Genomic DNA, 121,896 nt, shown 5'->3' with positions numbered 1-121,896 from the left:
TCCTACTGCCTGTGGGATTGGGTTTATAAACTCTTTCTTGATCTGTCCCCTAATTCTAAAATTTCATCCTCACTCTTTTTCCACATCTCCCCTATACTCTCTACTCATAGTTAGCTATTTTCTAGAGTACACAGATATTATCAAAAACATGCTATTCCTTGTACCTGAATTATGGTTCTCCATTCACATATCTAAAAAACTGCTTCCAATCCTTCAAGACCCAGTCACTTCCTTGAGTGCTTTCTTGTGTTCTGTGGGTGAGATAAAAGCCCTTCTGAGACTACTCTATGTGTAAATTTGCTCTCTTGTCTTGTTACTGTTCTGGTTGCTCCATTAGGGCATGGCTAGCCTTAACCATGTGTATGCCTATTTCCTAGCCCAATAGGAAAATGGGGCCTAAATTGAGTTCTTCTTCAAAAAGGGGATAATAGTCCCTGTAATGTTTTTTTCCCCCTTTGTGTTTTTCTGAAGCTGAAATCATAGTCTATGTGAAAAAGCTTTAAAGATCAGACAAGTATGTAAAGATTAATGGTTGATAATGAGGTAATTGTTTCACATGCTTTATGGAAAACAAATTACCAAAACATGTCTAGCTTTATTTTGTTCCCAGGGAATTTATTAATTCAAGCTTCATTGGATCATAACTCACTTTGTAACCCTGCACCTGGATAGTGAAGAATAAATCAGGTTTGTAAGAAGAACATGAACATTATAGTATATTTGTTCTCAAAACTTTTGAATCTCAAATGAATGAAATAAATTAAAGATCACATTGTCAGTTGAAGCACATGTGGTGAGTCTTGCTTACAGCAGAGTCAGTAGTAGTAATAAATGATTACCCTTCTGCTAAGTTCAGAGTCTTGGGCAGGTTTCCATAATCTTTTCAACTAGAAAATTGAATAATTTTTTTTTAACATTGCCAACAACCAATCTGGCATTTAAACTTACTTTATTAAAGTTGAGGATAGCTGTTTAATACATAGTTTGATATAATAAAACTACAGATGACCAGCACTCACATCACATAATTGAGTTTCCAGGATGACACTCCCCTCAGCTAACGCTCAGTGCTGTGGCAGTGGATGGGCTCTGTACGACAGGCTACCTGCCCTCAGGGACTCACGGGCTCTCCTGCTCTCACCTTCCAGCTGGGCTCTGTACACCAGGCTACCTGCCCTCATGGACTCAGAGGCTCTCTTGCTCCCACCTTCCAGAACTTGGGCATTACTGATCCTGAGAAGAAAGTTCAGAGCTTTTTCTGTGATACTTATAACTTACTTTACTAATGTTTTAAAAGGCTAAGAGACATTTGTGAATTTCAAATGCAAAACTGGAATTTAAGGTGTTTGTTCTGATAAATTATGCTATGAAATGAAAGGTTTTATTTGCAACTTATACAATTTCATGAAAATATACACTGCTCAGAATCTGACATAGGCTAAGTAAAACATTTTGTTTTCTGAAAAATACTGGTAATATACACCTCTGTCTTAAAATAATTCAAACACATGATTAAATGAACTAATTTTGACAAAATGTTTCTTTAAGATGACAGTTTGCAAAAAGAAAAGTTAAAGTAATTTTAAACCAATTTTAGTAAATACGTAGATATATTTTATTTGTCAAGAGGATATTTTATTTAGGATATTCAAGTACAAAAGTGAAAAATTATATACCTATGACTGTTAAGAAAAAGTTAGAAGGCATCCAATTGTTCTAAGAATACTATGAAGGCACTGAATTCAAATATCTCAATATATGAGTTATCTAAATTTTTATATCTTTAATATTCAGATGCTGACAGATATTTTCTTAAGAAGTATTTTTAATAAGACAATTCAACCTTATGATTTTTTTTCCCTGGAAGACAGTTTTAAACATATAAAATATCCTAATGAAATAGAGTGGCAACACCCCAGATTCAAAGGTACTCATCACTAGAAAAGGGATTTATACCTGGATGTTATTACTTTCAAACATATCTTGCTCCATCACAACAATACTTCAACCACAATAAGGTATAGTGAAGCATAGAAGGCCATCATGTTACATAATTTCATACAAAAGCGTAGGATCATGTTATCAATTGGATAATGGTACAAAAATTAAAAACTTCTATAAAACTATTAAGAGATTAGAGCTTCAGGTATATAATACATTTTAAAACATATTTCCCAAATTTTACCTTTGGTATGTACAAAAAAGGAGTTCCTCTTGGAATATAAATGCAATCAGATAGCCATACAATGAATGAGTTCTGTATTTTCAATGTCATTGACACTTTGCTCCATGGTACAATGCATGTAAGTGACAATAACCGGGCAGCAGGAAAAATGATCTACATTCATCACAAACCAGCAACTTGAAAACCTCTAACAACAGTGAATATATAAGTGATATCATTCACTGTGGCTTATATATTAACTTTATACTTAAAAGCATTTAAGTGCCATTTGTGGCCATTTGCCAGATATAGAATAAGTGATACAGAAAATAAAAACAGCAAGAAAATCAGAGCATACTTCTAACATTTTAATAACTTTTGCTTGTGATGACCTTCTATGATCTGGAACCTTTGTTTTACATAAAATTGGAGCTGGAAAGAGAAAAAAAACCTTTTGATTGGTACAATAAAAAACTATATAGGAAATAAAAATTACTAAAATCATTAGTTTTACAAAGCTTTTACAGAAAGAGCAAATATACATCTAATATACTATAGGATATTTAGCTATGGGACTTTGGAAAAGAAAAAATAAAAATACCTCATCAAACTCTATTTTCTTGAATATTAATTCTTCTGAGCTCTCAAAAAACTATGGGCTTTGCCCTTACTTTATAAATAAGAACACATACTAATGGTTGTTAAGTGGAGCAGGGTGACAATTTTTACAAAGCAAATGTAAGCTGTCTTTCATACATGGAATAAACTTGGGGAATCCAATTTTAGTAACACTGGATTAAGATGAAAGGATGAGAAGGTAAAAGGTCCCTTAACTGTACAATTCAAAGCATATCTGAAAGCAGTAATAAACTATATTTATAGCTTATCTTTTGAAATTCAATTATTGAATAAAAATAGCTATTAAAAATCATATACATTTTTTTGACAAGTAATTGCATGCCCACTATATAGCAGGCACTGTTATAGGCTCTAGACATGGATGCATCAATGAACAAAACAAAGATCCATGCCCTTGTAAAGTTTATATGGAAGGATCACACATGAGAATTCCTTCCTTCTTTCTTTCTTCTCCCCAAACTATAAAATCCACAGGTCGGCTAAATCCACCAAAACCCTGTGGATTTACTTCTCCATAGTTTAAAAATTGGAAAGTCCCCATGGTCCAATGTTAGGTTTCCCTAATTATTTGAAGTAAGTCACAATATTCTGAAAATGCTGGGTTTGAAATAAGATATGATGATAAAATTAAATCAGAAATGTTGCTCTGTGAGGAACATAAGGAGAGCTGGATGCTGCCAAAACAGAGGCAGCTGGAATAAACTAAGGCAAAGAGTCACAGAGAAGCACTCTCAACAGAACAGGTTAATGATGAATTTCAAGAAGAGTCAACTAGGCAAAATGACAAGGGCATTTTAAGTAGGAGAAATAAAGGACATAAAATATAGAAAAGAAAAAAAAAACAACTTATTTTCTAAAATGTTGGTAACTTTGATTTTAACACATACCCCAAACCTATAAGCCTTGAGATTATCATCCAAATGCTACTCATGGCCACCCCATTGTACAGGGGCCCTCTCTACCTTCCTCTGCATCTTTACGTCCACCATTGATTTCACAAGCTCTGACATCAAAGCACAGGAGTTCAAATCGATAGCCTGGATCCCTTATTAAAATAAAAATTCTCACAAAATCATTATCAGTAGAATTTATAAAATAAAAAAAGAGAACCTAAGAATTTGGTCTTTTATCAAGTATTACTTTACTTCTATGATTCCCCAACAAAGTATATACATGAAATTCAAAATAAATATAACCAACGGTAGGTAAGTCAGCAGTTATTAGAAATACAGGCTAGGTGACAAAATAAGAGCAACCATTCTTCCCCCCAGGTAGCTGACCCTTTCTACATTATGATACTTTTTTTTCACTCATTCATTTGCTCAGTTTGGCAAATATTTACTGAGCACCTAATATGTACCAGGTGCTATTCTAGATGCTGCAGAAACAGCAGTGAAGAAAAGGGATAGGTCTCTGCTCTCAAGGAGCTGATATTTTAATCACAAGAGGTTGACAAGGAATAAGGAAACTGGTAAGTTCAATGAAGATCAAACAGGGCAATGAGAAAGAAAGTAATGGAGGAATGGGGCCACCAGAGTCAGGGAGTTGGGGATGGCTTACTTCTTACGGTCTTTGTCCTTCTTCAGGTTGCTGCCTGATGCCATGTAGGACTGGTTCTGGTATATCTCTGAAGTAGCTTTCTTTTTTGAGAAAGCGATTATTTCTTCTTCCAAGAGTCTTCTCTTTTCTTCAAGCTTCATTCTCTCTTCTTGGTGAACTCTTTTAAGGTGCTCAAATTTAGCCTGTAGCTGTGAAAGAAAGGTGCAGTTCCCATCAACAACACATTGTGGCAGCACATGCACAGGAATGTTCTCCGGCTTAGCAACAATTTCTAACACTAACCTACACAGCAATCTACAAGTTTTCCTGATGTCTCGAAAGTTCATGCTTTAAGTAAAAATGTACATATGGAACTGCCTTGGTAACTTTAATTATAAATGAGTTCCCATGCAAAAGATGCATGAACAAAAACACATAATAAAAAAAATACAGTCTCATGTAAAATCCTGTTTTTTTTATTCTAATTTTATTTTTTCATTTTTTTTTAAACATAATTGATTATCAATTTAGCTAACATACAGTGTATACAGTGTGTTCTTGGCTTCGGGAGTAGATTCCCATGTTTTTAAAACATTTGACCTTTTCTTAGAGTTTTCATTTTCTTGCTCTGTATATTTCCCTGCAAAGCCTCTTCAAATAAAACTCTCTAAAATCCATGCTTAATAAAAGTGAGGGACACAAATTACAAAAGCAAGTTATTTTCCAAATAAAGTTACCAAATATAGTGAAACTGTTAAAAGTTCTATTGGTAATCTTGCTTGGAAAGTGTCAATTGTCAATTTAAATCAAGAACCTTAAAAATCTATTACATTTTCCCACAGTCATTCACCTTCTTGAAATCTAAGCTAAATCAAGAAATCCTAAATTGAGTAAGTTTTATTCATAAAAATAATCACTGTAGTTGAGTTTACAGCATAATGGAAAACATAGCCCACATCTAATAAAGTCAAAAAGTAAATTTGTGCTAAATACACTCAATGCAACCATTAAAATCAGTTTGTAAAAGTTTATAACATTATAACATGATATTTCCTTGGTTTGTTTATCTAGAAAAAAGAATCTAGGGACTTTAGTGGATCCTATATCAATCAGCCGCGTGTCTTGCCTGCCAAGAACACACGCACAGCATCCAAAATCTAGATAAAAAAGGTAACTTTTTGAATTCCCTGGTCTAGTTAGATAATGTTTAGTATTTTCAGGTCTGGGTAGCATTCATATAAAAAAGTAGGACTTGGTTTCTAGAAAAGATGGCATATAAGAAACTGAAGAGCTAAACTCCATCCTAATAAAAATTCACTGTTCCAAATATGGAAGAGGTTGTCTTGTGTGCCAGTAAATCCTGACAGGAGATGTATTTAAAAGGAGACAGAACAGGATTGAAACAGATTAAGTAAAATTCTTCTTCCCTAAAATGATTTTATTCCTGAGGATGGCATTTCAGAGAAGCATCAGTTCCTTAGTATTTGCTTATTTCATAGTTCCTGCTTTTACAAAAATTTATGTGTGTGTGTGCATGTGTATTTAAAAAGTGGGGTTCATCTAGTTGTCATTCAAATCAATGGTATACATAGAGTCACAACTGAGTATGTGTGTTTCTCCTATAAATGTGGGAGAGGAGCTGAGTAAAGCCTGGAAAGACAGGATACAGGAGTGGATTTAGATTATGTGTATAGGAGTAGATTTAGATGACATGTACAAAGACATCTCTGATTACTTAAATGTAGGCTGTATACTCTATATGCATAAATATCTTGAAAGGTTATAGACTACTTCATAGATCATTCATGAAGTTGACTAAAAATTGCAGAAATACTACAAAAAGAAAAGTGTTTTTAAAAGGGAGGCAGAGATAGGTATGACTATTATTTACATAATGTGGAATTCACAACTTTTGACAGCAGCAGTCTATTCCATGTACATAAAGCACTCACTTACAGTTCCACTATTTAATTCAAACATATTTCAAATATTCAGAAGCAGTGTTTACAAAAGATATAGCATATTGGTGATACTGTCTTAAGGGCATTGGTGAGAAGTTATCAACAGCACAAAAGGTCTCCTGTTTTCTTGACCCTGACTCTAAAGTATTAATGATACTGGCTTTACAGTATTAAAACTAGCCATGAAGTACCTTGTAACATTAATAAGAGAGGCCCAGAATCTACTGCCTATAATGCTATATAGTTAAAAATTTAGGGAGCACCTGGGTGGCTCAGTCAGTTAAGCATCCAACTTCAGCTCAGGTCATAATCTCATGGCTCATGAGTTCAAACCCCGTGTGGGGTTCTGTGCTGACAGCTCAGAGCCTGGAGCCTGCTTCGAATTCTGTGTCTCCCTTTCTCTGTACCTCCCCCACTTACACTCTGTCTCTCTCTCAAAACTAAATCAACAGTATGGAGGTTCCTAAAAAAATTAAAAAATAGATATACCCTATGATCCAGCAATAGCACTGCTAGGAATTTACCCAAGGGGTACAGGAGTGCTGATGCATAGAGGCACATGTATCCCAATGTTTATAGCAGCACTTTCAACAACAGCCAAATTATGGAAAGAGCCTAAATGTCCATCAACTGATGAATGGATAAAGAAGATGTGGTTTATATATACAATGGAATTCTACTTGGCAATGAGAAAGAATGAATTCTTGCCATTTGCAGCAATGTGGATGGAACTGGAAGGTATTATGCTGAGTGAAATAAGTCAGAGAAGGACAGATATCCTATGTTTTCACTCATGTGGATCTTGAGAAACTTAACAGAAGTCCATCGGGGAGGGGAAGGGGAAAAAAAAAGTTACAGAGAGGGAGAGAGGCAAACCATAAGACACTTTTAAATACTGAGAACAAACTGAGGGTTGATGGGGGGGGAGGGGAAAGTGGGTGATAGGAATGGAGGAGGGCACCTGTTGGGATGAACACTGGGTATTGCATGGAAACCAATATGACAATAAATTGTATTAAAAAAATAATAAATAAATAAATAAATAAATAAATAAACATTAAAAAATTAAAAATAAAAGTCTATAAAGGATCTACTGACAAACGGTCTTTCTCTTTTTCTTTCAACCATGTGATTTGAAATTCAACCCTGAATTTTCAATTTCCTTTTAAATAACACACATTTAAACAAGATAATCTTGTGTCGGATTTAAAAAATTAAAAACTCAACTATAGGGGCGCCTGGGTGGCTCAGTCAGCTAAGCATCCAACTCTTGATATCGGCTCAGGTCATGATCTCAGGGGTCATGAGACTGAGCGCCACATCAATGTGGAGCCTTCTTAAGATTCTCTCTCTCCCTCTACCACTCATGCTCACTCTCTCTGTCTCTGTCTCTCTCTCTCTCTCTGAAAAAAAAAAAAAAGAAAAAGAAAGGAACAACTCAACTGTAAACCACTTCTACATCTTTTCTCCTCACTGGAAAAACTAAGAATCATGATATATGAGAATTAAACTCTTAAATAGTTTCACTCTACTTCTATCTTAAAGATGAATCTACTAATGAAAAAAAAGTCAGCATCCTCATTTCCTGCTCATTACAACTCTTTCTTCAATTTTTATACTTAAAAATAACTCAAAACTAGGGAACTATTCTTGGACAAAAGAGACTAAACAAACAGAATACCCGAATGTGATATGAGACCTACAACTGAATTCCAGTTCAAAAATAAAAAACTAAAAAATCTGTAAACAAATAAAAGAAAAAAAAACAATAAAAGACCATCTTGGACAACTGGGGAAATGTGACTGTGGACAGGAGATCAGGTGAGATTATGGCATTCCCATTAATTTTCTTAGGTGTAATACTAGTACAATGGTTATGGAAGAAAATGTGCCTAACTTCAGAGATGCACACTGAAGTGCCTAGGGATAAAGTGTCATAATGTCTACAACCAGCTTTCAGATGACCAGGGAAAAATGGACACCCCTCTCTCCCAGATGCATACACACACACACACACACACACACACACACATACATATATATGTATATATAAAATAAAGGTGGCAAAACACCCATTGCTAAATCTAGGTGTGGGGAGGGACATAGGTAGGTACCCTTACTTTCACGTTCCTGTTTGAACTTTTTCAAAATAAAAAGTTCAAATTCAAATTATAAAAAAGATATATTAGACTATTAATTTTATAAAACTACTTACAAGTATACTTGAAAAAATAAATTTGTAAAATTATAAATAATTCAGAAAATCTTGTATTATCAAGTTCACTTGTATTAACATTTTTGTCTTAGAAATTCCTTTTTGAACTCATCCTTTTTGACTCTCATCTTGAATGTGGCCATTTACTTAAAAGTAGCCATTGTAGTTAGGTCTATAGAAAATAGTTTAACTCAAATAAAACTAGTTGCTTGAAGAACTAGAAGCAAACAAAACTATGGAAATAACTGCAATGTTTGTGTGTGCATGTGCACATGTGTGCCAAGGTTATCCAAAAGTGATTTGACCACCTGACTGGTCTAGAAAGCCTGAGTTCAAACTCAGAAGAGTTACTTAATTGTTTTCATAGTTACCTGTTTCATGGCATCAACCCCAACAGCTCTCAAGAACTCTCAAGAAAGGTTTTATTAAGCCACGGCTAAAACATTTCTGGTTCAAAGTTAAGGTATTTATTCTATTAGACATTCTTTCCTGCTTTGCTGAAGATTAGTTGACCATAATTTTACTATTAGGTATTTACCCAAAGGATACAAAAATACTGATTCAAAGGGGTACATGTTCATAGCAGTGCTATCAACAACAGCCAAACTATGGAGAGAGCCCAAATGTCCATTGACTGATGAATGGATAAAGAAGCTGTGGTATGTGTATACACACACACACACACACACACACAGCCTCAAAAAGAATGAAATCTTGCCATTTGCAACAATGTGGATGGAACTAGAATGCATCTACTAAACAGCGAAATAAGTCAATGAGAGAAAGTCAAAAAGCATACCATATGATTTCACTCATAAGTAGAATTTAAGAAACAAAACAGATGAACATATGGGAAGGAGGGGGAAGAAAAAGAGCCGGAAACAAACAACAAGAAACTCCTAACGACAGAGAACAAACTAAGAGTTTATGGAAGTGGGTGGGAGATGGCTAGATGGGTGATGGGTATTAAGGAGGGGACTTGGTGTGATGAGCACTGGGTGTTGTATTTAAGTAATGAATCACTGAAATCTACTCCTAAACCAATAATTGCACTGTATATTAACTAAAGCATAAATAAATAAATAAATAAATAAATAAATAAATAAATAACAAAGTTAAGATACTTAAAACACCTATTAGTGACCTAGTCCCCTTGGAGAACCATTTGTAATGGAAGACGATTTGCTCAAAAAAGCCAAATTTTTATTTGATTTCAGATTTTTAAAAGTCTGTATCCAAAGACTATGTGTTAAAATAGCTACTTTTTAAAGAACAATAAGTACTCTCCAAAAGCATCTCAGCTAAATTCTTGAGATAAATCTCTCAAACAGGACACCTAAAAAACAAATGCAGATCACATCAAACCAGTGTACTTGCCTCTCTTTCAGCTTCTTTCAATATGGCTTCTTTCTCCTTTACTCGCTGCACAAACATCTGCTTCATTTCTTCTTCCTTCCTCTGACGTTCACCATAAAATTCATGTCTTTTGGCTTCATAGGTCTCTTGAAGACTACAAAGTTATTTGTGGTACTCTCATGTTAAAAAACGATGTAGGAAACTTTCAAACAGTCAAACATCTTGGATTAATCCTCATAAGTATACCATACTTTCCAATACCCTCTTACACACAGCAACCCAAAACATGATATTTCCTATAGCAATGAGACATAAAAAGCCACCAGTGACACAGCTAACAGAGAGTACTGGACTTCTGAAATCTCTGCTTTTTATAAGCCCTTTACAAGAAGTATTCTAATTTTACCCCAACTGAATTCCTCTTTCAGTCTTTGTTAATTGGCATCACTGTGTCTGAAAACCTTGAAGTCTTGAAGTCATCCTTGACTCTACCCTTACCTTATCTGATCACCAAAGTCTGGGAGTTCAGTCTGTGCTCCTGACATCATTTCATTCCAATCTTCTGATTTTTACAGATATCCTAGCTCAATCTTGGTCATTTTCTGCTTTCACTATTGCAATATCATAACTGATTTCTGGGCTTTTAGTTCCTCTTTCACTTTCTTCTTTCTTTTCACTCCTAAGATTTTCCAAAAAGTCCCACAAATCTCATCTTTTTTTCCATTGCACTAGTTCTGTTATCTACAGAATAAGGTCCCACCTCCTTTAAATAGCACTCAAGAAACTTCACAAGCTGGCCTAATTCTACCTTTCCAGATTCATTTCTTTTAAAACAAAAAAAACTTTATTTATTTATTTTGAGAGAGAGAGAGAAAGAGACAGAGACAGAAAAAGAGAGAGATGGGGGAAGGGAGAGAGAGAGAAAGGGAGAGAGAATCCCAAGCAGGTTCCCTGCTGTCAGCACAGAGCCAGACGAGGGGATTATGAGATCATGACCTGAGCTGAAATCAAGAGTTGGATGCTTAACCAATGGAGCCACCCCAGATGCCTCTCCAGATTTGTCTCTTAACAAACAAATCTAATGCCCTAAGGTTCCAGTCATAACAGCCTACTCATTGTTCCTAAAACACACCACAAATTTCATGCTTTAGCTTATGTGTCTCCTGTGCTTCCCATGTTATTGCCCACCTCTCAATCCTCATTCTACCCATCTAATCTTCTACTTCTCAAGGTCAAATTCAAATGCAACTTCCTCTCTAAAGCCTCCCATAGTCTCCCCCATTGGAACTAACTGTGCCTTTGAAGCATTCTCATGGCACTTTGTACCTTTTCCTTGGCATTTATATCCTATCTGCCTCTCTCTTCCAATAGATCATTATCTTTGTAACGTGACTATACAGCAAAGCTCTCTAGACATTTCAGTCTCTTAATAAATGTTCATTTGGTGACAGAAATTGGCAGAAAGTAGAGCCAGATTTAACCAACCAGAGAAAGGACTGTATTGGAACACTATGCCTAGCTGCTCTTTCTTACTTATAGCATTTCAGATGTACTTCTTATACATCAGAAATGTCAAGCCCTTCCATTTCAACTCACTATGAGACTATCCTAAAGATGTAACAGGGAACACAAATGCACCTTCCAGCTGTGTTGCAGTTAGAAATTTCTACTGCTTACAAAAAAAAAAAACTTTACATCTAAATAGATATAAAATGTGATAAATTAAGGCATTTTACAATCTTACATGTTGTAACTGGAGAAATAAATCTTCCAAGTATAGAATTTTAAAAGTTCATGAAGAAATAGAGTAAGAAATGTTGCATAACAGCTATTATGGCTTATTGTGTGTGGTATGCAAAGCAGGTGTTCTGAGGAGGAAAAGATCCTAAACACTTTCTTTAAAAGCAAAATGTACAAACTGCCCTAGATAAGCACATAAATGTCCCAGATCTCAAGAACATTTTGCTTTTTACCAGGCTTTTTGCTTTTCTGTGGTTGTTCTCATTTTTGTTCTTTAAACATTTTTTTAATTTTTATTTATTTTTTTTAATTTACATCTAAGTTAGTTAGCATACAGTGCAACAATGATTTCAGGAGTAGGTTCCTTAATGCTCCTTACCCATTTAGCCCATCCCCTCCTCCCACAACCCCTCCAGCAACCCTCTGTTTGTTCTTCGTTTTTAAGAGCCTCTTATGTTTTTGTCCCCCTCCCTGTTTTTATATTATTTTTGCTTCCATTCTCTTATGTTCATCTGTTTCATATCTTAAAGTCCTCATACGAGTGAAGTTGTATGACATTTGTCTTTCTCTGACTAATTTCGCTTAGCATAATACCCTCTAGTTCTATCCACGTAGTTGCGAATGGCAAGATTTCATTCTTTACTCATTCATTACTCCTCATTACTTGCGGAATAATTAATGAATTATTCTTTATTATTTCATTACTCCGCATTACTTCTGGAGTAATACTCCACTGTACATATATACTCATTGTGGTTTTGATTTGTATTTCCCTGATGATGAGTGATGTTGAGCATTTTTTCATGTGTCGGTTGGCCATCTGGATGTCTTCTTTGGAGAAGGGTCTATTCATGTCTTTTGCCCATTTCTTCACGGGATTATTTGTTTTTGGGGTGTTCAGTTTGATAAGTTGTTTATAGATTTTGGATACTAACCCTTTATCTGATATGTCATTTGCAAATATCTTCCCCCATTCCATCAGTTGCCTTTTAGTTTTGCTGATTGTTTCCTTTGCTGTGCAGAAGCTTTTTATTTTGATGAGGTCCCAATAGTTCTTTTTTGCTTTTGTTTCCCTTGCCTCTGGAGTCATGTTGAGTAAGGAGTTGCTGTGGCCAACGTCAAAGAGGTTTTTGCCTGCTTTCTCCTCGAGGATTTTGATGGCTTCCTGTCTAACATTTAGCTCTTCATTCCATTTTGAGTTTATTTTTGTGGATGGTGTAAGAAAGTGGTCCAGGTTCATTTTTCTGCATGTTGCTGTCCAGTTTTCCGAGCACCACTTGCTGAAGAGACTGTCTTTATTCCATTGGATATTTTCCTGCTTTGTCAAAGACTAGTTGGCCATATGTTTGTGGGTCCATTTCTGGGTTCTCTATTCTGTTTCACTGATCTGAGTGTCTGTTCTTGTGCCAATACCATACTGTCTTAATGATTACAGCTTTGTAATACAACTTGAAGTCTGCGATTATGATGCCTCCTGCTTTAGTTTTCTTCTTCAAGATTACTTTGGCTATTTGGGGTCTTTTCTGGTTCCATTCAAATTTTTGGATTGTTTGTTCCAGCTCTGTGAAGACTGCTGGTGTTATTTTGATAGGTATTGCATTGAATATGTAGATTGCTTTGGGTAGTATTGACATTTTAACAATATTTGTTCTTCCTATCCAGGAGCATGGAATATTTTTCCATTTTTTGGTATCTTCTTCAATTCCTTTCATAAGCTTTCCATAGTTTTCAGTGTATAGACTTTTCACCTCTTTGGTTAGATTTCTTCCTGGGTATTTTATGGTTTTTGGTGCAATTGGGACTGATCCCTTGATTTCTCTTTCTGTTGCTTCATTGTTGGTGTATAGGAATGCAACTGATTTCTGTGCATTGATTTTATATCCTGCCACTTTGCTGAATTCATGGATCACTTCTAGCAGTTTTTTGGTGGAATCTTTTGGGTTTTCTGTATACAGTATCATGTCATCTGCGAAGAGTGAAAGTTTGACCTCATCCTGGCCGATTTGGATGCTTCTATTTCTTTGTGTTGTCTGATGGCTGAGGCTAAGACTTCCAATTCTATGTTGAATCACTGTGATGAGTGGATATCCCTGTTGTGTTCCTGACCTTAGGGGAAAAGCTCTCTGTTTTTCCCCATTGAGGATGATATTAGCGTTGGTCTTTCACATATGTCTCTTATGATCTCAAGGTATAATCCTTCTATCCCTACTTTCTTCAGAGTTTTTATCAAGAAAAGATGTTGTATTTTGTCAAAGGCTGTCTCTGCATCTATTGAGAGGATCATGTGGTTCTTGTTCTTTCTTTTATTGATGTGATAAATCACATTGTTTTGTGGATATTGAACCAGCCCTGCATCCCAGGTATAAATCCCACTTGGTTGTGGTGAATAATTTCTTTAATGTATTGTTGGATCCAGTTGGCTAACATCTTGTTGAGGATTTCTGCACCCATGTTCATGAGGGAAATTGGTCTATAGTTCTCCTTTTTAGTGGGGTCTCTGTCTGGTTCTGGAATCAAGGTAATGCTGGCTTCAGAGAATGAGTTTGGAAGTTTTCCTTTCATTTCTATTTTTTGGAACAGCTTCAAGAGAATAGGTGTTAACTCTTCCTTAAATGTTTGGTAGAATTCCCCTGGAGAGCCATCTGGCCCTAGACTCTTGTTTGGGGGGAGTGTTTTTATTACTAATTCAATTTCTTTACTGGTTTGGATCTGTTCAAATTTTTTATTTTTTCCTGTTTCGTTTTGGTAGTTTATATGTTTCTAGGAATTTGTCCATTTCTTCCAGATTGCCCATTTTGTTGGCATATAATTGCCCATAATATTCTCTTACTGTTTTTATTTCTGCTGTGTTGGTTGTGATCTTTCTTCTTTCATTCTTGGTTTTATTTATTCGGGTCCTTTCCTTTTTCTTTTTGATCAAACTGGCTAGGGGCTTATCAATTTTGTTAATTCTTTCAAAGAACAAGCTTCTGGTTTCATCGATCTGTTCTACTGATTTTTTGGCTTCAATAGCATTGATTTCTGCTTTAATCTTTATTATTTCCTGTCTTCTTCTGGTTTGGGGCTTTAGTTGCTGTTTTTTTCCAGCTCTTTAAGGTTTAAGGTTAGGTTGTGTATCTGAGACCTTTCTTCCTTCTTTAGGAAGGTCTGGATTGCTATATACTTCCCCCTTATGACCACCTTTGCTGCATCCCAGAGGTTTTGGGCTGTGGTGTTATCATTTTTATTGGCTTCCATGTACTTTTTAATTTCCTCTTTAACTTCTTGGTTAGCCCATTCATTCTTTAGTAGGATGTTCTTTAGTCTCCAAGTATTTGCTGTCTTTCCAAATTTTTTCTCGTGGTTGATTTTGAGTTTCAGTGTTATGATCTGAAAATATGATCTCAGTCTTTTTGTACTTGTTGAGGGCTCATTTGTGTCCCAGTATGTGATCTATTCTGGAGAACGTTCCATGTGCACTGGAGAAGAATATACATTCTGCTGATTTAGGATGAAATGTTCTGAATATATCTGTTAGGTCCATCTGGTCTAGTGTGTCATTCAAAGTCATTGCTTCCTTGTTGACTTTCTATTTAGATGATCTGTCCATTGCTGTAAGTGAAGTGTTGAAGTCCCCTACTATTATGGTATTATTATCAATGAGTTTCTTTATGTTTGTGATTAATTGATTTTTATATTTGGGTGCTCCCACATTTGCAGCATATATGTTTACAATTGTTAGGTCTTCTTGGTGGATAGACCCCTTAATTATGATATAATTCCCTTCTTCATCTCTTGTTACAGTCTTTATTTTGAAGTCTAGATTGTCTGATATAAGTATGGCTACTCCGGCTTTCTTTTGTTGACATTAGCTAGATGCTACTCCATCCCCTTACTTTCAATCTGAAGGTGTCTTTAGGTCTAAAGTGGGTCTCTTGTAAGTAAACAGCATACAGATGGATCTTGTTTTCTTATCCAGTCTGTTACCCTATGTCTTTTGATTGGAACATTTAGTCTATTGACATTTAGAGTGAGTACTGAAAGATACGAGTTTATTGCTATTGTGTTTCTTGTAGAGTTGGAGTTTCTGGTGGTGTCCTCTGGTCCTTTCTAATCTTTGTTGCTTCTGGTATTTTTTTTGTCTTTTCTCCCCTCAGAGAGTCCCCCTTAAAATTTCTTTCAGGGCTGGTTTAGTGATCACAAATTCCTTTAATTGTTGTTTGGGAAACTTTTAATCTTTCCTTCTATTTTGAATGACAGCCTTGCTGGATAAAGAATTTTTGGCTGCATATTTTTCCAATTCAGCACATTGAATATATTCTGCCACTCCTTTCTGGCCTGCCAAGTTTCTGTGGATAGGTCTGCTGCAAACCTGATCTGTCTTCCCTTGTAGGTTAAGGATTTTTTTCCCTTGATGCTTTCATGATCCTCTCCTTTCCTGAGTATTTTGTGAATTTGACTATGATATGCCTTGTTGATGGTCAGTTTTTGTTGAATCTGATGGGAGTCTTCTGTGTTTCCTGGGTTTTGATTTCTGTGTCTTTCCCCAGGTTAGCAAAGTTTTCCACTATGATTTGCTCACATAACCCTTCTACCCCTTTTTCTCTCTATATATATTCTGGGACCCCTATGATTCTGATGTTTTTCCTTTTTAATGAGTCACTGATTTCTCTCATTCTTAAATCGTGCTCATTGCCTTAGTCTCCCTCTTTTTTTCTGCTTCATCATTCTCCATAAGTTTGTCCTCTATATCACTGATTCGCTGTTCTGCCTCATCCATCCTTGCCACCATGGCATTCGAGATTGCAGCTCAGTTATGACATTTTTTTATTTCATCCTGACTAGTTTTTACTTCTTTTATCTCTTCAGGGAGGGATTCTAATCTATTTTTGACCCCAGCTAGTATTCTTACTATCGTGATTCTAAATTCTGGTTCAGACATCTTGCTTTTATCTGTGTTAAGTCTCTGGCTGTTGTTTCTTTCTGCTCTTTCTTATGGGGTGAATTCCTGCTGAGTTCTGTGGCTCAGGTTGTGCAGATTGTTGTGTTAATCCTCCAATCAGTTTTCTAGGGGTGCAGGATGGTTTAGCGTTGATCTGGCTGTATTTCATGGATGTGAGATGCAAAAAGACTTCCATGCTGTTCCGTAATCTTGGCTCCTCCCTGTTTTGGTCTTATTTTAAAGAAGCCTCTAAATCTATCAGGCTACCTTCACCATTGTCAGAAACCTCACTACATTTCACCAGCCCCATATTGGATTTGATAGTCTTTGATGACAAACTTGATTTAAATAATATGTGGAATTTAAGTGAATTTTAAAATGTTTTCAAAAGTTCTCATTATCTGTTCATACATAAGCACTTGAGTTGCTTAGGAGGAAAATAAATCTACCTGGTAAAGAGAAAAGACCTAACATTTGTTGAATAGCTGCTAACAGCAAGGTAATTTTCTGGTAATTCCCGTATCTATCTAATTCCCATACCATCTGTGAAGATCAAGCACTAATACTCTGTTTTACAGATAAGAAAACTAAAGCTCAGAAAGGTAAAGTAATCTGCCCAAAGCAACATAGTTGGTAAGTAGAAAGTTGGAAATTGAACCAGGTCAGATTTTTGGTTTTTTTTAAAGATAAAAATGTACTACTCCTGCATATTTTCCACCATGTCATATGGTTTTTCAACTTTGACAACCAAAAGCCAATTGTAAGTAAAGAAACCTGCACTATCTTTCAAAAAGTCATAAAGAAACTCTTAGAAAATCTGTAAGGGAATGATTTATTAGTTAGTGTTGTAAAACTAAGACAACCACTGTTTACTATCATGGATTTATTCATTAAATGAAAATGAAAAAATGGTTTTCTTGCTATTTTAATATAAAATTCTTGCTTTTTCTAATATAAAAGTAGCTTGCTGTGAATATTCAACGCAACATATTACTATACTTAAAGTATCACTGTTGAAAACCAAAGAAGAAAAAAAATTCTCAGAAATTCATTTTCATCAAGAAAATCACTGCAGTCCCTTCACTTGGGATTTCTTTGTGTTTCATATACAGTTCTAATAAACCTGCTGAACTTTCTCCATTTCTGCTGTAGACTAAATGCAAAAGTTATTTATTTCTTGAGAATTCCAAAGACACAAATTTTATAACACAAAAAAATCACGCCAAACACTTAAGCAACTCTAAAATACTACAAAAATCTTCTTTTCAAAACTATAGGTCCCTCAAATCTATAGGTCCCTTCTATTCTCTAATGTTAAAGATGATTAATTTGGGGAATAAGAGTGGTTATGTTAATCTAAAATAACTTGGGGATTTAAGGAGCTTTATAAGCATGGCTGATCTAGCTTAAATAACTAAAGATCAGTTAATTAAGACTAGAGGAGAGTATAATGCCATTTACTGGGACCTCATGATAAGCACCTGAACAGTGTTGGGAGATTAGGATGCTAACTATGACTCAGCATAACTGTTCACAATAAAATGTAAGTGGAAAACAAGCTGACGGTATGGCAGTGAAGAATAAAGGTCATCCTAACAGGTTCATAGAACTATTTTTTATTGATAGATATAATAGGGATGGATTTCATATGCCAACCAAATCACAGTGACTATTTTTACATACACCCCAAATTAAATGGAAAACATTGCCCAGAAAATAGAATACAACGTCTTGAAGCTGTAAAACCTTCCTAAGACATCAGGCTATACTGAATTATAGAAGCTTTATCAGATAATTCATTCACAAATGAGAAAACACCAAGAGAAGAAACATCTGCCATGCCTGACTCAAGAAATCCAGTAAGAAATTTCTTCTCTCTTAAGGATGGCAGAGGACCCATGCAGGCAGAGGTCTTCCTTACACTGAGATCTAGTTCCCCATCTTTTCTTGCTTGTTCCCTATCCAATCTGAAATCTGGCATAAATTGAAGAACCTCCTTTGCCAATTTTCCATTCTTCTTCTGATTTGTGAGCGGATGTTTCCCAGACTGAAGATATGCTCAAAAAAAAAAAAAAAAAAAAAAAAGATGTTCTAAGCACTCTTTGATTCCGACTGCCCACCATCTATCTATACCTCCTTTTGGTATTGTTACCTGATTACCTTTTGGAGAGCTACCTCTCCCCACTGGGGATATCGTATGATGGGACAATTAATTAGATTCATGCCCTCTCTGGCCAAGACGAGGCAAGACGTCCTAAGGTAGGCCTTTGGACACTCTCTCCTGGGCTATAAATTGTCAAGCAGAGAATTAAAAGTCTGGAAATGGTTTCAATTCATTCACTCCACTTCCAGTATAGAATGAAACTGGTTTCTACCTGTTCTAAGCCTTCCCTTTGAATCTGTAAGTCTTGGCCAATGTAGTCTTCCAACTATTGCCCTTTTTGTTTTAGACGGAGTGGTTTTCATTTTCAAAGAGCTGTAAAGGAAGCAACTGGATTGTATTACACTGCTATACTTCTACAGCAAGAACTTGATCCTCAGCTTCAACACAGCTGACCTCTTCCTTCCTGAAACCCTCTTCATTTGGCTGCCAAGACATGACACTGCTGGCTTTCCTGCCCAAGCCTTCTCAATCTCTTCTATCTGCTTCTCTGGCTGAAAAATATTAGAGTGACTCAAGTCTGTTTCCAAGGTACCTTGCTTTCCAGATATACTTCTCTCTCCAGGCAATCTCATCCACACCCATACATTCAAATAAACATCTAAGTGCTGATAACTCTTAAGTTTATTCCTTTGGCCCAGCCCTCTCCTCTGAGCTCCAGAGAAGTACCCAAAGTGCCTATCAACATTGTTATTTGGATTTTTGAGGGGAAACTCATGTCAGCAGGTCCCAAACCAAGCTTTTGATCTCCATCATGGCCATCACTGCTGCTCCACAAAAAAAGCCAGTTCTTCCAGAGATAACTATCTCAATGAAAGCAACAACCATCTGCCTAGCCAATGAAACCATAATACTAGGAAACCAGAAGTCTTTTTTTTAGCATCTTCTGACATCTCTTGCTTCTTTACCTCATTACACCCAAACAATCACTAAGTTCTTTCAATTTCATCTTCTAGATATCTTGCAAGCACATCTAGTTCTATTTTCATTGCTTTTACTCTCCCACTGGTCTCTCCAAAGTAGCTTTGCACACCCCTTTAATACCTTTGCATTATAGCTAAAAGTGATATTTCAAATGCAAATATGATATAACTCCTTGAATGGTTTTGCCTTTCCCTTGGGACAAAGCCCAAATCCTTACCAGGTCCTCCCCAGTTTGACTCCTATCTACCTCTTCTCTCAATCTTATACCCCCCAACTTGTCTGTTCTCCAGCTACACTGACCTTCCTACAGACTTCAAAATGTTATTCTCTCTGCTTACACAGTCTTTTCATGTCTTTCTCTTATTTCCCCAAATTATTAGCTCAAAACAGTAACTGCCTCAAGAAAGTCTCTAATTTTCCACATTAAATCAGGATACCCCCCCCCCAATATAACATCTCTCCCTTAGTGTGTATTTCACAACTGTGATTGTGGAATTAGTTATTGATTTTGGCCTCCCCTACAAGAATGTAAACTCCATGACAGCCATGTCTACAGGATCTTATTCAGTATTATATCCCCAGCACTTAGCCCAGAGCCTTGCAAAGAGTAAACACCTTTACAATATTTATGATTTTACATAATGTTATTCACTGTTGATTCCCAAATTATTATCTCAGCATTAACTTCTAAGCACTAGATTCATTTATGCAAGGACCTACCGAAACTCTTCACTGTAATATTTAATAAGCAATTTAAATTTAACATGTCCCAAACCTCTCAATTATCAACCATAACTCCTAAATTGACCCTTTCCCCAGCCTTGCTCATATTAGTAAACATCACCACCATTCAGCCATTTCTCAGGTCAACCACAGTGACTAGAGTTATCCTTGATTCCTCTGTCCTCTACATCCCATATCTGAAACATCAATGAGTCCTATTAACTTTACCTTCAAACTAGATGTCCTAAATGTGTTTCTGACTACCTCTACATTACCACCCTAATCCAAGCCTCTCTGGTCTCACCAGGACTACTACAGCAGTCATCCTGACTCTATTTTCCACACAGGGCCAGAATACCCTCCTCCCACCTCTACCCCAGAAACTCTGTAAGGCAGGGTTTCTGTTTAATCCCACAGTGCATACATATCCATTGACTAGCACTGTGTGGGGCAGATGGGAGACAAAGAGTAAATATCTACTAAATGACTGAATGATAATTTTAACTTAAATGTAGATCCTTTGGCCCATCCCTGGAAATTCTGAACCTGTCTTTCTTAATCTTTCACAGATGCCTGATGACTGACCCACCAGACAACCTGAATCCCTCTTTTCAGAGTATTTCAATGCTGTCCCACTTTCTCTCACTCAGGATCCATGTCTTAGTAATGTACATTGAGACCTCTGAATTTTTTTCATGTTTATTTATGTACTTTGAGAGAGAGAGAGAGAGAGAGAATGTGTATGCAAGTGGGAGAGGGGCAAAGAAAGGGGGAGAGAAAGAATCCTAAGCAGGCTCCATGCTTAGCGAGGAGCCTGATGTGAGGCTTGATCTCACAACACTGAGATCATGATCTGAGCTGAAATCAAGAGTCAAATTTGATTGACTGAACCACCAGCTTGGTGACTGAACCACCCAGGCGCCCCAATGAGACCTCTGAATTGACCCTTAGACTTGAAAGAATAAGAAGTAAAGTCTCATCTGGGAAACAGTGGCAAAGCCAGATCTTCAATAGAGAAAATAATTTTATCGGAACTGACCCATAACCAGAAGCACAGCATGCCTGAAATTGGTGAGGAGGGGTTAAGTACATATAATTCTTAATTTATCATGCTACTAAAGCTAAAACAGTAATTAAATCCATAGATAGAAAAAAAATTGAAAATTTAACCTCATCTATTAAATCTTCCCAAAGGTCATATGCAATAGCAGCATTGATTTAACATTCTCCTCCTCCTTCCTTTTGTGTTTACTCTAGTGCAAATAGGAACAGCCAGGGAAATGACAGAAATGCAAATAATGAAATGAAAAAGGAATCCTTAGTCCCATAACAGAGTTTGAAAGAGTGTTTGTCTTAAAGATCTCATGCTTTCCTCCATGCAAAAACTGTTCTGGAATGCTACATCAAATCAAATTTGATGTAGTAGGTTAAGGATTAGAGTTTCATGTTTACATATCTTAATAAGAAAAAAAAAAGTGAGGAATGTGGCAGCATATAAAATTACCCAGCAAGTTTACTATAACATTGAATGCTATAATCACTGAGCAAGAAGGTCATCAGGCTCTAAAATTCTTATAACTATACTGAAATATTTTAAGAAACAAGTCTAATCTCTGACTTCCTGCAAGCATGTTTATTTTTCCTTTACAAGATAGTTCCCTAAGTTTAAGTCATTCCAAACTTTCATCAGGAGGAAAACCAAGTGGTTTTTTTTTTGTTTGTTTTACTATGATGCACATTCTAACTTTCTTTTAGAAGAAAGGATAAATATACTTTCATCTTTTTCAGAAAAATACAAACATAGAACCAAATAATGAGAGTTCTTTCCTTTAGTTATTCATTTCAGCATGTACTGAGATAGTGGGCTTTTGCCCCATGTTCTTTCTTAAACACTTCAAGTCAGATGAGGTCTTAGAGACCCTTCAAAAGCAAGAAGGCCTCAACTAATCTGAGAAGCACAATAATTAATCATTAGGAAATGATTCTACTTCATGGTTTGCCTGATTTCTGAAAACCACATTCTCCAACATCCTGGATATATAACATAGTATAGTTCTAACTTCCTCTTTGGTTGGCTTCTCAGAGAAATCCCCCCCCTTACCTGAGCGGCTTATTCTCTGGACCCACATCTGTAAAGCCCATTTCCTCCAGTTTGCAACGCCTGTAAAGTTCATAATGCCTAGTATGGGTCTGTTCTCGCAGATCCTCCATGTTTGTACAAATAAGCATTTCTCGGAGCTTTACAAAGTCAGAGTGGTTTTCATTTTCCACTAGTCCGAAAAACAAGAAAATAGCAACACCAATTTTTAATTCCTGGCACACAGTTAGCATTTGTTGAATGAATGAATGTATAAAAACACATTTGAAATAACAGTAAAATGATCAGTTACCTACAACTATTTTATATAAATAACCAAGGAAGAAACTCTTGAAATATATACACTGAATTACAGGCATGTAAATTAACAGACTGGGAGATTGCTTTAAATTTAGTAGGCAATAGATAAACAGGAAAGAAATACATTACGTTATGTTACCATATGCTCCAGTTATTTCACTAATATTTTGTTAGCAATTTACAAAACCATCCTCAGGACATTTCACAAAGTGCTTAAAAAGAGTCTGTAACATTATTATACTAAAACTTCAAAGTACTCAAGATACCACCTATACATGCTATAATTATCAAATTCTTTTTATACAATGTCACATTTATGATGCTATGTTTGACACGATACAGAATTAATGAATAAATACACTGAGTCCTCCTTACATGGTCCTTCATCTGTTTACAGTGGCTCAAAGACTACAAATAAATGTGTTATTGAAACGAATAGTTTTAAGTACAATTACTATTTGTATATTTTTTTACACATTAAAAATGTTAAGTTTTGTCAATATTTTTATTAATTACAAATTTGTCAATTTAAAAAAGAAGCAGCACTGGGAAATCAGTACTAGTAGAGGTAATCCATTCCCCATTAATTAGCACCACAAGTAAATGAACCAGATAGTACTAATTACTTATTCATTATAATGCTAGATAAATCCTAAAGTTTCTTAATTGCCTGACTCGTTTGTTTTAGAAATAGTAATACTTTGATGAGTGAAAATATGTAAATGTACAAGATGGTTTACTGTGCCCAGAATTACCTAGTAATTAGTTTATGTATCATGTTCAAACACTAGTGTTTACCCTCAAATTCTGTTCAAAGGACCTGACCAGTGCTTTCTACCATCTGAATGTCTTGGCACACCAGACACGAAATGTGTGTGGGATCATGCAGAAAATAGAGAAGCTCTGCCAGCCTCTACAGAGTTGACTAAAATAAAACACATTCCACACTCCTGATAAACAAATCATAACCCAAAATAAATAATACCTCAGAATATACTGAATGCTACTTTCAGACTGTTAGGTGACATACATATTCCTAGTCATCATTCATCTCATTTACCTTGTACAACACCCCAAGGGTATTGGCGAGCTTTGACCATCTTATTTCCAATTTTTACCTCATCCATACTTCCTACAACAGCAAATGGCAAATGTCCCTGGAAAGGAACCATGATATCAATCATATCTCATATTACTGTGATAAATGCCTAACTAAAACAAGTTTTATAAAAATAACAGATTAGAGAAAATTTACTAAATAATGAAGTTATTAAAATCAAATGACCTGCTATGCCTCCAATTTTAAAACTTGGCAGTGAATATGTGCCAATTGTTCTCTAAGAGTAAATTTTAGGCCCTATAAAGAAAATTATTTATTGAGCATCCCCCACATGCAAGGTATTACGTAATAGGAATACAAAAAAAAATTCTAGTATTAGTATAATTTCCCTCAACATTATCTTGGTTCTAAAAAACAATGTTTAGGAAATTGCACAAGTACATATACTCACACACACACAAAATACATAACTAAAACATATGTCTATATTTAGTGTGTGCACAGATATATGATAATATGAAGCAATATTTAAGTCCAAAACTAATGCTAAATGCAATAAATGCTACATAAACTTAGAAGAGTGAGGGATTATTGTAAGCAAGAAGATACAACCTAAACCAGAGATGGATCAAGGAGAGTAAGAACTAACTTTGGCAAGGGGAAGATTTTGAACAAAGACATAAATAGTTAGATTTAGGAAACGGTGAATAGACTGGTCTATCTGAAACTGAGGATTAATACAGGGGAAAAGTCTAATATAAAACGTATTAAGTGTTTTGTTTAATATTTAATAACTGACAGTGTCTTAATTGGGCCTTTCTGGAAAATTATTCCAAGTGGGCACAAAAAATAAAATTGGATTGGAAGACAATATAACACATAGGTATTGAGATCACTTCATTTACATAGTCAGCTTTTTATATATTTAAAGTATCTGAATGAAAAATCAGAAAAGGAAAAGGAGAAATAGCCTGCAGGGTTACTGAATGTCAATGTGTTAGGCAGTGAACAAGGACTGTCTCCTCACAACAACACATACAATAGGTATTAACCCAATTTTGTAGGTAAGTTAACAGTCTCAGGGAGGTTAATAACTCCCAGAAGAACATATGGTTAAGTCTATATAACTCCAAAACCCATGACCCTTCAAAATATAACCAGATATGTAAGAAATTTAGTAGCTTGGAGAAAGTAACACAAAGAAATTAGCCATATTTGGTTATATTAAATTAAAAGTTATATGAATGTTTAATATGTACATGTAACACCGTAAGGGAGAATGAGCTTAAATACCAGATTAGAAACATATCATTAAAGGTTTTAAGATTCTAAAGCATTCCAAGGGAGAGTATAAAGACTTCACATGTTTTTAAAGACAGGATAGAAAGGCATCTTCCTAAGGCAATTAGGAAGTATAGTGCCACAAAAGGAGAACCCTAGCCTCGCTAATGTATCATTCTATTTAGGTAAAAGTAGAGGAAAGAAAATATGCTCAAAAATATATTCTCTTTATATTTTTCCCAACTCTAGAAAATAAAACATTTTTCTATACTGAACATTTGAAAATTCACCTTGTGTGAAGTCTTTTGAGAAGACGCAAGTGAAAGTGTGTTAGTAGGAATGTCATTTATACATTACTCTTTTCACATGTAAAACAGAATTAACATTCAACTAGGAGCTTACATTCATTGAAGCATTGATTTTAGCAATAGTTTCATCATCTGTTGGGAATTGGTATATCTGGACACCACTGCTAACCAATTCACTCATGAGCTTGATCTTAAACTTCTGTAATTCAGCTTTAGAAATTATATCTGCTTTGGCAATCACTGGTATAATGTTCACCTACCAACAATAAAGAAAAAACAAAATCTCACAATTGAGGATTTATTTTTTTAATTCTATGTTTTTTGCATTCAAAACCACTCAGTCTCGACAAACTTTTAACCTAAATCAGATGAACAAACTATGGTCCAGCTCATTGCCTGTTGATATAAATAAAGATTTACTGGAACACAGCCAGGCTCACTCATTTACATATTATCCATGACCACTTTCATGCTACAATAGCAGAAATGAGCAATTAACTCAGAGACCATATGGCCTGTAAAGCCTAAAATATTATTTACTACTTGGCCCTTCATAGAAAAAGCTTGCCAACTCCTAACCTAGAAAATCTCTGGCTTGTCATTGTCACCATATTCCCCTATACAATCATTCCTACAGATGCTGGCCTTAATAGTAACTCCTTTTAAAATGCAGAGTTCTTATAAGATTAATCTTACACCTGAATTTAGGGTTATAAATTTTACATTTTCTTTTTCAACGTCTCTTATAATTCTATCACATACAAAATGTAAGCAGGAAGCTGAGATCATCTGCTTAATTCACTAAGAATTTTTTATTTCTTAATAATCTAAGCACTAAATAATAAGAGTAATTGATCCCTTGGCAAAACTATGAAGCAGGTGAGTTTCTCCTTCTGCCCCTCATTTCAGCAGGTCCTCTCCCCAATCAATACATCCTATCTGAACCCTGTTGTTAGAGACTCCTACCTAGATGTTGAAGGAAGGAAATTTTATGAATATTAACTGAAAGTTTTCATGACTCAAAGGAATAACACTCTTAGCATTAAAGCCCTATCACTGGCCAAAGAGGAAGAAATCTGGGGTTGTGAAGACGGACTAACTTTACAACATTAGTCCCACAAAAGACTAATGTCTCCACAAATCTAAGGGTTTGTAGGGTTTTTGTTTTTTGGTTATTTAGTTGGTTTTAGAGAAAAACTTCAGGCTAACTAATCATATGTATCAAGAGAGTGAGATATCAATGTAATTTTCAGAATGAAAAGTAAAAGTCATAATTCGTACTCTATTCGTAAATTTCTTGCTCTTCTCCAATTTCACAGTGACTTACTATGTATATTCAGATTTATTAGTCTTAATATGCTCCACAGAAGATAAAGATTTTTTCATCTACCCATGAAAACTTTCCAGCAATTATGGGCAAACAGCTTTCATGCTAAATTAATCAAAGTACATAAAAATTTGATGCCAAGTTCTTGGTTTCAATATTGTATACTTAGATTGTCAATAAATTATGCCAAGTTAATAACTTATAATTGCTTCCACAGTAAATAGCAGAAGCATGCTCTAATGTAAGTGCCTAACGTTAAGCTTTTGATTGCCAAGATACTCATTTCAAAGACATCCAAGTTGAATAAACATATTGCCAAGTGTATGACACAGCTACTAGCAAAACTGAATAAAGCACAAAGCCACCCCCACCCATGAAGCTCCCCTTTTAGAAAACCTGGGTGACTTACCCAGGTAACTGACCACTTGAGTGAGCCCACTTCTCCCTCCCCGTGCCCTAATTCCACTCTTATCCTTTAAATTTGCCAGGAGTGAACCCGCAAAACCCTAGACACCCGACTTTAAACCCTAATAAAAGCAGAGCCCAGGTTCACTGTCAACTTTATTGTGTGGCCCTCCTACATGTTGTGTACCCTCCAGGACCTGTGAGTAATAGATCTTGTTCTTCAAAGTTCCCTGATGGTATCTGGCTGAAGTGCATCCTGAAATCATAGTAAAAGAGCTATAAGGGCCGGCTCAGCCATGACACTGGTCCTGGGAAGGATATCTGTGGGGCATGCTATGAGTAATATAGTTGGGGGAGTACCTCAGACATTCCTAGCCAAGAATATCACTCTAATTAGACTGGGAGGGTATATCACAGACTGAATGCTACATATCCATTTATTTGTATGTCGCTGGGAGGGAAAGAGATTTTACACTGTTTGCATAAGATAACTTTCCATGTCAAGCTTAGGAATAAAAGACAAGATATCAGTTTAATTAACCCTCACATCTGTCCCTTGAGGTAGGTATTTTTCTCCTTAAATTTTTATTTTAGAGGTGAGGAAACTGAGACTCAGGGGGCTAAACAAACTTGCCAAAAACCACAAAGCTATTAAGGGACAGACCCAGTATTTAAAACCGGCCTCTACTGACACCAAATTCTATAATGTTTATACAGATTACATCATGTTGCTTCTGTCTAGCTAAGACAAACTGGCACATGCTTGATTTTATGAGTTTCCATATAATCAGACTCAACTATTAAAATACTGGGTAAATGGTTACAACATCTAATCAGATGAATAGACTATCATGTAAGCTTCATCAAATTTTTGCTAAATCCAGGGGACTGTGCAACTAGTCAAAAATCAATCAATCTATGTACCATGACCTCACTGGCAGCTTTATGCTTTCCACACGGATTTCTACATAGAGAGTAGTACTGGACAGAATGCCCTTTTCCCTGAATCCTATTTCATAAAATCATTAGGCAGGATAATGAAAACTGCATTTCTCACACCATCAAAGGTTATGGGAAAACTCTGGAGTTTTTTTAGAATAAGATAGTAGTCTTCAACCATCTTCTACGCAGATTAAAAAAAATGAATTAAAAAAACCCCAAAGTGAGTTAATTTGTGGATATTATTTTTATAGCTCCCTGAATTTATATACCACTTCTTTGCTCAGATGTTCAAAACTAGCTTTTCTTGGTATGGTTCAAATTAAACATAATTACTATAACACATGATGAAACATTAGATCTCAACCTTTGTCAATGAACTTCTTCTCAATAGCATCATTAAGTAAAATCAGTGTCAAATTCTGGCATGCAATTTAATCACTAAAAAAAGGACTAAAGTTTTATGTTAACATATTTTTCTTTGCAGTTCATCTTCCAAATTGAATTTCCCTGGAAAATAACCTAAGATTGAAATTTATCAAATGTTTTTAAAATGCACAGAATAAAAGTTAAGATATATATACATATCACAAAGATATTTTAATAGTTCAAAATAAATATTAAAGCATAAGCTGATTCCTTTTCTAAGCCCACCTTGCTGTCAAGGCTCTTCATTGTTAAGAGATCCAGTGTCTTCAGAGAGTGACCTGTAGGTGAGATGAAGTAGAGGCACACATGGATGCGAGAATCGTGGTAATTAAAGAGAGAACGCTTGATCTTTAGCTCTTCTTGGAGATAGGCCTCAAACTGAGCATCTATGTAGTCAACTACTGGTTGGTAGCTGAAAAAATTAACATTTAAATATTTAATACAGCATATTCATGCTACTGTAATAAGATATTTATGTAATTCTCAAGTGTAAGATGTGTATTTTCACCAATTAATAAACAGCTACTATCTATGCTAAACAGAGAACTTTAGTAATAAAACAAATTGTGCAGAACATGCATATACAAAGGTAGTACTTTAAAACCATCAGTATACCCTGTGCTTTACAGAAATAGAATGAATATACAGACTCACTCTCACCTTCATTTGCACACTGCACGTCTGACAAGGATTCCCACACTTGCCAGACTGCTGAATGAGGACAGGCATCTAACTATAACCAAACTGGACATGACACATTATTTGACTGATAAAAGGTATGAGTACTAATACCTTAAAAGATATTTAAGTCAAATTCTATGATTTCTTCCTTCTTAAATAAGACCCATAAGGCATGAAGAATAGCAACATAATAAGGAGGAAATGCATATATAAAATGAACGTAACCAGTAATGCAGGCATAATTTTATTTTTAATTCTAAAAGCGCATCATACTCTATGCTGAGTCCTTGCCCAAATAAATTCTCCTCTAGCTATTTTATTCTATGCATCCTTCAAGATGCAAATCATATTACGTTGCATGTGCACCAGCATTCACATTAGTTTGTGACTGTTCCACTTCATTCTGATATGCTAAATCACTGTCTACTCAACTCAACTTTCTACTCTTAACCATTCTAGTTAAGTAAATCTGGGTTTCCAAGTGAAAATAACAGCAAATAGTTCCTCTGTCAAATTCCCTGGATACCTTATTAATTATCTTTGTAGCGCAAATGGAGTGGTACTTCATACAGCTGAGATACTCAATACATGTGCACAGAACTGAATTCTTCCATGAAGTTGCCTGACGTTTTTAGTCCTTTAGGATCATCACCTCTTTTAATCTCATAGAATACCTTGTTCTTCCCACACAGATGGTAAACAATGTGAGGACAGAGACAGTATCTTCTATGTTCTCCACAACACTTAGTACAATACTTTGAACATTATCAGAGAGACTACTAGGAACACCAGTATTCACTATCAGGAACACTACACTTGGAAAACTTGTCTAAATGTGACGCAACATGATTTCCTCCCCCAAATAATAAAGTACTAAAAATTAATTTGTTACATATTTAACATAAAAAAATCCAAAGCTTTTATTAATGACTTGAAGGAGATGAGTAATATGACCTATTTTATGCCCTAATAGCCATAAATGGTCCTCTACCTGACTGTGTTGCGTTATGCTTGTCAAAATGTAAACCAAAACATTTTCTGCTAAATAGTCTACCATTAGGTGTTCTTCCATAGTAATTTGCTTTAGGTTTCCATTTCCAATACACTGCATACTCATTCTTCCAGTGAAACAAAAGACAATGGCTTAAAATACAAAAATAACCTCCTTGAAAACTTCCAAATATTCATAAAATGGTAAGGAATTAACCAGGTCAAAATTGAAGAGAGTGGAACCTGAGAGAGGTGAGCAGAGGACTTAGAGGAGAGGTAGTAAATGGGCCAAGTCCAGACGATGCTTGTATATTATAAGTTTCACTGAAACACAGCCCTGTTCACTGGTATATGTAATGCCTATGGCTGCTTTTGTGTTACAGTGGCTGAGTTGAGTAGTTTGGACAGAGGCCATATGTCCCGCAAAGTCTGGAATATTGACTATCTGGCACTTTGCAGAAAAATTTTACTAACCCCTGCACTAAAAGCATCAGTGCTAGTTTTGTCCTGAGGTCACTTGTCAATCTAGTTCTTGAGCTTTAGTTCTGAAGGACTCACAGGACAAGAAAGAAGAAATCAAAGCCCAGGACCCACACAAAGTGGCAATCTATTAAGAGACTGCCTCCCCACATTGAGCTGAGATCCTGAGAGCCTACACCCTCAGGGTTAAGAATGAACTAGAAGTTAACCTACAATTCCTCCTCTCCCCCCAAGTTGTTGCAGGGAAGGTTGCCCTGGCAGTAAATGAAGTAGGGAAAATAAAAGGAAAGAAGAAAAAAAGTCTTTGAGAACTTGAGGCCACAGGGTCTGCCCTCACATATATCCACAGCCCAGGTTCACAGCCTCTTTGATACTGAAAACCTCTAGCCATGAAACGGATTTAAGGATCCTCAGAGTATTAATGCCACAGGGGCATAACATAAGCAAATCTAAATCTGTTCAAAGGAAGGCATCTTCATCTTAGACCTCAAAGTATCTCTGCAAATAATTTTTCAAAGACCATGATACCTACAATAAAAAATAACCAAGCATATGAGAAAAAAAAAACACAATGAATAAGACCCAAAGTAAAAAAACAAACATCGGTAAAATAATTTATAATCTTAAGTATGCAAAATGGTATTTAAGATTTCAAGGCTAATTTACCAATGAAAAATCAGTTACTAAAATTCACCTTGCTACAGATTAAACAAGAGAAAGTAAATTCTTTTCTACAGAATGAATAAACAAAATAATATCTGATAATATTTATTCATGAGAAAAAAAAGCCCTTACCAGTAATACAATGAAACTTCCTTACTACAACTAAAATGTTTAAAAAAGCAGGGAAGCATAATACGTGGTAAAAATCAAGCTTTCCCTTTGCATCAGGACAAGGCAAAGATACCCACTAATACTACTGGCTATCCAATATAATACTGTACATTCTACCCAGTGCAGTCAGGTTTTAAAAATGGAAGAAAAAAAAATAAAAACTCTCTGCAGCCATGATGAAGTAACTGGGACTGGATTTACTCTCCCACCCTAAACAATTAGAAACTTGGATAAAATACACGAAAAAGGCTCTCAAGACATGGGACAACACACCGTATAAAACTGTGTTCATTCAGAAGGGAAATAAATGAGAAAAACTTTATAATTCCCTCAGCTTACTCCCTGGATATAAGTTTCCAGGGCACAGCACAAGAGAGCCAGAGCCTGGTGGACTCACCAAGTTGAGGAGACAGAAACAGGAGTTCAGGGAGGCCAAGGCAAATAAAATTTGTAGGCAAAAACACTAAACAGAAGACAGCTGCACCAACAAAAGTGCTAATGATCTGGACAGCAGTTCCCTCCAGTCTTTGGTGAAGCACTAATCTGCATATATGTCTGAGGAAAGAACCCAAGACTATAGATATATCCTATATTATAGTCCTGGTGGTGGTTATGAAACCATGTATGTGTAAAAATTAACTGAATTGTACACTTAAAAAAATCAGTGCATTTTATTTATGCTATATAAATTATACATCAATAAAATTTATTTTAAAAGGAACAAAAAAAACTGAAAAAAAAGATATATAAATGTCACTATTTGGAGATTACACATTACATACATAGAAAATCTACACAAATTTAGAGATGAATTTTTGGAATTAATCAGAGAATTTACAAATGTCCCTATATGCAAAATCGATTATATTTCTATACACCAAATAGAAAGTGAAGTATTTCTAAAAGATATCATCTATGAAAGCATCAAAATGCCAAATATTTAAGAATAAATTTGAATAAAGCTGTATAAGATGTCTACATAGAAAATTATAAAAAAATTATGAAGATTTAAAGCAACATGTCACAGGCCTTTGACTCTACCACTAATCTTCTTCCTCTAGAAAACCCACACAAATGTGCTGATAGGCTAACATAAGTCACATAAAGGGAGCCAATTATGCAAAATATTTCTCCTCTCAAGCAAACTTTAGGAAACTAAAAAATTACCTCTAATAATGAAAATATATGCATTTTGAAAAGGAAAGAGAACAAAATGTTATTGCTTTACTCCAATCTATTTCCCTATTTCATACTTTAAATTTCATATAGATTCTATAATCATTCTTTATAGTATCATAGGAGAAATAATGATATCCTATAAAATATAAGTAATAATTTATTTATATCAGACCTTTCCTGCAATGCTTAATAATGTACCTGGCTGATTTGGTTAGAATTTCACACACAAAAAATTCAAGCACCATGGATTGGGCCATTATATATCTGCCACTGTATGTCTTGTTATTTTACCCTCAACAAAATAATTTCCTGCCTGAAAATTAGTACAAATCACTTATTATATACCAAATTGGCATATGAATAATTAATTTTTGCTGAAATACACATTTCAATAATGTGATTCAAATTATTCTAAAAAAATTAAACTGGATAGAAAATGTCAATTTGTTAAGAACAAAATATAGCTGAATTATTAAAAAAATTAAAGTCTGGGAGGAAGGGTTTGAATTTCCATAGTAGAAAACCAAATCATGGCACAAGACAAATGTCTTTTTTTTTAATGTTTTTACTAATTTTTAAGAGAGAAAGATAGAGCGTGAGTGGGGGAATGGCACAGAGAGAGGGAGACACAGAATCTGAAGCAGGCTCCAGGCACTCAGCTGTCAGCACAGAGCCTGACACAGGGCTTTAACTTGCAAACTGTGAGATTATGACCTGAGCCGAAGTCAGATGCTTAATGCACGCACCTCAGACAATTGTCTTAAAATAAGAAAAAACTTATTTCATTACAATAAGAAAACACATACCTTTCTTCTTTGTTTATTTGGTCACCAAATCCTACTGTATTCACAATGGTCAATTTCAGTCGAACATTACTTTCATGGAGTTCATATGTCTGAGCTTTAAGTCTAACATGTGGGAAAAAATGTGAGGATTCATGGTCTGCAAAATTAGTATTAAACAGTGTGTCAATCAATGTTGATTTTCCAATTCCAGTTTCCCCTGAAAGAAACAAAGGTATATCTTCACAGGTGCATTAAGACAAATGAGAAAAAAATAGAACTCCCAGAATGGTTTCAAGGGATCCCAAATATTTCAAACATTTCAAAGGCTGAGTTGTCTATGAAAGACATACATATAAAGGCTGGTCCACTGAGTCATTAGCAGAACATAAAAGTAAGTATGTATGCTAAGTTACTCAGAACTCTGAAGAAAGTACTGAAATATTTAAAGAACAAAAAAAATTTAAAGCAGAAAAGCTAAGAAAAAACTAATAGAATTTAAATAACTGAAAAAATCTGCGATCATGATATCAAATTAATGACATGAGCATCATACTCTTTGCAAGAATGAAGAGAACACAAGGAATATAAAGGAATAATATAGAAGAAGAGTTTGGCCCTTACCCACACAGAGAATATTAAAACAGAAGCCTTGCTGAATGGATCTATTAACCAGCTGATCAGGCAAACTCTCAAAACCAACATGGCCAGACATAGTTAAAGAACGAGTATTTTCTCTTTTTTGCTGAAAGAAAACAAACACAATGGCAATAATTTAAAAAAAAAAAAAACCTTTTACTAAAATAGGATATAAGCACATTTCAAATGATAAATATAATTTATCAAAGAAACTAAAGATTTTATGATCATTATACCTTCACCAAGATATAAATGTGTTAAGCAAATTTGTGAGAAATCTGTGTCCAGACCCTCAAAACACATCTGCATTTCTTATTTTCTTCATACAATGAGAGTCCAGCATTGTTTATCACGAATATTTGATTTCCAAAAAATAGGAAAATAATCATGTAAACTATGGCATATTCATTCATAAAATGGAATGTTTAAAGTGATTAAATATGTTTATGATAAATATTTAGCAATTTAAATTTTAATTTAAATGTTACATGAATAAAGTACAATACAAAATTATACAGTTTTAGCTCCCAGCAATGGGACAGCAAACTTATGTCACACTAATGTTCCTACTAATTAACAATTATAATCAATTCTTCCAAGTTGCTGAAGTGCAACCAAAGGCCAATAGACACTAGAGGGAATGAGACTTTTGGGAACAGGAGACCATGTAGGGTGAGATGTACATTTTCTAGGTCTTTCCGAGGGCACAACCTAGTCACTGCTACACAAAGAAGATAGACCTCAAGATGGAAGTAGTAGTCTTACTGGGTTGAGTAGTCAGTTGGAAAGAAGAGCAGGTAGATCAGCTGAAAATTGAAGAAGAAAATTCCAGAAAGGAAGAAGATTTTGGACTAAAATCTACAAATACACTCCTCTTAAAACTCAGGCTGACTGCTGAACTTGAGTATAAGGGGAGCACAAAGAGCCTAAAGGGGGGAGGGGGATGGAAATTGGAAGGAGCTATATAGAGTTTTCAAGAATGCCATCCTGGGGAGCATAAATTTTAAGTCTATAAGTTAAAGGGGCTCGGTAAACACTTCAGGCTTTCCATTGAAAAACTATATGGACTACATTTTAGGAGTAAGGATCACATCCCAGAAATCAGAAATGTTCCCTAATACACAGCTGAAATAGACCTGCCCTAAAAAAGCCTATAACCAAGGTTCAACATGAACAATGCAACAACCTAGCAATTTACTGCCTGCTAGAACAAAGGTCAACACTCTTCAGAAGAAGAAAACAAAATCCAACACCTCCACAATGTACTATCCACAGTATCTAACATATAATAAAAAATTACTAGAGGAAGAAGTAGAAAAATGTGATTCACAGTCAAGGGGGAAAAAAGCACAGAAATGGATCCACAAATGAACCAGATGTTGAATCAGCTGATAAGAACTTTAAAATAACTATGATAAATATACTGAAGAAGAAAACTATACTCTTTTTCTACAGGAAAAAGAGATGGATATAGTGGCTAACATGACAGAATTACAAGAGAGATATAGAAGCTCTCAACAACAAAAGTCAGCAAATGGAATTCCTGGAAGGAAAAATACAACATCTGAATAAAAAACTTATTGAACCATATTAACAGCAGATCAAACAATGGAAGGAAAGATTTCTTCAATAGTTATCATCCAAGCTAAATACCTTTATTTCTCCAAGCTAAAAGTCTCTCATAGAAAAGATAAAACTGCAATAGAGCTCCAAAAACTGTGGAATGATATCAAATGGTCTAACATACCTGTAACTGGAGTATCATATAGAACAGATGGGGAGAGACTGGAGGAGGATGGAAAGAAATATATTAGTAACAGTGACTGAAATTTTTCCAATATTCTAAACATGAACTCAGAGATCCAAGAATTTCAGCAAACTACAAACAGGAAAAATCCAGAGGAACCCACAACTAGCCATATCAGAACAAAATGTTTCAACAAGAGGATAAAGAAAAATTTTATGAACAACCAGATGTGGGGAGACATATTACACACAAATAATACATAAAATGACTACAGTTTTCTCACAAAAAAACAATGCAAAGCATAAGACCACAGAAAATAATCAATAAAATGACAAAAGAAAAAAATGACATGTAAATGTGTGTAAAATAACTTTTCGTTTTAATTTCTTGAAAATATTATCATTTAAAACAACAACAATATATTGCAGAATTTGGAATCATGGAGAAATAGAATGTATGATAATGACAACACAACAGAGGGAATGGACAGTTATGGTTGTAAGGTTTCTGTATTATACATGAAGTATTATAATATTGTTGGAAGATATGTGTAATAAATTAAAGCGTACATCAACTACTATTTAAAAAAAAATAAAAGACCAAAGAGGTATAGGTAAGAAGTCAATAGTAAAGATGAAATGCAATAAAAAAAACGAATCCAAAAAAAAGGCAGAAAAAGAAGAAAAATGAAAGAACAAATGGGACAAAGAGAAAACAAACAGCAGCAAATTGGCAGACTTAAACCTAGCTATACCTATAGTTAAATTAAATGTAAATGATCTAAACCAACGGTATCTGATAGAATGAACTTCCTGTAATGGTGGAAGTGTTCTGTATCTGATCTATGCAACAGGTAGCCACCAGCCACATGCAGATATTGAACACTTCAAATGGGACTAGTGCAACTGAGGAACTGGTTTTTACATTTTATTTAACTAATTTAAATTTAAATAGCCACATGTGGCTAGTGGCTACCATAATGGACAGTGAATATATAAACATTTCAGTTAAAAGAAGGAAATTGTCAGATTGGATAAAAGAATGACTCAACTCCATGCTGTCAATATAGTAACTGACAAGATCATTCTAAAATTTATATGGAAATGCAGATGATTTAGAATAGCTAAAACAATTATGGAAAAGAACAAAGCTAAAGGATTTATACTATCTAATCATAAAGTTACAATCACCAGGAAGTGTGGTATTGGGATAATCTTATTATTTATATTTTTCTACCTTATCAATATTAAAAACTTGTGATCATCAAGGAATATGTAAGTCACAGACTGGAAGAAAATATTATATATATGACATATACATATGACAAAGCACATACACTCAGAATACATATGATTCAATAATAACAATCTATTTTTTTAATGGGTAAAAGACATGAACAGAGATAACAAAATAGCCAGTGAATGAAAGAGTGCGCAACATTATCAGGCAAATGTGAATTAAAACTACAGTAAGATACCACTGAATAACCACTAAAATGTCTAAAATTTAGCAGGCATATAATGTCATGCATTAGAGATTCTGAAGAACAAATGGAACTCTGATAAATTTTCTAGTACAAAAGCAAAACAGTACAGCCACTTTGGATAACAGTTGAGTACTTTCTTATAAAGTTAAATACACATTACTATACATAACCAAAAATCCCTAACTGAAGGTATCCAAGATAAATAAAAACATGCATCCACACACATGAATGTTCATGGAAGCTTTGGTCCAAATAGTCAGAAACTAGAAACAACCCAAATATCCAACAATTGTTGAATGGGTAAATAAAATGTAGTATATCCATACAACGGAATACTAAACTACTGATACATGCCACAACATGGTTAAGTCTCAAAAACTAAGTGACTTTTTTTTTACTGTGATTTGACTAAGAAAAAAAAGTATTATTTTTTTCATATTTTCTCATATATATGAATATGGATGAAAATGTCCATGAGAGTGGTTATTACTAGAGAATGGATTTGCAGGTTGAGGGAGTGGTCTTGGAGGTGGAGCTGAGAAAGATTCACTTGTTACTGTATATGGTAGGTAGAATTCCAAGATGGACCCCAGGATTCATGGCCTCTGGTGTACTCACAACCTTCTATTTTTTCAACCCAACAGCAAACTATGTGCTGCTATGAAGGGATTTTGCAGATGTAATTAAGGTCCCAAATCAGTTAATCTAAGAAAGGGAGATTATCCTTGGTGGGTCTGAACTAATCAGGTGAGCCCTTAAAATGCACTGGGATCTTTCAGGTGAAAGGGATTTGAAACCTGATTTGACATTAGTTCTCCCCTGTTGTATGAATGACAGAGAAGCATATGGCAAGGACATAAGAATGTTCTCTAGGAGCTGACAGCAACCAGCCAGCAAGAAACTAAATTCTGCCAACAACCTGAAAGAGTCTGAAGGGGAGCTTCAAATAAGAACCCAGCCAGCCAACATCTTAAGTGAGACCCTGAGCAGAGAAGCAAGCTATGCCAACCTAGTCTTATAACCTACAGAACTATGAGCTAATAAATAGGTGTCGTTTTAAGAAGCTGAATTCACGGCAATTTGTTATGGGGCAATAGAAAACTAGTATACTATATTCTCATTTCTGCCCTTTAGATCCCTTTTAGTCACATAAGTATGTTATCTTTATCATTAAGAAAAAGAAAGTAAAGTGGCACCTGGGTGCCTCAGTCAGGTTAAGCGTCCGACTTCGGCTTAGGTCATGATCTTGCCATTCTTGAGTTCCAGCCCTGCATTGGGCTCTGTGCTAACAGCTCAGAGCTGGGAGCCTGCTTCGGATTCTGTGTCTCCCTCTCTCTGTGCCTCTCCCCTGCTCACACTCTGTCTCTCTCTCTCTCTTCCTCAAAAATAAATTTCACATTAAAAGAAATAATAAAATAAAAAAATAAAAACAAAAAGCTTTAAACTTTAAAAAATATATATAATTTTGATATGTCAATCATACTTCCTTAAAAAATATTTAAAATAAATAAATAAACATTAAAAAATTAAAAAAAAAAAGAGAAAGTGAAGAAACACTGTGCTTCCCAGTAATGAAAGTATTCAAGATTAGATACTTGTTAGAGTTTTTACTTGATTAGCACATGCTTATCAGATAAAACTTGAACTAAATGGCCTGTAGAATCCCTTCTCGTTCTACAGCTGTAAGACTGTTAGGTCATGAAAATAACAGAAGCTTCTCAAAAATGTGCCAGTGGTCACCATAATTTAACGAAGAACAGGGACCAGAGAAAATGAGGACTAAGCAATCCACTCAGTGCATTCATCACTAAAGGATTACTAGTGACTATTGACAGCAGTTTCAGCAAAGCAATGTGTTAGAAGGCAGATAAAGAGGAATTCTAAAAGTTTGCAAGTTGATAAAATAAAGATGGAGCAGACCATTATTACCAATGAGAGAAAAAAGATAAAAAGGATGGTAGTTTGGTGGTCAAACTATAATTTATCAAAACCATGGGGAACTTAGCATTTGTGAAGGAAGAGAGAAAAGCAAGAAGAGGCTTAATGGGCACAGAACTAAAGGAAATAATTTAATCTTACTGAATTACCTGTGCTTGTTTTTGCCATTTTCTATTTAAAAACTCATCAACTCACCTCTTTCACCAAGTTAAACATACTCCCTCTTTTTTAATATATATTTTAATATGAATTACTAAAGCACATCCCTCTTATGCAGGCACACTTAGAAGAATGTTGGAAGCATTAAGAGCTTGATCTTACACTCAGGAAGGCATCTGCAGGTCCACCTGGAGACTTCCTACACCCTGTCATTAAAGGAGTTCTCTATACCCACCAAGTTCTGTAAGCATGCCCAGCAAAAGCAGTGCTAGTCCTCCTACTGAATGCTCTGGAAGCAGTCAAGAGTTTTAATTTGTTTCAAGTCCCATACATCAGTAAGAGACACTGAAAACATTCAACAATTATTCAATCTATTACTGATTTTCAATTTCAATCAACATAAAAGTTAATTTACATTCAAGGTACAAACAAAATGTCAGGTCTCTGAGCAGTTATTTTGAAATCCTATAGGTATGTGGAGTACAATATGGCTCTATTTGAAAGATATACTCACTTTCTGTTCATCATCAGATACTTGTGAGGATGGACAAGTTGTTTTTGTTGGCATGTGAGACTGAAAGAGCTAAAAAAAGAAAAAAATATATTAAAAAAATATTACTCTAAAAAACCCTATATCTAAATAATATATCCATGTTAAAAAGGAATTTAAAAATTTTCATTATCATCAAGTTGTCACTTGTAATCTACACACTTGACTCATGTTTAAAACCATGGTTTCCTTGCTGGATAAATATATGCAATATATAATATATATTAAAACATTTACCCACATATGCAAAAATATTATAAAAGAGTAAACTCCCATTTACATCCAGGAAAACAAAGAACATTACTTTTACTTAAAAGACTTTACAGGATTAAAAAGGGAAAATAAGCTATTTCACTAAAAAAATACTCTAAGAGCCAAGGAGATATTCAAAATTAGGTACTTGCCACAGAAGCATGCCAGAGTAAATACAATTGTTAACGATCCAATTTTAGTACATTTAAGAAAGCAGTGATTTAAAAATCTGAACAAGTCCTGGGGCATCTGGGTGGCTCAGTCAATCATCCAACTTCGGCGCAGGTCATGATCTCACTGTTCATGGGCTCAAGCCCCACATTGGGCTCTGTGCTGATGGCTCAAAGCCTGGAGCCTGCTTTGGATTCTGTGTGTGTGTGTGTGTGTGTGTGTGTGTGTGTGTGTGTGTGTCTCTCTCTCTCTCTCTGCCCGTCCTCTGCTCGCACTATGTCACTCTCTGTCTCAAAAATAAATAAACATAAATGAATTAAAAAAAACTTAAACAAGTCCTTTAGTTATCCAACTAAAATAGAAATAATTATCATTTATAGAATTCCTATTATATGTCTATCACTATGCAGCTCATTAAGTATATTTTCTTATTTAACTATGTTTATTATTTTCTGAGCTATACATATTCAAGGCTTCTATAAAATTAAATAAATTACTCCAAATCATAAAAGCCAGTATGCTGTAGACATAGGTCTGATCTGCCTGCAAAGCAGATATTCCTTCTACTACTGTCCCAAGTTGTAAACCAAACACATATTCACTGTTTGCAACAGTGAGGAATGGGGGGAAAAAGGTACAAGAGAAGTTGTGGGAATTTCAAATCCATACTACCTCAAAAACTGCTATCCTACTTTTGACTACACAAGATACTAAGGAAATGTGGCATTTTTAAAAAAGCAGTAAAATGGATTATAGTAAGAAAAATGCAAACAGTGCCAATAAGAAAACTGCAAAATAAGTTCCCTTCCTACCCTTGACTTGCTAGTACTTCAGCAAACCTATGTATACTTCCAGAGACAGACCATACATGTATGAACATAAGTGAATATGCAGGTGTCTTTGTTTATATAAATGGTAGTGGTCTATTGCTCTGCATTGTGATTTTTTTTCCCTTAATCTCTCCTGAAAACTGCTTCTAGTATGTAGATCTACTACATTCATTCTGTGGTATAGTATTCTGTTTTGTATATGACAATATATGATGAAAGGGAGAAGAACCTTACCACTGTAGCAAGAAAATAGTGTTTCTGGCACCATGCACACCCATACACACACCCGCCCCCATACACACACACACTGGGATTGTGAATGCAATCTCACAGATAGACAGGTATATATCATAACTGGATTTTACAGAAAGCTAACAACAATCTACCTCTGTACATTCTGGGTAACAGAAGCTTTTGAAGGCTGGCCTTGTGACTTAACCACTACACATACAACTGAACACATTGTTCCAACATGAAATGACTCCTGTAAGTTGGAAGATGTCCTTATATAAAAGCACACAACAAAAGCTCTGTGATGAACACTTACAGATAATAGCCATATTTTCACAATTTAAAAAGTGAAAATTACATAATGATCAAAGCACATCAAATTGGCCTAAGGTTTTGTTTTTTAATTATATATATACTTCACCTTACTCCCTCCATCCAGCTGTCTCACCTCTGGTCATTGTGTGGCATGTAGGCAGTAGCTCATGTCCCTCTCCTATGCCAGAACAGAAAAGTAAGAAAGAACTAAGGGAAAGAGCAATGGTAGTTACAGACATGTGGAGAAAGAGATCATTAAAGGCCAAAGCAGTTTTCAGAGAAGACAATAATATTGAAATGAGTCAGGAAAGTGGTATATATACCAAGAGAGAAGGTGGCATTTAGGGTAGAAAAAAATCCCTAAGCACTGGAGCGAGGTAAAATTTTGTATTTGGGGAAAGTAAATCATGAGTATAGTAGTTTGGTACAGGGAAAAAAAAAGTTCATTGTCTCCTTTTGCAATTATGAATGAGGTTATGAAGGAGGATGAGAAACAGATTAGAGACAAGAGATGAGTAGCTGACTGAGGAATTTTGAAGAGTCTATCTCAAGAGTCTCACTTGTTGGTAAAGGCAAAGAAGTACCACAGAACACAACTGTTTGGGGACCCTGTTGAGAGCCTTGCCTTAGATAAATCGAGTAAAAGTGTAGAACATCCCATGCTGAATGCTACTTCCTGATGTAAAAAAAAATATGGTAAGAAAGTAGCTTTAGGGTTTTAATGTAATGAATAGCATATTTTTGTTAAATGCTTGCTTAGTAAGCAATTCAGTTGATAAGTAAAATTTGCTTAAAAAAACAGGATAAGTTTTGTACTAGTTCATCATTAAATTCTGACTAATAAAACCTAGGTTATTTTTCTGTCATTTATGTAAGCTCATTTCAAAGATCTGCTTTTGATTATTCACTTCCTGTGTTTCTGAATACCTGCCAAAAAGTCTACTTAATATCTCTGTGGATAAAAGTTTTGATCAGGAAGTATGAATGAGTCACATAAAAATATTATAAATAGTTGTTTTTAATATTTTCCACTGCTGCTACCTGACTAGTCAAATTTCCAAAACAAGTTTTAGAATAAAAAGGTTTTAATAAATTAACAGGACATTATTGAAGGTAAAATAAGAAGGGGACAAGAGCTGACCAAGTCCTTCTAGTGGCAAAACCTAAATTAAAACAAAACAAAACAAAACAACAAACTGGAAGTGAAATTCCAGTCTGCAATATCAATGATCACTTACTATGTGTAAATCACTGTGCTGGGTACCAGGGTCTCAAGAGGAGTAAGACACAGCCCTGACCTTAAGAACTTACCTCTGAGAAACACAAACTCATGACAGGCAATCACAGTCTCATCCTAAGTTAGACTAATGAAACTACTACCTACACTTGATTATGCAGTTTGCTTTTACACTTTGTTTTAAATACACATATACATCATACATTCACAAACACATATATATTTAAATCTATACATACACTACCTAGAAGTAAAAAACATATAGTACCTTTAATTCCTGGCAAAGTCTAACACACTTTTTTTTAAGTTATAATATATAATGAATCATGGGAAAAAAAGTACCAAAACATTGAGATAGCTGAAGGAAATTTCTTCAAAATTTCACTTTGGGGAGTATCGGCAATACAACAGTATCGGTGGCACACAATTGTTCTGGGTCCCTAGGGAGACATATAGTAGATGACCTTTTTCCTATCAGCCAATTATGGGGAAACATTTGCTGATTCTTTCACAAAATACATTAGATAACAAGTTTCCTTACTTGTAAACATTCTTGAAACTGCCCCTTTCTCTAGGTATAACAATGAGCCTTGGAGGAAAAGAAATGTGACTTGGTTTTAATAGCTTCATTTTAATTTTATTTTCCCACAATTTTTATCTTTATAAAATTAATCAAAGTCTCAGGATACAAAATCAATGTACAGAAATTAGTTGCATTCTTATACACTAATAATGAAGCAACAGAAAGACAAATAAAGAAACTGATCCCATTCACAATTGCACCAAGAACCATAAAATACCTAGGAATTAACCTAACCAAAGATGTAAAAGATCTGTATGCTGAAAACTATAGAAAGCTTATGAAGGAAATTGAAGAAGCTATAAAGAAATGGAAAAACATTCTGTGCTCATGGATTGGAAGAACAAATATTGTTAAAATGTCAACACTACCCAAAGCAATCTACACATTTAATGCAATCCCAATCAAAATTGTACCAGCATTCTTCTCGAAGCTAGAACAAGCAATCCTAAAATTTGCATGGAACCACAAAAGGCCCCGAATAGCTAAAGTAATTTTGAAGAAGACCAAAGCAGGGGGCATCACAATCCCAGCCTTTAGCCTCTACTACAAAGCTGTAATCATCAAGATAGCATGGTATTGGCACAAAAACAGGCACATAGACCAAGGAATAGAATAGAGACTCCAGAATTGGACCCACAAAAGTATGGCCAGCTAATCTTTGACAAAGCAGGAAAGAAAATCCAATGGAAAAAAGACAGTCTCTTTAACAAATAGTGCTGGGAGAACTGGACAGCAACACGCAGAAGAATGAAACTAGACCATTTTCTTACACCATTCACAAAAATAAACTCAAAATGGATGAAGGACCTGAATGTGAGACAGGAAACCATCAAAACCCTAGAGGAGAAGCAGGAAAAAACATCTCTGACCTCAGCTGCAGCAATTTCTTACTTGACACATCCCCAAAGGCAAGGGAATTAAAAGCAAAGATGAACTATTAGGACCTCATGAAGATAAAAAGCTTCTGCACTGCAAAGGAAACAATCAACAAAACTAAAAGGCAACCACAGGAATGGGAAAAGATATTTGCAAATGACATTATTTGACAAAGGACTAGTATCCAAAATTTATAAAGAACTCACCAAACTCCGCACCCGAAAAAAAAAAAAATTATCCAGTGAAGAAATGGGCAGAAGACATGAATAGACACTTCTCTAAAGAAAACATCCAGATGGCCAACAGGCACATGAAAAGATGCTCAACATCACTCCTCATCAGGGAAATACAAATCAAAACCACACTGAGATTACCACCTCGTGCTGGTCAGAGTGGCTAAAATGAACAAAGCAGGAGACTATAGATGCTGGCGAGGATGTGGAGAAACGGGAACCCTCTTGCACTGTTGGTGGAAATGAAAACTGGTGCAGCTGCTCTAGAAAACACTGTGGAGGTTCCTCAAAAAATTAAAAATAGATCTACCCTATGACCCAGCAATAGCACTGCTAGGAATTTACCCAAGGGATACAGGAGTGCTGATGCATAGGGGCACTTGTACCCCAATGTTTACAGCAGCACTTTCAACAATAGCCAAATTATGGAAAGAGCCTAAATGTCCATCAACTGATGAATGCATAAAGAAATTGTGCTTTATATATACAATGGAATACTACGTGGCAATGAGAAAGAATGAAATATGGCCTTTTGTAGCAACATGGATGGAACTGGAGAGTGTTATGCTAAGTGAAATAAGCCATACACGGAAAGACAGATACCATATGTTTTCACTCTTATGTGGATCCTGAGAAACTTACCAGAAACCCATGGGGGAGCGGAAGGAAAAAAAAAAAAGGTTAGAGAGGGAGAGCCAAACCATAAGAGACTCTTAAAAACTGAGAACAATCTGAGGGTTGATGGGGGGTAGGAGGGAGGGAAGGGTGGGTGATGGGCATTGAGGAGGGCATCTTTTCGGATGAGCACTGGGTGTTGTATAGAAACCAATTTGACAATAAATTTCGTATTAAAAAGAAATTAATCAAAGAACCAAAGTTTTCAAACTGTCCCCTGGTGTGTTTCTTGGAGTCCTTTAGGACCAAAAAAAAAAAAAAAAAAAAAGTAAGAGACAACGAAAAGCAGAGAGTGGTCAAAATAATTACCTAGGCCTATTGTATGGCTTAGAGTTCTTTGAAAGATTCCACAGACTCATTGATTAAAATCATTTTATTAAATCTTCAGGTTAAGGAAACTTTAAAATAAACTTAAGAGTGTTGATCTAAAATTTTCCTAAAAACAAGTGCTAACATTACCTGATTCTAGAAGTGGATGCTAATTACACTCCAGGGGAAAAAGAAAGAATTCAACTGAAACCAGTGAGACTGGGCAGTGTAAGGCAAAGCAACACATTGGCCTCCTATGTGCACACCTGGATCTCCTCCAGGGCAGTCTCAGTTTAAGGCAGTTTGGGGTGGTCTAAATCCCATCAAAATATCACCTCAATTTTACCATCATCTCCAGTAAATATAAAAGTTAGAGGGTAAATACAAAGTCTAATATTCAGCCTCAAAAGATCAAGACATGTCTTGATAGTAGTTCATGTGATAAAAAATTAGGGGTATCAAGGTTAACAAAAGTTTACAGTAATACATGGCTGCTTAAAATAATAAATGTAATCTTATCTTGAAGTTACCTTCTTACTCTTAATTAGAAATGGGAGTACTTTATGTTTATTATAGGAAAAAATAGCATTTCTAATCATGTCATTTTAATAACACTGCAATGAACATCCATTTTGTGGTATAGTACTTACATCTCCCTTCCAGCAAGAACTAGCCCTTTGGCTACAAAGAATGCAGTTGGCTGATAGCTTCCAGCTTTAGAGCCTTCAGGATGCACAGTATTCCACCCAAGACCACTCCTTCCTGGCAGCCCCTAGCCCAGGACTGAGCACAAAGAGCGTGTCAGGGCCTGGCCCCTTCTGCACTAGGTGAGCCCCCCCTAACAGGCAGTCAGAGTGGTCTCCACTGGGTTGGCCCAGACTGCCAGACCTGAATATCCTCTGAGGCTCTCTCTGCCAAGTTCTGCTTCAGCTTCTTTCCTTTCACAGCTGTCAAAATCTGCATCAGAGCCTGAAGCCTTTTCCTTTCCAGTACTGCTTCCTCCCTGTCTCCTACAGGCATTACCTCCCCTCCCTGCTTCTCACTCCCAATCTATTTCTAACACTCTTAACTTCAGCATCTGCTTCCCAGAGGACCCAAGGGGACACACCTGTATAAACATCAATCATTTTGTACATCTGATAATTTCCTCATGATAAATTCCTAGTATCAAAGGTATGAACATATTGTCCTGATCAAAGGTATGAACATATTGTCAAACTCCTCCTCAAAAAGGCTATATACATGCTCACATTTCCAAAATTAGTATGTTCAAAAAAAAAACCAAAAAATAAAATTTGTATGTTCATTTCACTATGAAGTCATCAATACAGTATATTAACACTTTTTAAGTGTTTGTCAAGTTCACAGGCAAACACTGACATCTTAATTTGACGTCCACTATTTTGAGTATTTTTTTCAGAATATTTTCATAAATCTTAAATTCATGTTTTCCCCCATTTGCCCATCGGGGTATCCCCTTTTTTGTTCCTCTTATTAACAAAAGCTGTTAGATATAACTGTGCTTCTCATGTGTATTACAAATATCTTTTCCTGATTTGTCACTGACTCTTTCAATTTTCATAGAGTCCAATCCATGTTTTCCTTTCTGGTTTCTTCCTTAAATGTGAAGCTTAAAAAATCTTTTCATACCCTGAGGTTCAAAAAAGTCCATCTGAATTTTTTCCAAGTTCTTTAAGGGTTTCATGTCTTACACATAAGTTTTTAAGCCTTCTAAAAATTATTTTCTAGCACTGCGTGAGTCAAGGCAATCCGAATTTTTCCCAACATTCTTAGCCTATTGCTCTATCAAGGGATAGCAAAGTATATTCAAACATCTCTATAGTCTGTTTTAGGGAAATGAGTTCCCAAGGGAAAACTTAGGATGCATGAATGGACTAGAGAGGTCAATCTGACACAGTGAAGAGAAATTACTGAATGACTAGAGCTGCCTAGCAAGAGTGGAATGGGCTGTCCCCGTAAGGATTCAGTTAGTGGCCTGGGGGGGGGGGGGGAGTTTAAACAGTGACACAGTCATCAACTGGACACACAGAGCCAATTCCTTCACTGAGTGAGAAGCAAAAATAATGAACTTCTAAGGTCTCTTTCAACTCAGATTTTATGACTGTATAACTATAAGCAAGCAGTGAGGAAAAAGTATGTGATATGGAGAATGAAGAATGAGCCATGGAAACTGCATGCTCAGACAAGGGGAAGTAAGGACAGGCATGACATAATTGCATCTAGTTGATGTGAAAAGGCTTTTTGGAACTAAATCTCAAAGGCTATTAAAATGAAATGTAGACAGCTTGAATTCCTGGGAGAGGGAGCATGTTCCATGTAGACTCATGAAAAAAAGCCAGTCAAATTTGAAAAGTAAATGGGAAAAGCAAGCAAATGGGAAAAGGAGCTGAAGAAGGGGGGAAGGCAGAAGAAATTCATTAGAAGGACTTAGGGGCACCTGGGTGGCTCAGTTGGTTGACAGTATGACTCTTGATTTCAGTTCAGATCATGATTCCAGGGACATGAGACTGAGCCCCACGTCGGGCTCTGAGCTGAATGGGGAGCCTGCTTAAGATTCTCTTTCTTTCTCTTTTTGTCCCTCTCCTGGGCTTGTGTGCACTCTCTCTAAAAAGTAAAAAAATAGGGGTTCAGTCAGTTAAGTGTCTGACTTCAGCTAAGGTCATGATCTCAAGATTCATGGGTTTGAGCCCAGCCACCCAAGCCTACAGCCTGTTTTGGATTCTGTGTCTCCCTCTCTCTCTGCCCCTCCTCCACTTGCATTCTGTCTCTCTCTCTAAAATAAATAGACATAAAAAAATAAATTAAATTAAATTAAATTAAATTAAATTAAATTAAATTAAAAGACTTAAAATTGACATGGAATATCTGGGAAAAAAGAATACTGAGGAGTCAGTATGAAGACTATCAATATACTGCTTTTTATTTATTCCACAAATGTACACAATACTTACTAAAAGGTTTTCCATCTTCAGGACAGAATAACAAAGGTGAATAAGCCAATATCCTTGCAATTTAAATTTTAGTACTGTGGGGAGACATGCATTCAACTTATAAACACCACAGTAGCTTGGGGTATACTGAACCCTGCATGGTCAGAGAAGGTACTGCCAAGAAAAGCCTTGAGCAAAGACTTGAAGGAGAAATAGGAATATTCCTAGCAAATGGGAAAAGAAAGTAGAGGAATCAATGTGTGCAAAAGCATGCAAGTATACTAGGAAAGCTAGGAAAACTGCAGTAAGCTCATTATCATTCAAGCCTAAGGAGGCTTAAGGTTAAGTGCAAGGTGGACAGAAGAGGTAAGCCTGGACAAGGAAACAGGGGGCTGGACATCCACTCTGCCTTAGAGTGAAGCCATGCCCACCTTCAAAGGTGGTAATTTGGTAGATGTTACTGTGAGGCAGGAAAGAAAATGAGATAAATCAGCACTGGTTTGATGCAATTTTGGAAATACTGAGTTTAAGGTTTTCATGAGCGCTCTAGATCCCTCAAGGAGATTCTACATAACCACTGAAGTCTTCAGTCAAGTGTATAATTAATCTAGGGTAACTTTTACATGATTATTAAAAATAAATACAGTGGTGGGACACCTGGGTAGCTCAGTCAGTTAAGCATCCAACTTTGGCTCAAGTCATGATCTTGCAGTTCGTTGAGTTCAAGCCCCACGTTGGGCTCTATGCTGACAGCTCAGAGCCTGGAGCCTGCTTCGGATTCTGTGACTCCCTCTCTCTCTGCTCCTCCCCCACTCATGTTCTCTCTCTGTCTCTCTCTCAAAAATAAACATTAACAATAAATAAATAAATAAATAAATAAATAAATAAATAAATAAATACAGTGATAATTCCCATTTCTCTTGAAGTTGCCACTGATTCCCTAAGACTGGAATTCATCCATATTGGTAATTCTTCCACATTTTAGAGCACTAAAAATTTAACCTAACTCACTAAGCCAGTCAGTCTTGATTTTTAGACTGAACATAGTTAATGCTATATATTACTAGTAACAGGCTGCAGTTTAGAAAGTATTATCCTATTTTTACAAGTCAGAAAAAGATAAATCTTTTTTAAAAAAAGGAAGAAGTTCCATATAAGTCTATGTTGAAATACTTTTTTTACAAAAAATTGGAAATGATAGTTATGAAAATTAAGGTTAATGACATGATGTGATATTAAGTAGCAAAATAAGAATATAAAACTGTATTGACACCATGGTTACAGATTATTTATGCATATGGACAAACACCTGGAGTCTGATTCTTAGAGGGAAGAGAATACTACCTTTTCTTCTTGATAACCATTAGTATTATCATTTATGTGAATTTAACAGAGACTAATAGAATATAAGTATTTTTCAAATATCTATAAAAATGCATTTATTCAAAAGGTATGTATTGAATGACTACTATGTTCCAGGAACTATCCTAGGTATGGGGGAAGTATAACTGAGCAAAACAGAAAAAAGTCCTGGCCATCAGGGAGCTTCCATTCCAGTTAGGGAAAGACAGGCATAAAGCAGACACTGCTAATAAAAGAGAATAATAAACACAATAAAGAAAAATAAGACAAGAAAGGGGGACAGGAAATGTGGAGGTGGCATGAGTGAGGAGAGATCATTTTGGTTTTGTTTTTAAAGATTTTACTTTTTTTAAGTAATCTCTATACCCAACATTGGCTCAAACTCGAAACCCTGAGATCAAGAGTTGCATGCTCTACTGACTGAGCCAGCCAGGTGCCCTGAGGTTAGAGAAGGCCTAACTGGAAAGGTGGTAAGTACGTCCTGAAGACGTAGGAGTTAGGGGACCTGAAGGAGTTAAGGGAGGAGAGCAGATGAAGGGGCTATCTGGAGGAAGAGCATTCCAGGCAGAAGGAATTAAACCATTGCAAGGATCCTGAGGCAGATGTTGCTGTTGGTATGAGGAACATCAAGGAGGCCAATGTGGCTGGTGGCTGCAGGGGAGGAAGGGAGATGCAGAGGGGTCAGAGAGAAATGAGAGCCAAATTATGTAAGGACTGGCTTTGAAGAGTTTTTAGCATAAGAAAGACATGATTTCTCTTTGTATTAAATAGTTCGCTACAGCTACTATGTTGAGAGTAGACTAAAGAATGGCAAGGCAAATGGAACTAGAGTGTATTATGCTAAGTGAAGTAAGTCAGTCAGAGAAAGATAAATATATGATTTCACTCATATGTGGAATTTAAGAAACAAAACAGATGAACATAGGGGAAGGGAAGGAAAAATAAGATAAAAAGAGGGAGGCAAACTGTAGAGACTCTTAAATTCAGAGAACAAATTGAGGCTGGCTGGAGGGGTGTTGGGTAGGGGGAATGAGCTAAATGGGTGATGGGCACTAAGGAGAGTACTTGTTGGGATGAGGACTGGGTGTTATATGCAAGTGATAAATCACTAAATCCTACTCCTGAAATTAATATACTATATGTTAACTAACTTGGATTTAAATAAAATTTAAAAATTCAAAAAAATAATGGCAACACAGAAACAGGTAGACTGGTTAAGAAGCTACTATGTTAATTCAAGAAAAGAGATCATGGCAGAATGTGAATGATGTAAGAGGTAAGACATGGTTAAATTCTGGATCTACCTCAAAAGTAGAACTTGTTGAGAGGCACCTGGCTGGTCAGTAGGTTAAGACTTCGACTTTGGCTCAGGTTATGATCTCACCATTTGTGAATTCGAGCCCCACATTGGGATCTGTGCTGACAGCTCAGAGCCTGGAGCCTGGTTTGGATTCTGTGTGTGTGTCTCTCTCTGCTCCTCCCCAACGTGAGCTCTGTCTCAGTCTCTCTCAAAAATAAACAAACATTAAAAAAAAATTAGAACTTGTTGAATGTTCAATGTGGGATGTAAAGAGATATAGAGAATGGTTTCCAAGTCTTTTATTTGAGCAACATGGAAGAGGGAGCTTCCACTTACTGGAACTGGGAAGACAATAGAATGAGGACTGTGGAAGGTCAGGAGTTCTCTCTGAAACATATTAAATTGGAAATGCCTATTAGATGCTGAAGTGGAGGTACTAGGTAGGTAGCTGGATAGACAAGTTGAGAGTGAAGGATCTCTAGATCACAGGTGAAAATTCTGAAGTCATCAGTACATGGCAAGTAGTCAATGCTACAGGAAGAGATGAAATCACCCACGGAGTAAAAGGTATTTAGAAAAGAAAAGGGATCACAGAAGTGAACGCTGGGGGAACTCCAACATTTAAAGGCTGGGGAACTGAGGAGCAACCAGTCTAAGTGACTGAGAAAGATCAGCCAAAGAGGGTGAAAGAAATCCAGATATATGTGGAATCCTGGAAGACAGGTAAAGAAAGCCTTTGGGGGAGAAGAGAGTATGCCACTATCATTCCTTTACATATTGTGTGTGGTTGTTTTCAGGCCACAACAGAGTTGCATAGTTGTGAGAGACCATCTGGCTTACAACGCTGAAAATACTATTTGACCCTATAAAGAAAACCCTTAATCTAGAAGAATTAGAGGGCAAATAAATGAAGAAAATGTGGTACAATTTTCAGGCAGCACCAAGGCCTCCGGAGTCCAGTGGTCATGACTTAAGAGTGAGACCATTCAGCATGATTACCCTCAATCTTATTCAGCTGTGAGGCTGCATGAGCAGAGTCTGGAGATAGTATAATTTCACTGTGTGTGGCTTTTGCCAGTGGAGAATGATGAAGCAAGGAAGGGAACTGAGACACGCAAGGAAATGACTATAAATGTTATGAGGAAGGACTTACAACTGGGCAAAAAGGGGAAAGAGCATGGAAGACATGAAGGAAGGGAAAAGGTAGTAGGAACAACAGGTCAGGTCAAAGAATTGTGGGACTTGGTACCACAGGGAGTAAACAGAAAAGGTAGGAGGTGTGGCTGAGTGGACTGCCTGGAGGTGCCGCATTTACAGGGAATAACAAGGTCAAGATATTAACCACAAGAAGGACAGGTGAAAGCAGGGAACAGAATACAAGACATTGAAGGAGAAGAGGCCAAAAACTGAAAGGCAGGGTACTGAAAGGATAATCCATGTGGATACTGAAATCCCATAGAATTACCACAGATCTAATGTTGGAGAATCACAGGGAGCCAGTACCTACACCATCAAGCATGGAGGCAGATAAATTTCAGAGATGAATGTAACAGAGAGATAGTGAGTATACAGTGGGATAGCTGATTGAAAGTCAAGAGAGAATGTTTAGGGAGGAGAGGAGAATGATCTGGAAGTGGCAATGAGGAGTAAAGGGTCAACCAGGCCATCTCCAGGTTTTGTGCTACAAGAGGTATCCATTAGTGACAGGAATCCTTGAAACGTAGCTCTCGCAAATCTCCTCTGGGAAAAGTTTAGTCACATGTAAATTTAGTAAAACATTACTATATTCTGACTAAAATAACCAATATGTAAGGAAGGCTTAATCCATTTTAACCCAAGAAAAGCAGTGGGCAGAACTCTTTAGGGAGCTGTGAAACATGACACAGGTAATAAATAAATGAAATTTTTTATTGCCGCTCTTTTATACACTTTGGCAAAAAGGAGTATCGCAGTGTGATGATGCCCTGTTCCCTCTCTATGCCAATCCTTTTGTCCTAGACCATAGTCTCCTTTGGTACTATGGCCTCACTAAGGCCCTACAGGATTTGACCACCATCTATTTCTGCAGCTTCATGTTGTTTTTGATGACCCCTTTTGGCATGTTTTCAGACATGCCAAATTTCTACCCCAGCAATTATCATTACCTCTGCTTGGATACCCTTTCTATCCTTGGTCCCATACAAAACCTCCTCCTCTCAAGGAGCTTAATGAAGAGGAGGCAGTTAAACAAGAAAGCAAAGTGTGGTCAATATCATGAAGGAAAGAGAGTGATGTGAGCCAGAGCAGTCAAAGGAGAGGGGGAGGTAGATTTCCAACAAGGTGCAAATGCAATTCAATGTGGAAAGGATAGTGTTTTTTAAAAATGGTACCAGAGGGACGCCTGGGTGGCTCAGTTAGTTAAGCATCAGATTTGAGTTCAGGTCATGATATCGAAGTCCATGAATTCAAGCCCCACATCAGGCTCTGCACTGACAGCTCAGAGCCTGGAGTCTGCTTTGGATTCTCTCTCTCTCTCTCTCTCTCTCTCTCTCTCTCTGCCCCTCGCTCACTTGCACTCTGTCTCTGTCTCTCAAAAAAAAATAAACATTTAAAAAAAAATTTTAAAATGGTGCCAGAATAATTAAGATTCCAATATCTCCCCCCAAAAAACAAAAACAAAAACAAAAAAGGAACCTGGTAACATATACAAAAATTAACTCAAAACAGATTGTATACATAAAACCTTGTGGCCTTAGGTTAGACAAAAACATCTTAGCTACCACACCAAAAGCATGATCCATAAAAGAAAAAAATGATAAATTGAACCTAATAAACCAAAAAAGCTTCTGCTCTTCAAGACACTGTTAAGAGAATGAAAACTCAAGACACATACTTTGATTGATAAAACATTTGTAAATTATTTATATCATAAAGGAATATGAAAAACGTATCTTTTTAAAACTTGTACAACTCAATAATTATACAATAACTTAATTTTAAAAATGGGAAAATATTTGAACAGATACTTCACCAGGAATACAGAGATGGCAAATAAGCAAATGACAGTAGCTCAACATCATCACTCATTAGATAAAGCCAAATAAATTACAAGATATGACTATATACCTATAAAAATGACTTTTTAAAAAACTAACAATACTGGCAAAGATGCAGAGCAACAAGGGTTCTCAGTCATTAATGTTAGGAAGGCAAATTGGTACAAACATTTCGGAAAACAGTTTGACAGCTTCTTAAATACATACCTACCATTCTACTCAGCAATCTTACTCCTAGATATCAACCCAGATGAAATAAAAAACTTATATTCACATAAAAGCCTGTATGTGAATGTACACAGTGATTTTATTCAAAACTGTTAAAAACTGGAAACAGCCCAAGTATTCCTCAAATAAAGAATGAACAAACTCAACTGTGATACATCCATACAATGGAGTACTACTCAGCAATAAAAAGGAACATGCAACAACATGGACAAATCTCAAAAGTATTGCTTTCAGTGAAAGAAGCCAGCTCAAGGCTACAATAATTCCATATGTAGGACACTCTGGTAAAAGCAAAACAACAGGAGCAGAAAACTGATCAGTGATTGTCAGAGATGGAGGAGGACTACAAAGAAGCACAAAGGAATAACAGGGGATGGAAATGGTGATAGAAATGTTCTATATCTTTGATTATAGTTGTAGTTACACACAACTATATGTGTTCATCAAAACTCCTAAGACTTTATAATAAAAAAGGGTAAATTTCACTACACATAAATTATACCTCAATAAAAAAGCTTAATTTATGAAGATATAACAAAATTTTCTAACTAAACATAAGTAATCAATTCACGAGAAAGCAGAAGCTAACAAAAACTTAGAATATGTGAGGATAAACTAGGTCATTGAGACAACAAATGATAATTTGTAAGCAGCAATAAAAAAGTAAATATACACCAAAATAAGCAAATGCAAAAGGAGATTAAAATATTTTCTCCAATTGCTCAAATTACAATTCAGTATGAAGTTCTTTTGGCTCTCAGTCAGGTGGAAACTGCAAATTAGATTTCTTTTCTATACAACAGAATCTCTGTTACCATATGACAAGCAGCCTGTCTTCTCCCAAAACACAGATCCCCTAGAAATGATCTCAATGGCCCATGTCACAGTAGAGAAGAATTGACATGACATCAGTATAAATGTATGGCTTAAGAAGGCTGTTAGAATTAATTGCTTATGGTGGCAACAGACGCAAACTGTTGGAGCACTAAATAACTGCCAAAGCCATGTAGGAGGGCCTGGGACAAGGAGGTACAACAACAACATAAACAAAACAAGACTTCTCAGCAAAATTTGAGAAAGTTAAGCCTCATCCCTCCAAAATGAAAATAACAGTTCTGAGCTCCTAGGGTTGGGAAGATAAATGTGATATTACAACTAAAGTACTTGTCACAGTGAATGCACTTTAGCATTTGGTATTATCCAATTACCCCAGTGGATTTACTCAAAGCAGCAAAGGAGAAAACCATATAAAAATGTATCTTGAATACTTTAACTTTTGCAAAGATCTTTAAAGATTACTAGACCACTAAAAAAAGTAAAAGTATGCACAAAGAAATTGAAAATAATGGGTAAAGTTCACTTTAGTTTTAAAAAAAAAAAAAAACCTTAAAAAATTTTAAGTGAATTTTCTCTTGATTGGTAAATACAATTAAAAGGCATCTCATGTTCAGGCATCTGGGTGGCTTAGTTGGTTAAGCATCCAAGTCTTGATTTTGGCTCAGGTCATGATCTCACAGTTCGTGAGCCCTCCCTCGGGCTCCACACTGTCAGTGCAGAGCCTGCTTGGGATTCTTTCTCCCTCTCTCTCTGCCCCTCCCCCCACTCGCTCTCACTCTCTCTCAAAATAAATAAATAAACATTTAAAAAAAAACAACAAAGATATCTTTTTATTTTCAAAACTGATTCAATCATCTCTGGCTTAATCCGCAGTGCAAAGTAACATTCCAGCTAAAAGGTATACATTCAACTAAGGAAAATATTGCTGTGCACATTTTATATTCATCTATGAAAAAAACAGCATACAGATGACTCACAAAATACCTTTCTACACATATCATAATAAACAGAATAACAGGACTCTTTGCTGTCTCTATAAGCATAGCTCACACAGAAGGTAGGATAAACTTGACCTAGTTCTTAAGAGGAGAGGTAAAAGGAGATCAGAGAAGATGTCTCATGGTTCTCCCATCTTCTCTTTGGTAAATCCCTGGGTCATATGACAATAGGCTGTCTGAAACTAGTTTGAAGGGGCTAGAGCACCCATTATACCTGGCAAGGACCTGCAGGGCCAGATCATCCTCCTGGTCTTACCCCACATCCAAATCTCAAACACAATTAACTTTTCTTTCCCAATGGTAGCCCCTTCTTCTTCCTATGTATATATTACTTTATTATGGCATTATTTTAGTTTATTTTTCAATTTAATACATTACTCAAGTCTGATATTCCAGCAAATAATCCTGTGTCTCCTATCTAATTTCTACGTCTGGTCATAAGCATTTCTGGGACCTATCTTTTGTTAACTAAATGATGACTATGCAATCTCTAAAATACTGCCATATATTTACTTTTTTACATCTGTCAGTTGTCTCAGGTTTAGTATCAGATTATGTAGGATTCCTTAAATGGAAAAAGACCTGGGGCAGCATTAAATGGAACTTGGCTGAGAGGGTATATCTTTATCCCTCTCCCCTAATAGAGGTTCTACAGCCTTAGCTCTCCCATGTTCCTATCACAGAAACTACCACTTCCTGTCACTTCAGTTTTCAAGCATCTTCCCCTATAAGAGAAAGACGTAGAAGTGAAATTCTAAAGCCTAGGGTCCTTCTCCTCAGCTTGTATCTCCCTTAGGATACATTTCAAAAATCTTTCACATGCTGTTTGCCTTTACCTTACTTTCTAGCCTCAATACCCAGTTCACTTTTTAAAATTTGCCCCAACAATTTATTTACTCTGTAACTTAAAATGATCTAGTGTCTGAAAAAACAGACTGAAAGAAACTGAAAATTCTAGAATTCCCAATGTAATCAATTCATGGTTACTGAGAGAATATGGTAACCATGTTTCTTCAAACCAAGGTCTAAAGGGATCATGTACTAAGACACCTGGCACTGTTCCAGGACTCAAGACTTCTCTAGGTAAAACTGTAATCACACACCTTCATTTGTCTATGATAATATGGTTTATAGGGAGCCAAAGGGAAACCTGTACACCTGACGTAACGTTATTTAAATTGAACAAAACAGAGAAGGAAAAGGGGGCTGCCAAAATATAATACTGAACAACTTTAAGACTGGCAAACAAGGGAGGGGTGCCTGAGTGGCTCAGTCAGTTGAGCATCCAACTCTTGATTTCGGCTGAGGTTGTGATCCCAGGGTCATGGGATATAGCCCTGACTGGGGCTCTGAGCTGAACATGGAGCCCACTTGAGATTCTCTCTCTCCCTCTGCCCCTCTCCCCAGCTCGTGCTTGCTCTCTCTCCCTCTCTCTCTCTAAAAAAAAAAAAAGACTGGCAAACAAAATTCACCTTTAAAAGAAGCAATGGAATAATACTGGGCAATGAGAAAGAATGAAATATGGCCTCTTGTAGCAACATGGATGGAACTAGAGAGTGTTATGGTAAGTGAAATAAGTCATACAGAGAAAGACAGATACCATATGTTTTCACTCATATGTGGATCCTGAGAAACTTAACAGAAGACCATGGGGGAAGGGGAAGGAAAAAAAAAAAGTTAGAAGGGAGGGAGCCAAACCATAAGAGACTCTTAAAAACTGAGAATAAACTGAGGGTTGATGGGGGGGGGGTAGGAAGGAGGGGAAAGTGGGTGATGGGCATTGAGGAGGGCACCTGTTGGGATGAGCACTGGGTGTTGTATGGAAACCAATTTGACAATAAATTTCATATATATAAATAAATAAATAAATAAATAAATAAATAAATAAATAAATAAAATTTAAAACATAAGGAAATAATTTTTTTAAAAAAGAAAACAGAAAGAAAATCCTACAGTTACGACATCTTGAAGGGGGAGGAATTGTTTTAAAGAAGGGACCAGCAACAAGAAATTCTGAAATATTAAATAACTAATAAAATGTGTCCATTAAATTTAGCAATAAAGACGTCTTCCTAAGAAAAAAAAAGAAGAAGATGTTCTGGAATGAACTTTGAGTTCTACTATACTTAAACTATTTTAGCTAAATCCTCAATGAAAAATCTCTAGACTGGGGTACCTGGGTGGCTCATTCCATTAAATGTTCGACTCTTGATTTTGGCTCAGGTCATGATCTTGCATTTTTGGGTTTAAGCCCCTCATCAGGCTCTGAGCTATCAATGTGGAGCCTGCTTGGGATCCTCCCCCTCTATCTCTGCCCCTCACCCACGCATGGCCCCCCTTTCTCAAAATAAAAAAAACTTAAAAAAAAAAGAAAAATCTCTATACTTGCTAAGAAATGCAAAAAAGAGCAGTTAATTTCAAATAAGTGTAACTGCCAAAGACAAATTTTCAAAAATGGGAAGAATATTAGAGCACAACATGCATATTTACTAAAGGTAATACTAACAAAATCTAAATGCTATATCCCAGTCTACTACATCATAATATTTATTTTAAAGGTATTTAAAATGAGTTTTTAATCTTTTATTTATGTTATTGAGACTATAAATGTGATTCCTACTTCCCTGATCTTCAAACCAGTAGTAGATACATATCTTACAAGGTGTTAAGTAAATTTTTAAAATACAGCACCATCTAAATCAAATTTCCTTCCAATAAATGACAAGAAATTGTAAAAATTAAAGTTCCCAGTAAAAGAGCTTTTAGAATCAGGTATTTTATATTAGGAATACTTAAAATCTTAAGCAGAGAAAGCTATATTTAATATGATTAAAAATTAGGTCTGATACATATTCCTAAAGAGAGAAAATCTATTTGTAGTAAAATATAAAATTTTAAAAGCACCCTTCTTCTTCCTCCTCTTCCACACACTGAAATACATACATACATACCAGTACAAATAGGTATAGTCTGGGACTATGTTAGGATCAAAATCAGTCTGGAAATACCTAAAAGATATGACACTATCTGTGTCCAGCCTGGATGAAGGTGGAGCTTCATGAAAGCATAAATGTAGACTAAGAAATAGCTCCTGGCTACCTACAAGAATTCATAATTTAAGCATTTAACATTGAACAAGAATAAAATGATTCAAGGTGAACTTATTTTCCATATAAAATATAATCAACATCTGTCCTAAACAATATAAAATCATGGCTATGAAGGATACAAAGAATATTACAGGCTCTCTTCCTGAAGACAGATCATTTAATAGAGGGGGAAAATGCAAGGCTCATTAAAATTTAATTGATGCAAAAAGTTAAGTAACAATACAAACATAAGTTAGGAAGTATTACAAGGTAGCATGTGACTAAGTGGCAAACAAGTAGTATGACAGATCGTCGAGGATTAGAATTCTCTGGAAAAGTTTTAGAGAAGGTGAGAAAGGAACTTGGTCTTTCATTATCCCATAATGATTATAGGATATGGATCAGTAGGAAAGAAGTCTCTCCAGATGACGAAATGAAAATACATCAAGGCACTGAGGTGGTCATTAATTCCAAGACGTGAAAGTAAAGAATTAAGAATCACAACTTTGAAATGGAAAATAAAATGAGGGAAGCCTCTAAGATACAAACATCCTCACTGAAAGATAACTAAAAAAGAAACATAAGAGTTCTGAAGCATTGCAGCTGAAAGAGGAAATGACAAATACAGATAAGAACTGAAAAAATATGGATACCATTTAAAAGTTTTCGTAAGTGGGAATTTATAGGTGCTTTTCTCAGGAGAAAGGAAAAGGTAGTTAATGTTATTTCAAGATCTATTATCGCAGTCAGCAATATATAACTATATAGTCAAGATCTTTTGAAATAAAACTTATGCAATTACTAATAAGGGGCATCCTGGAGACTGACAGAAACAATATGCCAAGAGCAGATCTCACCATCACCAGCTATGATTCCATCAGCAAAATACAAAACTTTCAGAGTCTTGATGTCCTCTTCTCTTAAAAAAAACAAAACAAAAAAAACCTGGAAACCTGAGTATCAAGCGAGATTTAATATAACTCTTTAAATAATAAAGGTAGAATGAAAATGAAAATAAAACATACCCAAATTTGTGGGACACAGCTAAAGCCATGCTGTGAGGAAAGTTCACACCATCAAGTCCATATATTAGAAACGAGGAAGTCTCAAATCAATGATCTGAGGTCTGCCGTAAAAACTTAGAAAAAGAGCAAAATAAACCGAAAACAAGCAAATGAAAGGAAATAAAGATCATAAATCAGTTATATTTAAAACAGAAAAACAAGGGCACCTGGGTGGCTCAGTTAAGCATCAGACTTCCGCTCAGGTTATGATCTAACGGTTTGTGATATCAAGCCCTGCATCAGGCACAGAGCCTGCTTCAGATCCTCTGTCTCCCTCTCTCTCTCTGCCCTCCCCTGCTCCTGCTCTCTCTCTCTCTCTCTCAAAATAAACTTTAAAATAAATGAATAAATAAATAAAATAGAAAAACAACAGAGAAAAATCAATGAAACAAAGCAGGTTCTTTGAAAAGATGAATGAAATTGACAAACTTCTAACAAGACTGACCAAGAAAGGCAGAAGACACAATATAACCCTATTAGGAATGGAACAGGGAGGGATGCCTGGGTGGCTCAGGTGGTTAAGTGTCTGACTTGGCTCAGGTCAAGACCTCACACTCTGAGTTCAGGCCCAGCATCCAGGCTCTCTGCTGACAGTGCAGAGCCAGCTTCAGATCCTCTGTCCCCACTCCACCCCCTTCTCTCTGCCCCTCCCCTCCATCCACATCCTTTCTCTCTCACACAAATAAAACATTAAAATTCAAAAAAAAAAAAGAAATGGAACAGGGAATATTATTACAGGCCCCAAAGACATCAATATAAGGGAATATTATTAACAACTTCATACACATAAAAATAACAACTTAGAAGGAATGGATCACAAAACCACCCACTACCACAACTCACCCAATATGAAATAATATTAATAGCCACATAACAACTAAGGAAATTAAATTTGTAATTTTAAAACTATAAAAAAGAAATCTCCACGCCCAGATGGTTTCACTAAAGAAGTCTATCAAACATTTAAGGAAGAATTAACACCAATACTATACATACAGTCTCTTCCAGAAAAAGGAGGGAACACTTCCCAATTAATTTTATGAAACTATTATTACCCTGATACCAAACTAAATAAAGACAATACAAAAACCTACAGACCAAAATACCTCGTGAATTTGATAGAACATCTACAAAAAAATCTACATCTGTGATAAAAGACTGAATGTTTTCCCCCCATCACAAACAAAGCAAGTATGTCTGTTCTCACCACTCTTATTCAAATAATGTTACAAGTCCTAACCAGCATAAATAAGGCAGCAAGAGGCAAACAGACTAGAAAGAAAGAAATAAAACTGTCTCTATGTGTAAATGACAAGATTTTCTATGAAGAAAATCCCAAGGAATCTAGGAGGAATCCCAGTTCCTAGAATAAATGAATTCAGTAAGGTCAAAGGATACAAGATAAACATACAAAAATCAACTGTATTTCCACATGTTAACACTGAATATGTGGACAATAAAATTAAAAATGCAATACAATTTACAATTGCTTAAAAAATGAAATGGGTTTAAATCTAGTAAAACATACAGGACTTGTATGCTGAAAACTACATAATGCTGATGAAAGAAATGAAAGAAAATATAAAGAAACTGGAAGAGATACCATGTCTATAAATTGGAAGATTCAACATAGTAGAGACTTCAATTCTCCCTAAATTGATATACAGATTTAATACAATTCCTATCAAAATCCTACCAAAATTCTCTGTAGATATAGACAAGACTATTCTAAAACTTATAATGAAAGGCACAGTAACTAGAATAGCCAAAATAATTTCTGAAAAAATAAGAATAAAGTGAGAGGAATAAGTCTACTCTATTTCAAAACTTACATAGCTACAAGAATCAAGACTATGTGCTAGTGCTAATAGGGAACCCAGAAATAGATCCACACAGGTATGTTCAAATGGTTTTTTGGCAAAGGGCAAAAGCAATTCAATAGAGGATAGACAACATTTTCAATAAACGGTATTGGAGCATCCATAGGCCAAAAAGTTACACTTGATCTAAGTCTTATACCTTATACAAAAATTAACTCAAAATGGGTCATGGGCTTAAATGTAAAACACAAACCACAAAACTTTTAGGAGAAAAATAAGAAAACGTTTGAGATCTAGGGTTAGGCAATGAGCTCTTAGACTTGACACCAAAAGTATAATCCATAGGAGGAAAAACATAAAATAGATTTAATCGAAATTGAAAATTTTTGCTCTGCAAAAGACTCTGTTAAGAGGATGAAACAACAACAACAACAACAACACAACAGACTGAGAAAACATTTGCAAACTATGTATCAAGAAAGGACTAGCATCCAGAACATATTTAAAAAGAAAACTCTAAAATCAACAGTAAACAAAATCCAATTCAAAAATGGGCTAAAGAAATGAAGAGACATTTCACTTGAGAATATGCAGATGACAAGCCCATGAAAAGATGCTAATATCATTAGCCACTAGGGAAATGCAAATTAAAACCACATACCTGTGATACATACATACATATATACCTATCAGAATGTCTAAATAAAAAATAGGAACACTAAATGCTGATGATCCCTCATAACATCTCTGGTGGGAATGGAAAACAGTACAGAAACTCTGGGAAACAGTTTAGCAGTTTCTCATTAAAACTAAACATGCAACTGCCATGTGACCCAGCAACTACACTCCTGGCAATTTATCCCAGAGGATTGAAGACTTATGTTTTCTTTTTTTATATATATACTAAATATAATTTATTGTCAAATTGGTTTCCATACAACACCCAGTGCTCATCCCAACAGGTGCCCTCCTCAATGCCCATCCCCTACTTTCCCCACTCAGCCCTCAGCTTGTTCTCAATATTTAAGAGTCTCTTATGGTTTGCCTCCCTCCCTCCAACTTTTTTTTTCCCCTTCCCCTCCCTCATGGTCTTCTGTTAAGTAGTGAAAACATATGGTATCTGTCTTTCTCTGCCTTACTTACTTCACTTAGCATAATACCCTCCAGTTCCATCCACTGAAGACTTATGTTTTCATTAGGTGACATTATATATTACTATACTGGAATGTTTATAGAAGCCTCCTTCATAGTAGCCCAACAATGGAACTACCAGATGTCCTTCAAACAAAGGTGGTATATCCATACCATGGAATACTACTCAGCAATTAAAAGGAGCAACTCAATGACACATCCAACAACCTGGATGAAAGCTCCAGAGAATTTTGCTCCATGAAAAAAAATCCAATTCCAAAAGGTTATATACTATGTGAGTCCATTATATAACAGTCTTGAAATGAGAAAATTATAGAAATAAAAAACAGATTAGTGGTTGTCACGGGTTAAGGAGGAAGTGAGGTGGAAATGAAGTGGATGTGGTATAAAAGGGAAACCTGTGGGATGCTGTGATGATGGAAATTTACCTTCACAGTATCAATGGCAACGTCCTGGTTGTGGTCTTGTACTATGGTTTTACAAGATGTTATTATTAAAAAAAAACTGAATAAATGGTACAGAGGATCTCATTATCTCTTAACTGCAAGACTGCACCTGAATCTTCAATTACTTCAAAATAAAAAGTTTAATTAGAAAATAAAAGTACACTTACTATTGCAAAATAAGTACAGCAGTTGACAAGCAATCCAACACCAATTAAATGAAGTGATCTCTTCAGCTCAAGTTTAATTCTGAAGATGACTGTGAATGAGTTTATAAAATATTTTCCTCACCCACACATGCACACAAAGCAACTGTAATGCAGTTCAGACAGAAAAACTGATATTTCTCTAAACATGTGACTAAAGTGTCCAGAGACCTGGGCTGAATCAGGGAGAAAAATCCTTGTCCAGGATCTATCAAAGAAACTGGCTGTGTAACTTTCCACACATCACCTAATCTCTCAGGCTACAATCTGAACTCTGTTTCTACAATCTAATTTAAGAGCTTAGACCAGTAATTCCCAAACTTTTTGGTCTCGGGCCCACACAGAGCTTTTGCTTACCTGGCTTACAACCATTAATATTTACAGTGTTATTAATTAAAACAGAAATTTCTTATTTTTTTAAGTTTATTTATTTTGAGAGAGAAACAAAAACAGCAAGCAGGGGAGGGGAAGAGAGAGACAGAATCCGAAGCAGGGTCCATGCTGTCAGTGCAGAGCCCAACACGGAAGGGGGGGGGGGGGTGGGCAACCATGAGATCATGACCTGAGATGAAACCAAGAGTCCCAGAGACTGAGCCACCCAGGCACCTCTAAACAAAATTTTTTTAAAGGACAAGTACACACATTAGCCCTCAGAATGGTGAGGTCATTCCACATCATGTAGCCTCTGGAAAACTCGTTTTACACTCATAACAGCAAGAGTGTGAAAAAGGCAAATAACAGCTTGGTATTGTTACAAAAATAATTGTGACCACACTTTGGGAACCACTGGCTTACTATATCAAGTGAGGTAAATATATAAGTGATTTTAAAAGTATAAAATATTGTGGGTGCCTGGGTGGCTCAGTGGTTGAGCATGCCACTCTTCCTCTCTGGTCATGATTCCAGGGTCCTGGAATCCAGTTCTGCCTCGGGCCAGAGCTGAGCAGGGTGTCTGGGTAAGATTCTCTCTCCCTGCTCCTCTCCCCTGCTCTCTCTCCCTCTAAAGTAAAAAAAAAAAAAAAAAAAAAAAAAAAAAAAAAAAAAAAAAGTATAAAACATTGAACAAATTTGTCACATACATCATTTTAAGGTTCAAGGGTGCCAAAGCAAAAAACAAAAACAAAAAAAGGCTCAAATCGTAAAGACTAAGGGAAGAGTATACAGATGTAAAATATTACACTACTATTGCATTAATCTGTGCCTCCAAAACCGTTACAAAAATGATGGATCCACAACCGCTGTTTCAGATTTAACTTTTGGCTAGACAGAGAAGCCGTGCAAAAAACTCCCAGCCACTCCAGCAACGTGGGGTCGGGAGGCTGGGGAGTCCGCCCTGTGCCCCCGCTTCTGGCAGCGGGAACAGCCCCGCTCCCTGCCTCCCGCGCTAAGAGAGAATCCCTTCTCCCAGCAGGGTCGGATCATCCGACCTCGGGAGCCTGGGGATGACCGGCCGAGAGGGCAATGGGAGCTGAGGAGCGGCGCGGCTCACAATCCCGGCCACGACTGGACGGGGCCTGACTGTGTTAAGGGGCCCCAAGCTCCGGACTGAGGAAGTTACGCTGGGACCCTGGGAAAGGCGGGGCGGCGGCCCGGGGAGTCGGGCCCAGGGTGGAGGGGGCAGCGCTTGGCAGCGGAGGGGTCGTGAGGAGTCGACAGGGACTCACCAGATGCCGCGCCACCTCAGAGGTCATGGTCCCGAGCGGGAGCTGAGCGGAGGCTGGGGTCTCAGCGAAGTGGGGTTTCAGCCCGGGCCCCCGAGCGTAGCGTCCCGACCGCGAAGGGAGCAAAGGGGCGCCGGGAAGAGTTGAACGCGCGGGGCGCGGACCGGAGGCGGTGTAACGGGCGAGGCCAGCCTCCGCGGGAGAGGGGGGGTAGGGGTGTCCGGGGAAAGGGGAGGGGCCAAGTCTAGTGGCCTCAGTGACGCGAGGGCAGAAAGCCAGAGGGCTAAGGCCCCGCCAGGCAGGGCGCGCGACATTAATTAACCGCGCCAAATAGTGGCGCGCGTGCGCGAAGGGAGCCTCTCTCAGGAGTATCCCCTCGACGCCCCAGAAGACGACAAACCAGAGCGGAGGGAGAGTGACTGGAAGAGATTCAGGACCTTAGGAGAAAGACGCGCGGAAAAATACTCAGCCAGCAGGCGGCGGGTGGGTGCAGTGATTGCCGGCCCGCGCTAAGGCCGGAAGTGGGCGGGCCATGGGACGGGGGGCGTGCCCGCCGACGGCCGGCCTGAAGCAGCGCTAGCGGCCAGCGCAGGGACCGGAAGTGGGCGGTCTTGGGGGGGCGGGGTGAAGCCGTAGGGGCGGGGTTGTCGGGGGGGGGGGGGTGTTCCCCAGGGGCGCGGCCCCAGTGAGGCGGTGGCGGCGTCTCCTGACGAGGACGCTCTGGCAAGAATCCACTGGAGCCAGGCGATTGGACTCTACGTCCCTCAGAAGCCAGTGTTTTCAAGCGGGCCGCGATGGGGCCGGGTTGAGCCACCCGCCGCGGGAGGAGCAGGGCGGCCACGGATGGAGGGGCCCGTGGAGCTCAGCCCAGAGGCCGTGCTGCGTTTCCTCGCGGAGCGCGGGGGCCGGGCCCGACACGCCGAGCTGGTGCAGCACTTCAGAGGTTCTCTGGGCGGCGAGCCGGAGCAGCGCGCCCGCGCCCGCGCTCTCTTCAAGGAACTGGTCAATGCCGTGGCCACGGTGCGCACCGACCCTGCTGACGGCTCTAAGTACGTGCACCTTAAAAAGAGGTTCTGCGAGGGACCCCCCCAGTCAGAAGCTGCGCCCTCGCGTGACCTGCCCAGCATCTCGGTGACCGTAGAGCCAGAGTCCACTAGCGGCGCCCCAAGGACGCCCGACGGCCGGGTCGAGACCCAGGAAGGCGGCTTGTGCCCAGAGGTGGCGTCTCCCGAGGCGTCCTCGGGTCCAGACTGCGAGCAGAGCCATGGGGAGACACCGGCTGCCGCGCTTGGGCCGCCAAGCCTGACTGGCGACACCCTGAGCGGGCCGCCACTGAGCGGCGGGGCCCGGAGGAAAAGCTCTCAGCGCGAGGTCCAGCCTTCCCCCCGGGGACCGGACCCCGGGCCCAGCGAGGACCTAGAGCCCCCACCCCATGGCTGCGAGGAGACGGACGCGGGCAGCTCCCCCGGCGGTGGCGTCACCACCCCAAAATCTACGCGCCAGAACCTTAGGGACCTTGTGATGGGCAGCTCACCGCAGCTGAAGAGGAGCGTCTGTCCTGGGGGCAGCAGCGCGGGGACCTCCTCTGGGGGAGGACGCGGCAAAGGCGGGGGAGACTCAGACAGCGCATCCGTCGCTTCGTCGTCGGCAGAGGAGGAGAGCAGCGGTGGCGGCTCCGTGACGCTGGACCCTCTGGAACACGCCTGGATGCTCTCAGCCTCTGACGGCAAGTGGGATAGCCTGGAAGGGTTGCTCACCTGTGAGCCCGGCCTGCTGGCCAAGAGGGACTTCATAACTGGCTTCACCTGCCTGCACTGGGCCGCCAAGCATGGCAGACAGGAGCTCCTGGCCATGCTGGTCAACTTCGCTAACAAACACCAGCTGCCAGTGAACATTAACGCCAGGACGAGCGGAGGTTACACTGCCCTGCACTTAGCTGCCATGCACGGGCACGTGGAGGTGGTGAAGTTGCTGGTGGGGGCTTACGACGCAGACGTGGACATTAGGGACTACAGTGGGAAAAAGGCCTCTCAATACCTGAGTCAGAGCATCGCTGAGGAGATCAAGAACCTGGTGGGAGCCCTGGATGAGGATGATGGAGAGAGTGCCACTGGCAGCGGGGGTGGGCGATGGAGGCTTTCAAAGGTGCTGCCTTCACACCTCATCACCTACAAACTCTCACATGTCTTAGAGGATGGAGGGGATCATCACCATCACCATCACCACCACCACCACCACTTGACTGAGGGATGGGCTGGAGGCAAAGCAAAGGATCCAGGTCGCAAGGCCTCCGGCAGCTCTAGTGGACGAATAAAACCCAGACTCAACAAAATCCGCTTCCGAACCCAGATCATCCACACTACACCCTCTTTCAGAGACCCAGAGCAGCTACTGGAGGAAGGAGAGGAGGACCGGGCTCTTAAAAGCCACTCATCTTCATTCAAATTGAGACCGAAGTCCAATGTATTTGGGTAAAAAATAATTTCTTTTAGAAAATTCTAGGTTTATTTGTTTTCAGGAATAGAATACTAGGAGTAGGCAAGAAAGTAAGACCAGATAAGAGGTTAAATTCTGCATTCTGGCTTGGGAAGTTGGAATGGGTGGGAGGAATTACCATAACCTAGCATTCTGGGTGAAGTAAATTTCCAAGTGATTTCATCAAACCTTGCCCTAGGCCTCTTTTCCAAATGCCACCCCTCTGCCCTGGAGTCCCTGTTTCTGAGGACTGGAAATGTATTTAAATTGGGTGTACAGAATTGATGATTAAGGGATCCTTTGATTTTACCATTACTGGATGCCATGCAAAGTAAGGAATGCTACACTTTTATGTTTCTGTTTTTAAAAGTGGTTACTCTTCCAAGAGTGACAAGAAATGCAAATTGTAATGAAATTTTAAGTGTGAACAAAACTACATACTGCCCTGATTTTTGTTTTTTGTTTTTTACTAATTGCATTTGCCTTTAGAGTAGATACAGTAGAGATACTACTGAAGGTCAGGTCAAAGTTGAAATACAAAAAGCTATTTACAGAATAATGTGAGTAAAAATGGTATCCTGTTTGTATTAGGTAGTGCTCAGCTATTTTTTAAATAGCAATTTCAACTTTAATTACTGAACTAAAGAAATAGGCAGCATTCACTTTTAAGTTAATCTGTACTCTGGTTTTCTTTTAACTGTCTCTAAGACCACTGCACTTAGTGTTAAGGTACATTATTAATAACTACACAAAATTTTATTTAAAGAAAACACTTGATGACCTATGGTACTTTTAAGTAAAATGTTGCCTCTGGTTCTGATTCTCAGTAATTTGTTTTGCTAGTCTAACAGTCTAAATTTGTCAGAGTTTTTATTCTGGGGATCATTTGTTCTATTTGACATGACCCTATTTGGTGGTGCTTAGAGTTGAATTGCCTACAGAAGCTGTTTCTGGTTTAGAGGACTAGCAAAAATTGGTATAAATGCTAGTCAGCTTATGCTTCTGTGAAGTAATTATTAAATCAACTTAATGATTCTCACATAAGGTACACTTTTTATTTTATTCATAAAATACATTCATAGTCTGTGCTTTGTAGCAATGTTTGCAAATATTTCTAATACTAAGGACTTTGAATTTTTCAGTGTTTCCTTGAATCTATTAGAGACATACAGTGAAGTTACTGAAAAGCTGGATAGTAAATCTACCCAGTTAAAAATAGCACTTTATAAAAGGGAAAAGAGAAGAGATGGAACTATATCTTTATTTAAATGCTGCTGGCTATTGAATTCCTTTGTATGTAAATGAAAAATGCCTTTCATTAAAATTAAGGGTGTAGTCCTTAATTACATTTCATTCAAATTTGTTAGAGTAAATGTCTTTATAATTATTATAAAATTTAACTCACAAGCATATTAAATCAATTTGTAACTAGATTCAAAACTATTTTGTGGGAGACTAATTCTAACAAGTCCTTCTCCCTTAGTCTTTTTGGTCTCATAATTGCTGAAACATAAGTACCTGCAGCCTCTAGAGATTAAGGAGTGAGTTAACAGCTTGCAGAGTGAGTGAACCAGTATATGAATCAAACTGAATTGCAGAGTTTAGAGAGTTCTTAGATCTTTACTTTCCCAAGTCAAAGAAATTTGTACCAAGTTTGTTACACCTCTCTAGATAGCAATTGAATTTGTTTAAAGGTGTATCAAAAATATTCACATAAAACATATAAACTATTATCCATTTGTGTGCCTGTTTTGTTTTAGGATTATGGAAATGGACTGTGTACATTTGACAAGCACTTTTATGCATACATGTGGGTAAAAACAGTCTAATTTTGTATAAATTAAAAGGGGGCTCTTTGAAGGTGAAAAGCAGCCATTTGTTCTGAATCATATACATATTACCTGTAGTTAGTGCCTCACAAGCTTTATAACTTCCCACTGAGGAATCTTACATTTCATTGATGTGTGTAGTTAAAGTGAACTATAAAAAGTAGATACTTCAGAACCATCTAAATGTTCTATTGAAATCAGTATTAATCTTGAAATGTGTATGTTAGTAACTAATTGCACAAAATCTATAATTTACTGGATCTTTAGAGATTGAGTCAACACTTCATTTAACCTGATTTTCACACTAAGGATATTAGCTTCTCAATAAAATATACTTTAAATTTTCAAATTCATTCGTGAGGGGAACAACTTCTAGCATTCCTTGTCATGATGTGCTTGTGTGCCATAAGTATAACATTTTCAGCTACTTAACTATACATTCCTCTAATTTTTCAGTTTCCAAGTTGAGATTATTAAAAGCAAATTATTCATATAATTTGATTTTGTGGAGTTGTGTCTGCCATTAATGGAAATATATATGTCAATTACTTAGATATTTGTTAATAGGAAGCTGTGTGGTTAAAAAACCCAAGTTGCCCACGTGTCTTATAGGTACATTTGAAACTAGTGAATGCTTGTCACAATTCTCTTCACTTTTATGGTATGTAAAATGCAACTAGCTTATATAAATTGAAAATCTGGTACTGTTTTATTCATGCCTGAAATCTTGGGAGTCCAGGATGCCTCATCTCTTATATTTTAAATGAGTGAAACTTGGGAGTTTAGAGTGTATAATTTGTAAAAATTTGTTTTGTCAAAATAAAAGGTTCACACTAGACTTTTTCTCTGAATTGTCTAAATCTTTGTAGTCCTTTATAGTTCATACAATGCTTTTTGAAGTTCACATTTATTTGATCCCTTTCCTGTCCCTTAAAATTGAAAAGGGAATGAAAGCCGATGACTGTTCAGGGTCACGAAGTAAATAGCAGTTAGTAAGATTTTAAGATTCAGTGCTGTTCCACATTATATTTTCTGCACTTCCAATTGCCTAATTTTGGCAAAACTATTGTAGTTTGTCTTCAATGATAGAGGAATCCACTTGGACAGAAGGCAGTACTTTTACCACTACCTTAAAAAAAAAACAACGCTATAGTTCATGCACACACCAGCTAACTATGAGCCCTTCCTACCCAGACCAGATCTTAGGAAAGATATGGGAATACCTTTTTCAATTTTCTTCAATATCCATTAATCTTTGGACATTAATGAGCCCATTTCCTCACCAAGGAAATACTTTGATCTTCATTTTAACGAAATTCACCTCTGTTCTGATGGCAAAGGGATGCATCAGAAACCTTGATGTAATTGTCAGCCATGGCTCACTTGGGAAGATCCCATTATGATTGGTTTTGGAGATTTTTGTTGTTGCTCTTGCTTTATGACAACTTATAAAATATTTTTCAGTGCCACTGAAGAACTGAAGTCTAGTTTCTGTTTCTAGAATGACTTCTTTCCTTAGAAATAGGCATCTTAAAAGGATTCATTGAATAGTCCACTTGAAGATCTCTGTAATTAATCCTGGTGAAAACCTTTTTTTTTAATTTTGCTAAAGGAAGGCAATTATTTGGAGTTTCTTAGAATTTATTCCTAAAAATAAATACTCTGGGAATTTTCTGCAAAGCATTGTTCCTTCAGTGATTAGCCAGATTTTCGTGAAATAACGTTAGAAGTTAAGCAGGAAGATGACAGTTTGTGAACTCATTTTTCAAGATTCAGCAGTAGAGTTGTTTGCATCTTTTTCAATTATTTTTCTCTGTAGAGTATCACTTTCATGTTATACTTAAAAAAATTTTTTTAAATGTTTATTTATCTTTAAGAGACAGAGAGAGACAGAGCACAAGCAGGGGAGGGGCAGAGCAAGAGGGAGACACAAAATCTGAAGCAGGCTCCAGGCTCTGAGGTGTCAGCACAGAGCCCAACGTGGGGCCCGAGCCCACGAACCGCGAGACCATGACCTGAGCAGAAGCCGGACGGCCAACTGACTGAGCCACCCTGGCGCCCCTCATGTTATACTTTTTTCTCCTTAATCTTCTCTTTAAATCTCATTTTCATCTCAGGAGAGGCTTCCCCATTCAGTTAAAAAAGGTGTCTATTTTTCCACATTTATTGGTGAGGAATATGAGACAAGTTCCAACTCTTGCACAATACCTAGTATATTGAAGATGATAAGTGGGTTTTTTAAAAATAGAAAACGCTAAAGAAATATTTCATAATGTTGTGTCATATGGATAAGTTCAGAGATATGCCCTTCTGCCAAATGAATAAAGGTAAGTATTTTTCATAGGATCTGGCTCCTAAATACCAGTCAACTACCTCATTTGCAGACCAGCCAAAAGAACAGTATTCCAACCCAGGAGGTAAAATAGGCTTTAATAGGATTTTACTTTGTGAGCAACTTAGAAGATTTTCATGAGTAAATTTCATTATAAGAAAGTTTTACCTTACAAGTTGATCCAAGTACATAATCCCTAGGAGAATCTACTTTAACTGGCTTTAAATATTCTAAGTATTAATTATGTATACAAATGACTACTTTGTGAAACCCCAAAAAGCAAAAGAATAGAGATGAAATTTAGTTTAGCTTAGAGAAATTTCTAATAGTCACTTTAAACATGATGTGGACTGTCTTAGGAGGTAGAACATAGCCCTTGGAAATAATTGATCAGAGGTTACATGAGCACCTGAGAAGTTAAAATAGATTTAAGGCATCCTTGTGCCTGATTCTGTCTTGATAAACCTTGCTCTAGGCCATATCTATTCTGACCAAAGGTTTAGCCAAAACTGACCTGACTTTGAATGAAGTAAGTTATCCAGCAAAGTAGCACTATATAATTTTTTAACCCAAATTTATGGTGCTCTAATGAAAGAACCTGGAAGTACCTGTTAGAATACTCTTACAGGTCTCTCAGAAGCTTTGGATTTAATTTCTATAAATATAATTGAGTATTCCTGAGATCTGTCCAGAAGTTTCCAATATTAATAAACGTGATCTTTGAGTTTTGTTTTAGTCCATGCAGGCTGCTATAACAGAATACCATAGATTGGGTGGTTTATAACAGACATTTATTTTTCATAGTTATGGAGGCTGGGAAGTTCAAGACCAAGGCACTGGCAGATTCCATGTCTGGTGAGAACTTGTTTCCTGGTCATAGACAGTAGTCTATTCCATGTGCCCTCACATAACAAAAGAGCAAGGGAGCTCTCTGGGGTTTCTTTTACAAGGGCATTAATTCCATTCATGAGGGATCTATCTTTATGACCGAATCATCTCCCAAAGGCCTTACCTCCTAATACCATCACACTGGGGATTAGGTTTCAACATACGAATTTGGGGAGGACACAAACATTGAGTCCATAACAAGTATGCATTCAAGAGGCAATGATTTGGTTTTGGTCAGCAGTTCAATCCTATGGTTGCATGCTGAGTCTGCACTGAGGAGATTCCAAACCCAGCTAAGGGTTCTCTTTGGCTGTATGAAAACAGTTAATACTTCCAGGAAGCTTACTGTGCATGCCAGGCAAGGTTTTAAGCACTTTATAAAAAGTAAGCTGCTGGGGCGACTGGATGGCTCGCTCACTCGGTTAAGTGGCTGACTTTTGATTTCGGCTTAGGTCATGATCATGATCTCACAGTTCGTGAGTTGGAGCCCCATGTGGGGGTCTGCACTGGCAGTGTGGAGCCTACTTGGGATTCTCTCTTTCATCCTCTCTCTGTCCCTCTCCTGCTTGTGCATGTCTCTCCCTCCCTCTCTCTCTCTCTCTCTCAAAATAAATAAATAAACTTAAGAAAAATGTAAGCTGTTTAATTCTCCCATCTCCCTCCCCATTCGGTTCCAGTCTCTCCATTTCACTGATGAGGAACTGAAGGGCAGAAACTGGCTATTTGTCCAAGTTCACAAAGCTAGTTGGTAGTAGACCTGGGCCTAGGGTTTGTGGTAAGCAACAGACTATATGAGACCCTAGGCCTGGACTTAGGGTTTGTGGTAAGCAACAGACCATACTACTTCTCAGGGAACAGAAGTTATAGTCAACTGGCCATAAGTTCACAAGGCTACCACCTAGTGATGTAGAAATGATGTAGAAAATTCATAGTCCCTGTGTAAAAGACCAAACAAAAATCACAACCACGCACTGATGATTGAGACAAATACTGACATTAATACCCTAATATTACTACACAGGAATAAGATTAAAACTAGATTTTTAGGTGTTTAGATTTTTCTGTCTCACCTAGGATAAAATTCATTTGGGTTGGGAAAGAACATTTTCTTAGCTCAGAATGGTGGAGTTCCTAAAAGTATAGGGTGTGGTTATATTTCTTTGGTCAGCCTCCCCTCCCCTCTTCCTAGTCTCTCCTCCCACCTTGTCTGAGCACTAAGCTTTAATGAAAGGATTTGGGCCACTTATACACAATCTTAAGATTGATGATCAACCTGGAAGAAAACCAACAATACATCATCCATTTTCCTTGACATAAATTTAACCAATAAATCTGAACTTTGATAACCCATTTTGGAATAGGCAGACACTTGCCTTTGCTGTATTGAAAAGGGTGACAGTTGAGTGTTTTAAAGAAGAGAATCTTTAAAGATGCACCTGGTTTGCAAACTGCTCTTAACAATGAATCGTTTTTCAAAAAAGAAAAGAGAGAGAGACAGAGAAAGTGGGAGGCAAACAATAAGAAACTCCTATCCATAGAGAATAAACTGAGAGTTACTAGAAGGGTAAGTGGGCAGGGGATGGGCTAAATGAATGATGAACATTAAGGAGGGTACTTGTGATAAGCACTGGGTGTTTTATGTAAGTGATGAATCAATAAATTCCACTCCTGAAACTATTACACTGTATGTTAACTTTCATTTTTATTGAAATTAACTTAGTTAACATACAGCGTAGTCTTGGCTTCAGGAGTAGAACCTAGTGATTCATCTCTTAAACATTACACTCAGTGCTCATCCCAACCAGTGCCCTCTTTAATGCCCAACACCCATTTAGCCCATCCCCTACCCAACTCCCCTACAGCAACCCTCAGTTTGTTCTCTGTATTTAAGTCTCTTATTGTTTGCTTCCCTCTCTGTTTTTATCTTATTTTTTCTTCCCTTCCCCTATGTTCATCTGTTGTGTTTCTCAAATTCCGCATATGAGTGAAACCATATGATATCTGTCTTTCTCTGACTGACTTATTTCGCTTAGCATAATACATTCTAGTTCCATCCACGTTGTTGCAAATGACAAGATTTTATTCTTTTTCATCACCAAGTAGTATTCCATTGTGTATATCTAAACTTCTTTATCCATTCATCAATCAATGGACATTTGGGCTCTTTCCATAATTTGCCTATTGTTTATAGCAATGCTATAAACATTGGGGTACATGTTCTCCTTCGAAACAGCACTCCCGTATGTATCCTTTGGATAAATACCTAGTTGTGCAATAACTGGGTCATAGGGTAGTTCTACTTTTAAGTTTCTGAGGAACCTCCATACTGTTTTCCAGAGTGGCTGCACCAGTTTGCATTCCCACCAACAGTGCAAAAGCCTTCTTTTTCTGCATCCTTGCCAATATCTGTTGTTTCCTCAGATGTTAATTTTAGCCATTCTGACAGGTGTGAAGTGATATATTATTGTGGTTTTGATTTATATTTCCCTGATGATGAGTGATGTTGAGGATGTCTTCCTTGGAAAAATGCCTTTTCATGTCTTCTGTCCATTTCTTCACCGGATTATTTGTTTTTTGGGTATTCACTTTGATAAGTTCTTTAAAGATTTTGTATACTAACCCTTTATGTGATGTCATTTGCAAATATCTTCTCTCATTCCGTCTGTTGCCTTTAGTTTTGTTTATTGTTTCCTTCACCGTGCAGAAGTTTTGTTGTTGTTGTTGTTTTTCTCTTGATGAGGTCCCAATACTTCATTTTTGCTTTTATTTTCCTTGCCTCCAGAGACATGTCAAGTAAGAAGTTGCTGTGGCCTAGTTAAATTCTAGTTAAATTCTGACTAGAATTTAAATAAAAACTTGAAACCAAAAAAAAAAGTCATTTCCTAAAACTTTGATACCCAATTAACTACATATATACTTCAAATGAATAAAAATGTCTTGCTTTAGGAAAGAATATCCAATGGAAAAAAAAAACAGCCTCTTCAACAAATGGTGTTGGGAAAACTGGACAGCAACATGCAGAAGAATGAAATTGGACCACTTTGATACACCATACAAAAAAATAAATTTAAAATGGATGAAACACCTAAATGTGAGACAGGAAACCATCAAAATTCTAGAAGAGAACACAGGCAGCAACCTCTTTGACCTCAGCTGGAACAACTTCTTAGTAGACACGTTGTTGGAAGCAAGGGAAATAAAAGCAAAAATGAACTATTAGGACTTCATCAAGATAAAAAGCTTCTGCACAGCCATGGAGACATTTGACAATATTAAGAGAAAGCCTACAGAATGGGAGAAGATATTTACAAATGACATACCTGATAAAGGGTTAGTACCCAAAATCTTTAAAGAACTTATCAAAATCAATACCCAAAAAACAAATAATCCAGTAAAGAAATGGGCAGAAGACATGAATAGGCATTTTTCCAAAGAAGACATCCAGATGGCTAACAGACACATGAAAAGATGCTCAACATCACTCATGATCAGGGAAATACAAATCAAACCACAACAATATACCACTTCACACCTGTCAGAAGGCTAAAATGAACAACTCAGGCAATGACCGATATTAGCGAGGATGCAGAGAAGGGAACCCTTTTGCTCTGCTGGTGGGAATGCAAACTGGTACAGTATGGAGGGTCCTCAAAAACTTAAAAATAGAACTACCCTACAACCCAGAAATAGCACTGCTAAGTATTTACCCAAAGGATACAAAAATATGGATTCAGAGAGGTACATGCATCTTGATGTTTATAGCAGCATTAACAATAGCCAAACTATGCAAAGCACTCAAATGTCCACCGACTAATGAATAGATAAAGAAGATGTAGATATACGGGGTGCCTGGCTGGCTCAGTCAGTTGAGCATCCGACTTTGGCTCAGGTCATGATCTCATGGTTCATGAGTTCAAGCCCCACGTTGGGCTCTGTGCTGACAGCTCAGGGCCTGGAGCCTGCTTCAGATTCTGTGTCTCCCTCTCTCTCTGCTCCTCACCTGCTCACACTCTGTCTCTCTCTCAAAAATAAGTAAAGATTAAAAAAAAATTTTAAAGAAGATGTAGATATAGAAGATGTGTGTGTATACATATATATATATATATACATATATATATATATACACAATAGAATATTACTCAGTCATCAAAAAGAATAAAATTTTGCCATTTGCAACAATGTGGATGAAGCTAGAGTGTATTTATGCTAAATGAAATAAGTCAATCAGAGAAAGACAAATATTATATTATTTAATATGATTCCACTCATATGTGGAATTTAATAAACAAAACAGATGAACATACCGGAAGGAAAAAAGAGAAAGAGGGGGAAGCAAACATGAGACTCTGAATGACAGAAATTAAACTGAGGGTTGATGGAGAGAGGTAGGTAGGGGTGGGCTACATGGGTGATGGGCATTAATGAGGGCAATGGTTGGGATGAGACCTGGGTGTTATACGTAAGTGATGATTCATTAAATTCTACTTCTGAAACCAATACTACATTACTTGTTAGCTACCTTGAATTTAAATGAAAATTTGAAAAAAAATGCCTTGCTTTAATTTATTAATGATTTTTATATAAAAAAAATGTGATGTGTGCTCATGGATTTCAACAAATGACAAGATAGAAGCAGATAGGGCAAAAAGTATTCATTTTTCCTATTTACATTCCCCAGAATAACTCCAACTTAATGGTTCCTTCTATACTTTAAGATATTTGACTTTTCTTTAATTCAGACTGGAATCTCTCCTTGGTTTAAAATAATTTATTCAGGGGGCACCTGGGTGGCTCAGTTGGTTGAGTGACCGACTTTGGCTCAGGTCATGATCTCATGGTTTGTGAGTTTGAGCGCCGCGTCAGGCTTTGTGCTGCCAGCTCAGAGCCTGGAGTCTGCTTCGGATTCTGTGTCTCCCTCTCTCTCTACCCCTCCCCCACTCATGCTCTGTCTCTGTCTGTTTCAGAAATAAATAAAAACATTAAAAAATAAATAAAATAATTTATTCAGTTTTTATTGGATTATACCTAATACAGATATTGAAGGAGTGAAAAAAGCTATTGTTTTAAAAAGTAGCTTCACACTCAGTGGGGAGCCCAGTGTGGGGCTTGAACTCAACTCTGAGATCAAGACCTGAGCTGAGAACAAGAGTCCCATGCTCAACTGACAGCGACCCAGGTGCCCTCCCAAAAGCTAATATTCAGACTCTCACCGTGGACACCTTAACTACAAGGCTTCTGGGACAACAATAGGACTTGTTACAGTTTGGGTATCACAGGAAGTTTCATTCAGGGACTTGTTCCAGCTCCTCTGCCAGTCCAAGGCACCCTTTCCAAAGGGAGATTTGCAAATGAACATGTGACCATGCCATCCCTGGCTTTGGACTTACAAGGGTTTTACAATCTCCCAGAGTCTACTTTCAACTTTATGTCTTCATCTTCTGCTACTCCCCTCACTGCCTCTCCACCTCACCATGATAATATGCTTTCATCCACTTTGCCAGTTTTATAAACATTATTTACAAATATTTCAAATTTACAGTCTCTTAGACTGTTACTTCAGGTGTCCATCTGAAGTTAGCTGCAAGTTGCCTGGGGAATGTTACTTGAGGTCTGCTCTTCTTTTCTTTGCCTTCTGGGGAGGGGAGTTAATGAGTATAGTCTAGATATGTATAATTCTTATGCTGACTGCTCAGATTAGCTCTCTCCCTGTGTTCTTCCATACATCTCTCACTGTCTCTTGGGCATACACAGAAAATCTTTTCATATTTAGGCTGCATTGAAATTAAGCTCTTAGCTAATTATGAAGTCATATTTTTGTAAGCAAACAAATAGAATAAAGGAGTATTTAAGGGAAAGATTGCTAGGTGAAGACTATAAACCACCATCATGTGTGCCTTTCATTTGAGGCTAATACTACCATTAGTGTAGGATATTGAAGAGAGAATTCTTGCAATGAGTAGAAAGTTGGACAGGATAAACTTTGAGAACATTTTAACCAAAAGATTCTGTGATTACAGATGCTTATTCTCATGCCTCAGCATAGAGGCAGGTCACTCCCAGCATTCATTAACACTGGGAACTATGCTGAAGCAGAAATTTTTCAGCCTAGTTTGATTTTATAAATAGAAATTAATTTCACTTATGACATCTTAAAATTCATATTTTTCATCAATTCATGTTGATCTGACCCCCAATCAGTATTGTTTATCGTACTATAAAATATTTATTTAGATATAATTTTTTATATGTTTAGTAACCAATGTGTTTTAAGTTTACTTATTTATTTTGAGAGAGAGAAAGAGCAGGGGAGGGGCAGAGAGAGAGAGAGAGAGAGAGAGAGAAACCCAAGCAGGCTCTGCACCAGCAGTGCAGAACCTGATGCAGCGCTCGATCTCATGAAATGTGAGATCATGCACTGAGCCAAAATCAGGAGCCGGGCACTTAACCGACTGAGCCACCCAAGTGCCCTGGAAGTGATCACTATTCATTTAAGAAACCAAACAAATGAGGAAAAGAGAGACAGACAAACCAAGAAACAGACTCCTACTGATGGTTACTTTAGAAAGAAGATGGGTGGGGAGATGGGTGAAATAGGAGATGGGGATTAAGGAGTACACTTATGATGAGCACTGGGTGTTGTATGGAAGTATTGAATCAGTATATCGTACACCCAAAACTAACATAATACTGTATATTAGCTAACTGGAATTAAAATTTAAAAAAATAAATCGATCAGTATTTCTTGGTCATTAGAAAATTTATCTGCCACTTATGTGCCATTTAAACTCAGGCAAGCACTGTATTTTGAGTTTCAGTAATCTTCATCTATAAATTGGAGATGATATATCATATAACATATCACACATAGTTGTTTTGAGATTCAAATGATATATCATGTGGATTGCTTCAAATCTGTAAAGTATTGAACACATAACATGTGGAATTAAAGAAGTCCAGTATCAAGGTTCCATTTTCCTCTTCTCTCACTGAATCAGGCAGTTCCCTCATTTATTAAAGTTTAATTATTGGGGCGCCTGGGTGGCTCAGTTGGTTGAGCCTCCAACTTCGGCTCAGTGCATGATCTCACAGTTTGTGGGTTCAAGCCCCACATTGGGCTCTGTGCTGACAATCCAGAGCCTAGAGCCTGCTTCAGATTCTGTGTCTCCTTCTCTCTCCGCCCTTTCCCCACTCATGCTCTGTCTCTATCAAAAAATGAATAAACGTTAAAAAAAACTTTTTAAAAGCTTATTTACTTTGAGAGAGAGAGAGAGAGAGAGAAGGGTGAGGGACAGAGAGAGAGGGAGAGAGAGAATCCCAAGTAGGCTTCAAGCTGTCAGCATGAGCCTGTTGCAGGCTTGATCTCAAGAACCTCAAGATCATGACCTGAGCTGAAATCAAGAGTTGATGGCCTAACCAAACTGAACTACCCAGGCACCTTGGATGTTTCTTTAAAATCATGATTATATACTCAAAGCTTCCCCTGAGTAAAGTTAAAAGTATGCAGATTTCAAAGAGAAAGTGATAAATTAGAGCAAAATATTTAAAATGCCTTTCAGAGACTGAGAGTTCATGCATCCCAAATGCTAGAAATGATGTAGAATATATGAATAACTACTTAATATATTTATAAATGAACACTGTGCCTAACAAATGGTAGGTATGTATCTGTGTGTACTATGGACACAGAAAATTTTACAAGCATTGATCATTTACAAGTCACAAAAGGAAGTTACAACAAATTGTTTTTAAGTTAATTTTTTGAGAGGAAGAGAGAGCATGAGTGGGGGAGGGGCAGAGAAAGAAAATCCCAAGCAGACTCCACACTGTTAGTGTGGAGCCGGATGAGGGGCTCAGTCCCATGAACTGTGAGATCATGGTCTGAGCCAAAATCAAGCATTGGACACTTAACTGGCTGAGCCAGCCAGGTGCCCAGCAACAAATTTTAAAGAATCAATATCACACAAACCAATTCACTTACCACAGTGCAATTAAATTACCTCAACAATAATCATTTTATAAATAATTTCTTTGGAAACCTAAAATTATGTTCCTAAAATTCTAATGAGTTTAAAAAAATTGCATCTGAAATGACAATATATTGGGCCTAGAAGTGAACTACATTGAAAGTACTATTGATATATCAAGATTTGTATGATGCATCTAATGGGATATTTGAGCCAAGTTTATAGCCTTAAAGAAATTCATTTAGAAAAAGATTGAAACTAGGTCAATCACTCAAATCAAACTAGAAATACATTAAACTTAAAGATGATGGTATGAAATTATTCAAAAACAATGTAGTAACTTTATGGTAACAATTTGAGAAATAATATTAAATAGGTCATGTTTTAGGGGAAGAAGTCTTAAAAAGCAATAGAAAATTCTTTAAAAAACAAATAAGCATTCAATAAATTTAGTTATTAATTAAAAGTCATCTTTCCCCAAACACTGTAATCTCTTAAAACAAATAAAATGTATCAACAGCAGATACTTCCTGCCATATATTGTTTCAGATAATGTAAAAAGAAATGCTCTATGAATTTAATGTAATCTTGTTACCAAAATCAGACTGGTAGATTACAAGAAAAGAAAATTATAGCTCAATTTCACTTATTAACTTAGATTTAAAAATCCTTAATAATAACTTATCAAATTCATCAAATTCAAGTAAGGTCCTCCCTTCAGCAGTGAAAAGCTGGTTCCAAATGAGAAAACCTGTTTGATATAACATACCACAATCAGGTGTGGAGAAAAACTGTATAATCATCGAAACAACTTTATATTCTTATAATACCAAGTGTTAGTTAAAATGTAGAGCAAAGGGAACTGGAGAGTAATTTGGAAAAATGTAATGAAGTTGAAGATACATATACCCGTTAAGCCAATAATTCCACTTCTGAATACATACCCTACTCAGCAGGTGGCCTTCGGACCAACAGCATCAGTATCACTTTGGAGCTTATTAGAAATCCAGAACCTCAGGCCCCACCCAAGACTTCCTGAATCAGAATTCGCATTTTAACAAGATCCCAGGAATTGGCAAGCATAAGTTCTAGGGATTTCAAGCAGGGGTACATGTATGTTTGCTGTAGCATTGTTTCTAATAACAACCAAAAAAGGAACAACCCAAATTTCCAACACAAGGAGAACAGATACATTGTAGTACTGCCATATAATGACATATTATAAAGTAGTTAAAAATAAATGAAGTAAAACCATATATAACAACATGGATTAAATTCAAAATTGTAGTGTTAAGTGAACAAAAAAAGCAAATTGCAGACTGAAATGTAGAGTATGATATACTTTATATGATATGAAAATAAAATAATATTCTGTTTCATTTGTGGTACAAAAAGAAGCATGGGATGATATATACCAAATTCAATATGGTTGTTATGTCTGCATGAGAAGGAGAATGAAGTGGATAAATAACTATATCCATGGTGTTCTTTTTCTTAAAAGAAACTCAGAATCAAACATAGCAAGATGTTTAAATATGGTACAGCTTGTTGATAGGTATATATTTGTTTACCATTTTTAAAATATGTTTGAGATAGATATTGCACGAGGAAAAAAAGTACAAAAAAAAAAGACTTTGGTCTCCTGTCACAACTTTTCCATTCTTCCTTATTTTGTTGTTTATCTGAACTCATTCACAATATAATTTAAAGGATAAAATATAGTTTCTGAGAAAGAGTGTCAAGCTGTTAACAGACTAGGCAGAATTAAACTAAAGAGGGAAATATCAAAGACATCAGCTAGTGGATGGGAAAGTGAGACTGATTTGCAGACTGGTCACACAACTCTATTCCAGCCCTCTGTCCTTGCCTCACTCTGAAAACTGGCACATTTCAGACTTGCAGCTATACCTCTTAGACCCTCAAATTTGAGAATTTTTATTTAGACTGGTTTCCATCAAATTGCTGCCTTGCAGATTAGGAAGGTCAAGGTGAGATGCAGGAGCTTCTATGTCTGTCATTCCACAGACAAGCTGGGGATGGAGATCCTTCCTGGGAGTAGAGGCCTAGTTTGGTCCTTAGATTCATGAAAGTCTAGAGCAGTGTGAAGGCATCCAATTTGCTGGTGTGCACTGGGGCTTTGGGGGCCTAGGTCCATAGTTGAGGCAGTGGCTTAAAAAAGTATTTTATGGAAGTATATAAAATATTCCATAGATTAATTTTGACTTTGTATAAAAATGGAACTATACAGTATGTACTCTTTGAGTCTGACTTTTTTTTTTTTTGCTGAACAGTGTTAGTAAGATTCGTCCATATTATTGATTGCAGATTGGTTGTTTATTCTCATTGCTATATAGTTGTGTGACTATAACACAATTTATGTCTTCTATTGATGGTCAATTGAGTAGTTTCACTTTGAAGCTATTATGAATGTACTATGAACATCCTAATGAAAGGATTTTGGTAAGCATAGCTGGGTGGCACAGCATACAAATGTTTAAATGTGGTCTATCTGGGACAGTGACTTGCTTCTCTATCTTCCAGATAGAAACAGAGGTGGCAGCTCCAGTAGTCCTCTTCTGTGGTGGTATTCTGGGAAGGTATTAGAAGCCCAGCTGATAGCCTCTCTCTAACTCTTACAAAGATGTTCCAGACACCTAAGAGACTGCAATAAATCCTCCTTTCCTGGTTTCTGTTATGAACAACTGATCATGACCATTAAAGAATATATTTCCCATTATTCCCATTATAGCCACATTCAGTTTACTAGGGTAGACCCCTCTCCTCCATATGCTTATTTATATTCTCATGCTTTTTAGGTGGATGCATTTTTCTGCTTCCAAAGCTGTCTGCTTGTTTTATATATTTTAAAATCTATCCACATTTCATTTCAAGGCATTTCACCAATATGATGACCTTTTCAAGGCAACTCATCTCAGGTAGTACATTTAATGGGTTTATTTTATTTATTTTATTTTTTTTTTTTTTAATTTTTTAGAGAAAGAGAGCATGAGCAGAGGAGAGGGCCAGAGGGAGAGAGAAAGAGAATCTTTAGAAGGCTCTACTCTTGGTGTAAATGCCAACATGGGGCTCCATCCCTCAACCCTGGGATTATGACCTGAGCCAAAATCAGACTCAAATGTTCAACCAACTGAGCCATCCAGGCAACCCTTTTTATTTTATTTTTTTATGTTTATTTATTTTTGAGAGAGAGAGAGACAGACAGACAGAGTGTGACTAGGGAGGGGCAGAGAGAGAGGAAGACACAGAATCCAAAGCAGACTCCAGGGTCTGAGCTGTCAGCACAGAGCCCCAAGTGAGGCTTGAGCTCATGGACCGTGAGATCATGACCTGAGCCGAAGTCAGATGCTTAACTGACTGAGCCACCCAGGCGCCCCATAGGCAGCCTTTTAAAAAAGTATCTATCTATCTATATCTATTTATCTATCTATCTATCTATCTATCTATCTATCTATTATTTGTTTTTCAATGTTTATTTATTTTGAAAGAGAGAGAGACAGAGTGAGCAGAGGAGGGGCAGAAAGAGAGAGGGAGAGAGAGAATCCCAAGCAGGCTCTACACCGTTAGCACTGAGCCCAATGTGGGGCTCAATCTCAGCAACCGTGAGTTCATGACCTGAGCTGAAATCAGGAGTTAAGGCACTTAACCTTTATTTTTTAATTTTTTTTAGAGACAGTATGCAAGCTGCGAAGCAGAGCAGAGGGAGAGAGAAAAAGAATAATTTACACTTAAATGGCAGATTTTGTTAACCTTACAAAAGTACTTATGTAGTTCTGGGTGTTATCCCCCTTTTTTTTCTTTTGAAGAAACTCATGTTTTTGGCAAATACACTGGCAATCATTTAATTGTAAGCATCTGGCTAAATAAAAAATACTACCAAATGGATAAATACTACTGAATAGCCACCAGCAAAGTACAACTATTACTTGGCCTAAAAGTAGTTTTTTCTTTAATAAATTATAGTGATTTTTCATTTTGGGGGGACTTAATTCCACAAACTTGAAAAATGAGAGATCTTTACCTTAATATAAAAATTAGCTTTATAAATATTTGCTAAATTAAGAATTGATTTTTAAATCTCAATTACCATACCTAATGGTAGAAAGTTTCTAAGTTTAAAGCTTGAAAAATATGTACTAAAAATATTGTAAGAGTGTTAGTTATTTGAAGCTTAAATACACATGATGCCATCATTGTGTGAACTGGCAGTTGACTTGTGGCAGGCCTACGATGGCAGATGCCATCTTGTCCAGCTCTTGGTGTTATACCAAGTGCAGCAGAGATAAGGCAAGAGTAACATTGTGGCTGAGCTAGGACTTGAATCTAAGCCTACAGAGTCTCAGTACTATTGCCTTCACTTAGACTATTTTCTATGGTTTAGGTGAATTATATGTTCTTAAAATAGGATATTTTGAAAATAAGTCTTATTCATAGTCCCAAATCTTTTTGGAAATTGAGCTAAGTATGTAGATATCAATTCATAAGTTTAATGACAACATCTGTCATAACTTGCCAAATCCTTAATTTGGGAAACTCTAGTTGTAAATAACGTTTAAACCTAAGTTATATGCTGATTTTTGTCCTTCGTCCCTTCTCAATACTAATATGAAGCTCGAAAATCCTGTGCTCTGGGAAAGCTACCAGTTCATTAAGCCATCTTATGATCATTGTGTATAATAAAGAATGTTTCCGGTCTTTGTCTTAGATTCCTGGCAAGGAGACTCTAAAATGTCTTGGAATTTCCTGATAGCTGTATCTTTGTTATGCTAATGATTGACTCAAGATAGGTCCCTAGATAGCTTCAGGATGGGGGCTGGTCACCAAAAAAGCCAATATGCATTTAGAGGGTTGGGACTTTAAACTATACCTTTGGGGAGGGACATGGGACTGGAAGTTGAGTTCAGTTATGTGGCCAGTGATTTAATCAGCCATGCCCATGTAATGAAGTCCCAGTAGTGACATACCCTGATTCCACAGGGAGAAGGCACAGAAATTCTGCATTTGGGACCCTCCTAGATCTTGCCCTATGTGTAACTTTTACAATAAAACTATACTCCTAAGTATAGCATTTTCCTGACTTCTGTTTGTTGTTCTAGTGAAGTATCAAACCCAAGGGGGTCATGAGAAACCCTGAATTGTAGCCAACCAGTGAGAAGTGCAGGTGGCCTGGGGACCCTCTGAGGTTTAGGGCTGCCATCTAAAGTGAGGGCAGCCTGTAGAGGACTCTACCCTCAACCTGTGGGGTCTGCACTAACTTCAGGTCGTTAGTGTTGGAATTGAATTACAGTGTACCCAATTGGTGTAAGATCAGTTTTGGTGGAAACAATTCCATATTATCTATTCAATACTTGATGTCCAAGATGAAATGCACAATTATCATGTGACATTTCTTTCCCTTTGAATTCTTTTTTGCCTCCAAAATCTTATACATTACCATAAATGTTGTTACTCCCCTTTTCCTGTGCTCATGCTGTATGAGAAATGATTTTGGGAAACTGTATTAGGCAGAGTGATGATGGGAAACAAAAGGCATGTTCAGCTGGAATTTTTAAAAAGACATTTGAATGAAGGAACTCTCAACAAAAATTCTTGGAATGCAAAGATTTGGTCAGAGGGAAGAGGAAGATTTATCGCCATGCAGTTTACAAACTGGGGAGACACAGCCTCTGTTACAAACCAAAAATATGCTTCAAGAGGGAAAGTTTAGGCCCAGAGTTAAATCAGTGAAAACTGGAAGTTCTGTGCCCTTTATCGAAATTGGTCAGAGTCAAGGTGCCAAACTGCACACTTTCAGAGCAGAGTGGACCAGAAGGATACAGCTTGTGATTTCTGGTAGCAGTTTCAGGATGTGGCAGAAGTCTCTAAAGAGCATGATAAGATATGTTGCAGTGGTCTTCCTGCAAATTTGATGAATTTTGTGCAAGCCTGTCACCTTAGCGCTGGTTTTTTTTTTTAATGTTTATTTACTTTTGAGAGAGAGAGAGCGCAAGCGGGGAAAGGGCAGAGAGACAGGGAGACACAGAATCCAAAGCAGTCTCCAGGCTCCTAGTTGTCAGCACAGAGCCCAAACCAGGCTCAAACTCACAGACTGTGAGATCATGATCTGAGCCGAAGTCTGAAGCTTAACCAGCTGAGTCATCCAGGTGCCGCAGTGGTGACTAATTTTGTTTCTTATAGCTGTTCAGCCCGATTAAAATTTTATTTTGAGGGAACTCATCTTGTCTGTTAGCTGTTGCTGTCTAATTATTGGGGTGTCTTGTTCTTAGAAAAATTTTATTTTTTTTAATGTTTATTTATTTTTGATAGAGAGAGAGAGTGCAAGCTGGGGAGGGGCAGAGAGGGAGAGGGAGACAGAGGTCTAAAGCAGACTCCACACTGTCAGCATAGAGCCCAATGCAGGGCTCAAGCTCACAAACAGTGAGATCATGACTGGAGTCAAAGTCAGATGTTTAACCAACTGAGCCACCCAGGCACCCTCTCAAAACAATTTAAAAAAGAAAAGACAGGATTAAGGAACCAGCCGGGAGGGCTGAGGCACCCAGGAAGCTGTTACCACCTTCAAGCCTGAGATGTTACCAGCACCTGTTGAGAGAGCTGGAGAAAGGGGCTGTCCAGCAAGTCCTGTCATCCTGGGAAGGATGCGGCCACTGCTAAACCACAGCCAAGGGCAAGGAGTGAGTCAGTCCCCCTCTTCCAGTGCTTGTCAGCAGTTGGATAGAACTGAAACAAAATTAAACCTAGATGATCTGTCCCCCAGGTAGAGAATTAATCTAGGGTTGAAAGGATGATATTGAGCACAGAAAATGAGTGTAGGAATCAAAATAAGAGATTGCTAGATTCCAGGACTGTTACAGATTGGTTGATTTTCAAAAAGTCAGTGGATATTTGTTTTCTCTGGTAGCATGGAATTGCTTCTATTTAATTCTGTTAAAATCTAACTTATGCAACAGTTGGTATCATGTGAATGTTGTTGCTCAAGAGAAATATGGATTAACTGGTAACTTCACTTGCAATTCATAGTTAGTCATTTTCTTCAAGAAACCTTTGACAAGTTGATACATTTACATGTTGTGTGCTCCCTGTTGCACTTTCTCTTATGATGTTGTAATTTAGTTTTTCTACCTAACTATTACCCATACTATGTGGTGAGCTTTTTCAGGGCATGGATTTTTTTCTTATTCCTTTCTGAACGCTCAGTACAAAAATGTGAGCAGCTAATGAGAGACTATAAGTTCAATAAGCTTATTTGAAAAAAACTAAACAAAATTTTATAAATAAAATGTATAGTAATTTAAATTTAAAATAAAAAAAACTTAGTGGATAGCCTTACACCACATTAGACATTTCAGAGGAAGAAAAAAAATCAACTGGAAGATACATTTGAAGAAATTATCTACATGGAACTCAGACAGATTTTTTTAATAGAAAAAAAGAAGTTAAGACACATAAAGAGTAGGATGAGACCCAACATACATGCATTTAGTAGGAGATAATGAAATAACGGTGAAATTTTCCCCAACTGATGAAAAATACCAATCATTGATCAGGAAGTCCAACAAATCATAAGCAGAATATATATTATAGTTAGACTGAAGAACACCAAGTACAAAGAGAGGACATTAAAATAAACCAGAGAGAAAAGGCACATTATCTCTCAAAAATGGACAGCTAGGCTGAGGGCCAATCTCTCAATAGCAATAAGAGCCACAAGGCCAGGGGTATGATGGCTTCTATGCACTGGCAAAAATAATAGTCAGCTATAACTGAAGATGAAGCTAAGAGGTCTTTGAAGACTGAGGGCACAATAAAGATATTTTCAGATAAGTAAAAATTGAGAGACTTTGCTGCCAACATAATTTCTCATTAAAGAACTATATTCAGAAAAAGCTAAAGTAATCCTAGATGGAAGTTCTGAGACATATGTGGTTATGTGTACATTAATGTGCATATGTGGGCAAATCAAAAGTCTAGTGACTGCATAATACAATAATGACAATCACTTGCAGTGTTAAAAATTAAGAGAGAACTAACATAGGAAGGAATTTAGATCTGCATACAAAAAAAGATCAATGTTGGCGATAATACTAATTTGCATATAATAGGAAGTCAAACCCAAATGAGTATCTATGAAAAAATTAAAGCCTGGTAAACAATTATGATCTTCTTTTTCTAATTAAATATCCCATTGCTGACATGTTTACTTATTTCACCTGCCAGCAACCACTAACACATAGGCTATGGCAAGAGCCTAAATGCTGAGTGTTAACACCAATTTATGGGGAAACCTGAAATTGATGATACTAACATTTTCTGTAAATTGCAAAAAGAAAAGTTTCTGAATGTGAAATTCCAGTGTTTAGCAGAAGTGAGAGAATTACTTGGCATATTATATTTTAAACATGTTTTATTTAGTGATCCAATATTCTCAAACATTGAAGTGAGTGGCATTTTTTTTTTACCACTCTGAGCTCCCAAGGGGAGGCATATATCATGTCTAAGAGGAAGCTGTATCCAAACTGGGCTACTGTCTGACTCTGTCTAAATTGAGGTAGAAGCCAAGGTTGAGGAGATACAGAGCAGAAACCAAGAGTAAAGATGATTTGTAAAGACGAAGTGAGTGCTCTCCTCTTCAAAAATAATTCATTATGTATTATTGAGTGCAATTAGATGTCATGCACTTTTCTGGCTGCTAAATTGTAAATATGAATAAGAGATGATCTACACTTTTCTCACTGCTGGAAAGTGATAAAATAAACATAGAATTGTACTACAGTTATTAAGAATTTGATGATGGTTTAGAATTGTCCTGTGTTTTTTCCCATTGAGAAGAGCATACCAAGATATAGTTTTTCTATGAAAAATTATTATGCATTAACATAATATGCCTCCTGATATGAGGCACTGAAAAGAATACATTACTTCTATGAAATCTCTACCAAAAGCATGTAACCTGAATGGAATAATTAGGAAACATCTGACAAGCCCAAATGGAGGAATTTCTATAAAATATAGTTAACATGTCTTCAAAAACATCAATATCAAAAAAGACAAAGAGAGTCAAAGGAGCTATTCCAGATTAAAGGAGACTCAAGAAATATGACAACCACAGGCAACACATGATCCAGACTTTCTTTTGCTGTGAAGGACATTCTTAAGATGATTGACAAAATCCGAATAAGGTCTGTAGATTATAATGGTATTGTTTTGATGCTAATTTCATGATTTTGATCATTATAGTTATGTAAAAGAATGTCTTTCCTTCCAGGAAATACACACTATCTGGGCTAAGGAGCATCATGTCTGGAACTTACTCTTCAATGGTTCAGGAAAAAAATTAGCAAAAGAGAAAGTTAAAGCACATGTGGCAAAATGTTAACATTTGGGGAATTAGGACAAAAGAAATTTGTCCTAATTCTTTGTGGAAATTCTTTGTGCTCTTATTTCAACTTACATTAAAAATTAGGTAATTCTTTGTTTTGGAAATTCTTTGTGCTCTTATTTCAACTTACATTAAAAATTAGGTAAAAGCCTAAATGTCCATCAACTGATGAATGGATAAAGAAATTGTGGTTTATATACACAATGGAATACTACGTGGCAATGAGAAAGAATGAAATATGGCCTTTTGTAGCAACGTGGATGGAACTGGAGAGTGTGATGCTAAGTGAAATAAGCCGTACAGAGAAAGACAGATACCATATGGTTTCACTCTTATGTGGATCCTGAGAAACTTAACAGAAACCCATGGGGGAGGGGAAGAAAAAAAAAAAGAGGTTAGAGTGGAAGAGAGCCAAAGCATAAGAGACTGTTAAAAACTGAGAAGAAACTGAAGGTTGATGGGGGGTGGGAGGGAGGGGAGGGTGGGTGATGGGTATTGAGGAGGGCACCTTTTGGGATGAGCACTGGGTGTTGTATGGAAACCAATTTGACAATAGATTTCATATATTAAATAATAAAAAAAAAGAGTCAGATGCTCAACCGAAAAAAAAAATTAGGTAAAAGAACAAACTATTGTGCAAGAGTTAACAGTTAAGATGTAGCATTCACTAGAACCAAATTAAGTTCATATAAAGATGTGGTAAACACAAGGTTTGCTCTCTGAAAAATTTTTTTTCTGAAACTTTCATCTTTATGTTCTATAAAAACAAACCAAAGTTCCAAATTCTCCCCAAGGTATGCATATTACATGTTTGGATCAGCGTGTGCTGTTCTTGTTTGTCCTGAACCTGGTTTTGAAGTTGACTTCCAAGAGTGGGACTGAGCCATCTACAAAAAGATAATAGTGACTTAATTGCTGGTCTTCTGTGTGACATCTTTCGATTGACCAGCTTAAAAATCAATCCAGTTCAATTTAGCTTTCATACATACATACAAAATCAACTTCTGATTCCCCATATAATATATAGTAATACACAGTAATACAGAGTAGGTTTGCACAGTGCTAAAAAAAATTTTTTTAAATGGAACCTCAGCAACAGGGCTCTCATCATTCTTCTAAAAATTCTTTTAAAATAATTTTTATTTATTTTTAATTTAAATATATTTGATAAACACATTTTATAAATTTAAGGTATACATGTTAACTTGATGCATTTTATAGGTAGATAGGTGATAGAAAGATATAGACAGATACAGATAGATATAGATATATAGTTTATTTAAAAAATTTTTTTAATGTTTATTTATTTTTGAGACAGAGAGAGACAGAGCATGAATGGGGGAGGGTCAGAGAGAGAGGGAGACACAGAATCTGAAACAGGCTCCAGGCTCTGAGCTGTCAGCACAGAGCCTGAAGCGGGGCTCGAACTCACGGACCGTGAGATCATGACCTGAGCCGAAGTCGGCCACTTAACCAACTGAGCCACCCAGGCACCCCTATGGTTTATTTTTTAGAAAGAGAGAGTGTGAGTGGGGGAGAAGGAAAGAGGGAGAAAGAAAGTGAATCCTGAGCAGGCTCCACACTCAGTGCAGAGCCAATGTGGGGCTCAATCCCATGACCCTGGGATCATGACCTGAGCCAAAGTCAAGAGCCAGAGGCTCAACCAAATGAGATACCCAGGCACCCTGATACATTTATATATTGTAATATTGCCGTTGTAGCAATAATTAGCGCCTCTATCATATTACATAATTATCCTTTCTTTTTAGAGGTTGGAATCATTAAATTCTAATCTCTTAAGATTAATGATTATAGTACAATATTGTTCTCTTTTAGATTCTTTTAATGGCTCACTCAAGGTGTCTTGATCTCAGCTACTAGGACTGGCTCTCCTGAAAACACTAAACTGTTAAAAACCATTAAAAACAACTAAAACTGTTGAAAAGCAGTTTCAAATGCCTAGGAAATTGCATTGTTGAGATGATGTTCTTATAAGACTCCCTGCTTCTTCTGCCAACACCAAGATGATGTTTCTTGAAACAGAGCTTGGAGAATTTTTTCTACCTTCAGGAGAGTTCTGGCCATGCTCCCAAACAGAGCCTGGACCCAGCAGACGTTGCTACTGGCCAAATCCCTTTATGGCAAACATGGAGCAATCTAAAAGAAGTGTCACCTGGCTTTTCTAGCCAATAATCTTAGAGAGTAGGAGCTAGTTTCCCTAATGCTTAGAATGTTTTTTGTTGTCAAATAGGGCTTTCTTCATATGTCAAAGTAGTTTGATCTGCAGCACTTCCTCATTTGCAGAGATTCACTGAGATTTTTTTCAAGTGCTTTTATTGTCTACTTTCTGAATTGAGGAGTAGTAATGGATTTAAACATTAGGCCAAATTTATGCTAAGAAAATGAAGCATATGTTTCTCCATCTCAGTGGATGGGAGTAAAGAGAATCCCTCCGGAATTCTGCAGGTTTTAATTAAGTAGTTATTTGACTCTAGAAATCATGTGAGGAAATTGATTATAATCTAGAGGCTTTGACATGCCTTTTACAAAAGGTTATTACAGGTCACTCATGTTTTCTAACAGTACTAGATTAGAAAAGAACCCATGGAAATTTCCGCTCAGAAAGTTACTGGGGATATTCTCTCTCTCTCATTTTTTTTTTTTTTTTGGCCTTCTATTTTTTTTCTGAAAGAGTATATTAACCATAGTAGAGGATTCACACAGTTAGGAATTATGATTTCTTTTTTTCAAAGCCCAACTCTCTTAATATTTAATATTTATTCACATGGCTCTGAAGCATGAACAATAAAGATCCCTTTTCTAAAAGCTGGCAAACTCAAACCAGGGAAGGGCAAAGTTGATTAGTCACTGAGGGCCACAGCCAATGCTTCATTACCATAGTATGTCACTGCAATCCTTAACTCTGGGCTGCCAGCTTCCTGCTCCCATGAATCACAGTCACACTCAGCCCTTTCTTGATAGGAGGTTCAAATTCCTGGGCTCTGTTTTTACCCTGTCCGACTGCTGTTTACTGAACAGTCATTCCAAATCCTCAAGCCTGGAGATTGAAGCATCTGTTATTCTAAATTAGGCCCAGGTGTAGCCGGAAGGACTGAATCAGATGTCTCAGCATCCATCCATATCCGCCTGGCTGCTGCTTCCAAATCAACTCCAACAATCTTCTGGCACTTAAAGGCTGTTGCTTTTATATGAGGCTTACCAGAGGCTAGAAATTGAAGATAAATCTCCTAGAATTACTTAAAAAATAAGAGAAGAAAGAAGGGAGATATCCAGGATGCCTAAGAAGTATAACTGCAAATAATGGCTTTCAAACATGGATTGGGCTGGGCATATACCCAAAACAATGGAAAAGTAGGACTTGAACAGATATTTGTATGCCAATGTTTATAGTGGGATTATGCACAATAGTTAAAAGGTAGAAACACCCCAAATGACATTGATAGATGAATGGGTAAACAGATGTGGTATATTCATACAATGGAATATTATTCCACCTAAAAAGGAGGGAAATTCTGACACATGCTACAACCTGGATTAATCTTGAAGATATTATGCTAAGCAAAATAAGCCGACACAGACAAATACTGTATAATTCTACTTATATGAAGTACCTAGAGTCAAATTCATAGAGACAGAAAGTAGAATGGTGGCTGTCAGATGATTGGGGGATAGAGAATGGGGAGTTAGTAGTTAATGGGTATAGAGTTTTGGTTTTGCAAGATGAAAAAGTTCTGGAGATGAATGAGATGAATGGTAGTGATAGTTGCACAGCAAGAGAATGTATTTAATGACTGAATTGATCTAAAAATGGCTAAAATGGTAAATTTTATGTTATGTATATTTGCTACATTAAAAAAAAATGGATTGGGGAAAAAGGGATAGTATCCTAGCCAGTCATGTAAATGGTAGAGACAGGCTCTCTGTTTCTCAAATAATCTTTCCTTATTTTCTTTTGGCTATTTGAAATACATTTTAAAAAGAAATTAGGATTAATAAAAGGAACTAATGTCCACTTAATGCATGGTTCAGGGTGTTTCAGCCAGATTGTGTACTTTGGCAACTGAACATTTGGGACAGACAGAAGTTTTATGCTGTCAGCAGGAAATAAAAGTCCCTTGTGTGTGAACAAAATGATGCTTTACTTAAAGCTTGAGTAAATCTGCTAATATTATCTGCTAAGGTCATAAGACAAAATCTTCCCATACTGAGACCAAAGTATTCAGAAGGCTGTCACCAGGTAATTTTTTTCTCTTCTGGACAGATTGCTTCACTTCTAGCTTTTCTTTTTCCCAACTTTGCTTTCAAATATCACTATCTTTTTCCTTTCAAAGTTCTACCTCTAGCATCTAAGTCATTACAGCCATTTAACTAACTCATATTTATTTAATCATTTACTATTGACCATAGTGCTAAGTCTTCTACCAATAAGTAGAATACAAGGTTTTGGGTCTCAGGAACTTATCCTAGATAGGGAAGAAAGTCACATACATATAGAAAGGTAACTAACAATGTCAGTGCTAAAGGAGAGATATGCATACTAATGTGTTACTGATGTTCCAAGAGGTGAAAACATATTGTAAAATGGGAAGCATTAAAGGAGACAGACTGAGGAACCATGTACTTGGAGTGATGATGGAGGGTTGGTCCCAGCAACAGGACAATATAATGCATGTCCTCAGTGTCTGGGGTCTGCACCTCACATCGGGAAACAATGAATAATTCACTTTGGCTAGAACAAGGTGTACTTCCAAGAAGTAGAACATAAGGTAGGAAATAGGAATTGCTATTGAAAGACTGTGGGTCCTAAGAAACAAGATATTATCTTGAGGGAAATGGTTAGCTTTTGTTGTTGTTACTAACTTTTCATTTTGGAACATGTCAAAAATATGGAAGAGTATATATGAGCCCTAATTAACTCACAAATCAGGCTCCACAGTTATCAGCATTTTGTCAAATCTTCTTTCATCTATTTTCCTACCCACTTTCCCTTGTCTCATGTTTTTTTGAAGCAAATCCCAGACATCAGAAATGGTGGAGCTCATACATATTGTTGAGATGCTTAAAACTGCTGCTGGTAATTTAGGAATATAAATTTTGAAATCTAAATGGCTGTTTTCAAAGAATTTTAAAAATAGAGGAAACTCTTTGTGCTGGCAAGTTGAACATCATCAGGTGTGTGCACAGTGAAGTATATGGACATGTTTAATGCAGGAGGGTGTTGTGTCCAGGAAGCCTTCCCAGTCTCCTCCAAAATATTTAGATTTTTAAATTCTTAATAAAACTCAAGATTAAAAAAATGTTTGTGTCCCTAAAAGGTAAATGTGTGTACCACATGCATACACACAATCACATAATCACAATACCATTATCGCACCTAAAATATTGGCAATAATTCCTTTACACCATCAAATATTCAGAGTGTTCAAATTTCCCCCATTTTCTCAGGTTTCTAAACAGTTTTTTTTTCCTTTTGTCTTAAAAAAATTTTTTTAATGTTTATTTATTTTTGACAGAGAGGGATAGAAAGAGAGAGAGAGCACAAGCAGGGGAGGGGCAAAGAAAGAGAAGGAGACACGGAATCCAAAGTAGGCTCCAGGCTCCAAGCTGTCAGCACAGAGCCCAATGGGGGCACTCAAACCCATGAACTGTGAGATCCTGACCTGGATTGAAGTCGGATGCTTAACCCACTGAGCCACCCAGGTGCACTGATAGATCATTTTTTTTCAAAACAGAGTCCAAATTAGGTTCATTATTGGTCAATATGTCTTAAGTCTCTTAATTGATATGTTTCTCCTCCAATTACTCCATCAACATTTTTCTTTATAGTTTCTATTTATTTGTTGAAGAAACTGGGTCATTTTTCCTGCAGAGTTCCCATAGACTAGATCTTGCCAACTGCATCCTTATGGTGTCATTTAGCATGTTCTTCCATCCCTTATTTCCTGGAAATTGGTATTCATATCTACAGGCTTGATTATATTCAGTTTCCATTTTGCCAAGAATACTTCATAAGTGGCGTTGTGTACTTTTATCAGGAAACCCAAGATAACTGTTGTTTGTATGTATAAATGTGAAGTTAGTGGTATTGAAGATTGGTGCCCAGATTCACTATTTCATTAAGGGTTGTCAAATGATGATCTTCTAATTCTATCATTCCTTCTTCAATTATTAGGTGGAATACTTCTGTAAGGAGAAACTTCTTCTCATCAGCTATTCAGTTACATTAAGATATAGTTCATATAGGAAAAGAAGGACAAATGCATGGGCTTTACCCATTTAGCTGTCAATTTTCCAAATAATAAAATGGTTTCCTAGAATCTCCCAAAGGTGGCCAGTGAGTTGGAATTTTAAAGATAACTTTATGAACTGTGAGCTCTAACATATTTAACGTGTTTCAACCCTCTCCAATTACTTTTTGATGCTCTAATTTTCATAGCCAATGTAAGAGGGTCTTTCTGACCTTTGGTTGGCTCTCAGGTTGGCTAATAATTCATTGTGACATAACTCAAGGACTCTGTTACTTCTTTGCTTTCTAATATGACAATATGTTCAAGTTCATTTTGTACATTTTCTTCACCATACCTGGAATTGGACATTTCTCTAAAGAAGCCTAGGTGTTTTTTGTTTGTTTGTTTATTTTTAGTGAGAAATGCTATTGAGACATCTAGAGTGCTATTGAGTTTATCATTGCTATTGGGTCTATCATTGTTTCTAGGTCTTTCAGAGGACAGTGCTATAAAATCCATTTAAAAGAATAAAACAGAGGTGCCTGGGAGCTCAGTCGATTGAGTGTCTGACTTCGGCTCAGGTCATGATCTTGCATTCATGGATTCAAGCCCCACATCAGGCTCTGTGCCGACAGCTCAGAGCCTGGAGCCTGCTTCTGATTCTGTGTTTCCCACTCTCTTGGCCCCTCCCCTGCTCATGCTCTATCTCTCTCTCTCTCTCTCAAAAATAAATAAACATTAAAAAAATTAAAAAAAATAAAACATATTACTAGCTGTGAGACTTAGATCAATTTGATTCACTTCTCTGAGCCCAAGCTTTCCTATCAGCAAAATAAAGATGAATAATAGCAACCATTTCATAAGCTTGTTAGGGGAATTCAACAAGACAGTATATGCTAAATTTAACTAGATGTCCTTCTACACAGTTTGAAATGCAATTTATAAGGGTGCTTGTGTAGCTCAGTTGGTTGAGCATTGGACTTCAACCCAGGTCATGATTCCACAGTTTGTGGGTTTGAGCCCTGCATCAGGCTTTGCACTGAAAGCATGGAGCTGGCTTGAAACTCTCTGTCTCCCTCTGTCTCTGCCCCTCCCCTGCTCATGCTCTCTCTCTCTTTCTTTCTCAAAAATAAATAAACATTAAAAAAGAAAGAAGTGCAATTCATAGACCCTCTCGATCTTAGAGCAATTATATGCTATTGGGAGGTGGCAGACTGAAAGTCTAGTCTGTTCCCTTCCAAAACACTATCCCTTCCTCTTGATACACACAGGATATCCCCCATAATAATAGGGGTCATTAGGGAACATATCTTTGACCCATCTTCTTTTGGGGCACAGCCTGCAGTGGATAGATGGGGTGCATGTTAAGAAGACACTAAAGCTGAAAAGACTTACTCTAGCATCTGCCACTTCCTAAACCTGCAACTGACAGCTCCTCCCATCCTCAATTTCTTTCTTTCTTTTTTTAATCCATTTTTGAGAGAGAAAGAAGGCACAAGTGGGACAGGGGCAGAGAGAGAGGGAGAGAATCCCAAGAAGGCTCTGCACTGTCAGCATGGAGCCCAACGTGGAGCTTGATCCCACAAACCATGAGACCATGACCTGGGTCAAAATCAAGAATCAGATGTGGAAATGACTTAGCCACCCACGTGCCCCTCAACTTCTTGCTGACTAAGTTCTTTTGATAAATTTTTCTTAAACTCTCAGAACTCAAAACATCTTGTTTCATCATTCTTCTAATACATTCAAGAGATGACTGGCCCACTCTTAGCCTGAGTATTTTTAGTACTGACTATTCTACGAAGTAGCTGGCATTTTCTCTTTAAAGGAGAAAGCAAAAAAATCAATGTAATATCAGCAAAGGCCCCTTTCTGGCAAAACACCCTGCTCCATGCGTCCAGACAGAACAGAGGGCTGGTAGGGTAGAGGTGAGTGTCTGGAAGAAAAAGATCAAGTCAAGGTCAAGAGCCCATCTCAGGTTGACATCATTCAGTATCTGATCCCAGTGGTGAGACAGGTGGCCTGAGATTTTGGGATGCCTTACTGTCATGTCCTTATCCCTTATTTTCAACCAGTCCCAACTAATCACGTTGTTCCATTTCTCCCACCTACTATGTAGACTCTAGGTTTGGATCACCAAATAGAATTCCCACATAATTTTTAAAATTATAGCTCCATTTCATTAATTTTGACCAAAGGGATTCTCAACTGTAGCCTATATAAAAATAAGTCAGACACTTGAACCCACAGTCAATCATAAATGCACTAAAACTGGAACTGTAGACATTATACCTCCTGATATGATGCAGGAAGTTTTCAGCACCACTTATGTAGTGCTTGCCATAAAAATGTAACCAAAACTTAATCAAACCTGTATAACTAGTTACTACCTTTCTTACAGGAAATAGCAGGGAACAGTGAAACAATTTAAGTGACATTATGGGGATGTTATAAATTAATCAATCCAGAATGTGGAAAACTCCACAGGACAAATGACCAGGACCCCCCCCAAATTAATGTCATAAAAAGGGAGGGGAAGGATTATTATAAAAGAGATTTAAGGAACAAATTAGCCAAATACAATATGTGGAATTTGTTTGGATCTTGATTCCACCAAAACACTTGTAAAAAGTATGTTTTAAAACAATATGTACAGTATGAAAGGAGTACTGCTAATTTTGCTAGATATGATAATACTATGGTGGTTATATTTCTTAAAAATTTTTTATCAGTTACAGATGCATACTGCAGTATTTACAGAAAAAAAGTAGCAGGATATAAGAGATTTGCTTTTAAAATTTCTGAAGTTAAACAAAATATCAATGTTTGTACAAAAAAAAGATAAAAATGATATGAGCAAAATGTTGATAATTTAAAGCTAGGTGATGGGTTTATGGAGGTTATTATATTATTCTCTTTACTTTTTGTATGTTTAAAATTTTGCAAAATAAAGAGTTCTTTAAAACATAATTAAGTAAAAATGAATAAGTGAGAGAGAAGGAAGAAGGAAACTTTCACGAAGTAATCTAGGTGAGAGGTGAAGGTGTCTGGTACTCTGGTTCTGTTAGTGAGATTGTAAGAACTGAATGATTAGGTTATATTTTGGGGGAGTAGAGAACTGTTTTCTAGTAGTATTAGGAAAGGGGTACCAATTATGATTTCTAGGTTTTTGGTTTTGAGCAACTGGAAGGATGACTATGAACTTGTTGAGAAGAAAACTGGGAGAGGCAGAACTCAGAAGTTCAGATTTGGCCATACTGAGTTTGAGGTGGCAATTAGAAGTGTCAGTCCATAGTTGGATATCCAGCTCTGGGGCTCAGCGGAGATGGAGCTGGTGCTACACAATAGGAATCATCAACCAATGGATGGTATTTAAGGACAAAGAATTGAATAAGGTCACTTGGGGAGAGAGTGTGATTGAAGGAAAGTAGTCTGTGTTTCAGTTAGAATGTTCCAGAGTCTAAGATGAGTACTAAGAAATCATCTGCAAAATTTCTGTGAAGCGAGAAAATAGAAATCAGACTTTTGAAGTAACCACATTTGAGCTGTGAATTGGCTCCAGTGTCTCTTTATCCCCAAGAGTATCTAGAACACTGTTGCTGGGGAAGTTGCAGCAATGCTGCCTCAGTGCAGCCTTGGGCTGGGATTTAAAGCTGCCAGCCAGCATTCCACTTTCCAAAGAAATGGAGCTGTCATCCAAACCTGGACTCTGTTTCCTGCCCTGCTTCCTTAGCTGCTTGTCAATATTTGATTTCCAGATCACAGGACCCCATCCACTGCCAAGCCCCAGGGCCTGACACTTAGAACAAACAGAAGAGGAAGTCAGCAGAAACCACTGGGCTCACACTGTCTACTTTTAGGGACTTCCCCCCCCCCATTGGTTTGTTCCTGCTCTTCCCCACCCCCAGGAATAGCAATGCAATGCTAACTCTGAGCAGTTTTTGTTTGCTTCCCAAACAACAATGCCTCAATTCACAAGCAAGTGAGATCCTAAATGTTACAGTGAATGCTAGCAGCAAAGTTAGTCTTCAATCCACTTGCAAAATTCTTCCACTGGCATTTTATTGGTAATGCACACTTTCATGGGCTCAATGAGTTTAATTCCTTACACATTGTTTTTGAGCTTCTATTGCCAACAGAGTGCAGGGTAATCTTTCAAGACAAAGGACTTTAGAAACAGATAGGAGGAAGGCAGTGGGGTGGGACTGGCATTGCAAATCCTCACTAATCCACTAGGTAATTTCAGCTACCTGTCTTATAGCAACAAATAGTCTGAATTGGCAAGTGGGCACCCAGTCTCTTCTGGCCAAATCTCTGATGGGAGGTGCCTGAAATGCACCCTTTTAGCCTGAGATTTTTGTTCTTTGTGTAAAGCCAAGTGTTGCTGCCATTAGTAAATGAGCCCATGCCTTATTAACATAAACCCAGGTCCTCCCAAGTTTATACCTGAAAGGAGACTTTCCAGGTGAGGATTACACTGTAAGTCTCCAAGGGTCCGTGTGGATAGATGGGAGAACATTGTGTTTCTGTGCCTGGAGTCTATAGGAAGGCCAGGGTGAGTGTTATAATTATTTTTTATGGCTAGCTCCCAGAGGTGCACAGTTCCCATTTTAAACTCTCTGCTCTCAGTGTAAATAAAGTTCTTATTTCCTCTTAGCACAGCCAAGATAGGCTGCAACATTCACAAAATCTTCACTAAGACATAAGGAGAACTAAAGGGATCTAAAGTGAAAGGAAATCTGAAACCTGATACCAGCTGAGTAGGGCTCTAGGGGATATGGTGAGATGGGTCTGGCACCCCATTCAGGTGACTTCCTACTTCTTGACCTCTGACTTTCCTTCCTCAGTCACCTTGCTCTTCTGAGGAAGACCACACTGTGCACACTCCCTAGGTTATTTTCTGTTGATTGGTTATACTTCTGGTCTCCTTTCAGGTGACTTGACCCTCATATTTCACTCAGGTATCAGGGTGAGGCACACACCTTGGGCACAAACTGCAAGGGGAGCAGTGCCAGAAAACTCAGTCATCCAGATAAATAATAGTTTGATTTAATATTTTAAAAGATCACATGAATGCAAAGCATTCATGATGAACAAAGTATTAAAAATTTAAATGAAGACAGAATCCAAGCAATAGTGAAGCCTGAGGTAAAGGGAATAATGTGCTTCCCCATATTCATGTTTTTATGTTTTTTAAATGGCTAACGATTTTGATAAAACATTATTAAAGAGGTTATTTCCATCAAAGCCTGGAAAGTAAAATGATAATTCTATTTTGAGTATAAGTAAAATATTTAAACTTAAAATAATGCTGGGAGTTTTAATAAGCTTATGTTTCAAATTTTTCAGTACGTTTTAACTATTTCAATATTCTGGGACAAAAAAAAATCCTTACAAAATACATAAAACTCTGAAGAGTCATGCACCTTTCAACCCTTTGCCTCAGACTCCAATATGGCTGGTCAGCAGGACCCTGGGCTTGCCTTCCATGTCTAGTGATCTATGAATATGTGTGTGTGCTTGGGGAGGCATAAGCCCAACCAATGGCTTTATCTATCTATCTATCTATCTATTTATATTTTAATTTATTTTTTTATTTTTAGCCTCTCCTTACTTAAAAATTGTTCCTTCACCCCCAGCAGTGATCCATTCAGGTCATTTATTCCAGGTAAAATGAATAAAGTTTTACATCTAAGATGGCCTACAGGACTAAAACAAGCTCTGGTCTCTAGCTTAGAGACCCCTCTTCCAGGTTCTTCTTGCCCTGTTTGCCGCCCAGGCATGTGAAAACCGGCCACAGATATGGAAGCTGACAACTATAAATTACCCTTCTCCCTCTTCATCTGGAGCTCAGATTTTTGGAGAAACAGTCTCCTCTGAGCTCACCGGTGTTAAATAAATCTCTGATCCACCAAGATCTCCAAGTGCTGCTTGGTTTTTCTGCCAGTGTTCCAGCCTGTTTCCATAACATATTTGGTTTCCTGACCTGGAAAACCAATTGCGCTGGCCCATTGTTGCCATTGGTTTGGGAAAATGGTAAGGTGGTGAAGGATCAAGGAATTGCAAGGGAGAAGGTGTGCCCTGCCTGAATTTCAGCAGTCTCCCCCTTGGTCGCCTGAGGCCAGCCCCAGTTCTGCCATTCCCGCCAGACTCAGGAGACTCGGTAGGTGAAGACCTGGACCCAACATCGGAATTGGTAAGACTGGGGCCCAATCTAGTCAGGCCCACTTGCAAGAGCAGAAGGGGAACTTGATCACTCCCCAGAGACCTCAGAAGTCTCACAGGTAGGAATTCTGTGGGAGGGAATATAATAACCTCTGGTGTGTATGTGAGTGTGAATGTGTGACTCAGTCTAGCTTGCCTGCTGAGTTTGATTCTGTGACTCCATGGACGGGCACCCTTAAGGTCCCCAAAAGCCCATGGAGTCTGAGTGGGCCTGTCTGCCACTCCATGGTGAATGGCACACAGTCTATGGTGGCATCAGAATAGCTTCTGATCGTAAGTCACAAAGCTGAGACTGCTACAGCTTAGTGTCACCTAAGTTCCTTTGGGACATGGCCAGACAGGCATCTGACTGGTCTCCTCATTAGAGGGGATAGAGGGCACCCCTATCCCTCTGTCTGTCTTTGTGACTCTGCCTCATGGGAACATTATGGGGTCAGGACAGAGCAAAGAAGCAGTTTTTGGGAGACTATGGAATTAAGATAACTCCCGGCACATTAAGGACCCTATGTGAGTTAGAATGGCCCACTTTTGGTGTAGGAGGGCCCTCTGAGGGAACTTTGGATGTCCCAATGGTCTGCTTCATCTGGCACGTTGTCTCCTGAGACCCAGGTCACCCTGATCAATTTCCACACATCGACTTCTGGCTTGAAATTGCCTGAAATCCTCCATCTTGGGTGTGATTCATCCATAGCAAGCAGAGCCAGGCAAAGGTTTTAGCCGCTTTATCTGGAGACTCACCCAGGGAGCCAAAAAAGCAACCCACTGCTTCCCTAGTGTTTGCAGGAGACCTGGAGGAAGATCCTGTCTTTTTGCTACCTTATGACTCACCAAGCTCCCTCCCTGCTCCCCCTGAGTTTGAAACTCCTCCCCCATCTGTCTCTCTGCTGCAGCTGCAGTCCGAGCAGTCAGCGCTGCCGCCATAGTCACTGGGGCAGTGGCCGCCACCACAGTTACCACTGCAGCCGCCACCATGGCCACAGTTGCCATGGCAGTGGGCGCTGCCCATCTCCCCTCCTCTCTCAGACCCAGAGAACCCTCCCCCACAAGGGCCAGCAGCCAGACTGTGCCCCAGACCCAGATCTAATGCTCTCCAAATACCTGTAAGGGAGATGAGAGAGCCTGAAAGACAGAATAAAGATGGAACAGTCCAGCCCAGCCATTCCATGATGTATTATCAACCTTTCTCTACAGCCAACCTCCTCAATTGGAAACACAACACTCCATCATACTCTGAAAAGCCACAAGCAATGGTCGACTTGATGGAGTCCCTCTTCCAGACCCACCGACCGAGTTGGGAAGATTGTAAACAGTTACTCCATACTCTGTTTAATACAGAGGAAAGAAGAAGAAGAATGAGAGAAACAAGACAGTATCTAGATTACACACCTCCAGGGATCAATGACCCTGCTGTCTGGGCTCAAGCTGCTGCACCTGCAGAACACCCAACATGGGATTTCACCACAGAAGAAGGGCAAGCCCACATCCGATGATACCAGGAAGCCATCCTTCTGGGAATTCGAGCTGGAGCCAAAAAGCCCATGAACATGACTAAAATATCGTCAGTCACACAGCAGCCTGGGGAGTCTCCCAGAGACTACTATGAAAGACTATGCATACCATGTATACACCCCATTTGACCCCGAGGCACCAGAAAGTCAACAAATGGTAAATACCTCTTTTGTGGCACAGGCTGCCCCAGATATCAGAAGAAAACTCCAGAAGTTGGAGGGCTTTGCCAGGATGAATATCACTCAGCTGATAGAGGCCGCCAGTAAGTTTTCATGAACAGAGAAGTAGCCAAAAGAGAAGCAGGGAGAAGACTAAAAAAGAAGGTCACCTTTCTTTCACTAAAAGAAATAGACATTGCTAAGACAGGAAGACCCCAACCACCAAAAGGGGAGATGCCCAAAGCCCCCTTAGCAAAAGACCAATGTGCATACTGCAAACAGAAGGGACACTGGAAGAATAAATGTCCCATCCAGGGAAAGTCCCAGAAACCCAGCTGATATCAGGAGGAACCCTGAGAAGGGGACCTTATTGGTCTGGCCAAGATAGAATCAGACTGAAGGGGACACTGACTCTCTTTCCCTGTTCCTCTGCCTAATAGATGTGAGGGATTCTCCCTCATTTCCCAGGTTAACAGCTATAATTGGAGCCAACTGTGGTTAGTCTACCTCAGGATGGGGAATTTAAGGAATGTTCCCAAGCAGTTGCTGAAACTCCATTTGTTTCAGGGAAATTCCCAGTCTTCTCTGGCCTGATGTGGACTCCATATTTCTACTTTGGTGGAAAAAACATGGTGTCTGCTCCTCTGTCTGAGTTAAGGTTTTGAATTAGGTTTTCCTTCTCTGCCTTCTACTGCCACCTTGCCTCTTCTGCCTTCTGCTCCCCCTGCTGTTTCTGCACCAACTTGTGTGTGGTCTACATAACTGGTTCCTATACCCTCCTCAGTGGCTCCTCCTCCCATCCTCAAGGTCAAGGAGTAAAGTGCACCCCCTTGGACATCTAGGTCTTTTCCAAATAGAATGAATTGCTAAAGCTTTGATTACTGAACATAGGTTTGTGTTTTTAACTTCTTATCGCAGAGAAATTAAGGCTATTTGGACCTATTGGAAAACATGCTTTGTACTTAATTGGTTCATGAATTTGCCATCTAAAAAAAGTCTGGTGTAAACACCTCTCAATTGGTTACTAAGTCCTCAATTGGAGACTAAAGTTTCCTAAGAGTTAAAATTCTGCTAAGTGTACTTAAGACTGATGGAAATAAGGAAAGCAATCCTGTATGTAGGAAAGTAGGAGGTATGTAAGAAAGATATAAGGAATGGAAAAACATTTTTGTTGAGCTTAGAAGGAAGTAATTTTGTCCTAAATGAGACTGGTTATTTGGAGAGAAATGGCTTTGAGACAAAGTTTGAAGGCAAAGGAAAGCAGTAGAAGGTTCATGAAGGGAAATCTTTGGAAAGGAATTTTATGTGTGCTCAGGATTGACTAAGATTGAGATGAATGGAATTTTAAAAGTACGCTGGTATAAGGTTGAAATTCTGCTTTTCTCTCTGTTCAAATGACAAAGTTTTCTTGGACTGTTGATCTACTCTTGATAAGACAATGCAAACAAAGGTTTGTCTTCTGGGAAAACCAAAGTTTTAGGTTTCATCTTTATCAGGTCTTTGATTACTTAGTTAAAACTTCTCAATGTTAAAGGACCTAGGTTTTTGGTAACTATATAATGCTATACATTCACCTTTAGGATCTTTTATTGCCAGCTTGGTTGAATAAATAAAGTTTTAAGATTTTTAATGATCTATAATCCTATTTAGGATATACTTATAACTTCCTAAGGTTTAACAAACTTCCCAGGATTTAAATAGTAAATGAAGTCTTTTTGACCAATTAGGCCCTTTTATTTGAGATGATAAGTTACTTGGAAAAGCACTGTCATACAATAGTAAACCTTAGGTTGTATTGCACAGGTAAATGCTGTATATGCAATTCCTAAAGTTTTAATGTTTTGGTATAAGGTCATCACTTAATATTCTGATTACTTGAAGTGTTATGTGTCACAGAAATAACCGAATTTCTTTATCACTTGCATCATAATGAACTCTCATCAGATCTTTAACAATGTCTATTTCTGAGATTTTGTCATTTATAATTGTTCTTATTCTCTCACAAAACGTGTTTCTTTTTCAAGGAGATTTATAAGAAGGACTTTGGAGACAAATACAGGTATTTGACGTCTTTAAGATTAATACTAAAATGGGTAAGAATTTCCAGAACTAAAAAGCTGCATTGAAACTGAACAAAAATTAGGAACATGGGATTAAATGAATTGAGGAAGATTATAGTTTTGTGATTCTTGTCAAAAATATTGCTGGTTCTCTAATGTTTGCTCTTCCAGATTAAGGAAACTTGCTCCTAAGATATCTATGAAATACAGAAATGTCATAAAGTATTCATTTGTAAACTGAAGCATTTATCTTTTCTCTCTAAAGAACTCCCCTGAAATTAAAAAACTCTCAGTGAATATTCTTTCTTTCATGGCAGTTACAATTGTTTGCATAAGTTCAGTAAGAATCTGTTCATCTTGTAACAGGTCACCATTGGAAATACTGGTTATTTTTCCAAGGCTTTGACTGGACTGTCATATTTGAAAATGACATTCATAGACTCAGATATGACCAGACAGCTTTCAGGAACTAAGGTTGGCTTTATGAAACATGGAGCCATAAAGCCCCTTGGAAATGTTGGTCTGATACTTTGCTTACAGAGTTCCCAGAAGCCTCACCTGGTGAGTAAAGAAGGTCACTTTCTGGCAGGTGCAAGAACCTCAGGATATCTTGAGGACCTCATGAAGAGGAATTTGCCCAATTCTATAGGTATTGTAGGCCTGTCTCATGGCAAGTATTTGGCTTGGCTTCTGGTCTGGAGAGGCTACTAAAAGTTCAACTGGGAGATTCCTTATAAAAGTTTCCAGCAAAGCAAACTTTAAAAGATCCTCATGATCAATCGCTATTCTTGCTGAGCTTATGTAAATAATTAGGCCAGGTTTGTTAAGACTGGACTTATTCTACAAATGTATTGGTGTCAATTTGGCTGTCTCTGGAAAGGGGAGTTTTTAGAGAGAAAAACTATGTTTCAACAATGCACCGTTATGGATGTTAAATTCTAGTTATGATTGTCTTTAAATGTTGTTTGCCTAAACTAGACAACTTGAGGTAAACTTCAGAAAAATTGTCACAGTATTTCATGTATAGACAATCTTCTGTGCTTGTTATTCTGTGGGAATAATAATAAGACCCCATGGGCATATGATCATTTAAACAATTGGAAAACAGGATGGATACCTAAATATGCAAACCATATCTTCCCTAACCCTGATCTTACAATTACCAGAAACATGCCCCTTTCGAAGGCTTGGAGGTGGACTTTACAGATATACCACCAAATAGAGGATTCCATTTCAGGTATAACCCCATGGGTCCATCACTCCAGAGTTAAGAAGGCCAACTCAGAGGAACTCTCAACCTGGCGAAGTGATCCAGATCTAGTCAACCTGCTTAAAACTGACCTTCAAAAAGACACTGGCCCCTGAGATCTCCAGTCCTACTCCAGCCATACCCTGGTAGCTGGCTGATCTGTGCATGGCAGAAGCTTGAGGAATCAACATGTGGACGGAGCCCAGGGGTTTGGATGCAACTCTGCCAGCCCTTGCCCCTTACTGGTGTCATAGCCCTGATCTTGCTTCTTGTTGTTGGGCTAATAGAGACTGCATCAACAAACTGGACATGGAATGGATAGCAGACTCCCTGACAATCTTACAAAGCCAAATAAACTCCCTGGCAGTGGTGTCCCTCCAAACTAGGTAAGCTCTCGACCTCCACACTTCAGGAAAAGGAGGGACTTGTATCTTTCCTGGGAGGAATGCTGCTATTTTGTAATCCAATCAGGAATAATCAGGACTAAGGTTAAGGAACTCAAGGAAAGAATTCAAAGTAGACAACAGGAAAATATCAGTCAATGGAGAAGATGGGACCTCACAGACTGGGCATCCTGGTTCCCCTGGCAGGGCCCCTCCTTTCCATAATTTTACTTGTGACCATTGGCCCATGTATACTAAATACCCTGGTACGTTTTATTGAAAGCACTGTTGCTTGCTAAACTGCAGCACGTACCTTAGCCCTCGGAGGGTACCAACCCCTAGAGCTAAAAAGCGATGCCTAATAAAAGATTTTAAAAGGCATCAAAGGGGGGAATGTTGGGAAAATGAATAAAGTTTTACACCATAAGATGGCCTATGGGAATTAAACAAGCTCTGGTCTCTAGCTTAGAGACCCCTCTTCCAGGTTCTTCTTGTCCTGTTTGCCACGCGTGTGCGCAAATACCTGCCACAGATATGGAAGCTGGCAACTATAAACTAACCTTCCCCCCTTCATTCGGAGCTCAGATCTTTGGAGAAACGGTCTCCTCTGAGCCCGCTGGTGTTAAATAAATCTCTGATCCACCGAGATCTCCAAGTGCTGCTTGGTTTTTCTGCCAGCGTTCCAGCCTGGTTCCTTAACAGTGGCCCTCCCAGGCACGCATCTGAAAGCATGACCAAAACTACACCAAGCACAATAGATCTTGATTGAGAATTGAGAACTGGGATGCAGAAAAGCCAGTCTGTGCTGGCCAATTCATGGGGACATGCTAGCCTGGAGACCAGGGGACAGTTGTAGCTGTGTATGCAAAGAGTGAAGGGCCCTCAGAAAAAGAAAGATGAGACTTACTTTTTGTGACACAAAAGTCCTTTTAGGCCCCCAGCTATTTTCCAAGATCTATATGCCCTATGTACCTGCTCTACTTTGCCCTAGCACATTTCTTGGGAAACTTCCTAGGTGCAGAATTACAAAAAAATGTAAAAACCTCAGTAGTTAAAGATTTTAAGGTAACAAAGGGAGTGCAAAAACACTCTACTAGGCCAGAAAATAAGCCTAACCATATCAGAGACAATAAATCAGTACTAAAACCGCTAGTGCTATTTCAAAAGTTAAGCAAAGGTCTTGCATTCCTTACAGAGATAAGGGGACATAGACCCCATCCAGTGTATATAGGTACTCTCTGGAGCATGCTCATAGCCCCTTCCCCTTGCCAACTGGTTACCTCTGCCTCATTATAGTGTTAAAGTCTCCACCCTGTGCTCCCCTGAGGTGCAAAAGCTTCATTAACGTATATATGCGTGCATGTGTAGGCTTATTTTCTAAGTAGGCCTTTGCAACTTTATGCCTGCCTTTACCTGCGATGACAAAGCTCCCTTCTCTGAATATTTATCCTAAATCCTAAATAAAAAGAACCCCTGCTCAGACAGTCACAGCTTTGGAAGTTATTCCCTGTTATCTCCTTATTTGCTGCAAATTACGTTTACTTTGCGTGACAGCTCCACCTGGAGTAGTTGCTACTTGTAACTCACCAAGGAGTAAACTCATGTTTGGTGATAACTGGTCATGTAAACAGTCTGCAAAGACAGACAATGGGCGATGTGCAGATGGAAATGGAGACAAGTGACCATGGGGCTGGGAGCAGGACTTGGAAACAACCTTCTAGGTCCTGACTGTTTCTTCATGAAGCTGCAGTGGGTTTCATGATCATCTACATGCATGTCCTTATAATCCAGTCCTTTTTAAACTCTTGAGCTAGTGTAGATGGATTTCCATTATTTAGAATAAGAAACTCCTTGAAGCACATTTAACAAGTCAAATAGGATAGCAGAGGCCTAGTAACATGGTTACTCTTTGCACGGCTGTCATTGGCAATACCCATAGATTCATAAAGACAACGTATGAGAAAGGTCAAAGAGGGAAGATAATATCAACAAACCAATTAACTGGTGTAAAGTAATACAGGGCAGTTCCAGGAGTGGCTATTTCAAGCAACTGCAGAAAGTCTGAAAGCTAACCTTCAGGTTTCAGTTTAAACACCACCTCTTCAGAGAGTTTCTCCCTGACCCCTACTCAGCTAAGTCCTTCAAAAATTATGTAATAAAATATTTGTAAGAATGTTTTAGTGTCTGTCTTCTCTTCTAGAATGTAAACTTCCTGGGAGCAGGGGTCTACATCTGTTTGGCCACCATTCTGTCCCCAGGACCTGGTACAGTGGGTGACAATGCCATGTGCTTACCTCTAGTTGACTGAGGTAAACAAACACATACTTTGGGTAAAACTGTATCTTATTGTTATATCATGACCTAAAGCCACCCTAGAACTTACAAATGCATGGTTACAAGTGACTTCCATTCTTCACGAGTAAATATTTTTCTTAGAAACAATACTCACAACCCATGCTTAAGTAGTGCTTGTTCTCTACCAGTGCTATTAGCAGCACTTACCTAGAGTTACCATTTTACTCCTAACAACACTTTTAAGTGGCAGTTCAGGGGAGGGCTGGGCTTTGAATCAGCCCTCCAGCCTCAAGGCTACCCTCTTTGGAATTGAATGAGTGAATGGTGAGACAGAAATGATTCCATCTCAGTGTCATTAGAAACTCATATCTTATGAATAGAACACTTAAGAAAATATAACAGGGAGACCCGAAGAGGATTAGAAGACCTTGGCACCTAGAGGAGGGAGGCATATAGAAGTTGTTTGCATAGAAAGCAAGGAAATACACAGCTCACCCAGATTTGCAACATTAGAACCTAAGGACAAACTAGACTTGCTTTTATGCCTTTCCTTCCTGAAAGGCTTTAGAGGTCACACCTGTGCTGGCCAGGTGTAACTGAGACCTTGAGAATAAGTATCATTCTACAAACCCTCCTTGGTCACCTTACTGCACTCCATCCCCCATGCAAAGCCCTGTGACCAGTGACAAGTGACCTCTATCCCTGCCCTGGAGTTGCTTACAGTCTTGTTGGGGGAGGCAGACAATAAGGAACTAAATGGACAACTAAGCAGAATCACACATCAGAATAGTCTTAGGGAAGAAGCACAGAGGATGAAATAACAGAGTGACCAGGGCTGGTTTCTGAAGGAAGGCTAGCAGGAATCAATGAACTATATTCTCCATGTATGGGAAGCCTCTGGAAGATTTTAAGTAACAGAATGACACTGTCTAATTTACATCTTTTAAAAGCATATTGCTGGCTGCGTTGCGGAGAATGGACTAGTGAGTTGGAGGACAAGAGGTAGAGGTGGAACATGAGGTAACCATCCTAGCAACAACGGAGCTCTGGTGTGGAGGCCAAGAGCAAGGCCTAAACTGGAAAACTGTTTTGGAGTTAGCATCCTCAGGACTTACTAATGGAATGAATGGAGAAGGCTAGGGAAGACTCAAGAATGAATCCCAGTTACATTTTCAAAAAGAGTTCCTATCTTTTAGACATATATACTAAAATATATTTGGGTGAAATGGTATTATATCTGTCTGCCTGAGATTGTAGAAGTAGATGGAGATGTCTTAATGAAAAAAGACCACCCATGTGTTGATAATCACTGGTCTGGTTTTGGGTGTATGGGGTTAAGTATGCCATTCCTTCTTCCTTTGTATATGAATGAAACTTTTCATAAAGCATTTTTTTTTAAAGAAAAAGCTAATGTTATATGACACTTGATCCTGCCAGACACCATTCTGAATGTGCACTTCTGCATTTGAATGCTATATTTATCATCACCATGCCCATTTTATAGATGGGGAAGCTGAGACACAATTTAAAACTTAAGTGGTAGAACCAGGGCTCAAACTCAGGCAGCTTGGAAGAAGAGCCACCACATCACATCGATTTCTGTCCAGTCTGAAGAATTAGGTTCCAAGCAATTTTACATGACATTCTAATATTTTTGAGACAAACATAGAAAAATTAACATGTAACAATCTCAAAGAATATTAAAATAAACTTTAAAAATAACATACAAAATAGAAGAGTAACATATAAATGTAAGGTAATACTAATACCAAAATATTTCAAAGGAGGCAAAGCAATATTCTTGGGCCTGTCTGCTCTTCTGACAGTAGAGTATGGGGTCAGTTACTGCTGCTCAGTGAACCATTACAATGTGAACACACTGGGTGACCACTACCCAGACCAAGACAGGAAACCTCATCACCTCCCAGAGCTTTTTTGTGCCCCTCCCAGTCCCTGCCCCACCCACCTCCTCAGAGGGAGACATTGGCTTGTGTTCCAACATGGTCAGTTAATTTTTGTCTGGTTTGGAGTATATAAAAAAAACAAAAGATTCCAGTTTCTGACTTGAACAATGTGGTATCTTTATTGAGATAATGAACCTGTAGAAGGAAAAAGTTTTAGGGGAAAACCGAAGTTTATATTTTGGGATGGGTTAAATTTGAGATGCTTATCTAAGTTGAAAGGTGAGGCAGCCAGTTGGAAATAAGAGCCTAAGAGTGCCTGTTTGATTCAGTTGGTTGAGCATCCTACTTTGACTCAGGTCATTATCTCAGGGTTCATGAGTTCGAGCCCTGCATTGGGCTTGCTTCTGTTAGCACGGAGCCTGCTTTGGATCCTCTTTTCCTCTCTGCTCTTCCTGGTGCATGCACTCTCTCTCTCTCTCTCAAAAAAATAACTATTTAAAAAAAAAGAACCTGGCAAGTGTCTGGGTCAGACCAAAGAGCTCATAGATGACATGGAAAGCCAGGCTGAGCTCACCTGGGCTGGGGTGCTGTCACTAGGTCAGACCACACCCTCAGGCCCTCCTGCAGGTATAACCTGGGGAGGTCGGTGGTAATACAACTAGGAAAGTATGTCCTTTGCTCTCACTGGCAGTAACTGCATGTCACCTGCAAATGCTTGGAATGGTCAGGCTCTCATGGGTCACCATTTCCTGGGGGCAGATAGGTGTGTTACAAAGGCAAGCCCCTCAAGAACTCAGAGATATACATAGTCCCACTCCTGTAGAGTGGCTCTTGTCCTAACCAGAACACCCTCTCCATCTCAGAACCAATTTCAGAAGATAGAGGAATGAGTACTTCTCTCCCTCAAGCTAACCCCCTAACTTAGCAGATAAGTAGTGATTGTGACCATGTACGTTGACAAATAATGAAGGAACCTACAGATGCAAGGCAATATTGATAAACTGGCCACAGGGCAAAGCCTGTGCTTTTTCATTGTGAGTAGCAGGGCTACTCTATTATTATCAGTTTTAAGTTCTAAAAAATCCCAACCAAGTTGTCTAAGGAGGAGTGTTTATTATCTCTTATCACATGACCTTCCAAAGATGTGATGGTCATTTCATGATGTCATCAGGGACTCAGGTTCATTCCATCACTATGCCCTATGCTCTGCCATTCTTAGACTTCTATGCTCAGCTGAATCCCCTCCATGGCTGCAGATGTGGGGCCCCATCACTGAGAGACTCAGTTTCACCCTGGAGCTTCCTTTTAAGAGTAAGGGAATTTTTCTCAAAGGCCCACTGTCCCCACATGTCTCAGCCCAAATTGGGTCAGTGAGTCCTGGTTTGGGGAGGAGCCTTTATGGAGGCTGACATATAATGTATTTAATAGTTAACTTGAGTCCCTAGTAAGGGAGGGCACACAGGACAGCTTCTGATCACAACCACTGAGGAAACCAGGCCTGTTGTGCCCTTGGGCCCTCTCTGTTCAGGCTGGCTGCTTAAATCAGAGGGCCTGCTCTTCAGGCATCTTAGGGACCTCCATCAGATTGGGTCTGTTTTTCTGCTTACCATTCTTTCTATCAGTGCAATAAGAGATAATCACACAAAGTGAAAAGTGCTTCGCCAGTGTGCTAAGGAAGAACACACAGGATTCCACAGCCTGGCCTTCCTGGACCTGCATGTCTGCGATTGCCTCCAACAAACTACTGGCCCATAGCCATTGAGGATGGGGGTAAAACCAAGAAGAGGAAATAGAAGCATTTCTAATGTCCCTCCCACACCCACACCCAACCTGGCCTGGAGAAAAGATGAATAGCTGATTTCTGGTCCTGTGGATTTGGAGAATATCATTCGCTATAACAGAGTCATGAAAATTGTTTCATCTGGGCTCAGGTCCACCTTTGAGGTGGCAGCCTCCCCAAGTGCTGGCTCTTACCTCCCCAGAAAGCAGGAGGTTGTGGGTCTTGGGGGGTACACAGCTGGGGGAAAATGGGGCATTCCCCTCCCCTCACACTCCTTTGTTTGCCATATCCACCCTTTTTGACTGGCCCAGATGACTCCCCTGTGCACACTGATACCTGATCACCTTACTTTTTGTAGTAAGCACCTTTCTTTTTCCCACTTATGCCCAGTAATCCACTGTTTGGGAATGTGACCTTTCCTCAGTGTAGAAATCTTGGTCAGTCTTAGCCCATTGCCAGACTTGTTGCCTAGACATGCAAGTTCCCCAAGGGCTAACAATTTACCCTGGCTAACAGTATGTTGGGGAGGCTGCTGGAGAGCTCTGGGAAAGGGTCCCTCATTCTTTAAGGAAGGAACACACAGGCCTTCAGCTGACCAGGGTCTACGCAAGGCTGGGATAGGGATGCCTGTCTAAGATGGTGCTTGGTTGAGAATGAAGCAGGAGGGAATGGATGTCTGCTGTGGTCACTTCAGGTTTCTGAAGAACTATAGGTGGCCTCTATGCTTGCAGGATTTGGGGAGAAGAAAAGACACACTGATGCAAAATAAGCCATGTACCCTCCTTGTCCAGTCACTACCCTAGGGCCTGAAGGGACCAGAACTGCTTTCTGTTCTTCCTTTAGAGCTATGTCCTTCCCAAGATAGTCAGTGCTGGAACCCAGACTCAAGACTCAACAGTCTGTGTGTGCTTACCCACAACTACTTTACTTTTTTTATTGCTTCTCTAAAAACCTTTATACCACAGAACCGTGCTTCCCAAATTTGAAGGTGAATGTGAACGAACTGGGAACCGTGTTGAAATTCGAATTTCTGACTCAGTAGGTCTGGGTGAGGTTAGAGATCATGTTCCTAAGCAGAGCCCAGAGGATGCTGGTCCACAAACCAAGAGTAAAGTGACCAGGCCAGGTCACCTTGGACCTATGACTCATCTGTACCCTATTTAGAGCTTCTGTGATTTCTCCTTAGTACAGTGCTTGTTAACTACTACCTTCACACCATAAAACAAAAAAGTAAGACTTGATGCTTACTAAAAATTAAAATGTTACAGTTTTTGTTAAGAATTAGAAAATAAAAACCTGACTAAGACAAACTTTGAAAACAAGAAAAAGAAAAACAAAAAGCCAGTTTCGTATAAGCTGAGAAATTGAAAATTAGACATTACTTAGAAAGCAAGAATGATTTAATTGTCTCCATGTCTAGGCCTGCATGCCAAATGAAGGGAGCTGAAGTTGAAGCTTTTTAATGAGATATGTTCCTGAAAATATTTTTAAATGCATTACACGGATTTAGTGTTTAAAGGTATTATGAATTTTATGCTTTCCTAAAATAACCAATATTTTTATAATGCATCTGATTAATTCCTCATTTCTCTATTTTAAAATTCCAAGTTTTTTATATTCCATTTTCTTAAGAGGTGATTTCTAGAACACAACTTTCCTTTAAGAAAGTTTCCCCTACTGTGTGTTTAAAGGAAATGAATAACTACTTAGGCAGAGATGAACTTAGAAGACCCATCACACTGATAATTAGCCCCTTGGAGCACATGGCCTCTCCCTCATCATCATGTCATACTAGACATGACTAAAGGATGATTCTAAGATGCAGCTGTTTGTTGCAAAACAGTTGTGACCTTTTCTTTGAGCAGAGCTGCAGTGGTCCTAAATCTTCCCAGAGTAAGCTCAGTTCCGGATGTTCTTTGCAAGGCACTGATGTGTGTGAATTTGATTTTTTAAGTGATTCACAAACACATGTGCTCATTTGGATTTCCTGGGAAAGAAAAGTCAAGCAGATGATAGAAATTCATAAGACTTAACACAGTACCTTCTAGTGATGTGACAGCACACAGAGTAGTAATTAGGTTTGGGAAACATAGCCTAAACCACACAGATCAACAGCAGGAATTTAATCTGGGGAACTAGGAGCAATGTGTAAAGAAGCTGACAGAGCACAGTGGAAGGTAAGGTATCCCAGACATTAGTAATTTCAGGAAGCTACTACCTCCCCAGGGCGGAAAGGACAAATAAAGGAGGTAAAGCATGGAGTCCAAAAGCCAGAACCACCTGTGTGAGCTGAAGCTGGGGCTATGGGAGAGAAGCCACCTAGTCAGAGCTGAGGGACAGAAGAGACACAGCTAGAGACACTGTAAGACCAGGGAGAATGGGGAGGGATTACTTTGCTTCTCTCTTTTTCCTTCCTGCCAATCTCTTGCTAGTTTCTACCATTGGCCAATCCTAATTGGAGGTTGGCAAGGAAGTCTGGGAAATGAAGTCTGAGAGAACACAGCAGGCTGAGGGCTGGGAAGCTATGAGAGCAGATGGCAAATAACTGGCACAACCACTCCTTTTGTGGCTCTATTTATTCTCATATATTTAGACATATTTAACTCTCATTCGATAATATTACTGAGTCAACTACAAGGATCAGATCTCCTTTAAGATATCCTCTCCCTTCAGAGAGAGAGACATAAAGTCCCAGCAATCTCTGGCTCCATCTCAAAGTGTATACATAGTTCTCTCTGTCAGATCCAGATTTGGCTTCACATGTGGTATATGAACTATACCGGTTAAGTACCACCAATTCTCCTTGTCTAAAATAATAGGCAACAGGTAAAATGGATGTGTGTGTGTGTAATCTAAAAACTTATTTATATATTTTGTATTTTTATTTCCATTTATTTCTATTTTACATTATATTGTATTATTGAAAACTACTACAGTTCTCATTTCTGTAACTGTCATTAGGTTGATATTATCACCTTTTTTCCCCCACTACCCTTTCCAAATTCCCTTTGCCATCACTTCGTTGGCATTCTTTACTTTGGTAAAATGACACAAACCTTTATTTCTGAGTCGTGTGAGTCCTCAGGGGTCCTGACTTGAATGGATAGCTGTAGTTTCTATTAGATTTTACTTTTGGACATGGGAGTACTAAGAAGAGCCCACTAAATCCTCTGGGTGCCAGACCTGGTCCTCTCTTGTCCCCCACTATATAACACCAACTTAATATCCCCTTGGAAATCAGGATGTATTAACCAGCCAGCTCATTAAGTCCTCTTTCCTATCTGCCTGTTGGTACGAGGTAGTGGTATAAGGCGGCCCCAAATTGCCATGTCTCAATATGTGAGTCAGTGGGAACATTGTACATCACCTGAGACAGTATTCCCTGGTGACAGACAAAAACTCTAAACCTCCAGACCAAGTTTTCAAGGATGGTGATGGTGAGAGGGTTATTTAACATTTCTACCCCTTGATCCTTGGACTTGTGAATTCATGCTATGGGAGAAAATGGCACCATATATTGCTCCCCAGCTGAAAGCATTCTGAAGGGTAGCTTCCCCCTCCTGATGTTGTTTCCCTGCTGGTTTGATAGCTACATATGTATAAGATTGGGCTCAAGAAGAACCAGAAGGTAGTCTCATGATACCTCTTCCTGCTGCATTGCTCCCTTCACTTCCTCCAAACTCAAGCCTCATAGAAGCTCTTTATGACCATATGAGAGGGACATAAAAACTTATATCTGGTTTACAGATGCATCTACACAACATAGTGGCACTAACAAGAAATAGACTGCCATTATATTCAGCCCCTTTCAAGATGGCCCTGAAGGACAGTGGTGAAGAGAAATTTTCCTGATGGTCAGAACTTTGAGCACTTTGCTCAGCAGGAGAGGTAGCCAGAGGTAAGGATCATTAGACAATGGCTAATGGTTTTGCTGGTTGATTGGGGACTTAAAATAGATTGGAAGATTTATGACAAAGAAATCTAGGGAAAAGAAATCTAGGGAAAATCTCAGAATGGATGGAACATGATAATATTTATGTCTCATCTGATAACCAATGGCCTCCACTGCAGAGGAGACTTTCAAAAGTCAGATGGACATAATGATATTAATATGTGAATATTAGGTTTCTCCTCAGCTTGCTCAGTGGTCCATGTAAAAAGTAACCATAGCAATAGGGAGGATGGCTCAACAATATGGACTATCCCTTACCAAGGTTGATCTGGATATTTGCCATTGCTGAGCACCCAATTTGCTGATGGCATAAGCCAACACTTCTTCCCTAATAGGGAACCATTTCCAAGAGGGGGTTGGTAACAGACCAGCTATGTGGTGGTATGTTGATTACATTAAATCCCTTTCCATTATGGAAGGGGAAGCAACTTGTTCTCTCTACAACAGACACCTATTCTGGATGTGGACTTGCTTTCCTTGCCTGCGATATTTCTGTTAGCCCCACTATTCACGGACTCAAAAAATGCTTTATTTACTATCATGGTGTCTTGTAAAACCTTACTCTGACCAAGGAACTCTTTACATATCAAAGGAAGTAAGGCATTTCTCACTTGATAATGAATTCCTGCTGTGTGTGCACAGCCATATGGCTTGATGGGTCAGATATCATCCAGTTCATGATGGCAAGTTGTGCTGCCTACTAATCTGATGTCCCATGGTCAAACTTTCAGTCTCTACCAGAGTTCAATAGGAAACTAACAGCTCTTTCTCAAAAACATAAATTACAGTTGTCAGTAGAATATGCTATAGATTTGCTCTGAGTGGTAGATGGTAGAACACAGGGTAGATGGTAGAATGGTAGAACAGGTAGATGGTAGAACACAGAATGGTAGAACACAGGGATGTTTGGGCTTTCCAGAGATTTATATCAACATCTGTTTAGTGTTTAGTAAGACCTCAAAATTTTCATTGTTTCTCTTTTCCAGATACTTAGTCACCCTGGGGTCCTTTGCGGATGGCTTGGAGGAAGATTTATATATTTCTGACAGCGCTAAAATTTCCTTCCTAAGGAGATGCAGTCTTCTCTTCATCAAATAATTGGGACTCCTTTGAGTTGGCAAAGGTCTTGGAATTGAAAGAAAAATAATTTCCTTTTGTGATTACTCAAATCATGTTTCTGCTGACCTAGAATTTTTCTGCTTATGTAAAATAATGGTTTAGTAGGGTACCCATGCTTCTTTTCAAAGGTGACTGTGTGATCCCAGCAGTTCAAACCTAAAACTGTCTTCACCCCTTTTGCACATTATAGTAATTGCACCCATCTTGTCCGCTGGTTCAACACTATCTGTTGGACTCATTGCTCCAGGACCCCATCATTCCCACTGAACCAGAAATCCCATTTCATTGTAAATTCTCCCACTGTCATTCTCAAAGGGCTGTCCAAGGCTCTGGTCTTGTCTTTAACATTTTTCAAATCCTTAATAAAGGTCAGTCTCTGGCTTCTCCTGGGAGACATAGTCTGGTGGTGGGTAAGCGGGTTGCACAAAATAATTTCCTTTCAGCTTTCTCATATTATTAAGTCTTTGACATTATCCTAGGGAAGTTCTAGCCTCTCTGCTTTATTAAATATAGACTTCTGTTGGGCCAACAGTCAACCAACAGTCAACCAGCCAACCAAATTGTTAGAGCTACTTCCAGCTCTTCAAACTAGCACATGAAGTCCAGAATCTTGGATAATAATACATGTAGTCCAGTCCAGTATTTTTCCGTCTCAGGTTCTTATGGATATAAATTTAGCAAAATCTTGCTGTTGTTTTGGTATATAAACTATCTCTAGGGTTAGACTGAGGACTCATGGATCAGACTATAACTATGGGTTTGGAAGTAAGGAGCAGAGTGATGGCAAATTTTCAGAATAGACTTTTTCTTGAAAGCCTAATACCTCAAGTGAGTGGCCTCAGATGGTATGTAAGGATGTGTTTGTATTGGTAAGAAAGTCTCAGTAGATTTGGGGTGCAAGGTTTTCAGATTTTGCAAACCCATCCAAATGTCTTCACCTCAATTTCAAGGCCCCACATACCATATTAACATAACATAACCTCAACATAAGACACTTGGCATTGCTGAAAGTTGCACTTGTGTTGTAATTCAGAAGTCTGTACAACCAGATTTTGATCTGGTCCTTAGCCTATGATATAAAAATAGGAAGTTCTGTTAGCATCATCATGGAAGTTCTCTATTTCTTTGACCATGCGCTGACTTGAGCCAAGAGGTTGAATCCCTGGGCTTAGAACTTTCTTCTAAATAAGCTCTCCAGTGCCAGATGAAGAAACAGGCCCTTCTTCATTACTATCATAATCATCATTATTACTATAACTATCAAGTGCAGTAGCTCCTTTATGTCCAAAAGTCTTGCTTTCCAATGGCCTTTCACCTCAAGTCAGCACAGATGATATTATAAGCTTGTGATATCATAGAATTGGTAGAGCTCATAACTGCTTTCAAGATGAAATAGGTAAGCATTCTCAGAATTCTTGAATCTCTAAATTCCTGGGACTACTTCTGGGATCAGTCAGGAACTAGCCAGGGCAAGGAATATATCTCTGTCTTACCACACTCTGCTAAATGGCCATGAACCATATGTCTCTACTTCCGCTGCTTCTAACCACAGTTCTTTGGAACTAGGAGGACATCCAATCAGCAGCTTATAAATGATGGTCAATGAAGGGCTCTGCCCAGAAAGAACTGCTCTAATCAAGTCTCTTATTTTAAAAGTAAAATGGATAAGACCTGGAAGCCCCTCAAGTTTGGGAAAGTTTGAAGGCCATGGATAAACTGATAAAGAAGCAAAGGTAACTCCTTCATAGGAGGAAAAACAGAGCAAACTGGGAGGGACAGACTAGGGAGACTTTAAGGAGAGAGTGAGGGCAGACCTTCATTAGGGGTCAGCGCCTATCCCAGCATGCATAAGGTTCTGTTTATTTCCTCACTTGGGTTCTTCAAGAGGCCCCTATATCTTTATTTTAGAATTAATTTTTTTAATGTTTATTTATTTTTGAGAGACAGAGAGAGACAGCATCAGCAGGGGAGGGGCAGGGAAAGAGGGAGACATAGAACCTGAAGCAGGCTCCAGGCTCTGAGCTGTCAGCACAGAGCCCGACGCGGGGCTCGAACTCACGAGCCATGAGATCATGACCTGAGCCGAAGTCAGATGCTTAACAGACTGAGCCACCCAGGCGCCCCTGTATCTTTATTTTAAAACAAATGAGCAAAAGAAAGCAAATCGAATAAAACAAAACCCTCCCTTTCACTTGAATTATTTGAATGGTCTCTCTTCCTTAAAACCAAAAGATCCTGGCCTGAGGAAAAAAGAATATCTTTAATACACTGTTGTATTAAATGAAGTAATTTGAGCGAAAGCCTGGATGTACTGGG

The 121,896-nt window shown here is 37.9% G+C and overlaps 2 protein-coding genes across 5 annotated transcripts; one reads left to right on the top strand and one right to left on the bottom strand.

Annotated features, from left to right (window-relative positions):
* Positions 1-932: 932 nt before the first annotated feature.
* SEPTIN10 (septin 10) lies at positions 933-66,260 on the bottom strand. 4 transcript variants are annotated; one of them, XM_042981034.1, is made up of 12 exons: positions 65,817-66,260; positions 39,920-39,988; positions 34,061-34,181; positions 33,461-33,656; positions 28,716-28,902; positions 25,485-25,646; positions 23,802-23,898; positions 22,445-22,613; positions 9,896-10,028; positions 4,364-4,551; positions 3,766-3,848; positions 2,256-2,596 (listed from the first exon to the last, which is right to left on the bottom strand). In XM_042981034.1, the coding sequence occupies exons 1-12, from the start codon at positions 65,841-65,843 to the stop codon at positions 2,433-2,435; spliced, it is 1,596 nt and encodes a 531-aa protein (XP_042836968.1). In that variant the 5' UTR covers positions 65,844-66,260; the 3' UTR covers positions 2,256-2,432. The 4 variants fall into 4 exon arrangements, with proteins under 4 accessions (XP_042836969.1, XP_042836968.1, XP_042836970.1 ...); XM_042981036.1 differs by having other exon boundaries at positions 2,512-2,596; positions 3,691-3,848; positions 65,817-66,257; XM_042981035.1 differs by lacking the exons at positions 2,256-2,596; positions 3,766-3,848 and adding an exon at positions 933-1,233 and having other exon boundaries at positions 65,817-66,255.
* Positions 66,261-66,504: 244 nt separating this feature from the next.
* SOWAHC (sosondowah ankyrin repeat domain family member C) lies at positions 66,505-70,955 on the top strand. Its single transcript, XM_042981033.1, has one exon. The coding sequence runs from the start codon at positions 66,657-66,659 to the stop codon at positions 68,286-68,288; it is 1,632 nt and encodes a 543-aa protein (XP_042836967.1). The 5' UTR covers positions 66,505-66,656; the 3' UTR covers positions 68,289-70,955.
* The last annotated feature ends 50,941 nt before the right edge of the window (positions 70,956-121,896 follow it).

This window comes from Panthera tigris, chromosome A3 (assembly GCF_018350195.1).
Source record: "Panthera tigris isolate Pti1 chromosome A3, P.tigris_Pti1_mat1.1, whole genome shotgun sequence".
In the NCBI taxonomy this organism is placed as follows: Eukaryota; Metazoa; Chordata; class Mammalia; order Carnivora; family Felidae; genus Panthera; species Panthera tigris.
Note: the sequence above shows the minus strand (reverse complement) of the source record. Positions and strands in the feature narration are given on the sequence as shown.

Excerpts from the sequence above, each read along its gene's own strand:
- SEPTIN10 (XM_042981034.1), bottom strand. The coding sequence starts at position 65,843 with ATGACCTCTGAGGTGGCGCGGCATCTG. Across the intron at positions 34,182-39,919 it reads TATCTGATGATGAACAGAAA|CAAAAAAGAGAAAATACTCG; the intron begins GTGAGTATATCT and ends GTTTTCTTTCAG. Across the intron at positions 4,552-9,895 it reads TGAAAGAAGCTGAAAGAGAG|CTACAGGCTAAATTTGAGCA; the intron begins GCAAGTACACTG and ends TTTCTTTCACAG.
- SOWAHC (XM_042981033.1), top strand. The coding sequence starts at position 66,657 with ATGGAGGGGCCCGTGGAGCTCAGCCCAGAGGCCGTGCTGCGTTTCCTC.